The sequence below is a fragment of the Acinonyx jubatus genome, chromosome A3 (assembly GCF_027475565.1).
Source record: "Acinonyx jubatus isolate Ajub_Pintada_27869175 chromosome A3, VMU_Ajub_asm_v1.0, whole genome shotgun sequence".
NCBI classification, from domain to species: domain Eukaryota; kingdom Metazoa; phylum Chordata; class Mammalia; order Carnivora; family Felidae; genus Acinonyx; species Acinonyx jubatus.
This window is the reverse complement of record NC_069388.1, coordinates 27,805,778-27,948,145: the sequence shown is the minus strand read 5'-3', so window position 1 is coordinate 27,948,145 and position 142,368 is coordinate 27,805,778. Positions and strand designations below refer to the sequence as shown.

The 142,368-nt window shown below is 48.2% G+C and overlaps 3 protein-coding genes and 1 long non-coding RNA gene across 4 annotated transcripts; 3 read left to right on the top strand and 1 right to left on the bottom strand.

Moving 5' to 3' along the window:
• Positions 1-52,819: 52,819 nt before the first annotated feature.
• SIRPB2 (signal regulatory protein beta 2) lies at positions 52,820-65,153 on the top strand. Its single transcript, XM_015084174.3, has 5 exons — positions 52,820-53,057; positions 60,133-60,498; positions 61,718-62,059; positions 62,586-62,654; positions 63,923-65,153. Exons 1-5 carry the CDS (start codon positions 52,862-52,864, stop codon positions 64,051-64,053), a joined length of 1,104 nt encoding a protein of 367 aa, XP_014939660.3. The 5' UTR covers positions 52,820-52,861; the 3' UTR covers positions 64,054-65,153.
• Positions 65,154-70,641: 5,488 nt separating this feature from the next.
• On the top strand, positions 70,642-93,300 carry NSFL1C (NSFL1 cofactor). Its single transcript, XM_027069741.2, has 9 exons — positions 70,642-70,802; positions 73,315-73,412; positions 79,464-79,538; positions 82,001-82,166; positions 82,788-82,880; positions 84,214-84,323; positions 85,159-85,296; positions 91,692-91,856; positions 92,888-93,300. The coding sequence occupies exons 1-9, from the start codon at positions 70,698-70,700 to the stop codon at positions 93,048-93,050; spliced, it is 1,113 nt and encodes a 370-aa protein (XP_026925542.1). The 5' UTR covers positions 70,642-70,697; the 3' UTR covers positions 93,051-93,300.
• An 11,379-nt stretch (positions 93,301-104,679) lies between these two features.
• LOC113602501 (uncharacterized) lies at positions 104,680-110,625 on the bottom strand. Its single transcript, XR_008289168.1, has 3 exons — positions 110,184-110,625; positions 106,465-106,559; positions 104,680-104,923 (listed from the first exon to the last, which is right to left on the bottom strand). It is a non-coding gene; the product is annotated as an uncharacterized LOC113602501 (long non-coding RNA).
• Positions 110,621-136,910, top strand: FKBP1A (FKBP prolyl isomerase 1A). Its single transcript, XM_027069742.2, has 5 exons — positions 110,621-110,787; positions 110,879-110,926; positions 130,414-130,526; positions 133,713-133,882; positions 135,783-136,910. Exons 1-4 carry the CDS (start codon positions 110,751-110,753, stop codon positions 133,839-133,841), a joined length of 327 nt encoding a protein of 108 aa, XP_026925543.1. The 5' UTR covers positions 110,621-110,750; the 3' UTR covers positions 133,842-133,882; positions 135,783-136,910.
• The last annotated feature ends 5,458 nt before the right edge of the window (positions 136,911-142,368 follow it).

Sequence of the window (142,368 nt, the reverse complement as noted above, 5' to 3'; positions counted from 1 at the left end):
TCTTTCCTCCCTCTCCCTTACCTCACTCCTCTCTCTCCCTTTCTTACCGTCCTTACCAGAGGATTATAACATTCAAAGAACTAACTTTTGGTTTTGTCAAGCATGTCTCTTTCATGCATGTCTCTTTCACGCTCATTTCCTGTTACATTAACTTCTACTCTTACATTTAGTATTTCCTTTCTCTCCCCTATTTATTGCATGCCTTTAAATTTTGTTTATGGTGTTTCTTATCATATGCAATGTTTATCCTTGTTACAGTCACCGTTATAAGCCTTTACAGTCGACTTTACAAATCTGAATCAGTTTTTTTTTTTTTAAGGATCTTATCTTAAATTCGTTCCCATCCCAAAGACATATTCTTTTTTTTTTTCTCCTAACAGTTTTATCAAGTTTTAGACATAAGAATTTAATCTGTTTGGAATTTATTTCTTGTTGTTCAATGAGAGTTATAAAAAGGTCATTTCCCCCAACACCACATGTTGCCTGGGTCACTCTCTTTTCTCACCAATCCCCAAATTCCCATGTATGTGTGGGTTTTCCAACCCATTACTCTTTTAGTCAACAGATTGACTTGTGTGCTCTGTGTATGTTACATTTTTTCCTCTTTTCCAATCGTTATTAATTCATTACTTGTTTCACTGCATTGACCAGGATTGCCAGTATAGAGTTGAACAGCGCAGTGAGAGTGGGTGCCCTGTTCGTCATTTACAAGGACACTTTTGTGAAGTTGCACATCACAGATGATATGCCGTTTTAGGATTTTGGTAGATACATATCAGGTTAAGAAAGCTCCTTTCTATTCGTAGCTGTCTAAACCTTATTAAATGAGAATGAGTAGTAGAACTCATCAATACCAAAAGTGAGAAAGACACAGTAAGGTGGCTTCTGCACACAGAAACAATGTGGCCTGAGGAAAGAGCATAAGCTATGTGATCAGAGAAAACGTACATTCCAGTTCTGGTTCTGCAAATTGTTAGTGTATTCCTTGCCTCTGCCAGCCTCCATCTCCTTGTTTAAAGAATGAACATTACCATACTTAATCATGGAGTTGCCAGAATTAAGATTATATGAAGCACAGCCAAAGCAATCTTGAAAAAGAAAACAAAGCAGGAGGCATCACAATCCCAGACTTCAAGCTACACTACAAAGCTGTAATCATCAAGACAGTATGATACTGGCACAAGAACAGACACTCAGATCAATGGAACAGAATAGAGAACCCAGAAATGGACCCACAAACATATGGGCAACTAATCTTTGGCAAAGCAGGAAAGAATATCCAATGGAATAAAGACAGTCTCTTCAGCAAGTGGTGCTGGGAAAACTGGACAGCGACATGCAGAAGAATGAACTTGGACCACTTTCTTACACCATACACAAAAATAAACTCAAAATGGATGAAAGACCTCAATGTAAGACAGGAAGCCATCAAAATCCTCGAGGAGAAAGCAGGCAAAAACCTCTCAGATCTTGGCCGCAGCGGCTTCTTACTCAACACATCTCCGGAGGCAAGGGAAACAAAAGCAAAAATGAAACTATTGGGACCTCATCAAGACAAAAGGTTTCTGTACAACAAAGGAAACAATCGGGAAAACTAAAAGGCAACCGACAGAATGACAGAAGGTATTTGCAAATGACGTATCAGATAAAGGGTTAGTATCCAAAATCTACAAAGAACTTATCAAACTCAACACCCAAAAAACAAATAATCCAGTGAAGAAATGGCCAAAAGACATGAACAGACACTTCTCCAGAGAAGACATCCAGATGGCCAACCGACACATGAAAAAACGTTCCACATCACCCATCATCAGGGAAGTACAAATCAAAACCACAATGAGATACCACCTGACACCTGTCAGAATGGCTAACATTAACAACGCAGGCAACAACAGATGTTGGCGAGGATGCAGAAAAAGAGGATCTCTTTTGCATTGTTGGCGGGAATGCAAGCTGGTGCAGCCACTCTGGAAAACAGTATGGAGGTTCCTCAAAAAAACTAAACAGAACTACCCTACAACTCAGCAATTGCACTACTAGGCATTTATCCAAGGGATACAGGTGTGCTGTTTCGAAGGGGCACATGCACCCCCATGTTTATAGCAGCACTATCGACAATAGCCAAAGTATGGAAAGAGCCCAAATGTCCATCGATGGATGAATGGATAAAGAAGATGTGGTGTGTGTATATATATATATATATATATATATATATATATATATATATATATACAATGGATTATTACTCGGCAGCCAAAAAGAGTGAAATCTTGCCATTTGCAATGACGTGGACGGAACTGGAGGGTATTATGCTAAGTGAAATGAGTCGGTCAGAGAAAGACAATAACCATATGACTTCACTCATATGAGGACTTTAAGACACAAATCAGATGAACATAAGGGAAGGGAAACAAAAATAATATAAAAACAGTGAGAGGTACAAAACAGAAGAGACTCATAAATATGGAGAACAAACAGAGGGTTGCTGGAGGGGTTGTGGGAGGGGGGGATGGGCTAAATGGGTAAGGGGCATTAAGGAATCTACTGAAATCATTGCTTCACTATATACTAACTAATTTGGATGCAAATTTTAAAAAATAAAAAATAAAGTTAAAAAAAAAAGATTATATGAAGCACATACAATACTGCCCAGCTTAGCAACATTAACTGTATATTATTCTTCCTTCTTGTAGCCCCGCCCTCTCTGCCTGTGGTAATAGGTCCCTTGGAAAGGGCCCGAATGGGGCGACCTGTGAATTACAGCTGTATGTCCTATGGCGGCTTTCCCAAAAACATCACCCTGAAGCGGTTCAGAAATGGGAAGGAAATTTCATCCCTCCAGACACACGTCGTCCAGATGAGGGACAGCAATTCCTACAAAATCGCCAGTACCACTGAGGGAGCCCTGACTCTACAGGACTTCCACTCTTATGTCAGCTGTGATGGGAATCACCTAAGCTTACATATGCTCTTCAGGGGAATGCCGATTTGTCTAAGACTATACTAGGTAGGTGACACCACGTGGGGCCAGGCTGTGACCTAGCTTCGGAAAACAGTTCTCCCCAAATTTACTCTGGTGAATAAGTCTAAATAATGATAGCACCTACCACGTGCAAGGAATTGTCACCTGCTAAGTAGGTGCTAAGTAAACAGCCACTGAGTAATAAGCAAGGTGAATCTGACTGTTTCACGGGGTCTGAGCCTTTGTCCTATGCTATTTCAGTTCCACCCAACATGACTATTTTTGAACAGCCCATCTCAAAAAACAAGGTAAATGTCACCTGCAAGGCAAAGAAGTTCTATCCCCATGGCATACAGCTGACCTGGCTGAAGAATGGACATGTCTCCCAGACAGATAAGACCTTGACCCCTACCATGAGCAGAGATGGACTATACGCTGTGCACAGCTCGATCCTGGTGAACAGAACTAACCAAGGGGCTATGCTCACCTGCCGGGCAGAACAAGATGGGCGGCAGGAGGCCACTGCAAAAATGACATTTTGGGTTTCTGTTTATCTGGGTAAGTCTGAGAAGTAGCCAATGGCAAGACCTCCATGACTTACTGAAGGAGGCACCATCATCTTTCCTTCAAAATTTCTTTTCAAAACCATGAGATTTTAAGTTGTAAAAATAAAGCCTGCTCCTTCCCTCACTCCATCTCTCCCATACACACATCCGAACAATCCAGATGTATATAAATATACAGATCAGAAGCTAAATATCTATTAGAAGTCAAGTACCTGCAATCCAACGCCCCAGAGAGAGCTCCTATTTAAGATGTGCTGGGCATCCTTTTAGGTCTCATGCATCCACAAAGTGTGTTTCAGGACGTAGGTGATGGGAGGACTAGGTAATGTCTGAGATCCCTAAGCTAGGGAAGTCTGTGTTCCCTTGAATGACCTCTTCGTTCTCCCAAGAATGGCTTCTTGCCAGGGGGCCTTTTAGTATTTCCTCAGATCCTGTTGAGCCCAAGTCCCATGCTGAGCAGGGGAGCCTTGAAAATCTTCCAACAGAAACGTGTCTATATTCCGTTTACTACCCGTGTAGGCAAACATTCCTGTGCCTGTGTCGTTATTCTCCTAGTCCCCCTCTGGATGTCTGGAGGTCCTGTCCTTTCTTGCCCTAAAGAGGCAGCAATGATCAGCATAGTGTTTCACATACATGATTTGGACTCTTCACTGCTTTGTGACCCTGCAAAGTTTCCTAAAATTTCTGAGCCTGAGTTTTCTCACCAACCTGCAGATAATAATACCCAAGTCCTAGGACTATGCTGAGGAGTAAACAAGGCAGTGCAAGATGACTGAATGACTAAGGCTGCCTGCCCCTCCTTTTTTCTCGCCCACCAGTGGGAGATGTGTGTGTATTTGCCCGGGTTGCTGCCTCAGGTTTGTATCTGTGCCAGGCAGAGCACAGGACAGAACAAACAGTTGTCACCAATGATGGGAAAGTGAAGACACTGGAATATGGACTCCCATGCCCTCCGAGGGTGGGGCCCACCCTTCCTTTTGTGGCCCTCCACCTGTGCCGCAAGGTGCTGCTGGTAATGGAGGTCTCAACCCTCCATTCTGCAGGAAGCAGAGGGCCAGATTGTAAGTGGAGACGAGGCTCAGGGAGGTAAGACAAGGTCGTGGCCACAGCCTGACCCAGGTGCACGCTAAGGTCAGGAGTCGTCAGTCCAAGAGCCCTGAGGTCACAAGAGGCCGAAGTGCATCTGGAGATAAGAGGGACACACAACTCTCACCTCCCCAGGGATTCCCTGGAACCCTCTTAGAATCTCCATCTCAGGTGTGATAATGGGGGAAATGGGGCCGGATCCAGGGCTTGCGAAAGATGCCTGAGGAATGGTTCGGGGGACTAGGACCCAGAGAGGGGGCAGTGTCTGACCTCACAGGGCTGAACATCGACTCCCTCTACACCTCCCAAGGTGGAGCAAACGCTGGCACAAGTAGATAAGCAGACACTTGCACTGACTGAACAGACACATGGACGTGCGTCCACAGCCACTCCCTTTCCAGCACTGCGGGAACTTCAGTCTCTGTTGCCCCTTCCCTCCTGAGGAACTTGGACTGAGAGGCGCCTTTGAGGTCTGAAGGGCTCCACATGCCCCCGCTCACTGGACACTTGCCCCCCACATGCCTGTCCACACCAGAGCCCCCAGGGAGTTCTCTGGACAAAACCTGGGGTGGCTGTACGAGAGGTCTTGGCGGGGGTCGGGGGGGGGTCATCACACCTCCCTAGGGAGGGAGAACGAAGGGTCCTGAGTCCCATTCTCATGTCTAAATTCTCCTGAGCCTTGCCCATTTCCCACTCAGCCCCAGCCCCAACTTCTCCAGCTCAGGGGGGTGGTTTTGAATCTGTATAAAGGGAAGACACAATTTATAGCATGCTGCATGCTTCTCAACCCTGCTTTTTTAAAGTACAAATGCTCTAGCATGCTATATTAGTTTTCCGTTGCTGCATAAAAAAAAAAAATTACTTTAGGGGCACCGGGGTGGTTCAGTCGGTTAAGCATCTGACTTCCGCTCAGGTCATGATCTCGCAGTTCGTGAGTTCCAGCCCCGCGTGGGGCTCTGTGCTGACAGCTCGGAGCCTGGAGCCTCCTTCGGATTCTGTGTCTCCCTCTCTCTCTGCCCCTCCCCCACTCGTGCTCTGTCTCTTTCTCTCCCAAAAATAAATAAACATTTAAAAAAAATTTTTTTTCATTACTTTAAGCCCAGTGGCTTAACACAACAAACATTTTCTCACGGCTTATCTCACAAACATTTCTCACAGCCTGGGTCCTCTGGCTCAGGTGAAGTTAGGGTGTCAGCCCCAGCAACTGTCAACTCAAGGCTTGACTGGGGGGAGGGGGGTCTGCTTTCAAGTTCACTTCCCGTTGACAAGACTCAGATGCTTGCTGGCCACTGACTGAAGACACTGACTGAAGACTGATCCATTACCTCATGGATTTCTCCATGGAGCAGCTTACAACATGACAGCTGATCTTCCTTAGGGTAGCCAGAGAGAGAAGATGCACAAGACAGGAGTCACAGAATGTTCGAGACCTAATTTTAGAAGTGACATCCCATCACTTTTGCTGTATTCTATTCATTTAAATTTTCTTTTAAGTTTATTTTACTTTGAGAGAGAGAGAGAGAGCACACAAGCAGGGAAGGAGCAGGGAGAGAGAGAGAGAGAGAGAGAGAGAGAGAGAGAGAGAGAGAGAGAATCCCAAGCAGGCTCCGTGCTGTCAGCATAGAGCCCAACTGAGGGCTCGATCTCATGAACCATGAGATCATAACCCTGAGCCGAGATCAAGAGTCAGACCCTTAACCAACTAAGCCACCCACGTGTCCCTGTATTTTATTCATCTAGATCTGAGTCGCTAGGTGCAGCCTGCTCTCAAGGCAGACTGCACATGGATGTGAGTTCCAGGAAGCAGGGATCACTGGGAGATCTTACAGACTGTCCACCACATATGTCAAAAATCTTAGAATGACCCTTGACCTTCTTCTTTTTTTTTTTTAATGAAATTTACTGTCAAATTGGTTTCCGTACAATACCCAGTGCTCATCCCAACAGGTGCCCTCCTCAATGCCCATCACCCACTTTCCCCTTCCCTCCACCCCCCATCAACCCTCAGTCTGTTCTCAGTATTTAAGAGTCTCTTACGGTTTGCCTCCTTCCCTCTCTGTAACTTTTTTTTTCTTTTTGTTCTTTTTGTTCCCCCTTCCCCTCCCCCCTGGTTTTCTGTTGAGTTTCTCAGAATCCACATAAGAGTGAAAACATATGGTATCTGTCTTTCTCTGCCTGACTTATTTCACTTAGCCTCATACCCTCCAGTTCCATCCACGTTGCTGCAAGCGGCCAGATTTCATTCTTTCTCATGGCCAAGTAGTATTCCATTGTATATAGAAACCGCCTCTTTTTTTTTTTTTTCAAGGTTTACCTATTTTTTTGGGGACAGAGAGAGACAGAGCATGAACGGGGAAGGGGCAGAGAGAGAGGGAGACACAGAATCGGAAACAGGCTCCAGGCTCTGAGCCATCAGCCCAGAGCCCAACGCGGGGCTCGAACTCACGGACCGCGAGATCGTGACCTGGCTGAAGTCGGACGCTTAACCGACTGCGCCACCCAGGCGCCCCGAAACCGCCTCTTCTTTACCCATTCGTCAGTTGGTGGACATTGAGGCTCTTTCCATAATTTGATCCTTGATCTTCTTTTCCCTCAGACCTCATGTCCAAGTCATACTCCACATCTTATTGTCTCTGTGTTCAAAAAAGACCCAGAATCCCTCACTTCCCACCACCTTCAAGGTACCACCTTGGTCCAAGTTGGTGTCAGCACTCACCTGAATTATTGCTATAGTCCCTCAATTCTGGTGTCCCTGCTCCCACCTATGCACACCTCAGCCTCCTCCCCTCAGGGCAGCAGGGGAGCCCATCACACTTCAAACACAGCAGCGCCCACCCATCTCACGGGAAAGCCGAGGGGAATCCATGATGGCCTACCAGGCGAGCTGCCCCACCCATCTCCTGTCACTTTCCCACTTACATACTCGGCTTTGACCACCGTGGACCCTTGACCTTCACAGTCCTCCCCAGGGTTGTGTGAGCAAATCATAGCAGAACACTTTCCTAACCTGGGCAAAGACACAGACATCAAAATCCAGGAAGCACAGAGGACCCCCATTAGATTCAACAAAAACCGACCATCAGCAAGGCCTATCATAGTCAAATTCACAAAATACTCAGGCAAGGAGAGAATCATGAAAGCAGCGAGGGAAAGAAAAGTCCTTAACCTACAAGGGAAAGTAGATCAGGTTTATAGCAGACCTATCCACAGAAACTTGGCAGGCCAGAAAGGGGTGGCAGGATATAATCAATGTGCTGAATCAGGAAAAAGTGTAGCCAAGAATTCTTTATTCAGCAAGGCTGTCATTCAAAATGGAAGGAGAGATTAAAAGTTTCCCAGACAAACAAAAATTAAAGGAGTTGATGACCACTAAACCAGCCCTGCAAGAAATTTTAAGGAGAACTCTCTACGCGAAGCTTAAAAAAAAAAAAAAAATCAAAAGCAACAAAGACTAGAAAGGCCCAGAGAACACCATCGGAGACTCCCAACTCTATAGGCAACATAATGGCAATAAATTCATATCTTTCAGTACTCACTCTAAACGTCAATGGACTAAATGCTCCAATCAAAAGACACAGGGTAGGGGTGCCTGGGTGGCTCAGTCGGTTAAGCGTCCGACTTCGGCTCAGGTCATGATCTCGCAGTCCGTGAGCTCGAGCCCTGCATGGGGCTCTGTGCTGACAGCTCAGAGCCTGGAGCCTGTTTCAGATTTTGTGCCTCTCTCTTTCTCTCTCCTCCTCCGCTCATGCTCTGTCTCTCTCCTCTCAAAAAATAAATAAATGTCAAAAGACATAGGGTAACAGATTTGGTAAGAAAACAAGATCCATCTATACGCTGTTTACAAGAAAAACATTTTAGACCTAAAGACACCTTCAGATTCAAAATAAGGGGATGGGGAACCATCTATCATGCTAATGGTCGCCAAAAGAAAGCCATAGTAGCCATACTTATTTCAGAAGATAATCTAGATTTTAAAATAAAGACTGTAACAAGTGATGTAGAAGGGCATTATATCATAATTAAGGGGTCTACCCACCAAGAAGATCTAACAACTGAAAACATTTATGCTCCAAACGTAGAGTGCCCAAATATATAAATCAACTAATCACAAACATAAAGAAACTCATTGATAAAAATACCGTAATAGTAGGGGACTTCAACACCCCACTTACAGCAATGGATAGATCAGCTAAACAGAAAATCAACAAGGAAACAATGGCTTTGAATGACACACTGGACCAGATGGACTTAACAGATATATTCAAAACATTTCATCCTAACGCAGCGGAATACACATTCTTCTCCAGTGCACATTGAACATTCTCCAGAATAGATCACATGCTGGGACACAAATCAGCCCTCAACAAGTATAAAAAGATCGAAATCATACCATGCATATCTTCAGACCACAACGCTATGAAACTTGAAATCAACCACAAGAAAAATTTGGAAAGATAACAAATACTTGGAGACTAAGACCATCATACTAAAGAATGAATGGGCTAACCAAGAAGTTAAAGAGGAAATTAAAAAGTACACGGAAGCCAACGAAAATGATAACACCACAGCCCCAAACCTCTGGGAGGCAGCAAAGACGACCATAAGAGGAAAGTATATAGCAAGCCAGGCCTTCCTAAAGAAGGAAGAAAGGTCTCAGATACATAACCTAACCTTACACCTTAAAGAGCTGGAAAAAGAATAGCAAATAAAACCCAAAAACAGCAGGCAGCAGGTAATAATAAAGATGAGAACAGAAATCAATGCTATTGAGACAAAAACAAAAACAAAACAAACAAACGAACAAAAAACAGTAAAACAGATCAATGAAACCAGAAGCTGGTTCTTTGAAAGAATTAACAAAATTGATAAACCACTAGCCAGTTTGATCAAAAAGAAAAAGGAAAGGACCCCAGTAAATAAAATCAAGAATGAAAGAGGAGAGACCACAACCGACACAGCAGAAATAAAAACAATAATAAGAGAATATTATGAGCAACTATATGCCAATAAAATGGGCAATCTGGAAGAAATGGACAAATTCCTAGAAACATATATGCTACCAAAACTGAAACAGGAAGAAATAGAAAATTTGAACAGACCCATAACCAGTAAAGAAACTGAATTAGTAGTCAAAAATCTCCCAAAAAACAAGAGTCCAGGACCTAGTGGTTTTCCAGGGATATTCTACCAAACATTTAAAGAAGAGTTAACACCTATTCCTTTGAAGCTATTCCAAAAAGTAGAAATGGAAGGAAAACTTCCAAACTCATTCTGTGAAGCCAGGATTACCTTGATTCCAAAACCAGACAAAGACCCCACTAAAAAGGAGAACTAGAGACCAACTTTGCCGATGAACATGCATGCAAAAATCCTCAACAAGATACTAGCCAATGGGATCCAACAATACATTAAAAGAATTATTCACCACGACCAAGTGGGATTTATACCTGGGATGCAGGGCTGGTTCAGTATCTGCAAAACAATTGATATGATACATCATCAATAAAAGAAAGGACAAGAACCACATGATCCTCTCAACAGATGCAGAGAAAGCATTTGACAAAATACAGCATCCTTTCTTGATAAATGCCCTCAATGAAATAGGGATAGAAGGATCGTACCTCGAGATCATAAAAGCCATATATGAAAGACCCACCACTAATACCATCCTCAATGGGGAAAAACTGAGAGCTTTCCCTCCGAGGTCAGGAACACGACAGGGATGTCCACTCTCGCCACCGTTATTCAACGTAGTATTGGAAGCTTTAGTCTCAGCAATCAGACAACACAAAGGAATAAAAGGCATCTGGGGTGCCTGGGTGGCTCAGTCAGTTGAGCGTCCAGCTTCAGCTCAGGTCATGATCTTGCCGTCTGTGAGTTCGAGCCCCGCGTCGGGCTCAGAGCCTGGAGCCTGCTTCTGATTCTGTGTCTCCCTCGCTCTCTGCCCCTCCCCCACTCATGCTCTGTCTCTGTCTCAGAAATAAATAAACATTAAAAAAAATTTTTTTTAAGGCATCCAAATTGGCCAGGAGGAAGTCAAACTTTCACTCCTCGCAGATGACATGATGGTCTATATGGAAAACCCAAAAGATTCCACCAAAAACTGCTAGAACTGACCCATGAATTCAGCAAAGACATAGGATACAAAATCAATGCACAGAAATCAGTTGCATTCCTATACACCAACAATGAAGCAACAGAAAGAGAAACCAAGGAATTGATCCCATTTATAATTGCACCAAAACCCATAAAATACCTAGAAATAAATCTCACCAAAGAGGTGAAAAATCTACACGCTGAAAACTATAGAAAGCTTATGAAAGAAATTGAAGAAGACACAAAAAAAAAAAAAAAACGGAAAAAGATTCCATGCTCCTGGAAAAGAAGAACAAATATTGTTAAAATGTTAATACTACCCAAAGCAATCTACATATCTGATACAATCCTTATCAAAATAACACCAGCATCCTTCACAGAGCTAGAACAATCCTAAAATTGGGATGGAACCAGGAAAGACCCCGAATAGCCAAAGCAATGTTGAAAAAGAAAACCAAAGCTGGAGGCATCACAATCCTGGACTTCAAAATGATGATTACAAAGCTGTAATCATCAAGACAGTATGGTACTGGCACAAAAACAGAAACTCAGACCAAAGGAACAGAATAGAAAACCCAGAAATAGACCCACGAATGTATGGCCAACTAATCTTTGACAAAGCAGGAAAGAATATCCAATGGAACAAAGACAGTCTCTTCAGCAAATGGTGCTGGGAAAACTGGACAGCGACATGCAGAAGAATGAACTTGAACCACTTTCTTATACCATACACAAAAATAAACTCAAAAATGGATGAAAGACCTAAACATAAGACAGGAAGCCATCAAAATCCTAGAGGAGAAAGCGGGCAAAAACCTCTTTGACCTTGGCCTCAGCAACTTCTTACTCAACATGTCTCCAGAGGCAAGGGAAACAAAAGCAAAAATGAACCATGGGACCTCATCAAAATAAAAAGCTTCTGCACAGCGAAGGAAGCAATCAGCAAAACTAAAAGGCAACTGACAGAATGGAAGAAGAACATATCAGATAAAGGGTTAGTATCCAAAATCTATAAAGAACTTATCAAACTCAACACCCAAAAACAAATAATCCAATGAAGAAATGGCCAAAAGACATGAATAGACACTTCTCCAAAGAAGACATCCAGATGGCCAACCGACACATGAAAAAATGTTCCACATCACCCATCATCAGGGAAATACAAATCAAAACCACAATGAGATACCACCTGACACCTGTCAGAATGGCTAACATTAACAACGCAGGCAACAACAGATGTTGGTGAGGATGCAGAGAAAGAGGATCTCTTTTGCACTGCTGGTGGGAATACAAACTGGTGCAGCCACTCTGGAAAACAGTATGGAGGTTCCTCAAAAAACTAAAAATAGAACGACCCTACGACCCAGCAATTGCACTACTAGGCATTTATCCACGGGATACAGTTGTGCTGTTTCGAAGGGACACATACACCCCCATGTTTATAGCATCCACATAGCCAAAGTATGGAAAGAGCCCAAATGTCCATCGATGGATGAATGGAAAAAGAAGATGTGGTATATCTATACAATGGAGTATTACTCAGCAATCAAAAAGAGTGAAATCTTGCCATTTGCAATGACGTGGATGGAACTGGAGGGTATTATGCTAAGTGAAATGAGCCAGTCAAAGAAAGACAAATATCATACGGCTTCACTCATATGAGGAGTTTAAGACACAAATCAGATGAACATAAGGGAAGGGAAACAAAAATAATATAAAAACAGGGAGGGGGACAAAACAGAAGAGACTCTTAAATATGGAGAACAAACAGGGTTACTGGAGGGGTTGTGGGAGGGGGGATGGGCTAAATGGGTAAGGGGCACTAAGGAAACTACTCCTAAAATCATTGTTGCACCATATGCTAAATAACTTAGATGGAAATTAAAAAATAGATTTTTAAAAAAGAACTTTGGTTACTTTTTTCAATGTAAAACAGTTGGAAATTAAAAACTTTTCTCTACAAGCCACTTGTTTCTCACATTCAAAAGCCTTAGCTCTATAGTCTATTGCCTTGGCTTTGAGTTTAAAGGACCCATCCAGGGGCGCCTGGGTGGCTCAGTCCGTTAAGCATCCGACATCGGCTCAGGTCATGATCTCGCGGTTTGTGGGTTCGAGCCCCGTGTCGGACTCTGTGCTGACAGCTCGGAGCCTGGAGCCTGCTTTGGATTCTGTGTCTCTCCATCTCTCGGCCCCTCCCCTGCTCATGCTCTGTGTGTCTCTGTCTCTCAATAATAAATAAACGTTAAAAAAAAAGTTTAAAAATAAAAATAAACAAATAAAAGACCCATCCAGGAATTCAACCACCTCTCTGTTCTCACCTGTGTCACCCTCACCCTTAGTAATGGTGCCTGAATCTCATGGTCTAATCCTAGTACGAGTTTGGGGGAATGGTCTGTATACATGTTGCATGAAAATGTTTGGTGGGGGTATTCCATGATAATATCCCCAAAACTTATTCTACCCCGTAGGCATGAGGATTATCCCCTTTCCTTTCTGCAATACCTACCAGTGCTCAGGTAGAGAGCTTGGAGCCGGGCAGCAACATAGAGACCCAAGACGTCTGCCTTTTTATTCCCTGATAACATCCACCCAGGGGAGCTTCCACTACCAAGAGGAGAGCCCAGCCCTGACCAAGTGGGGTCAAGAATGAGGCAGCTGGAACGCCACCACTGTGGTTTACTTAATGAGTGTCAGGCTCCAAGGGATTCCAAGGATGGAGGAGCCCACGAAGGAACAAAGGGACGAGAAGGCGGCTGTGAGACGCCACGGAAGGTGGGGGGGTCCTACAGGTCTACTGCTTCCGGGTCTACGGCGGCTGACACGTGGGGTCACTGCGCACACATTTACCATGAATCTACTAGCCGTTCCCTCCTGAGTTTAAAAACATCTGTTGAATATTTGCAGTGGAAGACAGAGCAGACCCCAACCCCTGTTCTCACTGAGGCATATGCTCTAGTGGGCGAGACAGTTAAAATCAATACATGATGACAAACCCTGATAGGTACTTCAGGGTGCTCTAGGTTTATCAGTAACGAGAAGAAGGGGGGGGGGGCATCCCCAGTACATGGAAGAGAAGTAGGGCACCTGAGTCATGGTGAAAGGCCAACACGGTTGAGCCCACACAGGAGTGAAGGGGTAGAAGGTGAGGCCAGCAAAGCAGTTAGATCGGTCAGGCACGGTCTCCTTTTACCATAAGAGCCCTGAGCAGCCATTTAATGAGAATGACACGAGCAGATGCCTTGCTTAAAAAGTAGCACCCTGGCTTCGGTGTGAGGAGAAGACCACGGCACAACGGAAATAAAGGGGGCGGGGGGAGGCAAAATGACAGGCTAGCCAAGCAGAGGTGAGAGTGAAGAGACAGGCACAGGAGGATTTAAGATGTATTTAGATGAAAGGATGTGGGGGTTGGGGGGAGAGGTTGAAAGCAGTTGTCAGAAATAACACCAAGGTCTCCACTAGACTAACTGGCTCACTGGGGACATCAGACACTGAAAGGGGGACACAGGTGGAGAGCCTGATGGGGAGGTGGCGATGAGAACGGTTTACAGGTGCTAAGCGGTACGATCCAGGCACGTAGGTGACTTGGCCATGGTCCTACAGGGACCACGTGGGCCCAGGATTCCAACCGAAGTCCTTTTGCGCCCTAAGCCTATCTCCTCAGGCCGCATTCAATGGTCCCTGCCAGCAAGGATCACCAAGTAAAGGAGGTGGACACTAATGATTGGAGATGGAGAACAAGGTGGCCAGGGGTCGCGTTGGAGTCACAACTGCTGTGTAACAAACCACCCCCAAAACTTAGGGGCAGTATATAACCACTTCATTATGATTAGTGACATTGTGGGTCAGAAATTCAGACGGGGCACAAGAATGGCTTTGTCTCCTCTGTACGACGTCTGGGGCCTCAGCTAGGAGCACTCAGCTAGGGATGACAACAGGCAGGGTCTGGAGTCATTCAGAAGCTTCTTCGTTTACATGTTTAATGACTGACGCTGGCTACTGGCTGGATCCTCAGCTGGGCTTTCAGCTGGAACCCCTACACACGTCCCTACTGTGTGACCTCTGTGTTGTGCTAGTTTGGGTTTCCTCATAGTCCAGCGGCAAGATTCCAAACAGGGACATGCCAAGAGAGCACGGTAGAAGCACAGGGAAGTTTTACGGTCTAGCCTGGGAAGTTACCTCACGTGACCTGTATCATCATCACAAGCCTGCCCAGATTCAGGGGGAGGGATATTTACCCACTTCTCAATGGAAGGCGAGTCAAAGAGCAGGAGGAAGGGGATGTTGCTACAGTCAGCTCTGGGAAATACAACCTGTCACCGTTGAAAAGAGGAAGTGGGTTAGAATAATGGATGCTAAAGGGAACACTCTGGCCAATGCCTTGTCAAGGTTCTCACAGTCAAGCTCTCCCAGGGGGAAAAAGAAACCAAACAGCTAGAAGAATAATAGCATCTCAAGGGAAGAGAAAACTCATCCTGTGACAGAGCCATCTAATCCCATCTCTGACTTCCTCTTTCGTTCTGCTATTTCATATCACCAACATGCAGTCAGCTGCTGGGATGGAGGCAAGGGTCGGGAAGAGTGGGGAAACTGAGTCACAGAAGGCAATGTCTGGAGTGGGGGGCCGTGGATGTGAGGAGCTCACGCCTTCTTGGGCTCTGGACACAATCTAGTGTGCTGGCCGTTGCTGCTCAAGAGAAAAGTATTTTCAATGCCGGGGTTCCTCCTGCTCATGCGCTCGCTCTGCCCAGAACTGGCCCCAGACCCGGGCAGACAGAAGACGCACCCCTCTTCTTCCTGGGTGTGGGGCGTGTTGCTGTTCCTGCAGGATGAACCTGCTGAAGTCCCTTCTCCACCCTCTAGAACAGAAGCCATCCTCCCCTCCAAAGACCTAACTCCTTGTCCACCCAAAGCCACTCCCCCTGCAAGAGTACTCTCAGGGGCGCCCATCAGACGTGGCACATTTTTACCACTGACCCCTCCGGAGTGGGCCCCAAGCCCTGGAGGCCCCATTCCCAGAACCCTGCCTCCTGGTCAGCTGGGCAGTTCATCTGAGCCCGGTTTGTTAGGACGTTCTTGAAGACTCTGGTAGACTGTGTGCCTGGGGCTGCCGGACAAGGAAGAGCCGGCAGGGCCTCTGACATGGAGCGAGGCAGCCAAGGGGCACAGCCTCGGCACTAAGGGAGCCTGCTGTAACTCTCCAAGCGTCTTGGGAGCCTTATAGCAGTAATTTCTTTTTTTTTTTTTTTAATTTTTTTTTAATGTTTTACTTATTTTTGACAGAGAGAGAGAGACAGAGCATGAGCGGGGGAGGGTCAGAGAGAGAGGGAGACACAGAATCCGAAGCAGGCTCCAGGCTCTGAGCCATCAGCACAGAGCCCGACAAGGGGCTCGAACTCACAGACCGCGAGATCATGACCTGAGCCGAAGTCGGACGCTCGACTGACTGAGGCACCCAGGTGCCCCTATAGCAGTAATTTCTTAGCTGAGTCTGATTCCTATTTCACAATCCAGAAGCAGAAATGGTCAAAATCCCACAGCTCGTTCCACCCATCACGGTCATTTCCTCTTATGTGAGGGAGTCCAGGCTTCCCCTCCCACTGCAGAGCAGAGTCCCAGGGGCCTCTCCAGGACGACCCTCAGACAGACCAGCCTCCGGGCCACCACCATGCCTGCACCTGCCTCCCCACCCCGCCTGCTGCTGCCTCTGCTGCTGGGCCTCACGGGTGAGGGCCATCCTCGGGGGCCACCATGCAGGGATGCTCACCTGATCCCCCACTGGCAGGGGGGCAGATGGACCTCTGTTCCAGACCTTCTTTCTTCACCGACTCTTCCTCCTTAAGACATTTCTCTAAATGTTTTCTTTTACAGGCAGGATCTCCCAAACATACCGTACTCCCCCCCCTCCTCCCCCGCCCAGAATGCTCATTACTTGGAGGGGCACTTTCCTCTCCCACGGAGGTCCAGGCAGGATTTACCCCACATGACATTTCTCAATGACCGGGGTTCCCACCCCTCCTCCCTTCCCACACTCTTGTCACACTGTGAAGGTTCCATGACCCCCTGCGGCTTGACCTGCAGGACCTGGTGCCACTCTGAGGGAGGAGTTGACAGTGCAGCATCTGACTCCTGCTGAAAACCCTAGAACCCGGGACTCAGGGCTGCCCTAATTAAGATGGGAATGATGACAGATGGATCGATCAATCACAAGGACTCCACATGCCATGCAGAACTGTTAGAAAACTGGTAAATGGTACTTTGTAGACTACGAAGTCTCCCAAAATCTCAGCATCCTAAAATAAAATATATACGCATATGTATTTAATATGTGTAACGGTCAATCTCACGATCCTGGGATCATGACCTGAGCCAAAATCAAGAGTTGAGGCTCAGCTGACTGAATCCCCTGAAGTTATATTCTCGATGTGGGAGTTAATCCTGCCTGCCCACTCCCTTCTCCCCAGAGCTGACCCCCACACTCAGCAGACAGGCAAAGCACCCCTTCTCCTCCTGGTGGGTTGAGAGCTCAGTCAGAAGGCCGTTCAGCGAAGTGGTTAAAAGCGCAGGTTGTTTGGGTTTTTTTTAATAATTCTTTTTTTTTTTTTAATGTTTATTTTTGAGAGAGAGAGAGAGACAGAGACAGAGCACAAGTGGAGGAGGGGCAGGGAGAGAGGGACACACAGAAATCCGAAGCAGGCTCCAGGCTCTGAGCCCGATGCGGGGCTCGAACCCACGAACCGTGAGATCATGACCTGAGCCGAAGTCGGACGCTTCACCGACTGAGCCACCCAGGCGCCCCAAAGCACAGATAGTTTTTGAAACCGGCCTGCCAGGGTTCAAATCCAAGTTCGTCACTTATACCCTGTTTGACCTGGGACAAGTTATGATCTTCCCCGTGCCTCCACTGTCTTGTCTGGAAACAGGGACGAACAATGCTGCCATTCTCCCAGGATAGTGGTGGGAGTTCCAGGAGCTAGTTAACGTACTTACGTGCTTAGAATGATGCCTGGCATGCAGAAGGGTCTACGGAAACTCACTGTCGAATCCTTCCAGGGTTTAGTGAATGCACGTAGGAGCATGTAAAAACGGTTCTGCTGATTCTGGCCATTACAGCACTCACTCCGAGTCCTTGACAACCCATGTCTTCATTTAAAAATCACCGCACTGGGGCGCCTGGGTGGCTCAGTCGGTGAAGCGTCCGACTTCGGCTCAGGTCATGATCTCGCGGTCCGTGAGTTCGAGCCCCGTGTCGGGCTCTGTGCTGACGGCTCGGAGCCTGGAGCCCGTTTCAGATTCTGTGTCTCCCTCTCTCTCTGCCCCTCCCCTGTTCATGCTCTGTCTCTCTCTGTCTCAAAAATAAATAAACGTTAAAAAAAATAAATTAAATAAATAAATAAATAAATAAATAAATATCACTGCACTAATAGGGAAAGGGATGATCCCTCCTGCTTGACAGAGAGGAAACTGAAACCAGAGAGAGGGACCTCCCCCAAGCGACAAGCTTGTCTGGTGCTGTTGTCAGGCCTTGAACCCACATCAGCCTGATTCCAGGTCCACAGACTCTGGGCCGTCCAGACAACAGTCCTGAGTGTTCTTCAAAGTCTCCAGTTCTAGTCCCACAACAAAGCTACAAGACAAGTCCCCGGGGCCGGGCAGGGGACCTGGAACTGCCGTGTTGTCCCCCCAGGTGTGTCAGATGAGACGGAACTGCAGGTGACCCAGCCCGAGAAGTCGGTGTCTGCGGCGGCCGGAGAGGCGGCCACTCTTCACTGCACCGTGACCTCGCTGATCCCCACTGGGAAGGTCGAGTGGTTCAGGGGGACAGGGCCAGGCCGGGAGTCAATCTTCAGTTTTAGAGGGGGAGACCCCGACTCCCCCCGAAGTAACAAATGTTTCAGACGCCACAAGGAGAAACAACCTGGACTTTTCCATCCACATCAGTAACATCGCCCCAGCAGAGGCCGGTACCTACTACTGTGTGAAGTTCCAGAAAGGGACCCCTGATGTGGAGTTAAAATCCGGGCCAGGCACCAGGGTGTTTGTGCATGGTAAGTCCAGATCCCTGAAAACCCAGCCCGTTGTTCTAAGACAAATCACAAGCTCCCGGCTCTTAGCCCAAGGCTCCCCCTTTGTTAGGCCTGTGTCAAGGCAGAGTTGAATACCTAGGGCAAATTGAATACTTAGGGTATCTTCTACCAAACGAGTGATAGGGACTGGATTTACTTGCCCACGAGAAATCTGGGCAAACTATAGGAAACAATGGTTGGCAAGACACTGGACATGAGGGGTGCCTGCGTGGCTCAGTCGGTTAAGCATCTGACTCTTGATTTCAGCTCAGGTCATGATCTCACAGTTCATGAGATCGAGCCCCAGGTTGGGCTCTGCACTGACAGGGTGGAGCCTGCTTGGATTCTCTCTCTCCCCCGCTTTTTGCCCTTCCCCCGCTTTTTCTCTCTCTCTTTCTCAAAATAAATAAATAAACTTTAAAAAAAAAAAAAAAAAAACATTGGACATCAGGCAACAACAGACAATGATCCCTGAGAGATGAGAAACAAACGTGAAACCCAAGGTTGCCTCCAGCTTACTCTCTGAGAATGCTTCCATGCCACCATTCAGTAAGAGAGAACTCAGATGGGTATTGGCAGTCTCCCCAAGTTAACAGAAGGAGCTAGAAGTCCAAGGAGGGCAAAATGGCTGGAGTTTTCAGAGTAGAGCACCAAAGATGAGAAAGCTACACAGAGAGAGAACTCCAAAGATCTTGAGTATCTGGCTGTGTACTGAAGAGAATGTTCATGAGAACACAGACGTACATGAGTTCATGTGCATGGCCTCAAGGGGAGATATCCCTGGAGCTCACACAAGGCCAAGAATGGTGCCTGTTCCCACCAACCTGAGTGAAAAACCCTGTAATTCATGGGGCATCTAGTAGAGTATGCAGAAAGGGTCTGCCTCAGTAAGAGGTTAAAAAAAAAAAAAATAGCCCTAAACCAAATGACACTGTGATCCTGTAAACTTAAATACAACAGTTTAAATACAACACATGAAAACCTCAAACCATTTCCAGGTAATTTAGCCATGTCTCCAGACAAGTTCAAACATATGTATAGGATTACAAAATATCTAACACCAAACAAAGTAAAATTCACACCACACTAAATTTGTGGGATGAAGCTAAAACCATACTTAGGGGGCAATTTATAGCACTAAAAATGCCTACATTAGGACAGAAGAAAAGTTTCAGTTCAGAACCTTAAAAGTTGCAATAAAAAGTTACCAAGCTGACAGATGGTCACTACGGCTATCGTGGTAATAAATACAAAATAAAATACAGAATTGTGGGATCACTATGTTGTACACCTGAAACTAAAACAACATTGTATGTCAACTATACTTCAATAAAAATTTTGAGCAAGAAGGAAAGAAGCAGGAAAATATATTAATAAGGTGAATCAATCATTTGAGACCTAACCTGAAAAGACAGAGACAGGATTAGTACGCAAGGACATTACAGTTAGTATAACCATGCCCTGTGTGGTCAAATAGAGGAAAGACTGAATATGTGAAGTAGAGGCATGGAAAATATTTTCAAAGATCCATATTGCACTTTTAGAGATGAAAACTGCAATGCCTAGGGTGAAAAATACACACTGGATGGGATTAATGGCAGATAAAAAAGTTAATGAACTGAAAAAAATTAATGAACTTAAAATACGGCAACAGAAACCATTCAAAATTATACACAAAAAGGTCAAAGAGTGAAAAAAGATAAACAGAGCATCGGTCGGCTGTGCAAAACCGCCAGGTGGCCTAATAAATATGTATTACGGAATCTGAAGAAAGAAAGAGACAGAAAGAGCATTTGAAGAAATAATGGGTCCATTTTTTTCTAGGTATGATGAAAAATATGGGCTCATGGATCCAAAAAGCTCAGTGAACTCCAAGCACAAGAAACATGAAGAAAACGACACCGAAATGCATCATATTCAAATTGCATAAAATCAGTAATAAAGACAAGATCTTAAAAGCAACCAGAGGAAAAAGGAAATATTGATACAAAAGATCAAAGATAAATTTGACAGAGTTCTCACTGAAAAACGATATAAGCCAGAAGATAATGAAGAAATATCTTTAAAGCATTTCTAAATGAGATAATACAACAACCCTAATTGTTTATGCACCAATAATAGTCTCAAATTTCAACACTCCTCTTCGAATAATTGCAAAATAAGTAGGCAGAAAATCAAGAAGTATGTAGAAGACTTGAACAGCATTATAAAACAATTTGAGCGGACAGTTATAGAACACTCTACCCCAAAACAGCAGAAAACACATTCTTTTCAAGTACAAAGGGAACACTTAGCAAGATGCACCATATCCTGGGCCGTAAATTATCTCAGGAAACTTAAAATGAGCCAAGTCATGCAAGATGTGTTCTCACTGGAATTATATTGATAATAAACAAAATGATCTCTGGAAAGTCCCCAGACATTTGGAAACAAAATGACACACTTCTGAATAATGTGCTATCAAAGAAGAAATAAATGGAAAATGAGAGAGCATTCTAAACCGAACGAACATGAAAGTACAACATACCAAGTTTGTGGGATGAAGCTAAAACCGTACTCAGGGGGCAATTTATAGCACTAAAATGCCTACATTAGGACAGAAGAAAAGTTTCAAGTCGGCAACCTTAAAAATTAGAACAAGAACAATGAGTGAAGCCCAAAGTAACCAGAAGAGAGGAAATAATGAAAAAGAAAGCAGAAATCTGAAATAGAAAATGGAAAACTGAGAGAAGAATCAATAAAATCAAAAGCTGGTTCTTTGAAAAAAAAATCAGTAATATTTATAAACTCCTAGCCACGTAGCCAATCAAGAAAAATGAGAGGATACACAAATTAGGAAGGGAATGGTGAGGTCAGACCGTCAATGAAGGGCATGTCATTAAGCCCACCACCACTGTGGGCAAATGGAGCTTAATCAAATGGGAAGCTATGAGAAACGATACAGAACATAATTCTCAGATGTAGGCCGTCACCAGTGTGCAACCCCTGGTGACTGATGGCATGACGGAGCTAGACAGCAATAATCTACGGTTGTTAAAGACATTGGGCTAAAGGCTGGTGGAGAATTCATAACGGATCACCCTGACAACACCGAATCCCACTAGTCAACCTGAACACCATAAACAGAGAGACAGCCAGATAGTCCATGGCTCCTAATGAAATGCATTAAGGAAGTTGTCACCACCTATGAAGTATTCTTGCCAAAGTGATGAACCTGGTTCTAATCAACTAGATCCTTTAGCTACAACTACAGGCGATACAGGGGAGAGAGGATCATGTCAAATGATACCACAGGAATATAAGACAGAATGTGGAAAATTCTGCAGGTTTTTTTCTGCAGACTTGGTCTTTTTCAACAAATAAATGTGAAGAAAAACAAAAAGAAAAGGAGATGTATGGACACCTGAGTGGCTCATCTAGTTGACTGTCCGATCTCATGGTCATGAGACCAAGCCCTGCCTTGGGCTCTGCACTGGCAGCTCATGTTCCCCCTCTCTTTCTCTCTCTCTCTCTCTCAGAACTCTCTCAGAGTAAAAAATAAGCATTTTTAAAAAAGAAAAAAGGGGCATAGCAAGGGGTTCCTGGCTGGCTCAGTCAGTAGAGCATGTGAACTCTTGATCTCGAGGTCGTGAGTTCAAGCTCCTCGTTGGGCATGGAGCCTGCTAAAGAAAAAGAAATAGAAAAAGAAAAGAGAAGACATCGCAACAAAACATAAATCCAGATCTTGGTTGCATCCCGAGTCAAACAAGCCAGTTATAAAATGGTATTTGTCAGGGGCGCCTGGGTGGCACAGTCGGTTAAGCGTCCGACTTCAGCCAGGTCACGATCTCGCGCTCCATGAGTTCGAGCCCCGCGTCGGGCTCTGGGCTGATGGCTCAGAGCCTGGAGCCTGTTTCCGATTCTGTGTCTCCCTCTCTCTCTGCCCCTCCCCCGTTCATGCTCTGTCTCTCTCTGTCCCAAAAATAAATAAACGTTGAAAAAAAAAATTTTAAATGGTATTTGTCAGACAAGCAGAAAATTTGAACGCTGACAAGTATTAGATAATACAATGGAATTATTAAATTGTAAGTACAATAATGGGATTTTTATTATGTTTAAAAACAAATTCTTAAGTCTTAGGTATACCTGCTGAGGTAGTTGTGAATGAAATGGTAGAGTGTCTAGTATTTTCTTTAAAATAATGCAGTGGATGGTACAAATATAGGTAAAACATTTGTTGATCATTGTTAAAGTCCCGTGATGAGTAATTTCTATTTTTTTTTAATGTTTTTTTTTTTTTACATTAGAGGGAGAGTGCACACGTGTGCGCAAGCAGGGGAGGGGCAGAGAGAGAGGGAGACAGAGGATCCCAAGAAGGCTCCGGACTGTCAGCGCAGAGCCCAATGCGGTCCTCAAACTCACGAACCGTGAGATCGTGACCTGAGCCCAAACCAAGAGTTGGGCGCTTCACTGACTGAGCCACACAGGTGCCCCACAAAGGGCTTTTTTTTTTAACCCAAACGCATAAACTCCCTGAAAAGTCTTTGTCCACTCCCAGGTGTTCATGTACCCTAAACTGAAGTTCACTCCAGTACTTAGCAGCGTCAGACTTACTGGGAGGAGTTATACTTATCTGGCAGAGACTTTAGGGATGAATTTGTCACAGGTTCATAAAAATTATGCAAATGAAAAGGACGAGACGATTAGGGGTGCCTGGCTGGCTCAGTGGGAAGAGGTGTGACTCTTGGTCTCTGGGTCATGAGTTTGAGCCCCACGTTGGGTACAGAGATTACTTAAATAAACAAAAACTTTATGGGGCGCCTGGGTGGCTCAGTCAGTTAAGCGTCCGACTTTGGCTCAGGTAGTGATCTCACGGTTTGTGGGTTTGAGCCCCACGTCGGGCTCTGTGCTGACAGTTCAGAGCCTGGAGCCTGTTTCAGATTCTGTGTCTCCCTCTCTCTCTGCCCCTCCCCTGCTCACACTCTGTCTCTCTCTCTCTCAGAAGTAAACATTAAAAAAAAAAATTTTTTTTTTAATAAAAAATAAATAAATAAAAACTTTAAAGAAGAGAGATTAAAAGTCCTGGGGAAACAAAAAGCTATACAAGAAAGAAAAGGTAATCATGATATATATTAAATGGCCCTGTTGTGAACAATGCTCCTTTGGTCATAGAAATATAAAGGCTGATACTGGTAAATGATTTTAATGTGTCTATGACAGGAGGACATAAGGAAAGGAAGTGTGAATGGCAGGTAGAGGGAGATGTAAGAGAGCTAAACCATTATCTTCCATAGTAGAAGGTCTATCCATAATATATAAAACTGAAAAACAGAGAAATAATTGTATAAACATGTTATTTAGAAACACAGAAATGTCCAAAGGATCAACCGAAATAGTTAAAAGTGGTTGGTCTGTAATTTTTTTCCAGGAGAGGAAGCAAGGGATGTGTTTTATTTCGTTTTTTTGTAATTTATTTATTTTTTAATTTACATCCAGGTTAGTTAGCATATAGTGCCACAGGGATCTCAGGAGCAGATTCCTTAATGCCCCCTACCCATTCAGCCCACCCCCTGTCCCACAACCCCCCAGTAACCCTCTGTTTGTTCTCATATTGAAGAGTCTCTTATGTTTCGTCCCCCTCCCTGTTTTTATATGATTTTTGCTTCCCTTCCCTTGTGTTCATCTGTTCTGTGTCTTAAAGTCCTCATACGAGTGATGTCATAGGATATTCATCTTCCTCTAATTTCGCTTCGCATTAATACCCTCCAGTTCCGTCCACCTCATTGCAAATGGCAAGATTCCATTCTTTTTGATTGCCGAGTAATCCTCTATTGTATAGATATACCACATCTTCTTTATCCATTCATCCATCGATGGACGTTTGGGCTCTTTCCATCCTTTGGCTATTGTCGATAGTGCTGCTATAAACATAGGGGTGCATGTGCCCCTTCGAAACAGCACACCTGCATGCAAGGGATGTGTTTTTAATTATTTACCTGATATGACTTTTTAAAACAATGTACTTTGGGAAGGAGGGGAGATAGGGCGGAGGATGGGGAATGACAAGTTCTGATCACCATGGTCTGGTGTCCGAGCGCAGACTGGAGGGTGGAGAAGCAGTCAGCAAGGCCAGTTGGCAAGCTGCCATGTTAAGACGTGTCACAATAAAACTTACGCAGAAGAGAAAACTGGAGAGGAGAGATGGGGGGTAAGACTAGCTGGGTGAACCTTAAGCAGGGGTGTCACACCAGAGAATAACTTGCCATCTTCGTTTCTCCTCTTCTCTCTCAACTTTGCCTTGCTCAAAGTGAAGCCCTCTCTTCCGGAGATTTCTGGCCCCTCCAGCAGGGTCGGCCCGGGCCAGAGAGTGAATCTCACCTGCACATCAACTGGCTTCTTTCCCAAAAATATACATGTGAAATGGTTTCAAGATGGCGTGGAGCTTCGGGCCCTGGAGACCCTCATCTTCCTGCCTGAAGATGCTTCGTCCTGCACCCTTGTCAGCGCTGCCCTGGTGACCCTTGACTTATCCTCGCTCCACTCCCAGATCACCTGCCAAGTGGCTCACAGTACACTGTGGAGCCCCCTCAGAAGGCACGTGAACATCTCCAAATTCCTCCGAGGTAAGGGCCCCGCCCACCCACCCAAATGGCCAACCGCGGGTGACTATGTCATGTTCCCTGTCTGGACTACTCCACCTGCAGCTTCTTGGGTATTCTTCACCAAACCCCTCATGAGACGGGTACAAGGTTCCCTATCTTATACGACCATTCTCCCTACGTGACGCCATTGTCAGGTCCTTCTCTTTCAGAGCTCCCTCTGCCCTCTTGTGTTCGGGAGGAAGAGGTTCATTCGTTCCATTCAACGAGTGTTTACCGAACACCTGCTACGTGGTAGCGTTATTCTAGGTGCCGGGGATCCCACGGTAAGCAGAACAGGCCTCGTTCTGCTTCACCAAGCTCACAATGCCATAGGCCCCATCAACGAGACGCAAGACCTTTACAGTTTTAACTTGTAACGTGTGCTGCGGGGGGAAAGAAGTTAAGTGTTAACACAGACGAAAACAGGAGAAGTCTGCTTTACTCGGGAAGTGTCTTTTTGGCGAAGCGATGTTTCAGCCGTGGCATGAAAGACGAAAGGGGAGGGGGGTCAGCCAAGCAAAAGGCGGAGCGTTTTCCAGGCAGAAGAAACAGGTGTGCCAAGGCCCCGCGACGGGGGTGGGGAGCGAGACACGGTGAACAGCAGAGAAGAGGCCCATGTGGCCGGGGCTTAGTGAAGAGAAGGGTGCGGGGGAGAAAGAAGAGGCGGGAGAGGGCAAGCAGAGACCAGGCCACACAGGGCTTCGAGCCACAGCAAGGAAGTTTCTCCCTCTTGCCTTGCTAACCACCAACCATCGCTTTGCTGCCAGTCGCTACTTTTGAAACCTGCTTCTTAAACCCACCCTAGTCGGAAAATAAAAAAATAAATAAATAAACAAACAAACAAACAAACCCACCCTAGTCGGGGGAAGGGACAGTGCGGACAAGGCCACACCACTCTTGCTCCGACTTCATAAAAACAAAGCTATTACCGAGGGTTGAATCAGACTTTGCAGAAATACGGAAGGAGGGGTGAAGGAAATCATCACCCTCGCTGCTCCGAAGGTCACGGCCTGGCCTTCACAAGGGCATCCCCGGGGCGTCTGCGCTCTCTTTCAGCCACCCCCCTCCAGTGACCTCAGAGGGCAGAGTCCCACTCACCTCCTGCAGCTGAGCACATCCCTCCCAGGGCTCCAGAGCCCCAGCCCTCCTCCGTATGCTCCAGCCAAAGGGAAGCAAAGAGAAAACCCACTAACGGCATCACAATCTCCTCGGCAAACCGCCTCCATTGGAGGCAATTTGTGGCACCAATGTAGAGTCTAGCTCCTTGTTTCTGAAATGCCTCCCTCCCTAAATAGTATCTGCCTTTGCTTAGCTAAGAGATACCACCAGAGGGTTCAAGCCTGGAAATAGAATTCCAGCCTCCACCTAGAGCATCCCAAAGAAGCTATGTGTCCCTGCTTCACGCAGATGAGGAAATCAAGGCCCAGGGAAGTAAAATGACTTGTCCAAGGTCACGTGGCTCTTAAGTTCACGAGCTGGGATGTGAACCCAGTAATACACCTCTCTGGATGCCCATGTCAGACCTCCGTCCTGTGAGAGTCCCCGCGCAGAGATGCCAGAGCGAGGCAGTGTCCCCCTTCCCCAAGGAAGGTGCTTTGGTCACGGTCATCTGAGAGATGGCATCGTGCTGCTCTCTGTAGTTTCTCCAGACCCCTGGCTCCTTCTCCTTCCCCATATCAATAAAGAGACACTCCATCAACCCAGTCGTCCAAGCCAGGGAACTGTTCTACCCAACCCCTCACCAAGTTCTACCAAATTAACTTCCCACATCTCTCTGACCCCATCCATTTCTTTCTGCTGCCACTGCCCATGTTCATCCCCAAGTTCAAGGCAACATCATCTCTTTTTTTTTTTAATATATATATACTTCTTTAACGTTTATTCATTTTTTGAGAGACAGAGACAGAGAGTGAGCAGGGCAGGGGCAGAGAGAGAGGGAGACACAGAATCTGAAGCAGGCTCCAGGCTCTGAGCTGTCAGCACAGAGCCCGATGCGGGGCTTGAACCCACGGACCGTGAGATCATGACCTGAGCTGAAGTCGGACGCTCAACCCACTGAGCCACCCAGGCGCCTCGCAACATCATCTCTTACCTGGACACCCAGCCTCTTCTCTCATACTCACCATCACCCTTGACAGCCCATCCCCTCCAACCCCAGCAGCCAAGGACATTTTATAAAGGAAGCCAGATCTTCTCCGTCCTTTGCTTAAAGCCCTTGGTGGCTCACCACTGCTCTCGCAAAAGTAAAATAAAATCCTTATCAGGATGTTCAACAGCAGTCTTCAAAACATTTTTGAGAAAATTGTGAAGGACTATGTAGTTCATCATATATATTTTTTTAAGCTTACTTATCTATTTTGAGAGAGAGAGAGTGTGCGAGCAAGTGGGGAAAGGACAGAGAGAGAGACAGGGAGAGAAAGAGAGAATCCTTCGCAGGCTCCGCACCAGTAACACAGAGTCCAATGTGGGGCTCGAACTCACAAACCGTGAGAGCATGACCTAAGCGGAAACCAAGAGTCGGACATGTAACTGACTGAGCCACCCAGGCACCCACATCACACGTTTTAAAGTTAATATCTCCAATTGTTCATCACAGACTTAAATGGTCGCACAGAACAGAACCCCTAGATATTACAAGTGTTTCGTCTCTCGGGGGCAGGCGGGGGGAGGGGGGGCCTGGCTGGCTCGGTCGGTTAAGCATCCGTCTTCAGCACAGGTCACGATCCTGTGGTTGGTGAGTTCAAGTCCCACGTCAGGCTCCCCACTGTCGGGGCTTGGGGTTCTCTCTCTCTCTGCCTCTCCCTCTGCCCCTCCCCTACTCGCCCACACGCTCTCATGCTCGCCTTCTCTGTCTCTCTTTCTCCCTAAATAAATAAATAAACTTTTTTTTAAAAAGTAGGCTCCCCTTCTGGCAGGGAGTGGCGAGGTTCTAGAAGGCATCTGGGGACTTGCTATGGCCATTTTTGGAAAACGCAATCCGCCACACGTGGTTTAACGCCTATCCGCCCTTCACATTTCTGCTCAAAGGTCACTTCTTCCACAAACTCTTGCCTAACCTGCCCCACCTCCGGACCAGGTCAGGTGCCCCCGTGTAGGCTCTCAGAACCCTCCGAGGGTCACGTGACTGCTTTTTCTTCCCTGTCCCCCCTCCCCGCAACCAGAGCAGGAGCTCTGTGAGGCAGGGACTATGTCTGTCTTGCTCAAGGCTGTATCCCAAGAGCCAAGGGCAGTGCCTGGAAGGATAGCGATGCTCCTTGAACCTCTTTTGCGTGAAGATAGGAAGGAATGAAGGAAGGGCTATTGTCTCAGTTACACCCACAGTGACCGTGTCAGCGCACCGTGTCCCAAGCCTCCAGCTGGCTAGCCTCACCTGCCACGGGCAAAGGTTTTACCCTGGAGTCGTACAAATCACCTGGCTGGAGACGAACAGATTATGACAACCTCTTCAGAGGGTGCTGCCGCCTTGGGCACGAAACAGCAGGAAGTCCTGCTCTCACCACACAGCTGGTGCCTGACCACACACACAGTCCACCAGATCTTCCTGTGATTTAGTGATTTATCGTCCCTCATTCCAACCCACCCTCTCAAAAGCTGTTCAGGCTCAACAATTACGGAGGGCCTACTAGGGACCGTGTTTGGGAGTTCTCATCTGACACAGAAACGTTCTAAGGTACACGTTATAAGCCCCATTTTAAAGATCAGGAAACTGAGGCTCAGAGAGGCGAGGCGATTCCCTCAACCCAAGGTACAGGCTTGCTCCCGGAGTCTGGGGTGAGGCTGAGCCTGTCCGGGGGTTGAGCGGCGGGAGCAGGAAGCCTGGTTCATCCTGGTATCTTTCCGTCACCAGATGCCAGAACATTCAGCTCCCTCTTCGGAACCCTCATCCTGCTTGGCTGGAAGTTGTTTCCCCTGACTATACTTTGCATCTTCTGTGTCCTCAAGAGGAGATTCCCTTCCAAGTTAAGAGGGAACCTCAGACAGAGAAATGGCTTCCAGGGGGCGGGAAGATTCCAGGGCAACAGGGGGCACTGAGAGCAGAAGCCACGCGGCACTCCTGCTGCACATCTAGCTTGAAGGCATGTTGAATCCAGACCGTCCCTAAGAGTCACACCCCAGTCCCGTCAACCGTCCCCTCTGCCCCTCCCAGCTCCAGTCTAAAGATGCACAAAGATGCAGGCTCCCCCGGTCCGGGCAGGGGGAACACTTAAGGAGGGAGAGTTAGTCTGGAGACAACACTCTCAAGGTGGTCTCCAAGGCGAAGTCTGAGAACAAGGGCTTTGCCCCAGCTCCCCGCTTCCTCGGCAGGTCACGGGCACCACAAGGCCCTCCTCAGTGACGTAGGATCCTCGGTGCCCTCCTGTTTTATTTAGGAATGCTGACCCAGGAGAGGCACTTGCCATGACGTCTGCAGCCACTGCCAAAGCTTCTCCTGCCTCAGCAGCCTTCTGAGACCTGTCCGGTGCTGGCTGTCCCTCCCTGTCTCCTACAGTTCCCGGTGGAGGTGAGAGCCTGGACCGGGAAAGTCAGTAGTGAGGGGTAGACTCTCACATCCAATGAAGGAAAGAAGCTTCTCTGGAAATTCTTGGCATGAAGTTCATGGCCCTGAGCAAGAAACCCAGCAGAGGCAAAACAAGCTCCTACCCAGGGAGAAACACATTACCTGCAGTTCGGAAGGCCCCTCCCTGACTCCTCCAGGAAAGCCCATTGCGGGCACCCAAGCTGCCATGAAACCTTTACAGCTCCATCATTAAAACGGTATTTCTTATAAAGTTTATTTATTTTGAGAGAGAGAGAGTGCATGCACGAGCGGGGGAAGGGCGGAGAGAGAAGGAGGGAGAGAATCCCCAGCAGGCTCTGAGCTGTCAGCACAGAGCCCAGCACGGGACTCGATCCCATGAATCGTGAGCTGAAATCAAGCGTTGGAAGCTTCATGGGACGCCTGGGTGGCTCAGTCAGTTAAGCCTCTGACTCCGGCCCAGGTCATGCTCTGGCAGTCCATGAGTTCGAGCCCTGCATCGGGCTCCGTGCTGACAGCTAAGAGCCTGGAGCCTGCTTCGGATTCTGTGTCTCCCTCTCTCTCTGCCCCTCCCCCACTCACACGCTATCTCTGTCTCTCAAAAACAAACATGAAAAAAAAAAACAGTTGGAAGCTTAACCGACTGAGTCACCCAGGTGCCCCATCATCATTAAAATAGTATTAAAGGAAACATTTACGGCCAATACACTTATGAAGAGATGTCCAATCTCATTAGTGATCGGGAAAGGCCAAAGCAAAACCACACCGAGATGCCATTTTTCCCTATTCAAATAGAAAAAGTAAAGAAGCAACTGGGTCTTTCCCATGTTGCTGATGGGTATGTAAATCAGCAGAGCTACTTTGGAAAACAGCTTGAAAAATTTGAACTTGAACATTCACATACCCCATAACCTGCCATTTACATCCTTGAGTTATACATACCCAAAGAAACCCTTGCACATGTGCTCCAGGAGATATATTCAAATACATACGGGGTAGCCCAGTTTAAAATTAGAAAAACCTGAGGGACGCCTGGGTGGCTCAGTTAGGCATCCAACTTCGGCTCAGGTCATGATCTCACAGCTCGTGAGTTCGAGCCCCGTGTCGGGCTCTGTGCCGACAGCTCTGAGCCTGAAGCCTGCTTCGGATTCTGTGTCTCCCCCTCTCTCTGCCCCTCCTCTGCTTGCGTTCTGTCTCCCTCTGTCTCTCAAAAATGAATAAGAGTTAAAAAAAAATTTTTTTAATTAGAAAAACCTAAGAACAATCCAAATGCACATCTACAGAATGATGAGCAAGTAATTTAGTACAATCCCAGAATGGAATATTATACAGCAATAAAAGTGAATGAACTACAACTACACATAATAAATAGATAAATTTTAGCAAAAAAAAAAAAAAAGAGAGAGAGAAGTAAGCCCCAAAAGATTTCATACAGCATGACATTATTTTTAAAAGCTAAAAACAGCTACCAAATGTTTTTTAGGGAAACATATAAATATGATAAGCATGTGTCTTTTCAAAAAAGAACAATGAGCTCAAGATTTTAAATAGTCACATGGAACTAGAGGGTATTATGCTAAGCGCAATAAGTCAGGCAGAGAAAGACAAACATATAATTTCACTCCAATGTGGAATTTGAGAAACACAACAGATGAACATGGGGGAAGGGAAGGAAAATTAAGATAAAAACAGAGAGGGGCGCCTGGGTGGCTCAGTCGGTTGAGCATCCGACTTCAGCTCAGGTCATGATCTCGCAGTTTGTGAGTTCGAGCCCCACGTCGGGCTCTGTGCTGACAGCTCAGAGCGTGAAGCCTGCTTCGGACTCTGTGTTTCCTTCTCTTCTGCCCCTCCCCCACTTGTGCTCTGTCTCTCTCTATCAAAAAGAAATAAAATATTTTCAAAAATTAAAAAAAAAAAAACAGAGAGGGAGGCAAATCCTAAGACTCTTAAATACAGAGAACAAACTGAGGGTAGCTGGAGGGGAGGTGGGTGGAGGGAGGGGCTGAATGGGTGATGGGCCAATAAAGAGGGCACTTTGGGGGAATGAGCACTGGGTGTCATCTGTAAGACATGAATCACTGGGTTCTACTCCTGAAGCCAAGACTATACTGTATGTTAACTAACCTGAATTTAAATTAAAAAAAACAAACAAACAAAGTTGGGAGAAGGCCAGCTCTCAGACAAAGGATGGTGGTGGATCCTATGATTCATAAGCTTACTAGAATCTTTTTAGCACTCATGGCTAGGGTTTATTTACAACCTTACATTACTACTCTGGTGTCATGTAATATTTTAACCTATGTCAAAACAAAAGTCCTTGAGAACATGGATCATAATTTCTACCCCTCTATATGTAGCCTGTGCCTTATATACAGCGTCCTAGCTCAGGGGCACAATGACAAAAAAAATAAAATAAAATAAAATAAAATAAAATAAAATAAAATAAAATAAAATAAAATAAAATAAAAATAAGGGACTTGTTTTGGTCTGAGTGTAGCCTGAAATTCTGCAGTTATTGTCACTTAAACAAGAATTTGCTCTTGAATTAGAAAGAACAGGAAAGTCCTATTTAAAGGAGTCATTTTTACTGTGGATAATGTGACTGGTATAATTTGCGATGTTCATGGAATTTTAAAATAAAGATCTTTCCCCTAAATTTCTCAGCAAAACAAAACAAAACTAAAAAAAGATTTTAAATAGTAGTCGCCTAGAATGGGGGAGGGGAAAAGGATGAGAAAGGTGGGTACATAGAGGTAGATGGAAGTTAATATCAGGAATCTAGCTTCCATGCTGGATGTTGGCTTCATGAATAGTCATATCATCATAAACAAAAAATAGAAGTAATAACAATATAAGGTTGATAAATAAATATTTAAATGCATAGGTACATAGATGGGCTGATTATTGGAAGGAAAGGAGGGAGGGAGAGAAGATGGATAGGTGGATGGATGGATGGATGGATGGATGGACGGACAGACGGACGGATGGATGGATGGATGGACAGACGGATAGACAGACGGATGGGTGGATGGATGGATGGATGGATGGATGGACGGACAGACAGACGGACGGATGGATGGACAGATGGATGGACAGACGGATGGGTGGATGGATGGATGGATGGATGGATGGACAGACGGATGGATGGATGGACAGAGGGACAGATGGATGGATGGATGGATGGATGGATGGATGGATGGACGGACAGATGGATGGATGGATGGATGGATGGATGGGTAGGTAAATAGATTAATAAAAGAGGGTCATGCATGAATCAGTGAGGGAGTCGTAAAGCAAAAATTATGACAGGTGCCCTTCTACACACTTCCTTAAGATTCAAAAGAAAAAAACAGAAGAACAATGCCTAAAGAGCCCCCAAGCTCCCTTCCTGTTACGACATTTACAAGTCCACATTAGGAAGAAAGCACAGCTAATGGGTGTCACCATGGGTCTAGCACTTCACATGCAGTATATTATTTCATCCTCATACCAATCGCACAAGGTAGACACCATTCTCCATTTTACAAGTGAGGAACCTGAAGGAAGCCACTCAGTGTTACTCAGGTAACAAGTGGTGGAACCAAAACCCCTGGATTCAGACACAGCTCTGCTCAGTGCTTTCTAGGGAGCCACACCGCCTACTGTCTATGGACAGATGGGGAGACCTTGACTCACCCTCATTTTATTGCTTCCCAATCTCTCAGGCCTGCTGTTCTATGTTAAAGCCCACCCCATGTCCTCAATGGGAGCAGAAGGGGAGAACACATGCACTTTTCCAGCCCTGGAGTAGATCTAGGGTCAGTAGATCGATCCAGCCATCCATCCATCCATCTTCTCTCCCTCCCTCCTTTCCTTCCAATAATCAGCCCACCTGTGTACCTGAGCCCCAAAATGGCCCTGGTGAAGATCTGGGGGAGGTAGGGTAGGCCAAGTTCTGGAGAAGGGCTCTCTGTAGGACAAATATGCCCAGGGGAAACGGGTATCCTACAGTGAGTTTGTTCAACTGTGGCCTTGAACCTTTGTAGTCACAGGGACGGAGGGCTGAGCTCAACCCCCATTACCCCTCAGGCATGAATCTGCTCTTCAACATTTTCTCCTGACAGTAGAGCGGCTTCCGCTTCGGCTTCCCCATCCCCAGCCTCCGATGCTGGGAGCCTTGGGATGTGCTGGCCTTTCTCCCTCATCTCCCCCTTCAGAAATGGGGCCAGGACAAGGATGAGGCCAGCAAAGGGCCTAGGGAACAAAATTTAGGGAGACACTTTCTCTGAGTTGAGCGAGGACAGCAGAGACTTGCCACCTCGTATTTTGTGTCCTAGACGCCACAGGTGTCCAAGTGTCACGACTTCTGCTCCCTCCCATTCGTCTTCCTGGTTGCTCAGACCCTGATCGGCATGTACCTCGATCACGCCAATTGCCTCCTCACGACCCTCACTCTGGAGTCGCCAATCCATACGCTACACAGACGTGACAGTGGCCTTTTTTAAACATTTGCTCAAGAATTTTAGGCATCAACTATACTTCAATTAAAAAATACACATTAAAAAAAAACTTTAGGTAGTTCCTCACTCCCTAAGTCATACCTCAAGAAGGCGACAGTGATTATCCCAGGTGTCCCGTATCTTGACACCAGAGGGAAAATGAAGCAGTCAGAAGAGTCCTAACTTGGACCTGAAGGTTCCTCATCCCTTCAGGAGACAGCTCACGTCCTGAGCAAGCCCATAGCTTCCACCCAAATAATTGCTCATGGCGAAGAAGGTAAGGTCTTCATTTATTCCACAAATATTACCGAGTTTGTACTATGTAACAGGCACTGTTTAGACACAGAGGAAACACTGGTGACGTTGGTAGGAATGGTCCCTTTTCTTGTGGGGTTTACCGTCTGATGAAGACAGATACTAAAGAAAGGAGGGAAGATAGCAGGGAGGGAGGGGGAGGATAGGAAGAAAAGAAAGAAGAATGTGATATGTGTTCTGGAGAAAATAAAGAGCACACAAGATGTGCACAAGGTACTTCCGATGGCAATGACAGAGAGCTCCACAGGAATCAGGAATTACGTGGCAGCTATCTAGAAAGGATAGCAGAGAAAGCCTTTCTGAAAAGGGAATATTTGAGCTGATATCTGAAAGTTGCAAGAGCCTGGGGAGATACACTCCTGTTACAGGAACCCACTGTGTCAAGACCTAAGGTATGAAGGAGTTTGGAACCTTCAAGGAAGAGGAAGGGGGTGCCGTAGGGCTGGAACTAGAGAGTAGTGGGACAGAGAACAATGCTGATGAAATGGGCAGGAGACAATCACACAGGGCTCTTGGCCATGGTGGGGAGTTTGGATTTCACTCAAAGAAGAATGGAAAGACATTAGAGAGCTTTAATACACAGAGCAAATGACAAGATCAGATACACATTTTGAAGAAATCACCATGACTCCTGCCTGGGGGGGGGGGGGGGGGTAAGTAGAGTAAAGCCGGTAGCCAGAAAATTCAGATGTGAGGTTACTGCAGCAAACCAGGGGCAGCGAGGATGGCTGGAGCTATGGCGGTGCCAGCGGAGATGAAGAGAATGTGACTAATGTGAGGGGTCCTTAAAGATAGAAATGATGGGACACGTTTGAAGACTGAATGTGGAATGTGATGGAAGGGAAGTCATTGGTGATGGCTTCCTGGCAAGACTGAGCAACGGATGAGATGGGGGAGACAGGTAGACTAGGCTTGGTGGTGAGAATTAAGGGTTGAGCTTTGAACATGTTCAATGTAACATATATTCATCATCCTTGTGCCGATGTTGAATAGGCAGATGAACATATGCGTCTGGAGTTCAGGGTCAGAGCTGGAGAGAAATTTTTAAAGTCATCGGGTCTGTAAAACTGGTTGCTAGGACAGCTTTTCCTTTTCCATCTTTCTTGCCTCCCAGAAGCCCTAGGATGCAATGCAGACTCCAGGCTCTGGTACGAAAGGGGTACTTCTGGAGGCATGGATTGGAAAGGGAAGCGGGACAGAATGTTTCCATTGATCATGATGGCACGATTGTACATATTTTTTTCTTTTGCATTTTCATGTGATCTCTACAGGGGCTAAGAATGTCTCCCTCTCCCCGGCCACCCTGTGCTATACCGGTATCTCTCATTGTCTTACTGGACACAGGGGCAAAGGATTGCAAAGAGAGTGACATATAAGAAAAATATTCACAAGTGGGCAGTGAAACCCCTGAGAGGCACTGTTACTTTCGCATCCTGGTCAAGCTGAGCTGAAAAGGCTCTTGATATGCCTAGTCCGACCCTTCTTCTCCAACCCCTGTTGACAAATAGGGAAGCTGTGTCTTGGGGACATTAGCTGACGTGACTAACCTAACGCAACCAAACTTTGATGCAATTCTCAAGCTACCATTCCAAGTGTGCAAAAAGTACCACATCTTTGAACTTTTCCATGATTTACCATAATTTCTATTTTAAGTTTCCAGGGACTTAACCGTGACATTCAGGTTTTCCTCAGTCAACTCAGGGCTCTCCCAATCTCTCCATCTCCAGTAGTGTCTAAGTTGACTCTGTGACATCAGTCTACATAAGCAACTGCTGACATGTCCAAAACCCCATGCTGCCTTTGACTACAGATCCCCACAAGTGGCCCTAGAATTAACTTCTTCCTGATCTCGGGGCTTCCCTACACCCCCTCGCTTTCAGCTCTGTGCACACTGGAAAATCTGGCTACTCTGGAACCCCAGGAAGCTCTGCAGGGTGGTCGCGGGTCCTCTCCACCCAGGCAGAGCACACACCCAGTTCCGTTCTATTGCCAGGCCAGACTGGGGGCAGGAACGCCACAAGTCATGTCACCAAGAAGGAAGACGTGAGTCCTGACTCTCAATCCCTCCAAATTGGACCCGAGGTTTGCAAAGAGGAACAAGTTGCAGGACCCTTCTTGTAGGGAAACAGGCTCAAGAATTCTTTATACTTACATAAATGGTTTAAAAAGCTTAGGGTGGAAAGCTGCCACCACAGGGAGAAAGATATTATAAGCCAGAAATTATAACGGGATCACGAGTAACTTGTTGTATCACCTGCAGGAAACTACTTTCCATCTGGCACCAATATACTCTCGTGCTCTGATCACAACTTCAAACACCAGTTGACCCCCAGACCCTTTGCTTCTTACACACCCAAGTTAATGATTACTATCTGATTGTTTTCTTCGAGTTTACCACCTGTGTAAGATCTTGAGCGCTCAATAAATACAGAGAGGAAGCCCCTGTTCAGGGCTCTTGTCTCCTCCCAGACATTAGCCTCTCTCGTAATCAATTCTGCATCTGCTCTCTTGCTGGACAAGCGAGAACTCCAGACTTACAGTCCGCAACACCTTCTCGGGGACCCCCAGCGTCGGTTCCTTCCAGTTTCCCTCCTCTCTGCCCCAGATGGGGCAATGCTGCTTAGTTTCAGAGGTGTGCGGAAGGGGATGGAAGGGGATGGGAGGGGATGGGAGGGGATAGGTCTCCACAGGAGACTCTTTTTCCACTTTTGCATCTTTCATCTGGATCTCAGCTTTTGAAACTCGAAGGTGCATTTATACTCTATTTCTGCAATGACAATCTCTCTTGAGACAGATGTGTTACATTTATCTGCTGCCTAACTTGGCCACAAAAAAGCCCCCAGAAAAACTGGACTGCAGAGCTCTGCAGTGACACCAACAGCCATGTTTTATAACTACATGTCAAAAGTCTACACTTTGTAAAATTCAATGCATCTCAACTCTGAGTATACTCAAAACCATTGAGTTTTACACTTTAAATGGGTGAATTTTATGCTAGGTGAGTTATATCTCAATAAATCTATTTTAAAAAGGTGAAAAGGTTACAACAATGTGGGGATACTGTACAAAGTTACTCTTTCCTTTTCCTTTTTCAACATCAATTTTACTTTGAGGGAAAAACATCTAATGCATCCGACCACATGAAACACCAATTCTCTCAGCCCCACAAGCACCAACTCTCTATGTGCCTTATGCCTACAAGTTTCCAACACTTCCTCCAAATGTGGGAAGAGAGAAAATAATGAGTTTCATAAAAACGATTTGGAAACCTCATTTTTTTTCCCCAGATTCCCGGGTGGAATTGATTTCCAGACTTGGCAGAAAGAAGCAAAAAAGTCATGTAGAGGGCAAATTCCAGCAGGGGGATATATTAACTGGTTCTCAGAACCTAAAACTCTGAATCTCCTGCTGACAGTCCCTACGATGCTTAAATAATAATTAGTATTAGACTTGTCCGTGTAGGTTTCTTACTAAACCTGCTGTGCACAGAGGCAGCTAGCGAATGCCGCTCCCCCTCCTGGCCCCCCCAGAAGCCTCCCACGTATTTCCCTTCACATCCGATCGGTCAAAATCTTGATGTCTGTCCCAGCTTCGACCAATTACTCAACCAATCACTAGCCAGGAGGTGGAGCTCCATAACTGATGCGGCCCAATGAAGATCCAGATCCTGAGGCTGGGGCAGGGCCTAGCTAGGTACCGCGAAACCCAATGCTGGACAGACTGGGTTCTCTTAGCGAGGCAGAAGGGGGATGTGGCTGTGGAGAGTCCCAAACAAGGGGCTCTTCCAATGAGTAGGTGGTGAATCCAGTGAGCTGTGGAAAAATGCACCCCGCTAGGAGACAACGCCCTGGAGGTGTCCAGACCTGGGGGCAGGGAACCAGGTGCGCACCAGGTACGATCTGGTTCCAAGAACCAAAGCCTTTATGCAGGAAAATAGCTACTGTTAACTCTCTCCACCCTTGCTGGGGGCAAGGACTTAGACTGGCTTACAACATACTTACTAATGACGGGAGTGTGGGGGAGGGGGGGCGCTTTACGGTAAAAATGCATGGCCAACATCATCTAAACGAAAGACTCAAAGCACACATCACCAGCAATGAGACAAATTGAAAGAATGTGCTTCCTGATTGGATGCAAGGAGAACTCAGCATCGCTTTTGGATATTTCCGCCAAAGATGCAAAACCTGACTCTAATAATGGAAAGTATCAGAAACATCCGAAATGAGGGGCATTTTACTTTCTATGCCTTTCAAAAGTACCAGGGTCATACAGGAGAGCGGAATTGTTCTATATTAAAGGAAACTAGAGAGGCATGGCAAGTGACTGAAACTGGATCTTTTTTCTATAAAAGACAAATTTTCTTGGGCAATTGGCAAAACTTGTTGGGGGCCTGAAGATAATAGGAATGTGTCAGTGTGAACTTCCTGATTCGAATGGTATTGTGGCCATGCAGAAGCATGTCCTTATTTGTAGGAAATACAAATATTTGGGTGTGATAAAGCAACATGTCAGCAATTTATTCACAGAGGTTTCGGAAAAAAAAATTTCTTTGCCCTACATTTGCAGCTTTTCTTTAAAATTAAAATCATTTTCAGAGTTTAAAAAAAAACTGGTGACACTCTGGCGTCAGGAAGAAATTCATATCTGTTGCAAAAAGATGGGGCGCCTGGCTGGCTCAGTCAGTTAAGCATCCAACTTCGGCTCAGGTTATGATCTCGCGGTTTGTGGGTTCCAGCCCCGTGTCCAGCTCTGTGCTGACAATTCAGAGCCTGGAGCCTGCTTCGGATTCTGTGTTTCCCTCTCTCTCTCTGCCCCTCTCCCGCTTGCTCTCTCTCTCAAAAATAAATAAAAGCATTAAAAATTAGAAAAGAAAAAAAGAATAACCAGTAACACATACTGAGAGTTTACTATGTGCCAGACTCTGTTCTGAGCACTTTACATGTATGAACTCACAACAACCATGTGAGATATAGGTTGCAATTATTCTCTTTCACAAATGAGGAAATCTGGGCACCGAAAGGTTAGGTAACTTGCCCAAGGTCACACAGCTGGTAAGCGGCTGGCTGAGATTTGAACCCAGTCATTCTGGTTCAAGCTCCCTTGCTTTTAACCACCATAGTCTCCTCGATGGTCTTTTTCAGTCCAGTAACCTTAAATAACACTGTTAGCCCAACAACTCTAACTATTTTTCTCCAACTGGGAACTCTCCCTTAGATATTGTATCTAACTGCTTACTCAGTAGCTCCACTTGGGCGCACACACAATAATATCTCAAACTCAGCATTTCAAAAACTTACCTACTCGCCCCCCACCCCCACCCCAAACCTGCTCCAGCCACAGCCTTCCCCATTTCAGTTCATGGCAACTTCATTCCTCCAGGGGTTTGAGCCAAAAATCCGGGAGGCATCCCTGACTCCTCTCTTCGCTCATCTCACAACCTTTCTATCAGGAAACTGTGTTAACGCTACCTTAAAATGTATCCAGAAACCGACCCTGTCTCTCCGTCTCTACTACCTGAGTTCACCCACCATCCTCTTTCCTGAATGGCTGCAATTAGCTCCTCACTGGCCTCCCTGCTTCTGCCCTTGCCTCGCTCATCCATGCTCGATACGGTCAGCAGCGGAACCTTTCTTTTTTATCTTATTTATTTTGAGAGAGAGAGGCTCCGGAGGTCAGGCTGCAAGTTCTTACAAAGATCCCACTGTGTCCTCATGGGAGCCCCTTCCCGTCTGTCTCACTTTCCCGCGTGTAAACCCGAAATGCTGCTTACCTCGCCGCCACCGGGTGCTGCGTTTGGTCCCTGCGGTTGGTCCCTGCGTTTGGTAGGAGGACTGTCGCAGGGCGCACTCAGGAAAAGTGCCCCAGGGTCACGTGTTCTCAACCGAAGGGCTGGAAGGGGTCTTTACAGGTGTAGGAATAAGGGGGCGGGAACTAGGATGGGGGCGGGAACTAGGGTCGGGGGCGGGGATAATCCTGGCAAAAATCTCCAAATGCCCCTCTGTTTAGGGGTGTGGCTTTCTTAGCGTCCTTTTCTTCTGCGAACGTTTCCTCCCACGTCCTCCTTGTTGCAGTAGCGGTTTCATGACCAGTTTGTGGAACAAATCGTTGAGTACATTCGCACGCATGTACCACGGTGCTCTGAGGATAAAGTTCGAATTTATGGAAAAAGGGTTAAACATTTCTGGTTTCTGACAAGGAAAAAAAAATATATTTTGAGAGAGAGAGAGAGCAGTGGGCTTGAACCCATGAACCGTGAAATCACGACCGGAGGGGAAATCAAGAGTCAGCAGCTTAACCAACCGAGCCCCCCAGGCACCCAGCAGAAGATCCTTTTATTTTATTTTTTTAACATGAAATTTATTGTCAAAGTGGTTTCCATACAACAACCAGTGCTCATCGCAACAGGGCCCTCCTCAGTGCCCATCACCCACCCTCCCTTCCCTCCCACCCCCCATCAACCCTCAGTTTATTCTCAGTTTTTAAGAGTCTCTTATGCTTTGGCTCTCTCCCTCTCTTTTTTTTCCTTCCCCTCCTCCATGGTCTTCTGTTAAGTTTCTCAGGATCCACATAAGAGTGAAAACATATGGTATCTGGTTTTCTCTGTATGACTTATTCCATTTAGCATAACACTCTCCAGTTCCATCCACGTTGCTACAAAAGGCCATATTTCATTCTTTCTCATTGCCAAGTAGTATTCCATTGTGTATATGAACCACAATTTCTTTATCCATTCATCAGTTGATGGACATTTAGGCTCTTTCCATAATTTGGCTATTGTTGAAAGTGCTGCTATACACATTGGGGTACAAGTACCAAAAAATTAAAAATAGATCTTCCCTATGACCCAGCAATAGCACTGCTAGGAATTTACCCAAGGGATACAGGAGTGCTGATGCATAGGGGCAGAGGATCCTTTTAAAACAATAGTTAGATCTTGTCCTTCCTCTGCCCAAAACCTTGCAATAGCTGTTCTTGTCACTGAGAATCAACACCAAGGTCCTTCCCTTGGTCCCTGTGGCTTCTCACCATCCACTCACCTCATCTCCCTTTTGTCATTCCATATTTTTTCCCCTAAGACTGATCACTTTCTGACATACTGCACAATTTATTGCATATTGCCTGTCTCCCCACACGCATACCCTTGAACTATATGCCGTCTACAAGAGCCTCATTTGAATTCTAAGGACATATGTAGATTAAAAGTGAAAGGGTGGAGGGTTGTCTGGGTGGCTCAGTAGGTTTAAGCCTCCAACTCTTGGTTTCTGATCAGGTCATGATCTCATGGTTCATGGGATTCTCTCTTCCTCTCTCTGTACCTCCCCTGCTCACTTGCTCGCTCTCAAAATACATAAACATTAAAAAATAATAAAAATAAGTATAAAATAAAAGAGTGGAAAAAGTTATTCCATGCAAATGGGAACCTAAAGAGAGTAGGGTAGCCATACTTATATCAGATAAAATAGACTTTCAGAAAAAAAAAAAGTTACAAGACACAAAGAAAGTCATTATACGATGAGAAAAGAACCAATCCATCAGGAAGATATGACAATTAAAAATACACATGCACCTAACATTTGAGGTCTTAAATATATGACACATTGAGGAACCTCACTATCCCACTTTCATTTATGGATAGAACACCAAGACAGAATATCAGAGGACTTGAACAACACTATAGACCAAATGGACCTTACAGACGTACACAGAACACCGTACCCAATGACAACAGAACACACAATCTTCTCAAGCACGTGTGGAACATTCTCCAGGTTAGCCCACATACTAAGCCACAAACTCAGTCTTAACAAACTTATGATTAAATCATGCAAAGTATCTTTGCTGACCACAACAAAATGAAATTAGAAATCGACAGCAGAGAGAAAACAGGAAAATCCACCAATCTGCAGAAATTAAACACCTCATCCTTAAATAACCAATGAATCAAAGAAGAAATCACAAAGGATGTGAAAATGTCTGGAGACAAATGAAAACAAAACCACAACATACCAAAATTCATGGGATACAGTGAAAACAGTACTAAAAATTAAGTTTATAGTGGTAGATGTACTTACACTAGCAAAGAAGAAAGATCTCAAATCAACCACCTAACTTTATATCTCACGGAATTAGAAGAGAACAAAATCAATCCAAAATTAATGAAAGGAAGAAAATAATAAAGTGTGCAGCAGAGATAAATGCAATAGAAAAAGAAAAAAAAAAACAACAGGAAAAGAAATCAATGAGACCAAGAATTAATTTTTTGAAAAGATCAACAAAATCAACATACCTTTCGATGGACAAAGAAAGATAAAAGTCTCAACTAAAATTAGAAAATAAAGAGAGGGGGCGCCTGGGTGGCGCAGTCGGTTAAGCGTCCGACTTCAGCCAGGTCACGATCTCGCGGTCCGTGAGTTCGAGCCCCGCGTCAGGCTCTGGGCTGATGGCTCGGAGCCTGGAGCCTGTTTCCGATTCTGTGTCTCCCTCTCTCTCTGCCCCTCCCCCGTTCATGCTCTGTCTCTCTCTGTCCCAAAAATAAATAAAAACGTTGAAAAAAAAAAAAGATTGTTTAAAAAAAAAAAGAAAAGAAAGAGAGGACGTTACAACTGATGTCACTGAATCAAAAAGATTATAAGAGACTACTATGAACAATTATATGCCAACAAATTGGATAAACTGGAAGTAATGGGTAAGTTTTTTACAAACATAAAACCTACCAATCCTGAATTACACTGAACTAAAAATCTGAACAGAGTACAACTCTGTAAAAAGAATGAAACAATGAGAACGAAGCAATAATCAAAAACCTCCCAACAAAGAAAAAGCCCAGAACCAGATGGCATCACTGGAGAATCCTTTCAAACATTTAAACAACATGAATCCTTCTCAAACTCTTTAAAGAAAAAATTGAAGAGGAAAGGACACTTCCAAATTCGTGATATGAGGTCAGCATTACTGATACCAAAACCAGATGAAGATAACAACAAAAAACTACAAAGCAATATCTCTGATGAATATTGGTACAAAAATCCTCAACAAAATACTAGCAAAGCAAACCGAACAGTATATTGAAAGCATTATACACTATGACCAACTGAGATTTGTACCTGGAATACAAAGATGGTTCAACATATGAAATGTTATAAATGTTACATTAACAAAATGAAGGACAAATACCACATGATCTTCTCCATCAAGGCAGAAAGAACACTTAACAAAATCAACACCCTTTCATGATAAAAACACTCAACAAACTAAGAACAGAAGGAAACCCTCAACATAATAAAAGCCTAACATCACATTCAATGGTAAAAGAGTGAAAGATTTTCCCCTAAGGTCAAGAACAAGGATGCCCTTCTAACTGGAAGATCAATTGGATAAGAAAAAGAAATAATAAAACGCATCTAAATTGGAAAAAAAAAAGAAAGGAAAATTATTTCTATTCTCAAATAACATGATTTTACTTACAAAAAGCCATAAAGATTACACACACACACACACACACACACACACACACACCCCCCTTACTTACAACTAAGAAATGAGTTCATTCAACAAAGTTACAAGGTACAAAATCAACATACAGTAACCAGCTGCATTTCTATAAACTAATAGTGACCAATCAAAAATTAAAAAAGGAATTTTAGAAAACAATTACTTGTACTATTGCATCAAAAAAGATAAAATACTTATGAATAAGCTTAACCAAGGAGGTGAAAGAAAGTCCAATACAGTGAAAACTTCAAAATGTGCTAAAAGAAATTAAAGATACAATTAAATGGAAAGACATTCCATGCTCCTGGATTAAAAGACTTAATATTGTTAAAATGGCCATACTGACCAAAGCACTTTACAGATTCAGTGAAATTCCTATTAAAATCCCGATGGCATTTTTTTTCAGAAATAGAAAAAAACTTTTTTTTTAATTTTTTTAACGTTTTTTTTTAATTTATTTATTTTTGAGACAGGGAGAGACAGAGCATGAACAGGGGAGGGTCAGAGAGAGGGAGACACAGAATCCAAAACAGGCTCCAGGCTCTGAGCTGTCAGCACAGAGCCCGACGTGGGGCTCGAACTCACGGACCGCGAGATCATGGCCTGAGCCGAAGTTGGCTGCTCAACCGACTGAGCCACCCAGACGCCCAGAAAAAAACATTTTAAACATTCATATGGAATCTCGAGGGACCCTGAATAACGAAAACTATGTTGAAAATGAAGGACAAAGGTGATGACCTCACACTTCCTGATTCCGAAACATACCACAAAGCAACAGTATTCACAACAGTGTGGTAGTGGTGTAAAGACAGATATATTGACCAAGCACAATAGAATAGAGACCCCAGAAATAAACCCTCCCATATACAGCCAAGTGATTTTTGACAAGGTTGCCAAGACCACTCAACGGGGGAAGGATAGGTTCTTCAACAAATGATGGTGGGGAAAGTGGATTCCCACATGCAAAAGAATGAACCTGGATGCTTACACTGTGAACAAAAATTAACCAAAAAAAAAAAAAAGAGATTTAAGACCTAACTATAGGACCTAAATCTATAAACTTCTAGAGAAAAACATGGGGGAAAGCTTCATGAGGTTTGACAATGATCTTTTGGGTGACACCAAAGCCGAGACAACAGAAGCAAAACTGGCCAACGGAACTACATCAAACCTGGAAACTTCTGTGCATCAGGGTGCCTGACTGACTCAGTCAGTGGAGCATGCAACTCTTGATCTCAGGTCGTGAGTTCAAGCCCCATGTTGGGTAGAGAGATTACGTTAAAAAAAATTTTTTTATGACATAGGTGGTGTTTTAATGATTCCAAGAAACCTGTTTGTAATGTAAGAGCCTGTATTATCAGCTTTGAGCTTTTTCTGGAAGGTAGAGCACTGAGGAATGTAGTGTGTGGTGACGAGTAGCATGTACTCAATAAATGTGTGTTGGAAAAGTAATTGAAATCATGGGAGATCCAGTCAATCCTGGTCCCAGTCCTAACTCTTCCACCAGCTGTGTGAGCACAGGCAGGTCACTGAACCTCTCAACCCTGCTTTTAAAAATGAGGGTAACCGGGGCGCCTGGGTGGCGCAGCCGGTTAAGCGTCTGACTTCAGCCAGATCACGATCTCGCGGTCCGTGAGTTCGAGCCCCGTGTTAGGCTCTGGGCTGATGGCTCAAAGCCTGGAACCTGTTTCCGATTCTGTGTCTCCCTCTCTCTCTCTGCCCCTCCCCTGTTCATGCTCTGTCTCTCTCTGTCCCAAAAATAAATAAACGTTGAAAAAAAAAATTTTTTTAAATGAGGGTAACCACTTGAGGACTTGTTGTGTGGATTCAATGTTATTGCGTTTACACACTTAGCTCTGTGTAGAGCATGCACCAGAGACTCAATCACAGGCCCTTGTCTGGGTTCAAAGGAGCCTGGGTGGGTGGGTCTGCTGCTGTCAGTCTCTGTGCTACGAGGGGGCTCAGATGCTGGGCAGTCAGAAGGAATGTCAACCCTCCACTCCGTCATCTGATGCTTCCATCAACCCTGCAGGCAGGACGTGTTTTCCCATCTCACAGATGAAGCATCAAGGGCATTCAGGACTTTGAGTGTCCCCCAGGCAGGAGATGACAGAATTTGATGTGAATCAGGCTTGACTCTAGAGCCACCAAAACTTGCCCTCTGCCTGTGTGGCATAGAGAACACTCATCACCATGGCTTTGGAAATCAGACCTCAGGTCCTCAGGCAGCCCCTGTCCACGTGTGTGAATCCTGGCGTCTGGTCAGATGGGTTAAATGATAGCAGGGTCTGGTCTCTTATACCTGAGCTTATCTACACTTCCTGATTGATAGTCATTTCACAAAATCATGGCCGCTCTCACTCGTGCATGGGCCATGAATATGATATCCCAAATAAAGCTTCAAGTTGTAGAAGGAAAAATATACTCCCTTGGCTTACAGAGTATTTATTGCTTTTTGTGAGCAGGACCTTGACCTACATCTGTTATATTCTATATCCCCTAAGAGCCACTCTATGGATTTGAGGTGTTGGAAGAGGTCATCAAAAAGACGTGACCACTGGCTGACCCACGAGCTGGACCCAGGCAATTGGAGGCTCCTCACTCCCTCCCCAGTCATGGAAATGTGTGTTCCACCTGCCTTCTCCACTCCCAGAAGCTGTCCCAGGGGTACAGCCTTGAGACAGAAATATGCCTAATATTTGGGACCTTTGCAGAGAGCTGTTACTGATTTCTAATTCAGTCTCTTGTGGTCAAAAGACAGATTCTGTAATTTCTCTCCTGTTCAATTAATTCATCTTGTTGTATGGACCAAACATGGTCTATCTCCATGAATGGTCCATATGGACTTGAACAAAACATGGATTTGCTGGCGTGGGGTGAAGTGCTGTAGAAATGACACTTTGGTCAAGTTGGGCGGTGATGTTCAAATCTTTCCATTCCTGCTTTTTTTTTCTCTGTTCCCTTGATTAGTGATGGACGAGTACTGAAATCTCAAATGTAAATTGTCAATTTTTGTATTTCTCTCTTTGGTTCTATCAATTTTCACGTTATCCATGTCGAACATATTGATTAGGTGAAAACAGAGTTAGGATTATGATGTCCTCTTGACGAATTGGCCCTTTATTTGTGTATGAAACATTCCTTATCCTGAAGTCTAATTTCATGAAAATATGGACATTGCTTTTTTTTATGCTAAGTGTTGCATGGTCTATTTTAGTCCAATTATTTCTTTGTAACTTACTTGTGTCCGTTTTTTTTTAACTTTTTTTTAAATTTTATTTTTTATTTTTTAAAATTTACATCCAAAGTAGTCAGCATAGAGTGCCACAGTGATTTCAGGAGTAGATTCCCCGGTGCCCCTTACCCATTTAGCCCATCCCCCTCCTCCCACAACCCCTCCCCTAACCCTCAGTTTGTTCTCCAGATTTATGAGTCTCTTCTGTTTTGTCCCCCTCCCGGTTTTTATCATATTTTTGTTTCCCTCTCTTACCCTAACAAAGAAAAAAGAAGACATCTACACACACTAAGCTTTGAGAGGAGTCAAAGCAGCCAGACATCGCCAGGCACTGAATGATTATATATACAGAATTCAAGAACCAGCAAAACCAATCTACGGCCATAGAAATCAGATTGTTGGTTGCCTATGAGGCCACAGTGCTGTGTGCCCGTCCCGGCCTATTAATAACCAAATGTTGTGGTAGGACTCACCCTTGTGGCTCTTCTTACGATTGCAAGATGCACTTTAGCGACAACCATCGGGACACTTTGAAAACATACAAAGGTTTATTACTAAGGACACCTGGGGCCACACAGCAAGGTCACAGGAAGAAAGCGAGTGCTGCGCAGGGGCCAGGAGTTCTGTTTTTCTTGGGGACGGCGGGGGGGGGGGGCGGCTAGGCTTGGAGGGCTCACTCTTTTTTGGTGAATTTAAAACAAGAATTTCAGGGCGCCTGGGTGGCTTGGTCGGTTAAGCATCTGACTTTGGCTCAGGTCATGATCTCACGGTCCGTGAGTTCGAGCCCCGGGTCGGGCTGTGTGCTGACAGCTCAGAGCCTGGAGCCTGTTTCAGATTCTGTGTCTCCCTCTCTCTCTGCCCCTCCCCTGTTCATGCTCTGTCTCTGTCTCAAAAACAAACATTAAAACAGGAATTTCAAGGGGGAAAGTGAATAGGCAAGAGGACCTGAGGGTCAGTTACGGAAATTGACCAAAGTCTCTAAAACAAAGGAGTCCGTGGGGGGAGGTGGCCTGGCTCTTTACCCAGCCCTGGGGCTGGCATTGTGTTTATTTGAGATGTGGATGCCTCTTGGAAACGGATGCCTTCGCAATCAAAGCCTAAGTCGGGCAGTTGCATTACAAAAGAGAAAAAAAAAGCAACAATTGTCAGTTCACAACCCTCTGGGGAATGCCCTGGGTGTAATCTGAAACTGGCCCCCAAATGCAGCGAGGGCTCAGAGAGGCTGAAGAGACTGGCAGGCCACCCCAGCCTGGCCGGTTTAATGAGCAAAAGGAACTTACATACCAGGCTTGTCTTGGGCAGCAGCAGGACAAAGAGATTCCCCGCATTCCACTGCCAACACTTAAAAGTTTCTATAGCGATCTTGGCTGCGTTAGACACAGGTGTCATACAGATGTTCTCAAACCACGTCACTAACTCGTCGCTTGGAGCAGCCTCTGGGAGCGGGGAAAGGCAAGTGGAACCCATATTCCAAGGACAGGAGGAGGTATGGAGTTTCCCAGTGCCCAGGTCCAGCTCAGGGGTCAATGGGTGGTCACATCCTTCCGATGACCTTCCCCGACTTCCTGAAAACACACACCTGCTGTCGGCTTGGGTGGCTCACACTCCCACTGCACTTGCCAGTTGCTGCGGACAGAATGTGTACCCCGCCCCCCAGATTCTTATGCTGAAGTCTACTCCCCAGTGTGATGGTGGTAGGAGGTGGGGTCCTTGGGGGGTGACTAGGTGCTGAGTGAGGGAGTCCTCAAGAATGGAATTAGTGCCACTGTGAGAAGAGACAGGAGACAGTTTGCTCCCCCTACAAAACTGTCAGGGCTTTACACAGAGATTGAATGCTAAGGATCAAGAAGGAACCTTGTATGTCTCATGGTGGTGACTACGCGGGTGCACATAGACATAAAGTCTAAAAATTCAGTGAGCCGCGCGTAATATTTGTGCAGTTGCATACAGCACAACATATGTCGTACGTCAATAAAACCTTCAAACAACACCAACAAGCATGTCATGGGATCTGACGTGAAACAGGAAAAGGAAACAAGAAAGGCAAACGACGCTGTAGAACAGGACAAGTTGCAAATAGCAGAAAGTCAGGTTCAGGGACCCCAGAGGCTTCCTTATATATTTTTTTTAACATTTTATTTATTTTTGAGACAGGGAGAGACAGAGCATGAACAGGGGAGGGTCAGAGAGAGGGAGACACAGAATCTGAAACAGGCTCCAGGCTCTGAGCTGTCAGCACAGAGCCCGACGCGGGGCTCGAACTCACGGACCGAGAGATCATGACCTGAGCCGAAGTCGACCGCTTAACCAACGGAGCCACCCAGGCACCCCGAGGCTTCATTATTAAGGAGACATCAAATCCTTCCTCCTAAATGAAGAGAATGGCAAAAATGATGCGAGGTGACTTCCAAGGTTAGGCCATAAAAAGCCATGCATCCCTGATGTCTTCCCCAGGTAATTGTGGGATTTGGTGCTTACTTAGAGAACACTGGAAATCCTCACTGCCTTAGCGTCCAAGTTCACTGCTAGCTCCTAGAGAATCAGGAATCTGCAAAACACACAGGAACTACCACCAGTGATGACAGCTGCTTGTGGATTACAGGTGGTTTATGGAGGAGAGTCTGAGGACCTCTGCAAACTTCACGTTCACATCTGCTCCTGCCCCTGCTCTGCCTTTCTCCATTTCTAGAGAAGGAAACCAGCCATGCCTCTCCTCTTCCACCTTCCAATTCTAATGCACGCACCTCTCCTCGGCAGAACCCAATCCAAAACAAGGAGTTCTAGAAAATGTGGTTCCCAGGCTTCCAGTCCTCTGATAAGGAGGAGAACAGAGAAAGGAATGGAGATGAAGACTGACTGCAAAAACACCAGTATTGCTGGGGTGCCTGGGTGGCCCAGTCGGTTGAGCATCCGACTTTGGCTCAGGTCATGACCTTGCAGTTGGCGAGTTGGACAGGACTAATATTATTGAAGCACTTGTTTGCGCATTTTTCTCTGTCCCTATAGTCTCATCCCTTCCAAGCAGCTCTGTCCCTTATCAAAACTGGCCCTTGAGACTTGTTGTCTCAGGGAAGGGGCGGGAGTGAATCCAGCTAGAACAAAGAAGATCACGAGTTCAGAAGAGGGCCGAAGTTAGGAAAGTCCCTACAGAAGAAAACAGGGGGACTGCCTCCCCTCATGACTTCAGTGGAGGGTGACAAGAGAAAGAGGGAAAAGGGCAGGAGTTGAGGTGCCAGGGGCCCGGCACCGCCAGTCCCTGGGGTCAGAACTCTGGGCGGGGGTGGGAAGGGAATATAGAAGCCTCAGGTATGTTTAGAGATTCCTAGAGCAGAAAGGACCATGGCCCGGCTCCCACGGTGTCCAGGAGGCCACAGGGGCCATGTCCAACCTGGCTTCCGAGAAGCAGATAGGCAACAGTGCCGGAATTGAATGTGTCCAAAAGTGGTGACTATGGTCAACCCTCAGGAAAGTGGTATCTGGGAGCCCTACAGAGGAGACTTTGAATCCTGTGAATTCCGCACCCTGTGGATGCCGTGGTCGATAAATTACCAGTAGGTCCACAATTCTTCACCCCCTCCCCACATCCACACCCTCAGCAATATAACTTTACAGCTCCTCCTATCAAGAGGTGGAGTCTATTTTCCATCCGTTGAATCTGGTCCGGTCTATGACTTGCTCCAGCCAAAAGCTGGACCATAGAAGCAACTTGCAACTCCTGCCGCCTCTCAACGCCACCCCTCTCGTGTGAACAAGCCAGACTAGCCTCCTGGAGAATGAGAGACCACATGGAGGAGAGCTGAGGTGGTCCAGGCGACAGTCAGCCAACGCCAGCAGAAAAGAGTTCCTAGCCAGCCTGCTGCTGACCTCAAATGCTGAGTCAAAATCAGCTGAGATGAGAAGAACCATGGAGCTGAGCCCAGATAAAATTGTCAACCCACAGAATCACAAGTCAAATAAATGGGTATTGTTTTAAGCCACTGCATTTTGGGGGGTGGTTTGTTATGCAGCAATAGCTAACTATTACAACACCTTACCTAGTCACACAAATAAAATGAATTCTAAGAAACCCTTGAGAAGAAAAGGAATAGCTGCAAAGGAGCCCAGGCAGATGAGCAGGTGATTTAGAAGCTCTGCTGGGAGGATGATATGGAGGCGCTGAGGGTCTGGTGGAATTTTCTAGGCCTGTGGTCAGTTCAAAGAGACTCCAATATATGGGTCTCCTCAACAGGAGAACAAGTAGAAGAAGCAATGGGATTGAGAAGACAGGACCAGCCACACCTCAGCAGACCTGGAGCAAAGTGCTCAGGGACTAGGCCAGACCAACCTCCCCATGGCAGATACCAGGCCCCGAGACAAGACTCAGACCCAAGGCCCGCCATCCTGCCCAGAAAGAAACTTCAGCCTCCTCTGCACCCAGGACCACCCAGGAGGGAGGGAAGGGTAGAAAGCTTGAGCTATTTTTTTTTTTCTAGAAAAAAAAAAAAAAAAACTGAGTTAACCTAAAAGAGTACGATGGCAATATGTACAATATTCACTTCACCTCATAGTTCTTTTTCAGTTCATTTATTTATTTTGAGACAAAGAGAGAGAGTGTGAGCAGGGGAGGGACAGAGCGGGGGAGGGGGGGAGAAGGAGAGTCCTAAGCAGGCCCCACACTTTCAGTGTGGAGCCCAATGCGGGGCTCGAACTCGCGAACGGCGAGACCATGACCTGAGCTGAAATCAAGAGTCAGACGCTCAACCAAGCGGGCCACCCAGGTGCCCCGCGACCCTATTCCTATTACTGTTTTACAGATCATATGATAGGGACTCCTGAAGAAGTTACAGAAAATTAAGATGCCACAAAAGCAAATTTTTATATGACCCAGGTGTGTTACCGTTGGACCCCAGGAAATGGAGGTTTCAAGAGTTGCCCCCAGTTATGCGTTTAGGAACGGGATCTGTGCCCTCCCCTCACTGCCAAAAGGAGGCCTCCACGGGGCTTGCTTTATAACAAATCCTTCTTCCTAAGCAAACGCCACCTCCTCTGTTTCCTGCGCATCGTGAACAATGATGGTTGGTACTTTCAGCATTTACATCGTGCTGAGCCTTCGCCCACGTATCTTGTAATCCCTGCAATACCTTTCTGAGGAGGGGACTGCTACCATCCCCATTTTGCAGATGAAGAAACAAAGGCTCCGAGGTGGCAGGTGTGCGTGAAAGGTCACGCAGCCAGGAAGAGACAGACCCAGGACTTGACCCCACGTCTGGCTGACTCGGGACACACTAGGCATGCTCATCTTCCTGCCAGGGTGCCCAGGACAGGGCCTGTGGCAAAAGGGGTCATGAAGGTTTTGACAGAGTGATTACAGGAACACTCGCTGCCCAGACACGGAACCCGGAAACCCCTCCAAACAGCTCCTTCCTCTTGCACCAGCAGCCTCGTCTTGCCATATGAAAACACTTCCCCAAGTAGCCTTGGCCCCAAGGAACGCCCCGTTTCAGGCTCAGACACCCACCGGATTGCAGAACGACAGCCAGTCTTGGGAGCCACAGGAGGCACATGCGCCCCTCGCGATGACCACCCCGACCCAGCCAGCCTACTCGCCTCCTTGCTCCTGGCTGCTGATGCTGTCCCTTGTCGTCTTGGGTGAGTGGGACCCCGGACATGATAGGACCCACCCCTGGCTGGTCCCAGAGAGGAGCCCCAGGTGCTCTGGCAGGCCCAGAGGGGCTCAAGCCCACCAAGAGGGAATGGGAGCAGGTAGCCGAGAACTTTCTTGATCCCAGTGTCCCAAGAAGCAGAACTTTTTCGGGAGGCAGCGCAGTGAAGTTAAGCCCCCAGGCTCTGGGATCTTGCAAGCTGGGCTCTGCTCAGATACCCGCATGCTCGTGTCACAGGCCACTTCATTCTCCTCTTCAGCGAACAGGGCTGCTAACGGGGTGCTGTGCGTATTAAATACAAAAATGGTGAGGCTCACAGCCCAGGATCAGGGGCATAATCTGTGGCGCCTATGTCATGCAAAACGTAAACGCGGTTTCAGAAAGTGATAAGAACTTTAAGACAGCAACAGCAGAGCATTATCGCAAGCACGGGGCCCTTCTAAGCACAGGGCCCTGTGTGACCATACAAATCAACCACCCACGAGCCAGCGCCGGCTCAGCCTGAGAAAACTGGGCTCAAACCTCACCACTGACTTCTCTCTGAGATTCCGTTTCCCCCTCGGTAAAATGGGGCTAATCGTGGGGACCCACCTCATGACTTTTGTTTGGAAGATTCGACAAGACAACACCTGTTGGTACCTGGAACGGTGTAAAGATTTACATAAAGATTTTCTTACCCATGTCTACTGTAAGTCAGGATCAGGCCGATTTAACTCCTGAGTCTTGGGGCTCCTGGGTCCAGCTTAGCCTCTGAGCCCAGAACCCTCTGACCCAGCAGGCAAGAGACTTGGCTTTCACCTCCTGTCCATCTGGACCCCTGCCCCAGCCCCTGCTAAGACCCAGCCCCTGCTTGGGTCCTCCAAGATGGTCACTCCTGGAGAGGCCCTGGTGGGAACCAGATCTGAGACCAGACTCAGCTGCTCCTTCGCTCCCCAGCTGTGATTTAGGGCACCACTTCCCTTCTCTGAGCTGGTTTCCCTGATCGTAAAAAGTGAACTGTAGCTCCTAGTTGCTCACTCCACAAATAATTCTGAGTGCCCACTACATGTTAGGCACTAGGCTAGGAGGTCATATGTCTAAACTACTCAGGATCAAATAGGTTTTGAAAAATGGGGGTTTTGTACCAGGCCTCCAAAGGAGAACCCACCATCAGGGATCGTGAAGGATAGGGCCTGCTGGTGGAAGACAGGCGGGAAGGGATCCCAGAGCTGTGGCCAAGGGGTGCCCAGCTCCGCGGACAAGGTACCCAGGACATTTTCCAGAGAGCGGGAAGGGGTGAGGGGCACAGGGCTTTCATTCATTGAGGTTTGATGGACGTACAACAAATTGTACATATCTAACATGTACACTTTGGTAAGTTTTGGGGGCATTGGATATGCTTCACTCTTGTGAATTCATCACCAAAATCAATATAATGAACATACCCAACACTTTGAAAAGTTTCCTTGTGATTCATCCTTTCCATTCCTCCTCCTCCCGTGGCAACCCCTTATCCGCTTTCCATTGCTATAGATTTGTTTGCATTTTCTGAAACTTTATACAAGATCATGCAGTAGGTACCCCCTTTTTTCCGGCTTCTTTTCCTCAACATAATTATTTTGAGCTTCATTCATGTGGTTGCACATATCAATAGCTCACATATGTCTTTTTATTTCTGTCCCCTGTGTGGATAAAGTACAGTTTGTTTCTCCATTCACTTGTTGGCAGACATTTTCTGCTTTGCAATTTGCAGCTGTCACAGATAGAGCATCTATAGACGTTCGTGTACTAGTCTTTGTGTGGACTTACGCTTTCATTGCTCTTGGGAAAATACTTGAGAACAATATGACCGTATCATATGATAGGTGTGTGTTTAACTTTTAAGACACTGCCATACTGTTTTCCAAGGAGGTTATACCATTTTGCATTTTCATCAGCAGTGTATGAAGATGACATTGTCCTCTACATCCTTGCCAACACGTGGTATGATCAACCTGTCTCATTTTAGTCATTCTCACAGGTACGTAGGAACATCTCATTGTGGTTTTAATGTTCACGTCCCTAATATGTAATGGTGCTAAACATTTTTCACGTGCATCCTGTATCCTGTTTGGTAAAGTGTCTGTTCAACTCCCATTTTTCGACTGGTTTTCTTATTATTGAGTTTTGAGAGCTCTTTATATATTCTGGTTACAAACTTTTTATCAGATAGATACTTCACAAAGATTTCCTCCTACTCTGTGGCTTTTTCATTCTTTCGCAAGTGCCTTTTGAACAGCAAGAGTTCTTAGTTTTCATAAAGTCTAATTTATTAATTTGTTCTCTTATGGATCATGATTTGGGTGTTGTATCTACATGTGTGGCACAATTCACTAACAAAACCATCTGGGCTTGGAGTTTTCTTTGTGGGAAAGTCTTTAATACAAACTAAACGTTTGCAATAGATAGTAGGGCTATTTAGGTAATTTATTTCTTCTTGAGGTAGTCTTGGTAGTTGGTGGTTTTCAAGGAATTTGTCCCTTTGTCAAATACATGCAGCCATGACCTTTCCATAGCATCCCCTTATTGTCCTTTAATATCTGTAAACTCTGTACTTCTGTCACCTCCCTAGTTTTTGATTTTAGTAATTTGAGTCTCTCTCTCTCTTTCTCTCTTACTCTTCAGTATGGCTACAGGTTTATCAATTATAATGATCTTCTCAAAGATTTCACTCATACTGATTTTTCTCTACTGTTTTTTGTTTTTTACTTTATTGATTTCACTCAGGTCTTTGTGGTTTCCTCTCTTCTACTTCCTTTGGGCTTAATTTGCTCTTTTTTTCCCTTGTTTCTTAAGGTAGAAACTAAGGTCATTCATTTAAGTCCTTCCTTCTTTCCTAATCTAGTCATCTAATTCAATAAATATTCCCCTCTGCTTTAGCAGAATCCTACAAATTCTAATATTGTGTTTTTATTTTCATTCAGATCAAATTGCTTTCTAATTTCCCTTCTGTTTGTCTTTAACTCGTGTGTTATCGGAAAGTGTGTTATTCGGCTTGTGAATATCTGGGAGTTTCCTAGGCCTCTGTCTGTTATTGATTCTAATTTAATTCCATTGTGTCAAAGAAGATGCTTGAATTCTTTTAAACTTGTTGAGACTATTTTATGACTCAGAATATGCTCTCTCTTGGTAACAGTTGTCCGTGCACTGGAAAAGAACTATATATCCTCCTATTTGGGGGGCAGAGTGTTCTATAAATATCAGTTAGGCTGTTAGTTGTTAGTGCTGTATTCTTTTTGATTTTCTGCCTACGTGTTCTATTAATCATGAAAAGGAGGATATTGAAATCTCAGAGCATAACTGTGGATTTGTCTGTTTCTCCTTGCCATTCTATTGGGTTTTGCTTCATACACTTTTAAGTTCTGTTATCTGGTGCACATAATATTTGGGATTTGTATGTCTTCTTGATTTTTTTGAAGCTTATTCATTTTGAGAGAGAGAGCGAGCGAGCACACACGAGCAGGGGAGGGACAGAGAGAGAGGGAGACAGAGGACCCCAAGCAGGCAGCCCCCCTCACCCCTATTGTCAGTGCAGAGCCCAGTCCAGGGCCCAATCCCATGAATCAAACTGAACCATGACTTGAGCCGAGATTGGATGCTTAACCGACTGATCCACCTAAGTGCCCCTATCTTCTTGATTAATTTGCTCCTTTACCATTATGAAGTGGCATTCTTTATTCCTGGACATATTCTTTGCTCTGAAATCTACTTTATCTGATATTAACATAGCCACTCCAGCTTCCGTTTGATTAGTGTTATATGCTCTACCTTTTTCTATCATTTTCCTTTTAACATATGTGCAGCTTTAATATTTAAAGTGCATTTCTTGTAGGCAACAGATAGCCTACAAGATCTTACTTTTTATCCAAGCCGACAATCTCTAATTTTTACGTAGGGTATTTAGACCTTTTACCTTCAAGGTGACTTTTTATAGGATTAGGTGTAGGTCTTATCACCTTCCTATTTGTCCTGTTGGTTCTTTGTTCTCTTTTTTCTCTTTTTCTGTCTTGTTTCAGTTGTTGAATATTTTTATAACGCTATCTTATCTCCTTTATTGGCTTATTAGCTATTACTCTTTATTTTGTCACTTAGTGGTTGCTTTAAGGTTTAGAAGTTTCAAATTTTCCAAGATGAAAAAAAGGGGGGCCATGGGCTCTCCCACCCCAATACTTTCTCTCTTCTATTTGATCCTAATTGGTTCATAAGAATAATAGAATTTCCCTGTGTTCCTAGGATCCCACTGGGAGTATATTTTTATTTTGAGAAAGAAATGGGCATCAGTTTACAAGTTCTATAGTTTCCTGTGAATACTGAAGAGTCCACTGGACTTTCCCCCTTAAGTGTGCAATTCACACCATCTACCTTTCAGTGACAGCATACCATTTCCCATACCGTATAAGAGACTTACAAAGTATACTAGGGTTTCCCTCCTCCCAGCCTTTGTTATGTTGCTCTCAGAACTTCACTCAGACATGTGTTACTTGTTTGTTACTTGTTTTTATCATTTCCGGGCCTGGCTTTTCGGAATCGCTAGGTGGGACCACAACACTTCTCTCTGAGTACCGTCCTCTCTTCTGTCTTGTTCTACCCATTGCTCTGTCAAACATGAGGTTTTCCGGTTTGGCGGGTGGGGAAAGGCAATATTTCAGCCCTGTGCTGAGCGGATGGGCACCGTTCAGTGCCTGCGCGCGAGGAAACCACCTGAGACGCCAGGGAACAAACCACCAGAAAGGATTAGAGAGAACAGATCTGACTGCCTCCCCTCATGGTGTTTGAAGGTGGGTGTTGCTCAACATTTTGGAGCTAAGGACACCGAGGGCAAAAGCAATCCCTAGGATTGAACATGAGGTATCCCTTGGTCACAACTGTGAGGGAGTTCTTATAGAGGCTATTTTTTTTTAATTTTTTTTTAATGTTTATTTTTATTTCTGAGACAGAGAGAGACAGATTGTGAACGGGGGAGGGTCAGAGAGAGAGGGAGACACAGAATCCAAAACAGGCTCCAGGCTCCGAGCTGTCAGCACAGAGCCCGACGCGGGGCTCGAACTCATGGACCGCGAGATCGTGACCTGAGCCGAAGTTGGATGCTTAACCGACTGAGCCACCCAGGCGCCCCTAGAGGCTATTATTAGCACATGCCTAGCTGAAGACACACAGGAAAGGAATTTAGAATTCCACAACCCCTCCCCAGATCCTCTTAGAAGGAAACATCTGCCTCACCTCCCTACTCCCTCGCCTCACTGACAACTGAGAAACACCATGCTATCCTGCAAACTTACATCTTGGAGCAAGACTGAGTCATTCACCAGGACTGACGGTCACACACACCCAGGGAAATTTGGGACACAAAACTGATGACCCGTGTGGAGCAGAACCTTAAGTCACCTGATCTGAGTCCAAATCCTGGCCATGACACTGTTTCTTCCCCTCTCTGACCATCAGATTTCTCAAAAATGGAGATGATAATAACACCTACCTCAGGGAGTTCTTGAGGGGAGCACCTGTTCATAACCTAGGTGCAAAAGAACTTGCATGGGAGGTCTTGACCCCCTCTCTCCGTGCCCACTCCAAGGCCAAACTCAGCAGCTAGAGCCCCGAAATAGATCCACTTCCCAAAGCACCAACAAGCATTGCAGCCTGGTAAAGAATTCACAAGAGACACCTGAAACTAATATAATATCATATATCAACTCCACTTGAAGTTTAAAAATGTTTTCAAAGCGATAGAACTGCATATAGGACATAAAATTTCTGGTATTTATTGTGTGTAAATAATATCTCAATAAAGTAGTTTTTTAAAAAAAGAATTCGCAGGGGGGCACCTGGCTGGCTCAGTCCGTAAAGCATGTGACTCTTGATCTCAGGGTTGTAAGTTTGAGCCCCACATTGAGTATAGAGATTACTTTAAAAAATAACTAAAAGTCAAAAAGAATTCAGGGGGTGCCTGGGTGGCTCAGTCCGTTAAGCGTCTGACTTCAGCTCATGTCATGATGTCACTGCTCATGAGTTTGAGGCCCACATCGGGCTCTGTGCTGACAGCTGGGAACCTGGAGCCTGCTTCAGATTCTGTCTCCATTTCTCTGCCCTTCCCCTGCTCTCTCCCCCCACCTCTCTCTCTCTCTAAAATATAAGACATTAAAAAAAAAAAAAAGAATTCACAGGATGCCAGATGATGTTTACTTTGTGCGATACATTTGAGGGCTGAGAGCGGGGGCTCCAGAAACAGGTTGTCACATTCGTATTGGATGACATATTAGTTTCGGGGGCCATGACAAAGTGCCACAGACTGGTAGTTTAAACAACAGAAATGCATTATCTCACACCTCTGGAGGCTAGAAGCCTAGGCGAAGGTGTCAGCAAGGTTGATGACGTCTCCTGAGACCTTTCTCCTTGGCTGTCTTCTCTCTGTGCCTTTAATTTCTTCTTCTAAGGATGCCAGTCATATTGAATTAGGGTCCACCCTCATGACGGCATGTTAACTTTGTAAAAAATTAAAAAAAATTTTTTTTAATATTTATTTATTTTTGAAAGAGAGAGAGAGTGGGAGAGGGGTAGTGAGAGAAGGAGACACAGAATCTGAAGCAGGCTCCAGGCTCTGAGCTGTCAGCACAGAGCCCAACGTGGGCCTCGAACTCACAAGCTGCGAGGTCATGACCTGAGCCGAAGTCCGAAGCTCAACCGACTGAGCCTGGGCCACCCAGGCGCCCCTCATGTTAACTTAATTGCCTCTTTAGAGACCTTGTCTCCGGATGCAGCCACATTCAGAGGTACTGGGGGTTACCTCTGATCATCTGGGCTCTCAGCACTTCTGTGAAGACGGGAAGAATGCTGTCACCTATTATTTGCAAGTTCTCCATTATTTGTAAGTTCTGCTCTGCCTCTCCAGACAACCGCCTCATCTCTCACGCTTCCCTCCCCAACAACATCCGTCCAGCGTCCTGAGCAATTGTTGCTGGCCAGCTAATGACTAGGTTGTGGTAAGCTCATCTCTGAGGGCTCCAGGTCCTTCCGGCTCAGCACAAAGCCAGTCTTCTCTGTTGCAGGAGCCTCTGGGCAGAGCGATGGGAGTGAGCGGCAGGTGTTGCAGCCCGAGGGCCCCCTGCTGGTGGCGGAAGGAAACACGCTGCTGCTGCGGTGTACCGTGGAAGGTTCCTGCACTGACGACAGGATTAAATGGGTCAAGGTGAGCGATCGGGACCAGCAGGAGATTTATAACTTCAAACACGGCTTCTTCCCGGGGGTGACGCCGGTGACCCAGCGGACCCTGGAGCCCCTTCATTGTGACTTTTCCATCTATATCCACAATGTCACCAGCAAGCATGCTGGAATCTACCACTGTGTGGGGCTTGATGACTTGAGTGAGAACCCAGAAAAGAAGCTGCAGGAGGGCACCTCAGTGTTTGTGAAGGGTGAGTATCAGGCTCGGTGGGTCTTAGGCGCTCAGCTCGGACCGGTCTCCCTGCGTCAGCTGCCTTCATCCATCCACACCTATACCGTCGACACAAAATCCCAGTTGGCGCACAACGCGAGGGTGTCTCACCCACACGTGCACAGGCATCTGGCGTGGTTCTGCTCCACGTGTCTTGTTCCAGGGCCGCGTCTTCTTGCAGCTGCGAAGAGTACACCTGGGTCGTGGAGATGGCAGAAGCAAAGAGGACAAGCCCCAGTGCCCCCAAGCGCGTTTCAAGTTTCTAATCACGTACCATCTGCTAACAGCCCATTGGCTAAAGCAAGTCATGCGGCTCCACGCAAAGTCAAGAGACCAGGATGCGTACCCACCCACCACGAGGCAAGAGTAGGGATGCACCACCCTAGGGGAGTCCAGAACTAGGGCTGATAATTTAATCTACCACGCTCCCCACGTAATCAGTCATGCTATCTGTAAGCCCAGCAGTGGTGACCTGGGCACTCACATCCTGGGTCTGTCATTCAATAGGAGCGTGTTCTTTTTTTTTTTAATGTCTTATTTATTTTCGAGAGAGAGAAAGAGAAAACGAGCAGGGATGGGGCAGAGAGAGAGAGAGAGAGAGAGAGAGAGAGAGAGACAGAATCCTAAGCAGGCTCCAGGCTCTGAGCTGTCAGCGCAGCCCCCGACGTGGGGCTTGAACTCACAAACCGCGGGACCATGACCTGGGCTGAAGTCCGACGCTTAACCTACTGAGCCACCCAGACGCCCCACCCTGCAAACTGTTAACAGACAGAATATCTGTGTGTGGCAGTTGGAGGTGGGGGGAAGGGTTCATTTTAACTTGATGCAAGCATTTCGGGAAGGTTTCTCCGATTCCTCCCACCCCGTGACAGGTGCCCTTTTGGCCCTACAGTCCTCTGGCTTTCCAACCTCAAGGGGATTTTCTGCACCATCTCCACCACCAGACTGAAAACTTCTTCCCAGCCGGACATTTGTATGTCTTGCTGAGCTCCATTTCCCCCAGTTGTAACCTCAGCACATAGCAGGTCCTGAGAACTTTTTTACTGAGTGAACCGACTTGAGCGTAACGTGGGGATCCAGAGGGAGTAGCTGAGTAGGGAAATCAGGGCAGCGGGGAGGGAGGGAAGATATGAGGGAGGAAATGAGTGGACAATGGAGGAAGACACAAAATGCAACAAGGACCCCCTCTTTGGCTTCAGGAGCCGGAGCCCCAGAGCCAAACCTCTGGATCCTGCAGCCCCAGGAGGTGGTGTTGGCAACCACCGGAGACACTGTGTTCCTGAACTGCACAGTGCTTGGACATGGTCCCCCGGGACCCATCAGGTGGTTTCGGGGGGCTGGTCTGAGCCGTGAGGCCATTTACAACTTTGAAGGCCTCTCCCACCCCAACGTGACAGCCGTCCGGGCCTCCAACAGCGATTTCAGCATCCTCCTGCAAGGCGTGTCCCCTGAGTACACAGGCACCTACTACTGTGTAAAGTTTTACAGGAAACCCAACAGACAATACCTGTCCGGACAGGGCACCAGGCTGCGAGTAAAAGGTGAGACAGTTGGTCTAGAAGGCACGGGGGAGAGGGGCAGGGGGTCCACAAGGAAATTCCCAAATAGGCCAGCTCTTCTCAGCCTCCAGCTGTTACATAAGCCGTTCCCTCTGCCTGGAATGCTTTCTCCTTCTCTCTGGCGAACTCCTACTCATCCTTCAAGGCCCAGCACAAATAGCCCCTCCTCTGTGAAACCTTCTGCTTCTCCCGGGCAGAGTTCATTTCTCCCCATTCTGGGCTCCTCAAAACTTTGGATAGACCATTAATGGTTTAACAGTATCTGTTGAGTGCCTGTTTACTGCTCTGCACTCTACTGGGTGCTGTAGATACTGCAGTGAATCAGACATTGTCCCCACCCCAGGGATGTTCAGACAGGTCTAACTAGTCCCTCATAGTCACAGGGTTTGACTTCTAGCCCCCATTCCAGGCACACTCCTCTCGATGACCCTAAGTCCTAGCACAGGGGCTCAGGAAGGGGCAAGACAGAAAGAAAAGGGGAATGTGAGACTGTCTCTCTTTCTTACAGCAAAGCCCATCACCTCTCCCCAAGAGAAAGAACTCACCAATGAACATATAGGCAGGACATATCCCTCAGGTGAGTGTACCTAGTCTTGGGAAGGTAACCAGTCCCCACAGGCAAGGCTTGGCCATGGGAAGGGACCAGTCCTTGCCTTCTAGGGCTATGCGCCACCCAGAAAGTCCCCAGGACTTCATCTCAACATCAGAACCAGGAACTCAGAGAACCATGTTAAAGCTCAACCAAAGAGGGGCGCCTGGGTTGGCTCAATCGGTTGAGCGTCTGACTTCGGCTCAGGTCATGATCTCACGGTTTGTGAGTTCGAGCCCCCCGTCGGGCGCTGTGCTGACAGCTCAGGGCCCAGAGCCTGCTTCGGATTCGGTGTCTCCTCCTCTCTCTGCCCCTCCCCTGCTCGTGCTTTGTCTCTCAATGATAAATAAACGTTAAAAAAAATTAAAAAAAAAAAAAAAAGAAAAGCTCGACCAAAGAAAGAACAGCTGACTGTTCAGTGGGCAGCCTTGCTTGGCAGGTAGTGAGCTCCCCATGATTCAGTGCAAGGAGACACTGTGAAACTGTACATAACAGTGCTGAAGATCATGGCTTTGTAGCCTCCTGGGTTGAGTCCCTTTCTACCTGTGTGACTGCAGGAAGCTTGCCTCACTCCCCGAATTTCTGTTATCCTCCCCTGGGGACTAGGGGCAGAGAGGGGATAAGAGTCGGAGAGCGTACCCCATGAGGCTGGTGCGTAGACCCCATGAGATCACACGTGCCAAGCGCCCAGAACTGTGCATATCATATCACCTGTTAACACTCAGGGGCACTTGGCAACAGGGTGGGGTTGAGGGTGAGACTTGGGGTAGTGGCACCAGATGCTCCCTGTCACTGAGCCCTGTTCCTGCCATTCGCGGGAGCCAGACCACCTGGTCCCGTCACTTCTCTAACATATGTGCCCCTGAGCAAATCATTTCCCGACTCCAGCTCTGCCTTTTCATCGGTACCAATGGCATTATTATCCTGCCTTGCGTCATACGTTTAAGGATTAAATTAGGCAGTTAGGAAGTGCTTAGCCCAAGGTCTGGGGCAGAGGAGCTGAGCAGCCAGTAAATGAACAGTTTTCTATTATGATCGGAGGTCAGGGATGCTGTGAGGATGACTAAACACATGGGTAGGATATTGGGCAAAGCCTCTTTGGGCCCCGGACAGAGGGAGGGGAGGTCTTCGTGTAGAAAGAATGTGGCCCCAGAGGTTTACAGCAGCTGGGCCAGGCCTCCCCGTGGGGACACTGAGGTCTGGACTGTTGGGGGATCGCCCAGGGTCCTTCCTGAGCTCTCCTCTGTGTCCTCCAGGCCTCCTGTCTGTGCTCACACTTGTGGTCCTGGGGCTGAAGGCCATGACCTTGGCTGCACTCCTGCTGGCCTGGGCTGCTTGCCGGAGAAGGCAAGAAGACACCAAGACCCCAGACTCAGCAGAACTGTAATCTGTACGGGGCATGCAGCACGGGGCGTGGGGCGTGGGTGGGGGGGTCGACCTCATAGTAGGTCCTCTGAGTCGAAGAGAGGTCAAAGCTCCCCAACCACTTCACCGCCTCCAACCCCAGCCTCCAGATGCTCCCCAGGCTTCGTGCCGAACTCCAGGATCCCTACACCTGGCTTCCATTCACCTGGCGAAGTACCCCACTTGGCACTGACTGGGCTCCCTTCTGATGTGCTGTCCTCTCTCCTGACAGCCAGCTCAAGCCCTCCTTGTCCTTCAAGGCTTTGCCGGGCTCTCTTCTCAAGGCCCTTGTTCCTGCGGTAGTGCCCGCCCCCTTCCACCCCCTCTCCTCGTTTTCTCATCCTTCAAGATCCAACTCAGAGTCCTTTCCGGAAGATTTTCCTAAGCATCTCTAAGCTCACAGAGCCAGACTGCTCAGGCCTCTCCATTTACACCCTTCTCTCCTCATTTCCTAACTTTTTTCCCTTCCTTCCTTCCTTCCTTCCTTCCTTCCTTCCTTCCTTCCCTTCCCTTCCCTTCCCTTCCCTTCCTTTCCCTTCCCTTCCTTCCTTCCCTTCTTTTCTTTTCTTTTCTTTTCTTTTCTTTTCTTTTCTTTTCTTTTCTTTTCTTTTCTTTTCCTTTCTTTCCTTGCCTTCTTTCCTTCCCTACTATGGCTGCTTGGGTGGCTGCAATAGTTAAATGCAGGCTCAGAAACTGTAACAAAACTCTTAAATAACAGTGGCTTAAGCCAGAAGAGAATCGGTTTCACTAGTAATAACTGAGCACAAGCAGGCCAGGCAATAGGGGGACTCCCTTGTAGTGAGACCCGGGATTCCTGGATCTCTTTGCTACCAGGTCCATATCTCAGGCAGCAAGACTAGGGAAGAAGGCAGCAAAGGGGCGTATAACCCTCCCCTTCAAAGGCACAGCTAGAAATTTGCCCACATCACCTCCAATTGGCTGGAATGTGGTCACATGGTCACACCTAGCCACAAGGAAGGCTGGGAAATGTAGTCTTCATTCTGGCAGCAAGGTGCCCAGCAGCAATTTCTCACTAAAGGAACCAGAGGCTAAATGTCAATAGATAACCAGGGGCATAGAGGCAGCCTCTTCCTTGCTCTGCGTGACATGTGAGTTCAACTCCCAGCTGAAACAACACCCTTCTGTAACACCCCCTCCACTAGGATAGTATAATGGAGGGCAGTGGTCCTCAAGAAGAGGAGGGTTCCCCCCACACACCAGGGTACATTTGGCAATGTGTAGAGACACTTTTGGTCGTCACAACTCGGGGGTTGTCACAACTTGAGGGGTGTCACAACTGGCTATCACCCTCTAGTGAGTAGAGGTCAGGAATGCTGCTGAAGGCCCACAGCATCCCCCACAACATAGAGTTGTGTGGCCCAAAACATCGGGAGTGCTGGGGCTGAGAAGCCCGATGTGGGGGAAAGTGCGACACGCCTGACTTCCCAGCCCGAACCTCCACTCCCTCCCTGTGTGCCCTTAGTGACTAATCAATCAGTCGCTTCACCCCTTGGACCCTCGTGGATAAGAACGTGGACAAGGATGGCAACGTGGACTTCTCTGCATTGTACGAAACTAATTCGGTTCATTTACTAAGGGCTTCACATGTGCTGTGTGCACTGTGTGCGTTCAGTATCTGTGAACCCCATTTTTGCTTTCCACGCAAATATCTACTAACATCTACTCTGTGGGGCGGTGGATTCATCTGGCCATTTTTCATTATAACCACAGAAAAAGAGCTTGAAAAACCTAAGCCAAAGGGGACATTAGTTTAGTCTGAGGACGGAATAAATCACTGAATCACCAGTCATCAGAATAATAACCCCCTACCAAAAGATAACCACGTCCTAATCTCTGGAACCCGGAACCTAATCTCTGGACCTCACATGGCAAAAAAGGACTTTGCCTCTGGAGTTAAAGATCTTGAGGTGGGGGTTTATTCTGGATTATCCAGGGGGGGCTCTAAAGGCAATCACAAGTGCCCTGATGAGGGAGAGACGGGGAGATTTGACACAGAGAAGGAGACAGCAACGTGACCACAGAGGCAGAGATGGGAGTGGTGTGGCCACAAGAAGGCCAGCAGCCACCAGAAGCTGGAAGAAGCCAGAATCATTTCTCCCCAGAGTCTCCAGAGGGAGCGGGCCCACGGACACCTTGATTCCTGCCCCATGTTACTGATTTCAGACTTCTGGCCTCCAGAACGACGAGAGGGTAAATTTCCATTATTGTAAAACCCCAGGTTTGTGGGACACCTGGGTGACTCCGTCTGTTAAGCGTCCGTCTAACTCTTGGTTTCGGCTCAGGTTGTGATCTCACAGTTTGGGGGATCGATGGTGCTGACAGCACAGAGCCTGCTTGGGATTCTCTGTCTCTGTCTCTGTCTCTGTCTCTCTCTCTCTGTCTCTGCCTCTTCCCCCACTTGCACACACTCTCTCTCTCAAAATAAATAAATATTTAAAAATCTAATATAAATAAATTAACAAGTAGATAAATAAAGCACCAGGTTTGTGGTCATTTGTGGTCTGCAGGCACAGAGCATCTGAAAGAACCACTCGGCCTCCCAAACCTCCTCGCCTCCCGGGGCCCTGCGGGATCTGGTCCCTGCAAACCATCCCCCTCCCCAATCATCTCCCACCACCACCCCTTAAACTGACTCCGCCCTGGCACCCACCCGGGCCTTGGCCACACATTCCCTAACTCATCCAAGGCTCCCCTTCGCAAGGGCTCCCGGACTGCTCCGTCCACCGCGATGTCTCCATCCCTCTGGTGGCCCTCACGCCCCTCCATGTTCTTTGCAGCGCTACCGTGGCCTGAAATAAACGCGTGTGCGTTTCCTTCATGACCGCCAGTTGTCTCCTCTGGAATTCGAGCGTACCGAGGACAGGAACCTAACTTTTCACCCTATGTCGCCCCTTCCATCCAGTCATAAAAAGCGGGTGAAGGCCAAGAATAAGCCAGGCACTAATCAGTGTGCCGAGGATTAAAGAGTAAAGTCTGCTCTCTCAGGGCGCACCTGCTACTGGGGGAAGACAGACAACGAGCAAGTAAATGTAATAAGTAACGTGTCACATGGTGGTGAGTGCTAAAGGAATAAGAAGGCAGGTGGGTGGGGGGAGGTGCCAGAGCGAGGGAGAGGAGATGTATTTTATTTAGGGTGGTCAGAAGAGTCCTCACAAAGTGACATTTGAGCAGAGACCTGAAAGGAGTGAGTACAGAGACTCGTAGATGTCTGAGGAGAGGAGCAAGTGCAAAGGCCCTGAGGCAGCAGTGTGCTTGACACGGCACCAGAAGCATAAGCACCAAGCAGATTCTTGGCACGTGTTAGACCCCTGCAATCCCCCCATCTGACGGGGGAATAGAGGGTAGAGGTAAAGTTCACAGCCTTGGGAAGCTGCTCAGATTCAAATTCCAGTTCTCCTACTCATCTCTTGGGTAAGTTGGTTTCTCTTAGAGTGTCCCGGCTTCCTTATCCATCTGCCGGTAATGACATTACCGTCTCCCTTCATAGGCGGTTTTGAGAATAAAACGCATGGGTGCATGTTGGGCATTAACTGTGCCAGGCCCAGCGGATGTGGGGAAGGGGGGAAACAGTCCCCAAAAGAAGTGCCGGGGGTGCTGGCAGGTGAAACAAATCATGGATAAAAGCGAAGAAGGGGTGACACCTGGGTTCGAGGACTTGTCCACCAGCCAAAGAACCGCAGCTTGGGGAGCTGGTCACCCACAGATCTCTCATGCCGGCAGCCGAGTGCAAGCATGACGCCCGCGAGTCTCCAGGCCCCTGGGCTTCCTGGGAAATTGCAGGGCATTTCAGGTGGACACAACAATGGAAGGGGAGGGTCCACGACCAGGGCTGGTGCCTGGTGTCCCTGCAGCAGAAAGGGGAGTCTGCGCCACAAGGAAAGGTCCCTCTTCCCACATGTCCTTCCGGGACCTTGAGCAGCTGAAAAGCTGTGCTTTTTTTTTTTTAAATTATTATTACTAATGTTTTTATTTATTTATTTATTTTGAGAGAGAGAGAAGGCACACATGCGTGCATACATGGGGGGAAGGGCAGAGAGAGGGAGAGAAAATTCCAAGCAGGCTCATCGATCCTCTGCACCATGAGATCATGACCTGAGCTGAAATCAAGAGTCGGACGCCCAACCAACTGAGCCACCCAGGCGCCCCTGAAAACCTGCTTTTAATAACCTGAACTTGGGGCACCTGGGTGGCTCCGTCGGTTAAGCGTCCAACTTCGGCTCAGGTCATGATTTTTCGGTCTGTGAGTTCGAGCCCCGCGTCGGGCTCTGTGCCGACAGTATGCACCCTGCTTGGGATTCTCTCTCTCTCTCTCTCTCTCTCTCTCTCTCTCTCTCTCTCTCTCTCCCTCTGCCCTTCCCCTGCTCAGGCTCGGTCTCTCTCAAAATAAATAAATAAACATTTTTCAAAAATAACTTTATTTTCACCCACTTACTTTGTAAGCAACACACTTACAATATTTTAATTACACATAAAACAGCCCTGTACGTGGAGTCAAGCACCTGATTCATTTATACCTGAGAATTGAAATACAGATCATTTTATTCCAAATTACTTCCTCTTTATCTCACCAGTTAGGGCATGATGTTGATTTTTTCAATATGTATAGGTCAGTTTTATGATCTATGAATTCCACTGAAGGTATAAAGGGGCAATAGGAAATATTTTTTATGAAAAAGGGGTAGGGCGCCTGGGTGGCTCGGTCAGTTGAGCATCCGGCTTCAGCTCAGGTCACGATTTCATGGTCCATGAGTTCGAGCCCCACAGTGGGCTCTGTGCTGACAGCGCAGAGCCTGGAGCCTGCTTCGGATTCTGTATCTCTCTCTCTCTCTGGCCCTCCCCCACTTATGCTCTGTCTGTCTCTCTCTCCCTCTCTCAAAATAAATAAATAAATAAAATTTTTAAAAGGGGGCGAGGTGGGTCTGAGAAGGCTTTGAATGCCAGGCCGGCCCAGCTCCCATACCCCCTCTTTAAAAGTAGGCCCTGAAGCCCAGAGAGGGCAGAGGCCTGGCCTGGCCACCCGGCTTGTCTGGGAGAGCCTAGTCGCAACCATGATGAATACTGAGGACAATGTCTTTGCAGCCGCTACACTTGGGGAAGGCACGTTTATGGGTCCGAGGGCTCAGGCCGTTTCTCCCCACCGTGAAAGCATCTGTTTTATGGAAAAGTTTTATTTACTGGAATTGGATCACATACCACAGTCAGCTCAACACTCATCAGGGGTTTGCCTCCTTGACCCTGAATTTCATTCATGCACTCCTTCATTAATTCAGCAAAGGATTATTAACTGGCTATTTAGTGCCAGCAACTGCAGATCACAGGAGATAAAATGACAGCTAAGCAGAGGGCTTAGAAAGTGTCAAGCATTACTCTGAGCAGTGCACCCTGGATCCTCACACATCCCTCTGAAGGACTGTAAGGAGCTTCACTTACTGCAAGGAGCTGCATTTATCAAGAAACGGAAGCTTGGAAACGTAATATACCCAAGATCATGCAAGCAGTAATATCTGGGCTTCAACCCCAGGCTCAGTCCAGAGTGCATGCTCATAAGCCATATCATGCTGGAGACAGCCAGAGCCTCTGCTGTCCCAGGGATGGTGGCCTTTGAGGAAGGCTGGCACTTGACATGGCCTCACAGGGCATGCACAAGGATGTCTGATGGAGCCCAAGGCTGTAGAAAGGCCTCCTTGAAGAGAGAATATCTAAACTAAGAGGAGGGGGTGTGCAGAGGCTGACAAAGGGAAGGAAAAGAGAAGAGAATCCCAGGCCCGGGGCCAAAAGGCAAGAGGGCAAAGGAGCTGCGGGCCCAAAACACGAGATTGTGTCTCAGAAGGTGCCCTTGGCCCAGAAGCCTGAAGAAAGTGGGAGAGCACCTTGCACACCAGCAAAGGAAAAGCGTTCCAGGAAAAGGGAGTCGCGGATGGCAAGGCTCTGGTGAAAATGCACGCCTGGCACACCGAGAAAGCAGCAAGAAGGGAGGGAGTGTGCCTGAAACAGAAGAATTTAGTGGAAAGCCTGGGCGATGAGACGGAGAGGCTGGCACGTTTCACATGGGTCTTGCAGGCCATGAGATTGTGTCTGGTAGGCGGATGAGATGGGGTGGCAGGAAGCGTTGGGAGCAGAGAACAACCTGTTGCTCCAGATCTATTTCCCTAGAATGTGGACCAGAGGGCAGGGACTTTATTTTGCTCCTGCCTATCCCCAACCCTGGAAGAGCACCAGGGTACTCGGTAAATACGGCAACAAGTAAGTGAATGAACGAATCCATAAGTGAATAAAATGAAGGGATGAGCCAATGAATAATTGTGAATCGGACTCCTTGGGAGATCTCTTATTCCACGAAGGCATGGAGATCCGCCCCGCCGCCGCTCATCCTCCGCCGGGCTTCCAACCCCGTCCTTAGGCTGCAAGTCCGCGCCGCGGCCGCCAGAGGGCGCGGAGCCGGGGGAGTTTCCTGCACGGAGGACTTTGCGTGAGGCACCGCATGGGGCGGGGCCTGCGGGCGGGCGCCGCTCGGCTGGGCCGGGTCGACCGGTGGGCGGAACGCGGCTGCGGGACTGAGGCTGTGCGGCGGCGGGCGGAGCGCTTCGGGCGGCGCACAGAGCGAAGATGGCGGCGGAGCGGCAGGACGCGCTGAGGGAGTTCGTGGCGGTGACTGGGGCCGAGGAGGACCGGGCCCGCTTCTTCCTCGAATCGGCCGGCTGGGACCTGCAGGTAGCGGCGCGGGGCCGGGTGCGTTGGGCCGGCCGGGGGGCTGCGGGACGCGGGCGTCTGGCGCACCAAGCCGGCGGTGGCCGAAGCGCACAGTCATCCCGCCGGGCTGCGGCCCGACCCAGGCCTCGGGGTCCGGGGGCCGCTTGCCACGCGTCGCCGGCTCGGCCTGGGCGTGGGAAAAGGCGGGCCAGCCCCGGCCCTGCTCTGCGGGCCCTGGCACCCCCCCTCTGCCTCGCCCGCTGGCGGGGTCAGCGAGACTTCGGGCGCTGCCGCGACCCGCGTGGAGAAGGGAGCTGGGGGCGTGGCGGCCGCGCCGAGGCTCGACTGAGGGCCTGGCGGGTGGGAAAGACCGGGTCCTGGGGGGAGCTGCGGTGAGGCCGAGGGGGTCGTTCATTTCCATTTCCGCCGCCCCGGCAGCCGGTGGAGGGAGAAGCCCAGCCCCGCAGTTGGCCCACGCCCCCTCCTACCTAATTGCTGGGAGAAACTGCCTTCGAGGTGGTGGCGCCAGCTTGGGGCCTGTGTCAATGTCTGTCTTAGCTCATCTGTACAATGGGAGTCTCGAGGAGTTTATCGTCTAGTTCGCTGGCACGTATTAAGTATTCATTAAATGTTTGTTAGCTAAGTCATGAAGATGAGCTACACGAGGGAGGGATTTTTGTAAACTGTTGAATCCCCAGTGCCGAGCACAGGTCCTGGCTCATCGTAGACGCTCGGGCAATTAATTATAGAAAGAATGGCGTAAATGGCATTGGCCAGCCTGTGTCTTAGGCAGGTGATGATGATTAGTGATTTCTTGAATCCTTATCGTGGAGCCAGGTGCTGTTCTAACTGCTTTCCGTGCCGGAAGTTATTTAATCTTTACATTTTGCAGCTGAGGATTAGGGAGGTTAAGTGACTTGCGTGAGGCCTCGCTAGTTACCAAGTGGGAACAATAGCATTAGAACTCAGTTCAGTCCGATTCCAGAGCCCACGCTCTGAACCACCAAGGGCCAGGCACTTTACACGTGATGATGTGTTTAATCCTAGCAACATTGAGGTAAAGAAGACTAACCAGCTCCGTTGTATAGATGAGGAATGGGAGGCTCAGAGGGCAAGTGACATGCCCGAGGTCCACAGCCAGTAAGTAGTGAGGTTGGGATCTGAATTGGGTCTGACTTCACCCATTTAAATTGCTTCCCCAAAGTAAAAGAGTTAGGTACAGCATCGCGCCTTGTATGCGCGCATGTGGACGTGCACGCGCGCGCGCACACACACACACACACACAGTGTGAAGTTCCTGTGCAAGGCAGCCCGGAAAGCCTAGACTAATGTCACACACTTGTCGGGTCATTCAGTGCGTCTCCTCACACTACAGGTAGGGAATATGAGACTCCCACGTGCGACATGACTTGCCTGGCAGGGCCAGGACTTGAATGTAGGCCCCCCTTCCCCCACCCCCATACCAGTTCAGTGCGTGTCCTATGACAGCATACTGCCTCCTATAAGGCTGGTGATCTTGAGGACAGGAACCACGCCTCTTTCATCTGCATAGACCTAGGTGCTCGTATCTTTGTACAGAGTGATTAAATAGTTCACCATTGAGTCAGCGAGAGAAACACTCGCAAATGGCCAAAAGACTCCCGTAGACCTTCTGTATGTATAGAGCTAAGACGTGCCTGTGCATAAATGCTAATGGGTCCTCTCATTCATCATGCAGGGTTGGTGGGCCAGGTGTCCCTGTGGATAGATGAGGAAACTGGGCCTCAGTGGGAAAGCAACAGTAGCCATCTGGACTGACCTCACCGTTCCTGACTCCTGGTCGTCCCGTAAAAGCTGAGAGTAGGGGCCTGAGCAGACTGCCTGGCTTGGAACCTGGCTCCACTCCTTATGCACTGTTTAACTTTGGGCAATATTTTTCTCAGTGTCTCCGTATCCACTATAAAATGAGACAATGATAATAATTATATAGAGTTCTTTGAGAATTAAATAAGTTAACACATGTAGAGTTAATGCTCAGAACGATGTGGCACATAAATAAATGCTCAATAAATGTACGCTGCTTTCACTGGACCACCTTTCCTGGTAATGTGAGAATGAGGAGTGTCTCCATCCCGGCCTTCCTTCTTGCCTTCTATTCCCCTTAGGGTATGGAATTCGTTTCAGGTGATAGGAGGAGAAATAGTTGGGCTGCTACTTTTTTTTTTTTTTTAATGTTCATTTATTTTTGAGAGGGCACAAGCTGGGGAGGGGCAGAGAGGGAGAGGGGAGAGAGGATCTGAAGCTGGCTCTGCACTGACAGCAGTGAGCCCTGTGTGGAGTTTGAATTCACGACAGCGAGATCACGACCTGAGCTGAAGTGAGCCGCCCAGGTGCCCCGGGCTGCTACCTTTTGATCTCATTTTCCATGGTCCCCAGATACAGACCATCTTGTAAGTGTGGGCCATACCTTCGTGACTTTGCTTTTTTGCACTCAAAGGAAATATGTCAGACGAAGGCCTGTTTAAGAACCCAGGTTACTGCCTCTCTGTTTCAGATCGCCCTAGCAAGCTTTTATGAGGATGGAGGGGACGAAGACATTGTGACCATTTCGCAGGCAACCCCCAGTTCAGTGTCCAGAGGCACAGCCCCCAGGTAAGGGCCAACTTCAATTACTGCTACACGGGTGTGCTTCCAACAGTGAGGAGCAATTTCCTGACTTGATGGAGGGTTCAGGCCTGGAGATATGAGCCAATAGGTTGCAGTGAGAAAGTTAGACTAACTGGTGGGAATTAGTACCTCATAAGATTTGCTCCTTTCCTGTAGAGAGGTGGACGACACACTCAGGTGGAGTGTGGTTTATGGTCCAGGCCTGGGGGAATCCATGGAACCTACTCTGAGGATGTTTGAGAGTCTTGTATTTATCAATGTGAGGAGTGACTCTCCATCTCTGGAAGTTTTTTTAAATGCTTATTTCTTTTTGAGAGAGCGAGGGAGAGAGAGTGGGGGAGGGGACAGAAAGAGAGGAAGACACACAATCTAAGGCAGGCTGCCTGAGCTGTCAGCACAGAGCCCAACATGAGGCTCGAACCCATGAGTGGTGAGATCGTGACCTGAGCTGAAGTCAGACACTTAACTGACTGAGCCACCCAGGCACCCCCTCTGGAAGTTTTTAAGTAGAAAGCAAAGGACTTCCTCTCTGGGGTGCTGTAGATGGAAAAGATTAGATAACTTTAGAAGGGCTCTTTTGATATTTTTGATAGGTAATTTTCATTACCCTATTAAGAAGTCTTAGAGAAAATAAACCTGTGTTGCCCACTCTTCCCCAGATTGATGAGGGAGACCTTATTAGGTGAACCAGAGTTGACCTTCATGATCCCGTTTGCATCCCCTATCCCAGACACCTGGCTGCAGGGTTCCCATGGCGGACCACTGCTATGATCTGCAGAGTAAGACGGTGCTGATGGTCCAGGAGACAGGCAGGGCCTCTTACTACAAAGGTGTCTGAACCACAGCTCCCCTCTCTGCTCCAGCCTGATTTGTCTCTACTCTCTGGTATATGTTTTCACCGGGAAAATTTGTGTGTTTTTTTTAAATCAGCCCCAGAATACAGATGGAGTGTTTCTTTGACAGTGAAATGGTAAATTTTGTTTCTCTCTAAAGGCATCCAAGCTTTAAACTACATTTCTTCCCTCTGAAGAAGGAACTCTAATCCCAGACCAGATTTTGTTGCTTCCTTATCTCGTTTCCCTCTCTCCCACGTCCAGAGAAAAGAGGTAGTAGTAGGCAGTTGATCTTTTAATTATTCACAGGGGCTGACCTGTAAGGTGTGGGTGATGGCTCATCTGGACGTTACTGCCTGGAACGTGGTTGTTAGGAAGATGGCTGATTTCCTGGGTATGAGTCCTTTACAGGCCCCCCAGGTTACTGGTGGGGCATCAGCATGTCAGACACACAGAGGGGGGCCTCTGGTGAGATGTTCACATCTCTCTCCTCTAGTAGCCCCAAAGTCCTGTCAAGACCGTGGTTCATCAGAGCATAGGCCTGTGAGCCTGACTGCCTGCATTCCAGTCCCAGCTTTGCTACCTGGGAGCTTTGAGACCTTGAACGGTTTACTGAGCATCTCAGTCCCTCGCTTTTCCTCACCTATCAAATGGGAACAATAGCAGCGTCTACCATGGGGAGATTAAATGAATTCATAACTTACGAAGCACTTCGAACATAATACATATTTGCTGCTGCTGTTGTCATGTTTTTATTATCAGCATCCATTTTTGCCTTCCTCATTCTTTTTTATGTGTTCCCTGGCTCTTTCCACAACAAATTCGTAGATTGAAAAGTAGACCTACTAGTAAAACAATCGAGGAAATAGAGTTTAATGTTAAGACCGAGGCACGTGCAGGCCTGGATGCCTTGCTTTGTTGCTTCGGGGAAGCCGAGAAAAAGAGAGAGGAAGGGCATGGTTTGATGTCATTGTCCTTGTCTGGAAGGAAAGCAGTGAGTGCACTCTCGGGAGAAGCCATGCTTTACAATAGTGCCTCAGAGGAGTTCTGTGTGGACCTGCCTCCGCCCCCACCCCAACTGACCTGTTGCAGGACACTTAGCCTGCCCCCGGCTCGCCCCACCCCACCCCCCACCGTCCTCCTCAAGTACTCTTTCGTGTCCTCACCATTCCTTGGAGCCGCACTCAATTAGCGAGGTCCTGCTCTGATTCTAGAAGGGGGTTCTTAATGTGGAGGCCCTGAACCCCCAGGATAAGTCTGCAACGGATGTGAGAAGGTTTATAAATTACCTGAAACCACCGGCCAGATTGTGTGTGTGTCTTTTCTGGCAAGGATATCCATAGCTTTTAACAGATTCTCCAAGGTCCATGGGACATAAGAGGTTAACACTGCTACAAGATAGTCTAAACTCCTCGATAGTAACAGCTGTCATTTATTGAGCACTTGCCAGGTGCCGTGCACTGGGTTGAGCCTTTACATGTACATCTCTTTAGTCCTCACTACAACCCTGTGTGTGGGTATTGTCCCTGTAGCCATTTTACAGATGAAAATACTAAAGCTGGGCATCTTCCCAAGATGCACAGTGAGTAAAACAAGGATTTAAATGCAGGTCTGTTTCTGTTTCCAGCGTTCCCTTCGTGGACAGGCAGCGTCCTCCCGAGTGAGCCCTGAGCCTACCTTCCTAGTCTTACCCTCGTTTCTCACACCCTTATTCCAACCAAACCAATCTCTTTGGTGTCTTAATTTGACCTCCTTTTTGGTTCTCCTGCTTCTGTTTGAGCCTTTCACCTGACTGGATGTGCCTGCTGTCTTGCATTCTACCTGTCCAAACCCCGTGGGTCCTTCTAGGCTTAGCTCTGTGCCCGCCTTCTCTGTCGAGAGCATCATCCCCAGCCCGTGGGCAACGTGCCATAGTCCCGTCCCGTTCCTCAGGAATCCAGGCCACCTATGATTTGTTCACTTTGACCCGTATCCACATATTACTCGGTGACATCACTCGTGGGCTGTCTTGAACTCTTCTCCTGATATTTAACTTTTTGTCCCTCAGTAAATTATAGGAGAACTGGGATTTCAGGAGCACCCACCATCCGTCTGGCTCTGCCAGATACTCTTACCTACATTGTCATGCCTCAACAACTTTAGAAGTAGGTAGGGTGCTTGTCAGTTCACAGGTCGGGGTGCTGGGTCTTACAAAGATTGAGTAACTCCCAGCTGCTGGTATGGCAGATCCAAGGCCAAGTCTGTGTAAATCCGGAGCTGCTTCTGCCACACGCTACTCCCTGTCCAGCTCCTCCCACCCCTGTACCTAGCGCAGCAAGAGGTAGCGGTGAGTTTCTTCCTTTTCTTCTTCTTCTCCCAACTAAACTGTGCTTTCTGAGGATGTCTGGGGCTGCCATTTTCTGATTCTCTAAAACTGTACCATCCAGTGTGGGAGCCAATAGCCTCATGTGGCTGTTTAGATTATTTAACATTAAATAAAACGAACATTCAGTTATTTATGCTAATCACATTTCAAATATTCCATAGGTCACATGTGACTGTGACTTCCGTACTAGACAGCACAGGTACAGCATTTCCATCACTGTGGAAAACGGATCTGACAAAGGACTTTTGTGGCACTTCAGGGTGCCAGGGTACCTGGGAGATAGAGTCTGGGTGCTGAAGTTTCTGAGACATTTTGCCACTTTGTGGAGGACACAGGACAAAGTGTTCTAAAATTGGTGGTGTCCTCTTGACGTCCATGCTATAAGGCAACTCTTCGAGCGCTACTCCAGAGCGGCTCTCAGATCTAAGCGTGTGCGGCAGAATTGGAGAGCGCTTCCGACGCAGGGTGCCAGGCACTCTTCCCCGAGTTTCTGACTCAGGAGCTCTAAGGCAGGCCTGGGGATTGGCATTTCTAACAGTCTCTCCAGTAATGCTCATGCGCTCGGTCTAAGGACCGGTACTGGGAGAACCACGAACCACTGCTCGAGCACAGCACTTGAAATGTGCTGCACCGTGGGATCGGTGCTGTGATTGTCCCCATTTTCACTTGGGAATGGGAAAACTTAGAGCGCTTCGCTAGCATGCCCAGGATCCCAGGGTGGGATGCTCAGTTGGGATCAGAACCGGGTATGTGGACACCAGAGTCTGTGTCAGAGTCCGGATGTAAGAACTTTTGGAGAAAAACCTGTAGGCAGAGCAAGTGGTTTGCTCAAGCACGTGTACATGTGTGTATTTGAAGGTGTTAACAATGGGGCGGGGGTGGGGGGGGGGCTTTTTTCCCACGGATGCTAGGCCTAGCATCTGTGGAAAACTCCCCCTGGGAAGATTAATGAGTGGAATTAGCCTTTGGGGCACTGGTGCACATCTGTCACTTGGATCCTTTTGAACCATGTCGTAGAGAGCATCCAGGAATGCCCAGGAGATTGCCTCAGCTAACTCAAGCAGGGAGTGTATTTGCTACATTAATTGGTCTATGTTCTCTCATTTCTAGTCGATGCAACTTCAAAGCCTTGTTCTGTCCTCTGATTATCTCTTTGGTATAAATCTTCAAGGCGGATCTGCAGCTTTTCTCTAGAAAATAACTCCTCGAGGCTTCTTGGTCTAGCCTCACTAGACCTGTATTCCCCTTCTTCTTATAGAGACATTACCTTCTTACTCTAAGAAATACCAAAAGTGTTTTTATCAGATGCCTCCTCCTTGAAAAACTAAGTTCCTTGAGGACAGTCTAAGCTAGGAAAAAAGTGGCAGTGTAAAACAATGTCAGAAGAGGAAGGTGACCCTTCTCACGCCCGTTTTTAGTGTACCCTCTCCAACCCCACACACAGCCCTGCTTTTTTCCTAAACACCAAGAAAGACTCTTTCTTGACTAGCCTACAGCAGAAGCAGAGGCCTCCACCCACATAATCATTTCCTTTTCACTTGTTGACAGCTCACCCTTCCTCGAATGTGTTACTCTGCGTGTGTGCGTATACCTCTTTCTTGCAGTGCGCTGCTGCACCCCTTCTCCCACCAGCCCCTGCCCTTTATCCACCTGACAGTCCTCATTCTTCAGCACTCAGTCCAAATGTCCATTTTGCTGGGAAACTTGTCTTGATGTTCCCCCATCCCCACCCCATGAGGGATAGGACATTCTGTACCCACACATCCCATGTGCCCCAGCCCCCATTTAGCAGAGGGTTTCCTGGCCCGGGGGCCACAATGAGCCTATAAGCAACTCAAGAATAAGAACTTTTGGGGCGCCTGGATGGCTCAGTGGTTGAGCGTTTGACTGTTCATTTCGGCTCAGGTCATGACCTCATAGTTCAGGAGTTTGAGACCCGCATCAGGCTGTGCACTGACAGCACAGAGCCCGCTTGGGATTCTCCCTCCCCCTCTCTGTCCCTCCCCGGGGTATATATACACTCTCTCTCAAAATAAAGAAATAAAGTTAAAAAAAAAAAAAAAAGAACTAGGTCTGATCATCTTTATAGACCTAGTATCCAGTTGAGTGCCTAACACATAAGCATCTCTCAGTATTTAAAAATTAAATGATGAGGGCTGCCTGGCTGGCTCAGTTGGTGGAGCCTGTGACTCCTGATCTCAGGATTGTTAGGTTCAAGACCCTCATTGGGTATGAGATTACTTTTAAAAAAATAAAAATCTGGGGCGCCTGGGTGGCTTGGTCGGTTAAGCGTCCGACTTCGGCTCAGGTCATGATCTCACGCTCCATGGGTTCAAGCCCCGCAACGGGCTCTGTGCTGACAGCTCAGAGCCTGGAGCCTGTTTCAGATTCTGTGTCTCCCTCTCTCTCTGCCCCTCCCTTGTTCATGCTCTGTCTTTCTGTCTCAAAAATAAATAAACGTTTAAAAAAAAATTGAAAAAAATAAAATAAAAATCTGTAAAATAAATAAATAAAAATTAAATGATGAAAATAGTAAGTTTTTAAATTAGTACACACCCCAAACTGTTGCCCTCTCCTCCCCCTAGGAGAGCTTAAACTGGGACTCCATTTTATTTCATGATAGCCCTTTCTAATTTATTAGTAGTCCTGTGGACTTTGAAGAAGTAAATGCCACGTTATTTTGCATTTAGACTTAGAAAGGCTAACCCTCTTTCACATAGATCCTCTTCTGCCCCACCAAAAATATCTAATCCCTATGTTTTCAACTCCTTAGCAGCTGATAACGGGAGTTACTTTTAGTTCTCCCTGAGGTCATTTTGCTCCTTTCTGTGTCTCCAGCGATAATAGGGTGACATCCTTCAGAGACCTCATTCATGACCAAGACGAAGAAGAGGAGGAAGAGGAGGGCCAGAGGTGAGTCTTTGTTAGGGGGCACAGTCCACAGGAAAGTTCATGATAATGTGTAAATCATCTAGAAGGACTCAAAAGGATAATGTGCTCAGTTCTCATTAGCCATTACTACTGTGGGCTAGTCTAGGTGGGTTATATCCTAGAAACAGTCTCCCACTCCCTGTAGCTTAGAAGTGATCCCTTTCCCCTGTTACTATTTTTTTTTCTTTTGGGGTGTTTTGGGTTTGTTTTTCTATTTTTAACTATTAATACATATTTGTTGAGGAGTATTAAGGGAAACAAACTGATAAAAAGGAAAAAAGTTGTTCTTTATACTGCAACCTAGTGCTAACCAGGTATCAGCATTTTAGGTGTATATTTTTCTAGCTTTTTCTTAATTAAAAAGGCAGTATATCGCATAATGAACAGAGTAAAAGCTTATCAATGTGTTTTTTCTCCAACACACACACACACACACACACACACAAATACCGTCTGTCTGTTTTTAACCATTATGAATGTTATAATAAAAATAGTGCCCATTGTAGAAGAAACAGAATAGTGTACTGAAAAAAATATGACACTCATCCACCTTTTGGTAACTGGAGTTAACATTTTGGCATAGGTCCGTTCAGTGTTCTATATATAACTGTGCTTTGTTTTGTATTGTATTTTACATGGTGTTGGTCAGGAAATTTTGTGTCTTGGTTTTATTGGATTAAGGCTATATATTCAGTACTTCTCCGTGCCATTAAGATTCTTCGTTAGTGTTTTCAACAACTATAATAACTCATCAAATGGGTTGTCCAACGTTTAAGTTGTTTACAGTTTTTTTACCACTAAGTATCAGTGCTTTGAACATCTCTGTGTATTAATCTTTGACTGCATTTCAGATTATTTTTCTTAGTGGAGTTTCTAGACATGAAAGGGACAAGGGAGTGAATATTTTTAAGCACTTGATTACACGCTCTCAGTTCACAAGCGAAGGCTTTGAGATTCTATGATAAAGACCACCGAGCAGAACTTCCATCTGCAGCCTCATTTCACGGGTTTTAGTTCCCCATGGGCCCTGCCTCGGTCTGTCAGACATTCCTAAGGAACATTACAGTAACCATTATAGAAATGTAATTATCTCATCATGGTCACTCTTTGGGAAGTGGGCTGAGAAATTACATGTGTTCTATTCTCTGTTTCATCCATATAGTGACCTTTACACTGCCTCACAGCCTTCTTTTTAGATACATTCAAGGTTCAGAGTTTTACACTCCTTGAGTGAAAGGCAATGCCATCAAGTATGTGAATGCCCAACTCCTAAATGGCCGCTGCCTCCTTTTCCTGTCCTGTCACATCCTCCAGGTGATGACCTTCCTTTATTTCACATCCTGATTACCTCCTCGGCCCCTCAGCATTTCAGACCTGATGACATTGGTGCTGTCATCCTTGTCAAGGCCTGTGGCTTGCCTTGCATTCAGTGGGGAATGTCAGGAAATAGAAGGCTGAGACTAATTTTGTAGGTTCTCAATGTCCCCACTTAGCGACATGCTGTTGACCTGGCAGTGAATAGGAGTGATGAGCCAGGCTACGTGAGTACTGGTTTTCAGAACCGGCGTAAAAACTGCTAACTCCATCTCAAGCTGTGCTTGGCCCATTGCAGAGCCTGGTGTGGGTATCTTGGGGCTGGCATTTAGCTTTCCCTGACCTTCTTCAGTGCCCTCTTCTCATTGCCCCCGGTGTACGTCACAAGAATAGTGAGGTGAGGCGAGGCTCGGGTGAGCTCTCGGTGCTGTATCACACCACCTTACATGTGTGCATTACTCTGCTTATTCTTTTGCATACATCCGCTGATTTGAACCTCATGGCCCTGACTTAAGGAGCAGGTAGGTAGGGCATGTGGTCCTTCCCTCCTATTTCAAAGATACGGAAAATGACATGCAGGGCAATGCACTGGCTTGCCCTGGGTCACTCAGCAGCAGGGCCGACACTGGAGCCTGGCTGCTTGTACTAACGACGCCACTGCCACTATTAACCCAGAGCTGTTAGTGGTAGCTGCTTCTGACTGTGACCACAGTTGCTATCTCCTAGAAAGGTGCCGGCCCCTGGATGAATAATTCCCAGCTGGGACTCTTTCTGGAGCTGGCATGCTGTCGTGCATGCCTGGAATGCCCTTCCCTGGTTTCTTCACCTGATAAACTTGTCCTCGTCCTCATCCTCAAGATTCAGCCCAGAAGACATTCTTCTAGGAAGCCTTGATTGTCCTCCATAGCTCAGTGCTCCAGAGCATCCCTTACTGACCTCCATTGCTGTTCACACTGCATTATGCCTGCCTGCCTGCTTACCTGTTTCCCCAACTAGACGGTAAATTCCTTGAAGATGAGCGTTGCACCCATTATTGCCTCAGTGTGCCTAGCACCCAGCCCGGAGCCTGGCATGTGCTCTCTTCATGTTTTCCAAGTGCGTTTAGTGTTAGACATGTATTTTCTGCACAGGTTTTATGCTGGGGGCTCAGAAAGAAGTGGACAGCAGATTGTTGGCCCTCCCAGGAAGAAAAGTCCCAACGAGCTGGTGGATGATCTCTTTAAAGGTGCCAAGGAGCATGGAGCTGTGGCTGTGGAACGAGTGACCAAGAGTCCTGGAGAAACCAGTAAACCGAGAGTGAGCACGGGGGATCATTGTCTGTGTCCACAGGACTCTGGTTCTGGAGACTGGGAGGAGCCCTTCCTCACCCCAGTAGTGACTGAATTTGTTTTTGTTTCGTCTTTTCTTTTATTGCTCACTTGCTCTTGTATCCAGAAGAGCGGTGCACTTTCTCTCACCTTGTAACATGAGATCAAGATTTGGGGCAACTTTCAAGCCTGTGGCCTGTGGGCTGGAACAGGTCCTGCAGACATGTTTTATTTGGCCTAAACCAACTTGACTTATTTAGTATTTTGCTTTATTTTGTTTTAATTGAATTGTAGTGAATTGAATTGATGTGTTACGTAAATTCTAGATTTCTGTCTTCTTTGGGAATGTCAGAAAGTCTTTGCTGTTATCTTGCACCCAGATTCCTACGTGGCCATGATTAAGTAGAGCTTAGTAGCAGCTGTTCCCTTTAGCCAAGCAGCCCCTCCCCCCCCCCTTCCAGTTCTCACCATTCCTGGCCACTTAATTCATCTACCATACTGCTTGGCCCTGTAGCTGTGAGTTCAGTACCAGAGAAGGTGCACCTAGTAGGTAAGATCATTGTATCTGAGGGCCCCACACCTCAAGTGTTTATCAACGTGTCTTTTACAGCCTTTTGCAGGGGGTGGCTATCGCCTTGGGGCAGCACCAGAGGAAGAGTCTGCCTATGTGGCGGGAGAAAGGAGACGGCATTCCGGCCAGGATGTGAGTGCGCATCTACCTTCCTTAGGGGAGCTCAAAGCGTGTTCTGCCAGTTTTCAGAAGGGATGGGTCACATGTTATGTGTGAACCAGCAGCCTCTGGAAAGGAAGAGGCAGTGCCATCACTGTGGGCCAGGAGTGGAGAGGCTCACTTGACAACAAAAGTCAGCTCTCATCTGGCTGGGCAGGGGCACTCGAGAGAAGGAGTGAGCAGAGGGGATGGGCAAACGAAGGAGTTTTCTGAGGATTCCATGAATGTTGGGCGGAGGGATCATGATTCTGAGGTTTTTTGGTGGTGCGGACATGGCTAAAGAACTTAGTCTTCAGGGGCGCCTGGGTGGCTCTGTTGGTTGAGCGTCTGACTTTGGCTCAGGTCATGATCTCGTGGTTTGTGAGTTCGAGCCCCGCGTCGGGCTCTGTGCTGACAGCTCGGAGCCTGGAGCCTGCTTCGGATTCTGTGTCTCCCTTTCTCTCTGCCTCTCCCCTGCTCATGCTCTGTCTCTCTCTCTCTTCCAAAAATAAATGAACATTAAAAAAAATTTTCTTAATAACAAAAAAAGAGCTTCAGTCCACCCAAAGCACAACTTTGAAAAAATTTACTATTGTCCAACCCTTTTTTTCCTGTGCATAGGGTCCCTCTCCAATCAGTGTCTCAGACTATATAGATAATTGTGAGGTTTTTAAATTTAATATTATGCCATAAACAGATGTTTGGCCTTGGGACCATTAGTTTTTATAATATATTTGTTTTTAATCATTTTGGGTTTATTCCAAAATGAAGTCAAGAAGAAAATTAAAATTGTATCCACCTGAGGCAGCTGCTAATATGTTGGTTTGTAACCTGGACCGTTTTCTGTGAAAATGTCTAGGGAGTTAACACAAATTGTAGATAATTGTTTTTAATGACTGCAAAGTAATCCCATGAGTAAATTTGCCATGGCAGTTTAGTTGAGCACCAGCTACATGCCAGGCACACTGGCAACCCTACAGATAAGCCACAGATTTGATTTAGTCACTTACTCAGAGCCACTTAGGTAGTGAGTGCAAAATCAAGATACACACCCAGGTCTGCTTAAATCAAAACCCATGCTCTTAACCTGTTGCCATATCACCTTCTTATTTTAATACTTGGTTGTTGATTGATTTCCTTGTGCATGTGCACACGTGTGTGTGTGTGTATGTGCGTGAGTGTGTGTGATGTTGTCTTTCTGTGTTTGGATAATGACACAGTAAAATGGTAAAAACCTGCTAATGCAGATCGGTGTTACTACTGCACACGTTGATGTGCTTGCCAGCTTCCTGATAATGTATGGACTGCTTACCTCCTATTGTCACAGGTTCACGTAGTGTTGAAGCTCTGGAAGAGTGGGTTCAGCCTGGACAATGGTGAACTCAGAAGCTACCAAGACCCGTCCAATGCCCAGTTTCTGGAGTCTATCCGCAGAGGGTGAGCAGAAGAACCCTCCTCTGGGTTCCATGTTAGTGAGTAGAATGGCAGATAAGAATGAAGAGGCTGATTTAAGAAGTAAATTTGGGGGACACCTGGGTGGTTCAGTTGGTTGGGCGTCTGACTTCGGTTCAGGTCATGATATCACGGTTCGTGAGTTCGAGCCCTGCGTCCGGCTCTGCGTTGACGGCTCAGAGCCTGGAGCCTGCTTTGGATTCTGCATCTCCCCCTCTCTCCGCCCCTCTGCCACTTGTGCTCTGTCTCTATCAAAAATAAAAACCTAAAAAATTTTTTTTATAAAGAAGTAAATTTGGGAGTGACTGGTTGGATCAGTCAGTTAAGCATCCATCTTTGGCTCAGGTCATGATCTTATGGTTCGTAAGTTCGAGCCCCACATCAGGCTCACTTCTGTCAGCGCAGAGCCTACTTTGGATCCTCTTTCCTCCTCTCTCTCTGCCCCTCCTCTGCTCATGCGCTCGCTCACTCGCTCTGTCTCTCAAAAATACACAGACATTTAGGAAATTTAAAAAATGTTTTAAAAGTAAAAAATTGTAAGTGAATTTAACAGATTCACAGATCTAAAACCTTGTGTGTCTGTTATTCCCTTTTGGGCCTGGGGCAGAACCAAGTGACCAGATAAGATAGAGGTCTCAGCCATGACTTTGAGCAGGTGAGAAGCCAGCAGGAGGCAGACCATCGCCACTAAAGTAGCCGCGCCCTGGAGAGACCCAGTGATTTTCACATTTGGAACTACAACGTTTCTCCTCCCCTCGCACCCATCACTGCTGTTCCCGTGCTGCTCCGTGTGGACCCAGCATTGCCTTTTCTCTTGCAGGGAGGTGCCAGCAGAGCTGCGGAGGTTAGCTCATGGCGGGCAGGTGAATTTGGACATGGAGGACCATCGGGATGAGGACTTTGTGAAGCCCAAGGGAGCCTTCAAAGCCTTCACTGGCGAGGGTCAGAAACTGGGCAGGTAAGAGCAGCACAGGTGGAAGTGGGACGTGCCGGTCGCTGCGCCAGGCCCCCCAGACCCTGGGTACCATCACCGTGCACGTAGCTCTTTGCCGTTTCCGAGCACTGTGGATTTTATCTGTAGGGGCGGAAAAGTGTGGAGAACGTGGATTTTGGCGTTAAACGACCTGAGTTTAAAATCTCTTCATTTTCTAGCCATATGACCTTGGACTACATAGCTTCAGTTTGCTCAAGCGTAAAATGGAACTGAGGGTCCTTACTCCTTAATCATTGTGAGGAGCGCAGAGCACTGCCCCACAGTGCACAGTCAGTGTGAGCACAAAGGGTAACACGTTGCTGTTTTGACTCCGTAATCTAGCACGTTCGTGGCAGCAGTGGTCTCCTTCATAGCTTAAGGCCAGGACAGACACACGTGTTCTCAGGAGTCACCTGAAATGTGGATGCGGAGGGATAAGAAATCTGAGTCTTCTGCCCAGCCAGTCTTACAGCCTTGCGGCAGCATTGTTCAGGATCCAGGGAAGCTCGGGGACATCGTTGCCCTGTGCCGGCTGCTCTCCACCATTACTGCAGCTCTTGTCTCTACTACTTTGGCCCTGCATGACACTCACTGTCACCTCCTGTGCCTTTTTCTGCCCTGTGTCCTCTGCCACTGTCTCCATCTTCCATTTAGACTCCTGGTGGGATCTGATCGGTTGAAGTCACTGTTACCTCTAATAGGCAGAGTTCTCCCACCAGACCTCGGCCCACCCAGAAGCAGGCTTCCTTCTCTCAGAAGCCCACTCGTCTCTGTGTGATGGGTCACTTGGTCAGTACTCTCCAGAGAGAACTGTGTGCAGAAGACACATGCAGGGAATAGTGACCCTCCCTGCAAGTACATTTGTTACTTTACAGAAGGAAAGCTGAGGTTCTTGGACCCTAAGGGTTATCCTTGGGTATATAGCTGGGATGTGGTGGAGCCAGGACTGGAACCGAGGCCTTATGATTGGCATTCCTTCCCACACCTGCACAAGCAAGCACCCTCTCTGAGCCCGATCTGGCAGCTCTTGAGCTAGGCACTGCCCGTCTCCCCTCATCCCTGTCGGCAGAGATCGGAGTGTGGTCTGCCAGTAGCTCTGCCCTTGAGCTTTGGGTGGGGACTCTAGGAGACTCCCGTCGGCCATTCGTGCCTTATCAAGAGCAAAGAGAATAGCTCAGGACGTTAGAGTGGTCTCTAGTAGACTGATTTACCGTAACCAGGAGAGTAAGTTCACCCTGTTCTCATTTCATCCCCCACATTGGGCCAATGGGTTAGTGCAGGACAGCTGTTCTCAGATTGGCCCTTTCTGGCTTCCCTGCCATCTGTGCTCAACTTTGTAGAGCAAGAGGTAATTTCTTTTTTCTTTTTTCTTTCTTTCTTTCTTTTTTTTTTTTGTTATTAAAACAAAATGTGTAGTGTTTTTTTTTAAAATAATAGAAAGTACAGATTAAGAAAAAACCTAAACCTAACACCCAGACATATGCGGTTAGTATCCTTCTAGTCTTATAAACATGCTGTTTTATCATTTGCTGTTTTGCCTAATGAAAGTAGCATGGCTGTCATTCTATGTCAGTAATTGTATTTCTGCAATATTATTTGTCATGCTCACGTGATTTTCTATCTTACGTATGTGCTATAGTTTGATTAGTCCCTGCTTTAACCATTTAGACAGCTGCCAGTTTCAAAAACAACATTGCAGTGACTGTCTCTAATTAAATCTTTGTATACCCCTTAATTTTGGGCTAGAAGTAATATTGCTGTCTTGAAAGGTCTTCATATTTTTAAGATGGTGTCAAATTGCTCTCCTGGCTCAGAACTCAGAATACCGTGTAGCTTGGGCTTGGTTGGTTTCTTGATACTAATGGGAAATGCTACTCCTGGGAAGTCTATAGGATTTGTGCAAGACTCCACATCTCAAAAAATTAAAATATATTTAAGGAGGTCTATTTTAGCAGGATGGGAAATAAATAACTTTATTAGTGTGGAGGATGCACCCAACAAGTTGAAACAGATCTTGATAATCAGGGTTGACACAGTTTGGTTTTGTCAGCTAAATAAATATTCTTTGCCAGTTCCATTTTCATTTTATTTCAGTGCTGGCTTTCTATGAAAAGTGAGCAAAAGACAAGTTTCATATAGCTAAGTGAGATGAGGTTTTAGCTTTTCAATCTAAACCAGATGGATAGCTTTTTTAGTTTTTCCCATAAATTTTGCAACGTTTTCCACTGTCATCTTGTCAACTAAAACTAGATCAAGAGCCAGAAGTTTAAGAAAATGTTCTCAGGTTTGCCTCAAGAATTAGTCAGTCCTGGGTTTTTTTCCTCCAATTAGCTGAATGTATAAATTGTTCTCAGTTCAAAAATTTGAGAAAATTCTTACAGTTGTATTAAACTTTGTTGTTTTAGGTTTTACAGTTGTTTGTCTGGATGGGACCTAATCTGAAGGCCCAGAAAGGCTGCATTTATTCAGTTTTGAGTAGCAGACGCCCAGAGTGCCCCGGGGGTGTGCGGTTGCTGCTACCCATGTTGAGTCTCGGCTACTCACCGTGCTTTCTGCAGTGGTCGTTTTTGTAAAGAGGTGACAAAGTGTCAGCACTTAATGGTGACAACAAAGTACCTTCGTGCCCAGTTAATTCCCAGCCACAAAGGAAATGAGCAGTCGGTGATCCAGGCTCTCCATCTGGGGGAGGCTGTTTCCCTGTGAGGTGTATGGTGTCTGCAGGGAGACAGTAAAGAAACTTCCTGTAGATGTCTGATCGGACCGTTCCGTCCCCGGGGGAGGTGCCTTCACTGCTGCCGATGGCGTGGCCGCCCCTGGAAAGGAGGGGTTCAAGTGTGAGCAGTGCTCAGGAAGCGCCAGACCCAGGGCTGAGCTCCTTTGGGCAACTGCATGTGGCTGTCCTACGTGACAAGAGCAATTTGGACCTACTACTGTCTGAGTGTGAGGGCCGTAGGATCCGGTGTTGCAGTTCCTCCTGCTCCAGTCCTTGAGGGCAACATAGGTTGGGAGTGGCCTGTAGGGGATTTCCAGTTACAGCCCTTGGACAGGCACTAGCATCGGGTCCAGAATTTAGACAAATAGAAGTAGGGCAGGACCTTGAAGAATGATAGGAAACAGTAGTTACAGAGTGTTTTTTCTGCTGTTAGCTAAGCACTGTAGTAAGCATTTCACATGTATTATCACCTTTAATCCTGTTTTCACCCCCAAATAAGGAGATGAAATAAGGACTCTGAGCCTTGAAGAGGTCAGATCACATCCAGGTCACACTACTGGTCAGTGCAGAGATGGTTCCCTCCAGTCTCTGCTCTTCCCTACCACGCTGCATTGCATCCTGGATGTTCTTACATAGCCACGTAGGCATTTGTGCTTCTAGTACCTGCTGGGTACGGTGCATTATTTTTCGCTGTTATCCCAACCAAGGGAAATTTCATTTAACTCCCTTTTTATTGACGTGCAAACTGTGTCTTGGGACAGTGTTCCTGAAATCCAGGTCTAGGTCTACCTGACTCCAAGGCCTGGAGGGAAAGTATGACAAGAGCCAGGCAGCTTGGATTGTATCCTGGCTTCGCGTCAAATCAACACCGGGATCTTGGGCACGTAGCTTAATTCCATTATGCCTCAGTTCCCTCATCTATAAAGCGGGGATGATGAATCCCTTCCTCACCCGCCGTTGTGAGAATTAAATGAACTACTACACGTGAAATACTCAGCACGGGGCCCAGCTCGGTGATGAGTGCATCATAAACATACAGCGTGTCCCCCACACTTCCCCAGCTCACCGGATTCACAGGGTGTGCAAGAGAAACAGAAGCAACACGGCCAAGTGTGCACATCAGGCTTTCCTTGACCCTCAGGTGATGAGCACCAGCTCCGTGCAAGAGGTTGTGCTGGGAAGAGAGCCAAAACCTCAGTTGCCTCCTTGTGTGGAGGACTTGCTGAGTGTCTGGTCTGTGTCCAGCCTGCACACGGTATGTCAGCTAACCCCCACGGCAGAACAGTTCCTTGTGTAGCACGTGCACACAGTGAAGCCCTGGGAAGTTGAGTAACTTGGCCACAGCCGCCTCTGTTGTTTAGTTCAGTGCTAGAGCTGGGACCTGATGGCTCCAGGAGCACAGTGACTCTCCTTAGTAGTACTGGCTGCCATTTAGTGGACTGCCTGCCCTAAAAGGTGCGGAGGTGTAGGGATAGTATTGCCCTGTTACAGAAAAGGAAATTGAGAAGCCCAGATGTTCACTAACTTGCTGAGCATCAGGCAGCTTGTAGGAGAGGGGGGGTATCAGACTCTCTGGGAGCCGGGGAGGAGTTTGAGAAGGCAGTTTTAATATATTAGTTCCCTAAAATAAACCCTAGAGTTTGACACTTGACAAAGTCCTGGCTGGAGGAACACACAGAACGTACAGGGAAAAAGCTCGTTCATTACATGAATTTTTAACAATTGAAAAATTGCTCTACAGCATGTGCTTCTGTTTTCCTGTCTGTAGGGTGGAAACAGCACCCATCTCAAAGGACAGTTGTGACGAGTCTGGGAGGCTGTGGACATCAATTCTCCCCCCCCCCCCCCCCGCCCCTAGACAGCACATGAGCAAAGTCAACGTCATTCCTGGTTCCCTCCCGCCCCCACCCTAGGTGAAACTGGTTCTCTGGGCCATCTCGCTTCTTTCTCATTGCAAGCCTGACTGAAGATGTGAGAGTTCCCTTTCTGGCAGGCAGTAGCTTCACGGAGTACCTGTCCTGTCCTTGGAATTGTTACTTGAACAGTTGAGAGACAGGCTGTCTATAGTCTAATTAGAGAGTTGACCTCATGCCCATAAAACTAATGAACAGAGTCAGTCTTAGGCAGTTACGGGTGTAATATCGAACCCTCCACTGTCTCTGAGCATCTCTTGAAGTCTGTGATGGTGTGATGTCTGCATGCGTTGGCCCACATTTGGGTCCCACCCGCTGAGAGGCTGATGCATAGAAAGGAGCAGCTCCTCTCATAGCTGGGTTCTCCCCTGAGCTCTGCTTTGTGATTCTCTGAGCCCTCATTTTTTAACAGTCACAGAAAACAGTTCACTTTTCCGTTCTTCTTTGCTAGTTATATGCTCTAGGGCAGTGTTTCACAAACTGAGTTCCAGGACATACTCTATATTGCAGGAGGTTTAACAAGTGTAGCTTGAAAAAAGGACAAGGTGGTCAAATAAGTTTGCCTTAACTGCACAGCCTCTCAAGACCTGTAATATGCAAGTGGCCTCTGGTGCTGCCGGTTTGATGTGTGGCATTTCCACAGCCTTCCTGGGGATCTCTCAGGGGATTAGGGTCTCAGGAAACACACTTGGGGAAAGCACTTTCCGATGGCTTTATTAGGAGTACCATTTTTAGCTTGTAAAGATCCAGGGGGGAGGGAGAGGTGTAGGAACTGATGTAATCCGAAGCTTGGGGGAAACAGGCAGGCTGCCACCTCCTGGCCTCTTCTCTGCAGGGGTCTGGGTGAGGGCGGCTACTCAGTGAAAGGCTAGGAGGGGGACACACAGGTGTTTACAGGAGAGGGGCGAAGCCTCCAGAAGTTGTCAAGAATCGGGAGTTCTGTGTACATTTTGTGTGTCAGCGCTGTGTGTATTTCTCTCCTTCATCCCTCACAAAAGCTGAGCAAGGCAGGTCAGGTAGCCTTAACCTTTGTTAAAGAGCTTCGTTACTACCCTTGTTGAAACTAAGGGAGCTCGAGTAACTTGCTCAGCGCCGCCCGACTAGTGGGAGCATTCAGACGCCGGTCCACTTGATCGAAGATCGGTAGCAGACGCCGTGTCCTGTTGATATTGTGCAAATAATCCCTGTGGTGCGGGGTGCTTGAGTTGACCTGTGGGAAATCTCTGTCCCCTTCTGGTAGTTGACACAGGAGGATGAATGTGCACACGAATAAGGCTACACTGGGGGGTACAGGCCTGACAATTCCATGACCGGGAAGGAGTCTGGACTGGTCCCTGCATCCCGGCAGTCACCTGCCCGGCTGTCAGGCCTGCCTCCGCTACGGACCTGGAGTACCCTTGGCCTCTCTCGTTGAGGCTAAAACCCATCCTGATCTGGTCCCGCCACAGGCTGTCATGCATACTGCTTTCCTCCCTTCGGGCCTTTGTCCGGGTGAGTGCACCGAAGCAGAAGGGGTGAGTCACTTGCCCCAGGTTACTCAGGAGTTTGGAAGCTAGCCGCAGCTTGGGGCCTGAGTGCCTTCTGCCAGGCCTGTAGGTTCCGCGAAGGCAGGGCTTGTCTGAGTCACTCCTTGTAGCCACAGCAGCGAGCAGAGTCCCGGACACAGCACGTGCTCAGGCTGACTCCAAGGCGGGATTGCCCTCCTGCAGGGGCCTTGTTGCTATGTGCGGCCTGACAGGCTTCTCTCTCCTCAGCACGGCCCCCCAGGTGCTGAATACCAGCTCTCCAGCCCAACAGGCAGAGAACGAAGCCAAAGCCAGCTCTTCCGTCTCAATCGACGAGTCCCAGCCCACCACAAACATCCAGATACGGCTCGCCGATGGCGGGAGGCTGGTGCAGAAGTTTAACCACAGCCACAGGTGCCTTGCGCCGTCTGGCCTCGCTTGCTTGGGGAGGGCTCCCTAAACACCAGCGGGCGCTCCATGCGGTCCCCGAAGGGGGCAGCAGGATGGGAAGGTCTGAAGCCTGTGGTTCTGGTCCCCACTCTTCTGTTAAGTGCGGCCAGCGACTGCTCACTTCGTGCCTATAAAGTTAGGGGACTGGACTTCTCAGGGTCTTTTTAGCCCCCACAGTGTGTGTTCACAGGAAATTTCATGGCAGAGCCCGAGTGCAGAACAATAAAATCTGATCTGCTGTGGTTAATGGAGAGGAGAAGGGGACACAGCACCAGCCTCCCTTCCAATTGGGTGTCCCTCCCCCCAGGGGATCTCTGAAAACCACTGGGCTGTGTAAGTCTCTTCTAGATCTGCCCTTCAAAAATTCTGGAATACCTGCTCTACTATTTCAGATCATCTGGGCTGGATCAAAGCAAACTGCCAACCCCATGTGAAAGATGGGGAAACTGAGGCATGGAGAGATTGCAGAGATTAGGGGAGGACTGTTAAACCAGTATTCTAGGTATTTGGTAAACGCCTTTTTCTAGGATAAGAGTATCCATATTTCATTAGGCATAGGCCAACTAAACCAGAAGCACGTGTGGGGCCCAGGGAACGGCTTGACAATCCTTGAGTGCTGACAGGGGGTCACATGTGGGCTAAGTCCTGAAAAGGTTTGATTAGGATTACAGGACAGGAATCAGGCAGAGGAGCCTCGAGGGACCCCAATGTTGGCAGGAAGCACAGCATGAGGAAAATCTAGAAGGCGGGACATAGCAAGGGGAAGGAGCATGGGGGTCAAATTAGGTAGGGCTTGGGATCACAGTAAGGAGGTGGTGTTTATCCCACGGAAACTGGGAGCAGTCGTGAAGGGTTTTAGGCAAGGGAGTGCCATGATCTGACATGCTTCCAAGTGAGTGTTTTGGCTGCCCTGTGGAGAAGGAAGGCCGGGGGCTATGGACGGCAGAGGCAGGCCCTGCTCACCCCCTTCCCCACTCACCCCCCCCCCCCACCAGGATCAGCGACATCCGACTCTTCATCGTGGATGCCCGACCGGCCATGGCTGCCACCAGCTTTGTCCTCATGACTACCTTCCCGAACAAAGAGCTGGCTGACGAGAGCCAGACCCTGAAGGAAGCCAACCTGCTCAACGCCGTCATCGTGCAGCGGTTAACATAACCGCCCGCTTGGCCGGCAGCCTCCTCTCCCTCCTGTGTCCCCCTTGGCCGGCCGCCCCACGGGGACCGCCCCTCCCGCCCCCTCCCGCACACCCAGCAGGCCAGTGCCACGTCTCCTCCGTAGCTCTGGGTTCTTAGATCTCGGTTGGACATTTGTTTTCTCCTTAGTTGCATTTCCTGGGTTTTTGTGACGATCAATGGACTTTAAAGAAAAAAATAAAAATGACCAAAAAAATGGAAGGATATCACCAGCACGTTGTACGGAACGTCTCCCACAGAAGCCGGCTTTCATTGCTTTAAAATCACACTACTCTCCAGGGCGTGTGGGGAGGAGCCTGCCTTCCACCGGCTCTGCTTAAACATTGCTTGTGGCACACGACACCCATCCGCTGGCATCCACCCGCCAGCCCCGAGAGGACTGGTGGGCTTCCCCCGTTACTGGGAAGGGGGTCGGGCGCTTGTAGAGAGAGGCTCTGCAGCCTCTTGCTCCCACAAGAACATGCCTCTTGCCCGGATACAACTGGGCAGCAGCAGGGGTGCCTGAGTGTGAGGTCAGGTCTGGATGCACAGAGCCCTTCAGGTGAAAATACTTCCCTGCACTCCTTTCACTCAGACGCTGGGAGATTCCAGCTCCCCGGGCCTTGGCCAGTTGAGATTCTAGCGATGCCTCTCTGTCCCAGCCCTTCTCCCTCGTCTGGACTGTCGCCCTGATGTTCTCGGCTGCGCTGCCGTTGCCTTGGTCGCTCCACGTGCAGAGATCTGTACCTGGGAGATCAGGTGTTCTCTCACTGGGAAACGGCTCACACCGGCCCACACGAGTGCAGGGTTAGGGCGCCTTGGCCCGGAAGAAGAACAGAATCAAAATGTCACCGAGCTATCTATCCACTAGTGGTGAAGGGGCAAATCAGATGGTGAAGAAAGGGGGAGTTGCCCGTGCTACAAGCCCCTTTTACGGTGTTAGCCTTTGTAGGAGGCTCCCGCTGAGTCCGTTTTGAGGGGGAGAGCAGTGTCCGTGGCCTTGGTGTGCAGGTCCCGTCCACAGTTCTCTGCCCTGCTGACTTCCGACAGGCAGCAACTCAGGGAGTAGTTCCCCCGTGAAGACCCCCTCCCGTAAGCGTGCTTCCTGTGCGAAGCTGGGAGAGGAGGTCGCCGGGGTCTTCAGATGGAAGTCCTTCCACCTCCCTATCAGAGGAACCACAGACAGGATCGCCACTGTCTCAAAGTCTCCCAGTCTTGAAACCTAATGTGCCTCAGCCCTCTTCCCAGGCGCTCATCACCACACACTTTTCTCTTCCCGCTTTACACCAGCGGCGAGCAAAGAACACGACACCCAGCCAGGGCTAGCGAAGGGCTTGGCGTTCCACCCCGTGCCCATCCCAGGAAAGGGACGTGGCTTGGTGTTCCCCATCCCACACTGGTGGAGGGGGGCCTGCCGGGACAGCAACATCCGTAGCGTGTCCGGCAGACAGAGGTGACCGTGGAAACAAAGTGCGGGTCTGGAAAAACTAAATTGTCGTCCCCCTGCCCGTTAAAGACCAGAATGAGGATAGTGGAGTTTGGTAGCTTCTAATGGGTTGCTCTGAAGAAGTGTAGTCCCAGTAGTGTAATAACTACTGCAAAATCTAAAGCCCAAGTCACATAGCTGGTAAGTGGTAAGGTGCTGTCTGCTTCTAAGGCTCGTGCTCCTAACCACCCTGCCCTCTACATACACTCCCTCCCCCAGTCCCCGGCCCTGCACACATACATTCTGCTTACGTTAATTCTGCTTGCATGAATGAGCACACACCCAAAGAGATCATCAAAACACCACTTAGAACCTGCATCATCTAGAAGAGTTTACAAAGGGCTCTTGGGATTCCCAACCAGCCCTGGGAAGTGGGTGAGGAAGCTGATGTAATTGTTGCAGCCACCCCAGTTCAGACAGACTGGGTGGCCCAAGATCAGAGGGACTATGGCCACCGAGCCAGGGATCACCCTGGTCCAGATCCAGGCAGGGCAAAGATGTTTTTAGCCCTAGTTTTCTGTTTTGGGTGGCTCAGGTGGAAAGGTCCAGTCACCCAAATAGGCTTTCATGGGTTTAAAAACAAATAACCACTGGTTCTGGGGGGTCTGAATGCAGGGCAGTCTTTCTCAACTAGACATTCCGTTCATCTATGGGAGTATTTTGAGTCCTTGCCAAAATTGGTTGGTTGGTAAGGGAACCTCCTGTCATTACACGGGCCAAGGACGTATCGCAAAGCATGGGACGTGTCCTGATGGAACGATGTTTAAAATTCAGCACCGAGTGATGGGGCACCTGGGTGGCTCATTCAGTTAAGCGTCTGACTTTGGTTTTGGCTCCAGTCGTGAGCTCACGGTTCGTGAGTTCAAGCCACATCGGGCTCCATGCTGACCATACGGAGCCTGATGAGGATTCTCTCTCTCCCTCTCTCTCTCTCTCTCTCTCTCTCTCTCTCTCTCTCTCTGCCCCTCCCCCCTCAAAAATAAATAAAACTTAAAAACTACCTAAAATAAATAAAATTCAACACCAAACGAAAAACATGAGTTAACTGGGCTGATGATGCCTCCTCACCGAGTTCAGCTTAAAAGCGAGCACGTGGGCCAGAGGCCGGGCGCAGCTCTACGCCTTTGGGTGGCATTGACAAAGTGCCCTCCAGGGACTCCTTAAGGTTGACCTGGAGCTCACGGAGGGAAGCAGCTGGTGCAGAAAGGTGGGTTCGCTGCTCCCCGCCCTCTGCCCTAGCCAGCAGCATGTTCAGAGGGGACTGTTCCAGGACTGCCTCCCAGGGCCAAAGACAAGGTCTTCCTTCTTTAAATGGGTTCTGCTCCTGTTCACGGGTGGTAGCTGTGCCCCGCCCCCCCTTTCCGGGTCCAGTCTTCTCAGGCCAGGACAGGGAAGCAGAGCAGAAACCTTAACGCTGTGGACTTCGAGTGTCCCACCCGGTCACCGGCTGAGCAGCTCATGCGTCTGTGACTTCTCTCTCCGTGGCCCCGAGCCTCACCCCACGTCCCGTTCATCAGCAAGTCCTCTGGGCTCAGCTGTACACGCGTCTCAGATCAGGCTGCTTGTCCTCCCCTTGCAGTGCCCCAGCCCAGGCGCTGTCATCTCTGCCGGTGACAACTGCCCTTACCCCACTGATGCCCTGCTGCTGCCGTTGCCCGGCAGTCTGCTCACATACAGGCGCCACACCTGTCACTTCTTTCCTTTAAAGCTCTCAGGTGCTCTCCCCCCCCCCCCCCCCCCCGCCGCCCCAATCTCTGGAAACTGCTCATTGAGGCCTGAAGAGTTCTGCAGGGCTGGCCCCTCGCGATCCCCTTGTCCTGCCTTATTTTCCTTCTTATCCTGCCTCTGGTGCATTGTATGTTCTATGTGTCTGTTCACTCTTGTCCCCTGAGCACCTGCCATGGTGCCTGATGCATAGCAGGTCCCCCACAAATAACTGGTTGGATGAACCTGCGAAGCAAAGATAAGACCTCCCGGTCTAAAGGATGACAGGATGACTACCAACAGTGCTGCTCGGCAAGGCCCCATGGGGGAGGTGCTCCAGTAACTGCAGTCCCTCCCTTCCCCCCAAAGCAGGTGCTCGTTCAGCCACAGGGGGGCATCGTTGCAAAGGGCACCTGTTGCTTCCAGCAAAGCCACTTAAAAAGGTGGAGCTGAAGACAGCCGCGTTTGTAGGTGGGGGGTGGGGGCAGTGGCAGGGTGTGAAGGGAATGCCCTCTAGCACTTTCTCTGCCCTGCCTGAGCTGGACTAGGGAGTTTAGCAAGGGCCAGTTACCCTCTATATTGAGCACCTCAGGCCTTCAATGTCAAGACCAGGTCTTTAGTTACGACTGATGATAATAGCCGCATCCATCATTTGAGCAATATCTTTGTGCCAGGCCCTGTATGTACCTTACCTCATGTAGTCTGACAGCGACCCAAAGGTACTATGGTTAGCTCATTTTATGAGAGTCTCAGCATGGTAAAGGAACTAACCTCAAGTCCCACCGCCCACACTGATGAAAAGGCAGAACCAAGATTTGAATCCCCAACTGTCTGACCACCAAACTACTGTGGAGAAGGCAGGCCCAAGGACAGAGGCAGGGGGGAATGACTAGGGCAGAGGGGAAATCAGGGAGGGCTTCTTAGAAGAGGGCACCCTTGGGGCGCCTGGGTGGCTCAGTCGGTTAAGCGGCCGACTTCGGCTCAGGTCGCGATCTCACGGTCCGTGGGTTCGAGCCCCGCGTCGGGCTCTGTGCTGACAGCTTAGAGCCTGGAGCCTGTTTCAGATTCTGTGTCTCCCTCTCCCTGACCCTCCCCCGTCATGCTTTGTCTCTCTCTGTCTCAAAAATAAATAAACGTTAACAAAAAAAAAAAAGAATTAAAAAAAAAAAAAAAGAAGAGGGCACCCTTGAGCTGGGTTGTGAAAGGTGATCAAGGGTTGGTTCTTTGACAAAGAAGAATGAAGGCTTTCCTTCCTTAAGAGACAACCCTGGAGGATGTGTGGTGTTGGGCAGGCAGATGGGGCTGACTCTGAGAGGGAGCCAGTACCAGGGACAGCATCTGGTCCCCTACTGAGGAGTGAGAGCAAGTCCCACCCCCCCCCACCCCCCACCCCCGCCCCCGTCAGACTTGTGAGATGGGAACAAACTGATGAAACCAAGAACGGACCACAGCGGCGAGGGTCCAAGCCCTTCCTCCTCGACTGGCCTCTCTCTCTGCTCCACGGTTTTCTCATTTGTAAAGTGTGTTCTCCGCAGAGTTCAAGGAATCAACATACCTAATGCTCTCAGGCCAGTGACCTGAATTGTCAGGACCAGTCTCCCTAACCTCTGAGTTCCTGTGTCCCCAGATCAGCCAGTACCATTGGTTTTGACCAACATGCTTGCACCTCCAGGGCAGATGGGGACATCCAAACTCCCCACCAGTGATAGGGTTTGTCAGATTTCAGACTGACAAGGTGGTGGGTCAGCTCCGGTGACCCTTGTACCCTCTCTCTCTGGGCCCAGGGTATGTCCTTTTCAGCCAAGAACCTGAAAGTCGAGGTCCCAATCGGCTGAGCCCCAGAAGGCTCTTACCAGGTGAGCTATCACTGATCCCTCGATCCCAAGATGAGACAGCTTTCCCTCCAGACAGGCCAGACAGGTCCCCAAATCCCAAGTGGTGGCCAGAATTCGAGAGAGACTTTGAAGTCTGAGCACTCTCAGCTCACCAGCCAGATGACAAGAGATCTGAAGTGGAGGGGGGAGGGGGGAGCCCCTGGGGACAAGAGTTATCACAAAGGCCCAACAATTATCTAAACCAAGTTCTTGAAGCCCCAAGGGCTCAGGTAGAAGTAAGCAAGAGACAGTTTTCCCACGGCCCTGAGCTAGACCTGATTTGAATTTCACCCCACCCTTTCCTGGCTGTGTGTCCTTGGACCAGCTTCTCCCCTCTCTGACCCTTAATGCCCTCATTTCTTTTTTTTTAATGTTTATTTATTTTTGAGAGAGAGACAGAGTGCGAGCAGGGGAGGAACAGAGAGAGAGGGAGACACAGAATCTGAAACAGGCTCCAGGCTCCAAGCCGTCAGCACAGAGCCCGACGCGAGGCTCGAACTCAAGAACCGTGAGTTCATGACCTGAGCTGAAGTCGGCCGCTTAACCCACTGAGCCACCCAGGCACCCTTAATGCCCTCGTTTCTAAAGGAAGAGAGTCATTATAACTTCTTCAGATGGTTAGTGTGAGAATTAAGTGAAACAGTCCATAGAGGCTCACACTTGAGCACCCAGTGTTACTTGGTCAGGGGCAGGAAGTAGAGACTATGAACTGAGACCAGTGAGCTTGCTAACAGCCCTCTGTTTTCACTAGGGGCAGCTGGGATCTTGAGCACAAGAAAATGCGTTTTCTAAAATCCAGATCTCTTGAAGATTTAAAACATTAAAACAAGTGAGAGATGTGTAGACCACGGTATCCATTGGCCAGCAAGGGTTGGTAAGCACCTGCTTGGTGCCGGGGCCAAGGGTTCACGGTCGGCCACCAGGTTCCTCCAGGGTCCCATCCCATGTACAGTCTGCAGAGAAGGACAGCAAGGATGGTGGGGGGTGGGGGGGGGGCGGGGGAGAGACCCAGAGAGCCTTCTCCAAGGAGGAGACTTTGGGGCTGAGAACTGGTTGTTGCACAGGAAATCAACCAGGTGGTCAGAGAGTAGGTGAAGAACGTTCTAGGAGGAGGAACAGAAGACACAAAGGCCAGTTAGCTCAAGAGAGCGTGGTGCACACGTGAATGAGTGAACGGCCTTGAATCGGTCTTTGTAAGACCTTTCCAAATGAATTTAAATGCCCAGCAACCCGGATGGTTACGTCAATTATGGATACATTCACACAGCGGACACAGTACAGCCATTTGTAACCACTGAGTTCTCCGGACATGGAAAAGGATGTTCTCTAAGGTACCTGGTAAGTCATTTCGAGGAATAGCGTTTACCACGGGGCAGACACTGTTCTCAGCATTTGATGGGTATTAACTTGTGATCCTTACACCAACCCCATTCGAGAAAAGGAAAAGAGAAACATGCAACATAGGTTACTTGTGCAAAGTCACTCAGCCAGCAGGTGGAGGAAGCAGGATTTGAACTTGGGACTGGATCCAATGTCTGTGCTGGACCATTTCCCCTCCCTCCCTCGGAATGTGCAGTTTGCTTCTGTAGCGGAGGCAAAACTTTACCTCTACCCATCTTAGTTTTCAGCCGGGACTTGAACAAAACTTAGACTAACAAGAGAAAAAACTTTTATTAAGTCATGCAGCACACATTACACGGGGAAACCTAATGAAAAGTAACCCAAAATGGCAGCTTAGAATTCCAGCTTAGATAGCATCTTCAACAAGGAACAATAAATTTGCCAAGAAATGACAAGGCAAAGGGAAATGGCTTAAGGCTTCTGAGGTCAGAAGGCTGTGGAAAGGTAAATATATGAGAGGGAATGGAGGAAGGTTTGCAAATTCCTCTGGTGTCATCTCTAGATTTATGTCTGTCTCCAATAAAAGAAGAATTTATACCCTGCCTTTAGGCAGAAAAGAGGGAGCTTTTTTTCCTGGGCTTGCTGCTTCTTAACTGCCTTCAGCTCAAAATACTTTTTAAGTCAAAGAGGCATATTTTGGGCTGACATATTCTGGTTTCCTTCACTTCCACCCATGTAAAATAAAATGGTTAGAAATATGTATTTGATTATATCTACATAGACACCCCCCCCCCCAATTCTGGAAAAACACACCAGACAGCAATTGTGGGTATGGGGAGATAGGACACCTGGGTGGCTGAGGGATGGCGTGGGAGGGGGACTTATCTATATTGCCTTTTCTTTGCTTTTTGCTTTAGAATTTTGTACCGTGCACTTTTTTGGGGGTCGGGGGGCAAGTGACAAGGGGCGAGGAGATTGAGAGAGAGAAGCAGGGCTCACCCAGAGTGTTTTACCCGAAGCGCAGGGCTTGTGTGACTCGAAATCACAAACTGTGGGGGCGCCCGGCTGGCTCTGTCAGTTAAGCAGCCGACTTTGGCTCAGGTCATGATCTCACGGTCCGTGAGTTTGAGCCCCGCGTCGGGCTCTGGGCTGACAGCTCAGAGCCTGGAGCCTGTTTCAGATTCTGTGTCTCCCTCTTTCACTCTCCTCCCCCGCTCATGCTCTGTCTCTCTCCTCTCAAAAATAAATAAACGTTAAAAAAAATTTAAAAAGGAAAGATATTAACAGTAATTTTTCCTGATTATCCCCGATCATCTGAAACATCTGAACCCACAAAACTTACTGTCCTCCATGATCCACCGTCACGGCCCAAGATAATGACGTCATTTAATGCGGATCCTTCCTGACTTCTTCACCGTGATGACAGTTGAGAGCCATCAGTGAGCGCTTACTTCCTGCCAAACAATTCCAAGCCCTTCAGACGAAAACTTTCCACAACGGAATTATAACTGTGGTGCTCAAAACAGCCTTGTGAAGTGTGTACCATTTGTTCTCCGTTTTACAGGTGAAGAAACTGAGGCACAGAGGGTAAGATGAGTTGTCCTGCCCCCTTATCCCCCCCCCGCCCTCCCCACACTGGGCTCCTTGCTGTTCCTCAGGCATCGCTGGCATGCTCCCACCTCCCAGCTTTTGCACATGCTTTTCCCTCTGCCTGGAACACGCTTCCAGATCTTTACACAGCCCACCCCACCGCCACGCGCACGCACACACACATGCACACTGTATGTAGGTCTCTGATCAAATGCCACCTCCTGGAAGGCCTCCCCTGACCCCCACCCCCTTCAACCAGCTTTGTTTTGCTTCATAACCATGTTTACCACCGGCCATGGTCATTCATCCCTTCACTTACGTAGCAAGGCCCTCCAGTGCGCCAGGTACTGTTCTGAGTACTGGGGCTCCAGTGAGGAAAAGACAGACGCAGGTTCCACCCTCACGGAACTGAAGCCCTCGGGGAAACAGACATTATTCCACTGACTCCTAACAGCAGGCCTGTATCCCGGCTCCATTTATGAGCCGTGTGGCTTAGTCCTTAACTTTTCTGAGCCTCCGATCTCCCGTCTGTAAAACTGCGCTAATCACAGAGCCCCCACCACGAGGGCTGTTGCAAAAACAAAATGAGGCAGTGGTGCCTGGCTGGCCCAGTGGGTAGCACGTCCGACTCCTCATCCCAGTGTCGTGAGTTTGAGCCCCATGTTGGGTGTAGAGATTAAATTTTTTTTTTATTTACTTATTTTTTTCAACATTTATTTATTTTGGGGACAGAGAGAGACAGAGCATGAACGGGGGAGGGGCAGAGAGAGAGGGAGACACAGAATCGGAAACAGGCTCCAGGCTCTGAGCCATCAGCCCAGAGCCCGACGCGGGGCTCGAACACACGGACCGCGAGATCGTGACCTGGCTGAAGTCGGACGCTTAACCGACTGCGCCACCCAGGCACCCCTAGAGATTAAATTTTTAAAAATGAAATCTGAGGGGCACTTGCGTGGCTCAGTCAGTTAAGTGACCGACTCTTGGAGTTCAGTACAGGTCATGATTTCACGGTTTGTGAGTTCAAGCCCTGCATCGGGCTCCACACCGACAGTGCGGAGCCTGCTTAGGATTCTCTCTCCCTCTCTCTGCACCTCCCCAGGGCATGTGTGCGCGAGTGCTCTCTCTCAAAATAAATAGACTTTTTAATATAATTCTTTTAATGTTTGTTTATTTTTGAGAGAGAGAGACAGACAGACTGCGAGCAGGGGAGGGGCAGAGAGAGAGGGAGACACAGAATCCGAAGCAGGCTCCAGGCTCCGAGCCGTCAGCACAGAGCACGATGCAGGGCTCGAACTCACGAACCGCGAGATCATCACCTGAGCCGAAGTCGGAGGCTCAACCGACTGAGCCACCCAGGCGCCCCTCAAAATAAATAGACTTTTTGAAAAAAGTTTTAAAAAATGCCATGAGCTAATAAAAAAGCAACTGTTCAGTAATTATTAACAGTTGTCATTAGGGTTGCGATTGTCATCCTTAGGCGCCACAGGGAGATAGAAGTAGTCATTATTTCCGCCCTCAAGGCGGTGGTAGATGGGTCAGGAAGACACATATGGATGACAGCAAGACACCAACGTTTCCCAGAGCAGGCAGAGAGATCAACGGGGGCAGAGAACGCATGAAAGAGAAAGTGTGTGTTGAGCCAGGGCTCAAGGGGGGTGGGATTTGGAGAGATGGGGGCTGGGGAGGGAAGGGTCTCCACACAGGCCTCTCTGCACAGAGGTACGGAGGCGGGACGGAGCACACGGGCCTAAGTGTGCTTCTCCCTTCTTGTTCCCCCTCGGAGAGAGTGCATGCGATGGCTGGGCACCTTCAGCTGCCTCTCCTGCCTGGTGCTGGTTCTGGGACTGAAGGAACAGCCCCATAAGGGAGCTGGTATGGCAGCTAATAGGTTTAAGAGGGTGGGAGTGGCCTCATGCCCCGGGGGACTGTAGGAGACTGTGGGGACACCCAGACAAAGAAGAGATGCACCAGAACTCTCAAGTGAGGCTCAGTCCTACCCTGAACTTGGCCGAACCCTAGAAGGGTGGCAGAGCAGAGGCCAGCCTGGCCAAAGTCACTTTGCCCTGGTGTGGATGGAGCAGCCCAGGTGTGACAATTGTTTTTCTCTCCTGCCTGTCTGCTCTGTCAAGGTCACCAACACCTCCCCACCGCCAACGTCCACTGGCCACTGCTTTGGCCCCTTGTCCTCCCTGCAGCCTCCATATAGCCTCCACCTCAGGGCTTCCAGAGGCCCTGCTCTCACCCACCTACCTTTCCCAGCCTCCTTTGTGGGATCGTCGGTCGATTGGTTGGTTGGTTGGTTGGTTGGTTTTGAGCACTTTCTTACTTCCTATCACTACAAGATGCTCCAGGCTCATGTGGTATATTTCCTACCCCAGTCCTAGAATCGGGTATTTCTTCAAGGAGCCCAGGTTCCTTTCACTGGACTATGGTATTAGAAACCAAGGTCTGGGTGCTAAGTGTGTTCTTGCTCTTTGCGTGTCTTTCTTTTAGGCCCTGGCAGCCAACAGAGCAAAGAAATATATGTGTGTATACTAATCTGTAATATACACATAGCCATAAATATTTCTGCACGTAACCATCTGTATCTATATTAAATTTAACATAGTTCTTACTAACAGCTCTTTTTACTGCTTTTCTATAATGTCTATTTCATTGCTGAGATTATCTATTTTTTCCCTTCATTTCAAGGCAATTTCTAATTGATTGTTGAAGCATTTTTAGGATGGCTGCTTTCAGGAGCTCCTGGGTGGCTTAGGTGGTTGAATGTCCAACTTCAGCTCAGGTCACGATCTCAGGGCTACGAGTTGGAGCCCCGCGTCGGGCTCTACGCTAACAGCTCAGAGCCTGGAGCCTGCTTTGAAGTCTGTGTCTCCCTCTCTTTCTGCCCCTCCCCTGCTTGTGCTCTGTCTCTCTCTCTCTTTCTCAAAAGTAAATAAACATTAAAAATATTGTTTTAAATGATGGCTGCTTTCAGACCTCGGATAATTCCAACATCGGATTCAAATCAGTACTAGAGTCAATCGATTTGTTTTTCTCACTCAATTTGCGGTTTTCTGGGTTCTTATTAGGGTGGGTGATTTTAGGCATATCCTTGTCATCTTGTCTATTATGTTTGGGAACCCCAGGTCCTATTCAAACCCTTTATTTTAGCAGGCAGGCACCCTGTTCAGGTTTACCGTGCAGGTCCTGGACTATTTTGGTGAGCTGTGGTTCCAACGACAGCTTAGTGTTCAGAGCCTTCGCTGTATTATTTTGCTCATTGTGGTTTATCTGGTATCACTGGGTCTTTGGGGGCTAGAAGGGGTTTCCCCAGGCCTCGCTGCCCCGTGTCTCGTGGTAGGGAGGGAAGTGTCAGCCCTGCTGTGGTTGCTTATTCTGCCAAGGCCCTTCCTGGCTGTTCTACCTGCTCACCCCCATGTCTCCCTGGGGGGAAGGGGGGTGCTTCTCCTGAGTGCTTACTGTAAGCAGTGCTGGGCTCACCTGACATTGGCAGGGAGGCTCCCTCCAATCCCGGGCTGCCTACCTGAGCCAGACAGACAGGGGCACGTGGCTGGTTCTACATGGTAGACTGGTCTCCTAAAGCTCTTGTGGCAAATTACCACAGACTTGGTGGCTTAAAACAAACAGAAATTTATTCTCTCAGTTCTGGGGGCCCGGAGTCCAAAATCAGTATCACTGGGGCAAAGTAAGGTGTTGACAGGGCTGTACTCCTTCTGGGGGCTCCAGGGGAGACACTGTTCCCTGACTCTTCCAGCTTCTGGTGTCGGCTGTTTCTCCTTGGTTTGTGGCTGCATCGCTCTGGTTTTTAATGCCAGCATCTTGAAATGTGTCAGCTCTGTGGTCACATCACCTTCTTTTCTGTGGGGGGTGGGGATGGGAAAGGGAGGGAGGGAGGGAGAGAGAGAGAGAGAGATCTCCCTCTGCTTCCCTCTCCTATACATGTAATTGCATTTAGGGCCACCCTGATAATCCAGGATAATCTACCCATCTCAAGATCCTAACTTAATATATCTGTAAAGGCCTTGTATCCATGTAAGGTAGATTTACAGGTCCCAGGGATCTGGCTTCTTTGGGACACCATTTTTTAGGTTACCACCCACAACTGGAGGCAACTTACCCCAAAACTACACCTCAGTTTTCTCTTCTGTAAAAGGGGGTTAATAACAGTGATGTTGAGATGAAGGTTATATAAACCAGTGTATACGGAACAGCTATCACTGCATTTCTTATACTCAGGCCCGCTATCTATTGCCTTGCTAGATGGGAAAAAAGATTCCACCATGGGAGAAGGATAGGGTCACAAAGGATGGGAGGCAGGTGGGTAGAAGGCTTCCCACTGAGGGCACAAATCCCACAAAAGGCAGAGTTAGCTAGAATTAAGGGGAAAGCCGAGAGCCCCGGAGAAGGTCACATCACGAGGTAAAGACCCACATCTTAGGTGAGGCGTACAAGGTTTGCTGATGCTCCCCATACATCTAGATCAGACTGGGTTCGAGCCCCGCATGAGGCTCTGTGCTGACAGCGCAGAGCCTGGAGCCTGCTTCGGATTCTGTGTCTCCCTCCCTCTCTCTCCCTCTCTCTCTCTCTCTCTCTGCCCCTCCCCCACTGGCACTCACTCACTCTTTCTCTCTCAAAAATAAATAAACATTAAAAAAGAAAAAAAATCCTGGACAAAACACACAGAGTAGCTATTTAAGAACTCTGAAAACTTAGTAGCAGATAGGTGGAGGAACAAAACCAGCATCGGACGTACAGCCACGCTAGCAATGAGTTGACCATCCCCCCCCCCCCCCCCCCCCCAGTATTTCCCAGCCTGGACTCCATGCACCTGTCAGCCTGGAAGTGCACACCAGGGCAGACAGAGAAAGCTCTAGGGCCCCCCTCATTCTGATTAAATTAGGAAAACGTCTCCTAATACTCAGAGTAGGGGAACAATAAACTTCTGCACCCATCCCCCTGTTTCGTGTACGTGAATTAAACACGAAACAGTTCGCGCAGACTTTGAGAATTTACTATCAGATGGCCTGGGAAAGGCTCTGAAAATACAAATGACCTTGAAGTCATAAGCCACGGGAGGCTGGTTGGAACTCACAGCCTGAGCCCAGTCTGGTCCACGGCCTCCTAGAACAATATGGCGATAGTCTCCGCAGGATTTTTAGAAAAGTCTAATGATACCCGGAATGTCCAGGTATATTCCAGAGCGACTTGACATATGAGGAAACACGAAAATCCCAACTCGCATGGGAGAAGACGGCCAACAGCTGCCAGTGCTGAAATGACATGGCCGTGGGGATTATCTGACAGTCATTAAAGCAGATATTATAAAAACCCTCCAGCAAATAAGGGCAAACCACCTAGAAACAAATGGATAGAGGGACATTTTAAGCAAACAGGGCTACCTGGGTTAAACATCTGACTCTTGACCTCAGCTCAGGTCTTGATCTCAGGGTCATGAGTTCAAGCCTTGCATTGGGCTCCATGTTGGATGTGGAGCCTACAAAGAAGGAAGGAAGGAAGGAAGGAAGGAAGGGAGGGAGGGAGGGAGGGAGGGAGGAGGGGAGGGAGGGAGGGGGGGAGGGAGGAATTTTAAGCCAATAAAAAGAACATAAAAAGGACAAAATGAAAATCTTATAACTGAAAAATAAAATAAGCAAAAATTTAAAAACCCTTTGTATGGGTGCCTAGCAGAAGGGAGATGGCAGAGAAACAAGTCAGTGATCTTGAAGGCAGAAAGTATCCAATCTGACAACAGAGAGAAAGACGGGGAAGAAATGAACAGAACTCCAGGAATGGTGGTACAATTCCAGAAGAGTGAATGTCTGGGTCATCAGAATCTGGGAAGAACAGGAGAAACAGTGGTGCAGGAAAAATATTTGAAAAAACAATGGCTGAAAACCTCCCATGTGGGTGAAAGATATAAACATACATGTTCGGGAAGCTGAATGAAACAGAAACAGGATAAACCCAAATAAACCCCCATTTTTCAGATTTTGGAGCTGCAAGGAAGGAATCACTTTCCCCATCACCCGGGATGCTTATAACTTGAGACTCAAATGACATCCTGTGTCCTTTAGAAACCATGAAAATAATACACAGAGAGAGTAAAAATAAATTCCATCAGTTCAGAATGATATTAAATGAAAAGTCTAATCTGTCTTTCTCCCAGTCCCACCTCTTAGGGTCATTCCCTATTTCTGTTTTAAGTTCTGCTGGTTGCTAAAGTTTGATTTAAAAAGATTTGAACGCTTATCATTTTTATTAATGAATAACCAGGCTTAAGCTAACCAATTAAGTCTTATAAGAAAACAAATCATGGGGTGCCTGGGTTCGCACAGTCGATTGAACATCCGACTTCAGCTCAGGTCACGATCTCACGGTTTGTGGGTTCAAGCCCCGCATCAGGCTCTGTGTTGACAGCTCGCAGCTCAGAGCCAGACCCTGCCTCATATTCTGTTTCTGCCTCTCTGCTCCTACCCCGCTCATGCTCTCTCTCTCTCTCTCTCTCTCTCTCAAATATAAACACTTTTTTAAAAGGTGAAAAAATAATAAATCATAATTTTGTAAAAAAAAATCAGTAATTGGCTATGTACGAACATAGAATCAAAACCAACTTGGAACTCAACACCAAAAAAAAAAAAAACTCCAATTAAAAATGGGCAGAGGACATGAATACACATTTTTTCAAGGAAGACATATAGATGGCCAAATGACACATGAAAAGGTGCTCAACATCACTCATCATAGAAATGCAAGTCAAAACCACAATGAGATGATCACCTCACACCTGTCAGAATGACTAGAGTGAAAGAGACAAGAAATAACAAGTATTGACGAAAACGTGGAGAAAAAGGAACCCTTGTGCACTTTTGGTAGGAGCACGCTGGTACAGCTTCTGTGGGAAACCGTATGGATGTTCCTCCAAAAATTAAAAACAGAAGTACCATACCATCCCCTAATTCCACTACTGGGCATTTTTTACCCAAAGAAATAGATATAGACATATTTGCAGTGGAATATTACTCAGCCATAAAAAAGGGTGAGATCTTGCCATTTGTGACAACATGGATGGGGCTGATGTATCACACTGAGTGAAGGAAGTCACTGGGAAAGACAAAAGGTCTTTTACGGGCTCATCATCATGCCAGCAGCAGTGACATATTTAAAATTAGCCGCCGAGGGGCGCCTCGGCGGCTCAGTCGGTCGAGCGTCCGACTTCGGCTCGGGTCATGATCTCACCCTCCGTGAGGTCGAGCCCCGCCTCGGGCTCTGTGCTGACGGCTCAGAGCCTGGAGCCTGCTTCGGGTTCTCTGTCTCCCTCGCTCTCTGCCCCTCCCCCGCCTGCTCGCGCACGCGGTCTCTCTCTCAAAAATAAATAAACATTAAAAAAAAAAGTCTTACAAATGTCTAATAAGCGTCCCTCGTGTTACATAGCACGTATCAGTCTCGGGTTCATCTCAGGTCTGTATCACATGCCCCCACTGATAGCCGAAATGGCAGTCACGGGTTTCTGTTCCCCAAAGCGGTGAAGAAGAGGGCGTGCAAACCTGAGGCTCTTGGAGAATCCCCCCTAGGAAAAGGTGACGTCTTCTATCTGTGGATTGACACAGATTGATAGGATGTGCACTGTCTCAAAGACAGATCTCTGTTTTGAACTGAGGCCCCGTCCAGAACCATGAGAGAACCACCAGATCACAGAGTGAAAGTGAGGGAAGCCGCAGGCTGGGGGCTTCCAGGAAGGCTGGACCAGGAACCCTGCAGTCTGACTTCCTCTAGGTGGTGGGAGAGGTGTCGGGGTGGGTTGGGAGGCAGTCCTGGCCCCTCTTGAGCTCTCCCTTTTTAGTTTTATTTCTCAATATGCATCCTTCCCTTCTTCTATAGGCACAGAACCCCTACTTTTACTTGGGCACAGGGACACCCAGAATGAAGACTGTATTTCCCAGCTTCCCGTGCGGCTCAACTCAGCCGCACAGCTAGGTAGCAGCCAATGAGGTGTGAGGGGAAGAGATACCTGCGACTTTTAGGTCACGCACTTAAAGGGAGGGGGACATGCCCTCACGTTCCACCTTCCCCCCTTTCCACTGGTTGGGATGCAAACCCGCTCGGTGGAGCATAACAGGAGGAGCATAGGGATGGAGAGGCACAAGCAGAAGGATCACGGGTCCCTGATCAGCCTGGGAAGCTGAGCCACCCTACATGCCTCTGCACTGTGATGAGAGAGAGACGGCCACTTTTGTCTCATTTCAGCCACTGTTAATTTGGTTTCTGTTAGAGCCCGCACCCTAAATAACACAAAAATTGCCAAAGCAGTCACGAGCTCCCTGAGATTCTAGGGAAGGGGACACAGACGACAGGAAGAGTGTCAAAGGACTTTGACATTTAAAGAATCTCGGGGGTGGGGCACTGGGGTGGCTCAGTCAGTTAAGCATCTGACTCTTGATTTCGGCTCAGGTCATGATCTCACGGTTTGGGGGTTCAAGCCCCGCACTGGGCTCCGTGCTTAGAGCATGGAACCTGCTTGGGATTCTCTCTCTCTCTCTCTCTCTCTCTCTCTCTCTCCCTCTCTCTACCGCTCCTGTGCTCTCTTTCTCTCTCAAAAATAAATAAAATAAATTTACAAAATTAAAAAAAAAAAAATCTCAGGAGCACCCGCCGAAAACCTAAAGGATTATCCACATCTGCCTCCCTCAGGTCCTGTCACAATGTTCCCTGGGGCCACAGTGCCTCTGCCTATTTCTTCTACCCCAACACACACCCAGCTGGCCAACTCCTTCAGACCTTGGCTAAACCTGGCAATCTCAGGGAAGCATTCCACACACCCCAGACTGAGTAAGGCATCTCTGTTATACATGCCTCAGAGCATAAGCCATGTATCACTCTACTGACATGTGATACATAAGCCATGTATCACAGTACTGACAGCTTTGAAACTTTGTATTTATCTCAGTGGTAATTTGATGGTCTCGCCTTCACCAGACTGTAAGCTCGGCGACGTCAGGGACTGAATCTATCTCCTTCACTGTTGTTTCCCTAGCACCTAGCACAGTGATGGGCATATAGTAGACGCTCAATTAGAACATAAGTAGATAAGGCATGAATGAACGAATGGACGGATCCCGACCTGACAGGACAGGCTTCATGCAGGGCGGTGTGAATACCGACTCCTCTTCCAACGAAGAAAAGCAGAGCTCAGAATCCTGAATCGTTTGTTGACCGCTAACGTGAACACACACATGCGCTGACCTCCCACAACCATCGTTTTTCACGCAAGTGTGCACTTCGAAGTGTGAACCTGCCCAAAGTCACCCAGCCGGGAACGGGCCGACCCCCCGGCCATTACCCCCATTTCCCAGACGCGGAAACTTGGGGAAAGAGGAGTCCGCCGGCCGGGAGCACGAGAAAGGAAGGGCGGGGGCAGCAGGACGGCGCTCCAGACGGCTGCATCCGGAGGCCGCGGGGCGGCCGGGCTTCCGGTCCCCCAGCCCCGCGGCCCGGGCTTCGGGGACGTGCGCGCCGTGTGGGGCGCGCACGCAGGGCGGGGCGTGCGGGGGCGCGCGCGTGCGCAGGCCAGGCGCCCAGGGCCAAGGCAGAGCCGGGGAGCTGCCGCCAGGTCCGCTGTGGGTCCACGCCGCCCGCCGCGCCGCCCGCCAGCCCAGCGTCCCCAGCCGCCGCCGCCGTCGCCGCCGCTATGGGAGTGCAGGTGGAGACCATCTCCCCCGGAGACGGTGAGTAGGCGCGCTCGGCGTTCCCAGAGTGCCCCCTCCGCCGCGCGCATCCGCTCACCGCTCCCGTCTGTCTGTCTGTCTGTCTCCTTAGGGCGCACCTTCCCGAAGCGCGGCCAGACCTGCGTGGTGCACTACACGGGTGAGTCGGCGGGTCCGCGGGGTGGGGGGCCCGGCCCCGAGTGGCCTGTAGCCGCCGCCTGGGGGCAGAGGCCCGGGGCGTGGCGGCGGCGGCGGCGGCGGCGGCGGCGGGGCCCGCGTGGCCCGAGGCGGAGGCCTGGGCGGTGGCAGCGCCCCCGAGGGGGCGGCCTCGCGCCTGCCGAACCCGGGACGGTGTGAGCCGGCGGTTTCGCGCTTCCCGAACAGCCCTGTGCCCACTGCACAGATGGGGAAACTGAGGTTTGGGGAGGCGAAGTCGCCGGCGCAAGGTCACATGCTCCGGAACGGGCAGAGCCCTGGCCCGGGACCATCAAAGGATTTGTACCATTTCTGTGTCCCGGGTGACACCCAGCCTCCCCTTCCGGCCCTCCCTTGGATGGAGATAAGAAGGGCGAGGTAATTTCCAGTCTGCGGAGGGGCCTCTTCCAAAGTCGGGATTCATCCTGGTTCCCAAGGCACGGCTTTGACTTCAGCCTGGCCTTGGATGAGCTAGATCCGCTCATCTTACTTTTGAGCCACTTTGAAATCCAAGCCTTGGTAGCCACGACGGCCTGGGCTGCCTGAACGTGTAATTTCGCCCCTCAGCCCCTGCCCCCCAACCCGTCTAGGAGTAGAGGTTTTCTCATCCCCATTTGAAAGTTGAGGAAACTGAGGCCCAGTTAGGGTAACGAACAGCAATGAAAACCAAAGGAGATTGTAGACCTTCAGCCAGAATTCAGACTTCAGAGTCTGGTGCCTTGAGACCATCTTTTAACTCCATGCCCTTACAAGGTCCTCCTGGGTTGTATTGGGGAGGGGGGTGGAGGCTAAGCAGGCGGAGACTCTGTGGCTGTGGGCTGGAGGGGGCGTGGTGATTGGTGTAGCTGCACTGTAGACACGAATAACCTTCCCTCCCCGTCCTTCTTCCCCTTTCTCCTCCTTCCCACCCTTTCCTCTGTTCCTCCTCCCCCTTCCTCTGTTTCATCTCCTTCCCTCCCTTCTCTTTTTTCTCCTCCTCCTCCTGGGTAGTAGGCTGTAGGCAGTTGTGACCAAGCTGCTCAGGCATAAGCTTTACCCTTCCCTCCCAGATTATGGGGGGAGCCCTCTGTTAAGGGAAATGATTTTCACTGGGAAGGAGAAGGAGGCACCCAACATCCTCTTTCCCAGGCGTTTTGACTTATTTGGCTGTTTTGTGTCTCTGGCCCTTCTCCGTGGGCAGAAATGGGGGCAGGGGTGGAGGGAGTCAAGAACTAGAACCTTTTAAGAGGCTCCCAAAGGAAGAGGTATTGCAACCCATCTTCATAGGGAACTTTCTCGTGCCTGTGAAACGAAGCTGGAAAGTGGTTCTGACGTTTTTAAATGGCCGTTTTTGTAGGCCATGGTCAGCACCCGAGCCTGGGAGGTCTAATGGAGGAAAGCTTGTCAGTTTGGTTGCTTGTGATCGGTGGGATGAGAAGAGTGAGCGTTGCCTTTTGCAGTGCTGGGGTGAGTGGGCAGTTAATGCGGTTCCCACCGCCAACTTGGTGCGGACCCTGGGACTCGGAGAGGTAATGAGGTGACTGTCCCACCCCCATTTTGTAAGTTAGCCATACTAGGATAACTGGCTCTATCTGTCTCACTCCTGAGTCTGTGCCCCTCAGCCTTGGCTTACCCGTCTTTTAGTGCTCGTGGCGGGACTGGATCCACAGCATGTCGACAGAACCATGCCTCACTGTGCCTTTTGGTGAAATGTCCCCACACAGCACGTCTGGAGCCTTTCCTAAGAGAACAGATGGTCGTGGGACCCAGAACACCATCAGGGCTCCCAGTGCCTCTTCTCCAAGGCTGTGTTTTCCTTGAGGGTGGCACCCACCCACACATTCCCCGAACAGCCGCAGGACCCTGGCATGCATCAGGACAAAAGCTTTCTTTTTTATGTCATTTTTGATAAGCTCTACAAAGACGCCTCAGTGAGGAGCCAGCTCTGCCCCTTGCTCACAGAGTAGGCTGTTCTTGGGCAGGCGGCTTTGTTCCTGTGGGTCTTTGCCACCAGCCTCCCAGGAAGAACCTGTTTGAGGCCCGTGGGGGCGTGAGAGGAATGGGTAGGCGCTTTGAGATTTCATCTGTAGCAGTGAAGGCTTTCAAGCCAGTGGGAGCAGAATTCATCTTGATGGAACATAATGGGGGTGGGGAGAGTTACCATAAGGACCTGAGGGTCTTCCCAGGCAGGGAGCCCACTGGGGCTCAAGAAGGGAGAAGAAATTCTCATAGTACTCCTAGTTTTTCTCCCTGTTTTTCTCTACCTGGTTGCCCCAGTATTCCCTTGTCGGATTCGTTTGTCTTTGCTTCTCCCAAGTGGAGATGTTGGATGTTGGGAGGCCCCTGTGTGCCCCGCCCCTCCCACCCCATGCCCACTGTCTCCGTCTCCTTTTGAATATCCAGCTTACATTGTTTGGCTGTGGGACTCCAATGATGATAGTTCCTAGGAGGGAAAAATCTAACTGGCCCAGGTTCAGGTCAGGCGAACACTCTTGATTGAGCCTGCTCTGGCCTGGTGTCCCCTGCTGCTGACTGGGGGCAGGTCCAAAGAAAGAGCAGTGGAAGTAAGGTCTCAGCCAGCAGAGACATGCATAGCCCAGGCTGACTTTGGCCACATGGACATTTTAAGTGCCGCTGGTGGCTGCCAGTCGTAGCCCTGACGCCACTCTCAAGGCTCCCTCTGGTGCCTTCTGTGGCCTCTAGCAGAGGACGGCCTGCACGCGGCTTCAAAGAAAGGCCTGCGTCCCCTCTTTGTGGCGCCAGAAGGGAAGACGAAAACTTTGCTGCCACCAGCCCAGCGCCTCCCAGTAGCATGGCAGGCACTGAGGTGGGAGGAAGGAGGTGGAAGGGTAACTTGCCAAGTATGTGCCTTGAGGACCAAGTGGCTTCTCACAGCTCCCTCCTTGCCTCCAGTAGCTTCGTCATCTGTATTGTTGAGCCTGTCCTGACACATAGCCAGGCTTGTGTCCCTTTTACTCATGTCAGCAGGCCACATGCCTGCCTTTGTCAGAGCAACCTTAGGTGGATTGAAGGAATTCTGGTTTTATCCTCTTGAAAAGTAACTGACATCATGTCCTTGGGGTTGGGTTTAAGCTGTCAGCAGCCTGGCTTCTAAACGAGGAGGACCAAGGGTCCTTCAGCCCTGTCTCCTCAGAAGGTCCACTTAGAGGGCAGCTGAGGTGACCACTGTCCTGCAGCCCCCTCCCCAGCCCCTTGCTTTTCTTTAACCTCTGTCTCCCCTCCCCTCTCCTCTCTACTTTATTCCGTCCACCCCGCCCCCGCCAAGATCTCGGCTGATCGGATGTCTGGAGGAAGGCTCACCCCCAGCAGAGGCTCCTCTGACGGGCCCCCACTCGGTGCTGACTTCACTCAGAGAGGCTGTGACCGTTCGGGCAGGGCTGGAACAGGACCCTGTTTCCTTCCTACGGCAGGTGTTCACTGAGCAGCAGTGACAAGCCAGGCACTAGGGACGTGGCCAGTGGACTACATAGGCAGAGACCTGATGTGGTGGGGCTTCCTTGCGTGGCAAGGCCCAGGCAGGTGCGAAGGTCAGGTGGTGAGAAGCACTGTGGAGAGGTGAAAGCAGAGTGCAGGCGTGGGCAGGGGGTCGCTGCTTTTGGCGAGAGTGGTTGCCAAAGGCCTCTGACAAAATGACACGCTAATATTTACCCACGGGAAGTTGAGGCGTGAGCGGTGTGGGTGTTGGGGCAAGAGTCTTGCGGGCAGAGAGCCCGAGGCTGGGCGTGCTTGCTGTGGTGGGAGAACGGCAGGGAGACCCGTGTGGCTGTGCCGGAGGGCATGAGGGGAAAGCGGTGGGAGGAGGGGGTGATGGGGGGGCCTTGCAGGTTGGTGACTCTCTCTCTGAGTGAGGTGGCAGCCCTAAGAGGGCTGTGAGCTGACCTGGATTCTAACAGGCCCGCTCCCTTCTGGCCCCTGTGTGGACGTTGAACTTTTTGAGGGCAGGGACAGAAACAGGGTTCCGGTTGTATCCTGGGTGTGTGGCGTGCCAGCCTGGGCTGGTGGGGAGAGGTGGTGCCAGGTGGACAATGATCCCCCAAGAGGAAGTGGGCCCTTGGCTAGGTTTCGGCTCTTGCCCCTGCCGGATAACACGTGATGAGAGCTCAGCCGAATTGTCCCACTTTTCTCAGCCTCCGTGGCCATCCGTAAAATGGGAGTAAGAACACCTGCCGGGAGCAGTGACAGTGCTGCTGCTATTATACGCACTGTATGAAGGCTGCTCGTGTCCCAGGCACTGGGTGATGCGTTCCCCGCCCTCCCCCCCCCCCCCCCCCGGCCCTTCCTCCCACCAGCACTGCCCGTGATGTCTCGAGTGGGAGAAAGGCAGAGCCCCGGTGTCAGCCCTCAGTTGCTGGAGTGGCCCAAACTCCCACGCAGGGCGGGGTTGGCCCTGAGACCTCAGCCTCTGTTCCTCTACAGATGGGGAAATGGGCACTTATAAGAGAGATGGGTCTGAGTGAGGATTCAGGTTAAAAAAGGCTAACCTCGGGGCCCCTGGGTGGCGTAGTCGGTTAAGCGTCCGACTCTTGATCTCGGCTCAGGTCATGGTCTCATGGTTCCTGAGTTCAAGCCCCGCATCAGGCTCTGCAGTGACATTGCAGAGCCTGCTTGGGATTGTGTCTGTACTTCTCTCTGACCCTCCTTCACTTGTGCTCAGTCGTGCGCGCGCGCGCGCTCTCTCTCTCTCTCTCTCTCTCTCTCTCTCTCAGTCTCAAAGTAAATAAACTTATAAAAAAAATTTTTTTTTTAGATAAAATAGGTCTAACCTTGCCTACAGAATAGAATAAATTGGCTAAGAAAGTTGTAGCTGAGTTGCTAAATGTGGGTACCGAGGGGGCTTGTTGGTGTTTGTTTTCCTTTCCTTGTGTCTTGAGGGGCACGAGCCGAGCAGAGTTGGGCCGTGGCAGCTTGGCTGCGTAAGCCGAGGTGTTGGTCCTTTTTTTTCCACGGAAGCATAGCTGACACACGACGCGTCGTTGGTTTCAGGTGTACGACACGGGGATGCGACAAGTCCGTGCGTATCCGGGGGTGTCCGTTCCTCTTCTCCTCGAGCTTCCTTAACATAATGGGGTTTTAACATTTTGGAAATAGACCTTGCTACGGAAGCATCATTTTCTTTCCTCTGGGATTGTGGTTACTAGAGTACAGAATCCTGCAGGTGCTGTTTTCTCCTTCCACCGGTAAGAGTAGGAGGCTCACCGGGCTTAAGTGAACCGAAGGCCCCATAGCATGCCTGTGTATGTGTATGTGTGACTCTTACTTGCGAAGTTTTCACACATAGAGAAAAATCTAAACAGCCACGTGCCCACCACCGAGATTCTGTGATGGTTGACATTTTGTCGAGTTTGCCATTTCTGTCTCCTTACAGAATATGCGTGCGTGCGTGTGTGTGTGTGTGTGTGTGTGTGTGTGTGTGTGTGTGATCTGTGGGTTTTTCACGGAGTCATTTCAGCCGCAGACATCATGACACTTTAAATACTCGAGCATGCTGTAAGAATACGGATATTCTCCTTATTCTCCTACTGGTCACACCTAAGAAAATTTGAAATGACTTAAGTGACCTAAAACCAGATGCATATTGTAAACCCCCCCCCCCCCGTGGTCCTGAAAGTGTTTTTTCTTTTTTTAAACCAGAATTCTTTCAAGTTTTACTCATTTCAGTTGGATGTTGTGTCTACTGCCAATCTAAGAGAGGCCTCGTGCTGGTTTTTTCCCAATGGCCCTGGTTTTTCAAAGAGAGCCGTCTTGTGATCTTACTGAAAGAATGCCCTGCGTCCGTCTGCTCATTTTCTCCCGGTGTCATCTGGCCGCTTCCTCCTCGTGTCGTCTGCCGTCCCGTCATACCTGGTGCTGTGTGCTCGATACTCAGCACACCGTGGGGAACAGCATTATTGGTGGTGCCGAATTTGATCTTTTCTGTAAGGGTACATTTCCCCCTTCGCAGTTAGCAGCCGTTAGTGGGGCCCTGGGCATCCTGCCCGTGCCTGGTCTCCTCCACCTTCCCCCTCTGGTATGGACATCATTGCTGATTCTTGCCAGAAGTCTCCATTTCGTTGGCATTTGCAAAGAGGCGGTTTTAAAAATTCCTTCATACCTTCCACATTTATCAGCTGCCATTCCATAAGATAGGGTAGAGCTTAATTCTTTCCCTTTAATTTAAATCTTCATTTTAAAGAATTTGTTTTGTCATCTTTCCCAGGGGTGGCAAGAGACTTTTCCCCCCTTTATCCACTTACTTGTATTTTTGTTTGTTTGTTTGTTTTTAGCATATGGACTCATAATAAATTTTCCTGAGGGTTTAAAATCATTGATACTCATTATCCTTCTTGATACTCAGGTTGTCCCAGATTTGGCCAGCAGGAGCCCCTTTGGGCTGGCTCTGGTACCTTTTTGATATGCTCGCCTTACTCCCTAGTCACCTCCTTGGTTTCCCTGCTCTGGTCCTGGCATCAGTTGTTCTCTCCAGAGAGCTCTGGTTCCTTTCAGTAGGTCTCATGGGCTTTTTTTTTTTTTTTTTTTTCATTAACAGCTTTATTGGATATAATTTATGTACTATAAAAATTTAACATAGGCTTTTTAACTTGAATGTTTTTGGTGGTTAGAAACCGATTTTATGGGGCACCTGGCAGTAGAGCACGTGACTCTCAATCTCAGGGTCATAAGTTCAAGCCTCATCTTGGGCGTGGAGCCTACCTAAAAACAGATTTGGGGGGCCCCTGGGTGACTCAGTCGGTTAAGCGTCTGACTCTGGCTTTTTTGGCTCAGGTCGTGATCTCACGGTCTGTGAGTTTGATCCCCACGTCAGGCTCCGAGCTGACGGTGTGGAGCCTGCTTGGCATTTTCTCTCTCTCTCTCTCTCTCTCTCTCTCTCTCTCTCTCTCTGCCCCTCCCCAACTCTCAAAATAAATAAAACATTTTTAAATAACTGATTTTATGAGGTGCTAATGGGTTCATTGTATCTGTAAACTAGGAATTGCTTGTCTGCTTTGGGATTTTCTCTAAAAATAGTATTGTCACCTTTTATTTCTGCTGGAAAAGGCTGGGGTACTTTGGATAACTTAGGCATGTACTATTCAGTTCTCCCTTTTGGTGCTTGTGATGCTGTTTATTTTCATTATTTTTTTTATTTCTTTATGCCGTTTATTAATTTTTTAGAGAGAGAGAGAAAGAGAGAACACAAGCAGGGGAGAGACGGAGAGAGAGGGAGTCATAGAATCTGAAGCAGGCTCCAGGCTCTGAGCTGTCAGCACCGAGCCTGACTTGGGGCTCAAACCCATGGACTGCGAGATCATGACCTGACTCTCGCATGACTGCGAGATCACTGACTGAGCCGTGCAGGTGCCCTTGTTTATTTTTATTTCTATTTTTCCTCTCCTGTTCTTGTACCTACTTGAAGAACTCAACCGAGTCCTTGTGTGCCTTCCCCTAGCTCACTTTAACTTCGGCCAGATGAATACTAGCAGTGGAAAGAGGAGGAGGAGGAGGAAAGGGAGTGGGGAGAAACAGCCCTCTCCTGGGTGCTGTCTTCTGTTCTCAGTGCCTTTACTCTCCCCTCCCAGGAGCTCAGACCACCCTGGCCCACCTCCAGTTCCTGGCACACACCAAGGCCCCCCGCCCAGGGAACTCTCTGGCCCTGTGCTTAGGTGTCACCGCTCCCCACCTCAGGCAGACTCCTATCTATCACACTTACATGGCACCCCCTCGGTGGGTCTTCCCCGATTGACCCTTGGCTAAAGTGGTTCTTCACAAATGCATCACACACGTACCTTGGATTCTCAGGCAAGGCATCTGTCCATTTCCTTCATGGCCTTCCTCACGGTCAGGTTGTATACAGTTACACCCACCCTTTCCCCAGTAGACTGCAGGCTTCAGGAGGCCAGAGGCCTAGTGGTGGTGTTCTCCAGGGCCTCTCCCCATCAGTGCCTGGCATGGAGTCTCTCAGGGACAGTTTGAATAGTGGTCACTTCGGACTCTAGCTGGAGTGGAGAAAGGCCACATTCCTGTTACATTTGGTATAATGTTTCTGTTTCTTTAAGCTAGAATAAGAGCAAGAATCTACCTTCTGCACTTTGCCCAATCCCCGTGGATTAATAAAATTGTAACTGTTTTCTCTCACGCCTACTACACACAGGGCAGCACACCAAGCCCTTCCCTCAGTCATTCAGCAAACATGTTAGGAGCTGGGGAAAGCTTCAGCCTTGCCCTTGAGGTGCTTACCTTGAGGGAGTGCCTTCCCCTGCACCTACCTTTTCGAGAGAAGGGCCTTGAGCAGCCCCCACCTGGAGTGGAAGGGCCACGTGGTCTTGGATGTGTATGGCTTGGGCCGGCAGGAGGGGAGAGCTTGCCAAGTGTGTGCAATGGCCTGGAGGGGGAAAGGGTGCCTTTGGTTTCTCCACAAGCACTTACTGACGATCGATTATGTGCAAGGCACTGTTCCGAGCACCAAGAACATAGGACTGAAGAAGACACAGTGCCCGTCCTCATAGATCTTACACTGTAGTGGAAAAGTGATTAATAAGCGAAGATATGTTGTATGTTAAGCAGTAAGTGCGAAGGAAGGGACAGGAGAAGGTTTAGTTTTAGACAGACCAGGGAAGACTTTAATGAGAGAGTAACATGTGAACCAAGACCTGAAGGGTGTGAGGGAGTAATCCATGTGACCATCTGGTAAGAGCATTTTAGGCAGAGGGAACAACAGGCACAAAGGCCCTGGGGTGGGCGTATCCCTGGTGTGTCTACAGAACAGAAGGAAACAATGTTCTTGCAGTGGAGAAGTATGAGAGTCACCAGGGATGAAGTCAGAGGGATGGCAGTGTGGGGTGGCAGCTCTTACAGGGCCTCCTAGGCCATTTTCAGGACTTGAGATTCTGTTCTGAATAAGATGGGGGGGCCGTGGGAGGGTCTTGAGCAGAGGAGTAGTAGGGTCTGACTTGTATTTTAAGAGAATGTCCCTCTAGCTGCCGTGTCAAGTTTAAACTGTAGGAGAGAAAGGGCAGACCCAGGGATACCAGGGAGGGGATTATTATAGTCATCTGGGCCCAGGCCCCAGAACTCACGCCATTATACCCTACAGCCTCCCGCCTCCGTGTTTTCTGGAAAAGAAGAAAAGCTAAAGATCATGCATATTTCTACCATTACCAAACAGCCACTGTTAAGTATTGTTTTCCCTCTGTGTGCTCTCCCCCACCCCGCCCCATGAGATACAATGTGGCGGTATTTTTACTCATATTATGATAAAGTGGAAGATGGAGAGGCATGCCCACAAGGATTTTATTCCGGTTTGTGTACTTCCCATCATGGGATCTCCTTTGAAAATACACTTTTGGTCATAGAATCTAAAGAGATTTAGCAAAAGTTTAGGAGCATTTCCAGATAACAGAGGGGATGTGTTCTTGTGCTCAGTTTGTGCAATGGTGGGGAAGAAGCCAGCTCTCTCTTTGGGTAGGCAATTGGCCTTCGATCTTACCACGTTCATGGGGCTGTCAGAGCTCCCAGTTCAGGAAGGTTGCCCTGGGAGTGCAAACCCAGAGGCCTGGAAATGGACATGAGACATAAACTTTGAATTCATATGTCTTAGCTACCTCAGGTGTAGAGTCTCTTTTCATTCATCATGATGGGGACAAGTGGGTAGTTGATCGTAAAAATGACATGACTTCTATAACATTTTATTTCAAATCCAAACATAAATCGTTTACTCAAGGCCCATGTCTTTCTGTTAGGATGGCTCTTCTGGTAGAGTTTCCCGTCAAGGTTCTTGTAAAAACTAATTTGGATTCTTTTAAAGCCAAAACAGCAAGGACTGTTGGGAGGTCATCTCAACGCCCAACCTTTCTATATTCTTAAGATTTCTTTCTTCAGACATACATCCGTCTCATCCACACAGTTACTCATGAGCAGTATTTTTCAGTGACTTGCCTTTATTGAGTCTTTCCAAACAGCTAGGACCACTCTTTTTCTGTTGTTCACACTCCTGTTTCATTTTTTTTGCATACTGTTTGATTATGTTTTCTCTACTCGGTAAGTATAACTGACATAAGTGAGTCTGGGAGTCAGCATAGCTGACCAGCCCTTGGTTAAGCATAAAGCTCACATGGGAAAAAAGAAATGAGCATCACTAGAGACTAGGAGATACAGGCTCTTTCTCCGCTCTGGGGCTGTGCGTGCTGCGGTTTGTAGGCGTCTTTGGTGGGGCAGTTAAATTAAAGGCTGTTGAGGAAACTTCTGTACATAAGGAGGAGAAGGAAACAGCTAAGCCTGGGTCGGTACATCCATTTGTATCTAGGTCAGTACAGCCATTTGAGAATGTTCCAGGTGGCTTTGAATGCACGTCTGCAGAAAAATTGGTGACTTTCAGTTCAGTTTCCCCACCTCCATTCAACCATTGTACTTTTGTACTTAAGGAAACACGTGTTGGGGCGCCTGGGTGGCGCAGTCGGTTAAGCGTCCGACTTCAGCCAGGTCACGATCTCGCGGTCCGTGAGTTCGAGCCCCACGTCAGGCTCTGGGCTGATGGCTCAGAGCCTGGAGCCTGTTTCCGATTCTGTGTCTCCCTCTCTCTCTGCCCCTCCCCCGTTCATGCTCTGTCTCTCTCTGTCCCAAAAATAAATAAACGTTGAAAAAAAAAATTAAAAAAAAAAAAAAAAGAAAACACGTGTTGAGGGGCGCCTGGGTGGCTCAGTTGGTTAAAGCCTCCCACTTCGGCTCAGGCCATGATCTTGCGGTTTGTAAGTTCCAGCCCCACGTCGGGCTCTGTGCTAACAGCTCAGAGCCTGGAGCCTGCTTCGGATTCTGTGTCTCCCTCTCTCTCTGCCCCTCCCATGCTCATGCTCTCTATCTCTCAATAATAAGTAGACGTTAAGGAAAAAAATTAAGAAAATACGTGTTGAGGGGCACCTGGGTGGCTCAGTTAAGCGGCCGATGTCAGCTCAGGTCATGATCTCCTGGTTCGTGGGTTCGAGCCCCGCAGCAGGCTCTGTGCTGACAGCTTGGAGCTTGGAGCCCAGAGCCTGCTTTGGATTCTGTGTCTCCCTCTCTCTCTGCCCCTCCCCAGCTCGTGCTCTGTCTCTCAAAAATAAACATTTAAAAAAATTAATAAAAGAAAATATGTGTCGAATTGAACATAGAAGTCCTTTCTCCCTCTTCCAACTGTAAATGGCAAGAGCTTTGTTTTGTTTGGAGGTTGGGATGTTCTTTGTTGTTGTCATCGTGTGATTTAGCTTTGGGTTTTTTGTTTTTAATTTAAAAACTTTCTAAATTCTGCACCCTGCAAAATGCTTATGAAAACCACCTGCAAAGATTCCACCCGCAGCCGAAAACCACACTGTGAGTCACAAGCTTGAGCTGCAGCAGGTGCCGGAGCCCTCGCTACCCGTGCCTCATGCAGCCACTTCCCTTACCCTGTAGGGGGACATGGGGGTGCTGCCCCCCTGAAGCCCTGGAGGTAGCTCCATTTCTGTCGGATTATTAGTGAAATAATAACCCAGCGGTCCTCTCGAGTCTCCACGTCCTGGCCTTGGGTCTTAATCACTGCTTCTTGGGCAGTGACTCGGGCCAAGTACCAGGAGCAGAGTCCGAGGGCACGTGCTCCTCAGCAGCCGCTGGCCAGGTCTGCCTTCGCTGGTTCCTTCTGAGCGAGCACACCCTGAAACAGAAGAGCAGCAGGAAGGAGCAGGCTGCTGTGGGGGAGGTGAACTTGAGCTTGTTCCCCACATTTCTTTTTTTTTTTAAGCCCTCCCGCTCCCTCCCCAGGGATTGGAGTCTGGTTCTTCCCCAAAGGAACAGCTAAATCGTTCGGGAGGAAACTCAGACAAAGGTGACATAAACGGTCTTGCAGCCAGAGGCTGCTTTAACACTCCCTCCTGCAACCCTTTCACACAGGCTTGTGCTTTTAACTGGAGACCCCCAGATTTTCACATTTTTTCTCACTGATTAGTAATTCAGAGGTGCTGGAAGTAAAAGCTGCCGTTCTGGGATTACCCCTCAGATCCTTCCTACCGTACAGGGAAGAGGTCTAAATATGGAAGCCTCTTGCTTGTCCTGCTGATTCTTAAAAATCGTGCAGGCAGAGCCAATCTTAAAGTAGTCGCGAGTGCCGCCAGCACTGCGGGTGCCAGGGGTGGAGCTGAGTACACAGCACGTACAGGGACATAGCACTTTGCGTCCAGGTCTGCGACCTTAAGCTGCGTTCAGTCAGGAGACACAAAAATTCATTCTCGAGAGGGAGAATATGGAGCCATCCCAGGCGGTCTGTGGACCATGAGGCACAGGTTTGTGTGTAGTCAGAAGGGACGTCAGTCGGTTCCACAAATGGAGGGCCATGCCGTTGCTGGTTTCTGCTGGGAGTGCCCTTTGGAGCTCAGAGTGTCAGCTGTCAGGTCTGAACTGTAACCTCAGTTGCCTTCTCTCATCAGAGCGTGCTTTCTCTAGGAAATTACGGCACTGGCTTGGCAGGTGGTTTCACCGTTCAAGGGCTCCCGGTCCTGGCACACAGATGTCCAGAGTTAAAGTGGGAGCGACTGCTGAGACTTGACGGGCCGCCTGCTTTCCTTGCCCCCTCCCTAAACAGAGAAAGTCCCTCGCCATCCGCCGCCAGCTTGGGTGTAGGAGGTAAACACACGTAGGATTTCAGTGAAGCACACTTTTTTCACTTTTTTTTCCTTTCGGAAAAACCCCCCAGTTTTGTAGAGGCCTCATTGACGTTCGATAAACTGCAATTAATGTGTACAATTTCCTAAGTTTTGGTATGTCCCTTCGTCATCCTCTGAAACCTCCTCTTTCCATCCCCAACAACCACTGGTACGCTTTTCTGTCAGCAGAGTTTGTATTTTCTAAAGTTTTGTATATACGGAATTGCACAGTGTATACGCCCTTGTTGCTCAGCATAATTATTTTGAGATACGCTGTTCCATGTATCAGTAGCTCATTCTTCTTTATTGCTGAATAGTTTCCTACTGTGTGGATGTGGTCTGTTCATTCACCAGTTGGCAGATGTTTGGGTTGTTCCGGTTTTTGGCTATTCAAGGGAGGCTGCTGTGCATATATGTATATGTCTTTTTGTGTGAACACAGGCTGATATTTATCCAGGATGAACGGAATGGCTGGGTCGTATGGGAGGTGTATGTTTCACTTAAACGGCCGGCCTGTTGTCCAGAGTGGTCGGTCCACTTGATATTCCCATCAGCAGCAGCGGGTGGGAATTCCAGTTCCTCCACATCCTCACCAGTGCGTGATTATGATCAGTCTTTTTAGTTGTGCTCTTTCTAATTCAGTAGTCGTCATATCTCCTGGTGGTTTTAATTTGCCTTTTTTCAGGGAAGTATCTGTTCCAATCTTTTGTCCCTTTTTAATTCAGCTCTTTCTTTTCCTATTGTGGAGTTTTAAGAGCTCTTTATATATTCTGGACACAAGTTCTTTATGAGATACATGCTTTCCAAAGGTTTTCTCCCAGTCTGTGGCTTGACTTTTCATTCTCTTAAAAGTACGTTTTAAAGTGCAGAAGTTCTTAGTTTTGATGACGTTCAGTTTATCCTTTTATGGATGGTGCTTTCTGGCCTCATGTCTAAGAAATCTCTGCCTAACCCACAGTCACAAAGATTATTTCCCTGTGTTTTCTTCTAGAAGTTTTATAGGTTTCGTGTTTACAGTTTTTGGGTTGATACTTGATGTGAAGTATAGGTCCATGTTTTTACTTCTTTGCCTGTGGGTGTCCAGTTGTTCCGTCCCAGTGTCATTGTCAGCTTTGGACCTTTGGTTTGAATCTTACTGCCCTTCTCTACTGATTCTAACAACTCTGTCCGCTCTGGGTGAGTTTCAGTTGATTGGTTAGTCTCTTTCATTGTGGGTCGTGTCGTCCCGCTTCTTTGCTTGTGTGCTAATCTGGATGCTAGACATTGTGAATTTTACCTTTTGAGGTGCTGGCTGTTTTTGTGCCTATAAATCTTCTTGAGCTTTGTACTGAGAAGCACTTAAGTTACTTGGAAACAGTTTGATCCTTTTGGATCTTGTTTTTATGATTTGTTAGGTGGGTCTGGAGCAGTGCTCAGTTTGGGGCTGATTATCCCCCACTCCTGAGATGAGATCTTCTGGATATCCTCCTACTCAGTGCCTCACAAACCATGATTTTCTTCAGTCTGGCTAGCGGAACAGTCACTGATCCCAGCTCTGTGTAAGCACTGGGCACTGTTCCTTCTAATCCATCCTTTAGATGGTTCTTTCTTTTCCTGGCCTTAAGTAGTTTCCTTAAACATGTGTGCTGATTAGTATTCTGCTGAATACTCAAGAGGGACCCTCTGTAAATCTCCGGGGATTTCACTCTGCACTTGTCTCCTTCCTGGTTTGTGTCCTTTGGACTCCCAGCTGCTTTGAGCTCCATCCAGGTCCCTCTCCCCGGAAATGCCCAAGGCTGTAAGCTGGGCAGTCGTAGGGCTCGGCTCGCCTTGCTAGTTTCCCATCTCTCAGGAATCATTGTCCTTTGTTGCAGTGTCCAGAGTCTTGTCTTAAAAACCATGTTTAGCTGTTATCTGGGTTATTTCTCTGTCTCTTGCTCTCTTTTCTTTTCTTTTTTTTTTAATTTTATTTTTTATTTTTTTTAATTTACATCCAAATTAGCATATAGTGCAACAATGATTTCAGGAATAGATTCCTTAGTGCCCCTTACCCATTTAGCCCATCCCCCCTCCCACAACCCCTCTAGTAACCCTCCATATTTATGAGTCTCTTCTGTTTTGTCCCCCTCCCGGTTTTTATATTCTTTTTGTTTCCCTTCCCTTATGTTCATCTGTTTTGTCTCTTAAAGTCCTCATATGAGTGAAGTCATGATTTTTGTCTTTCTCTGACTCATTTTACTTAGCATAATATCCTCCAGTTCCATCCACATAGTTGCAAATGGCAAGATTTCATTCTTTTTGATTGCCAAGTAATACTCCATTGTAGATATATACCATATCTTCTTTATTCATTCATCCATCGATGGACATTTGGGCTCTTTCCATACTTTGGCTATTGTGGATAGTGCTGCTATAAATGTGGGGGTGCATGTGTCCCTTCGAAACAGCACACCTGTATCCTATGGATAAATGCCTAGCAGTGCAATTGCTGGGTCATAGGGTAGTTCTATTTTTAGCTTTTTGAGGAACCTCCATACTGTGTTCCAGAGCGGCTGCACCAGCTTGCATTCCCATCTCTCTCTCTTTTCATGACGGAGGTTTTGTTTTGTGTTTTATTTCATGTGTTTATTTCATGCATTTCATTTTGTTTTTGTTTCTGTGTGGGTTTTGTTTGTTTGTTTGTTTGTTTGTTTCGTGGGAGGGTAAATCTGATCCCTAATACTCCACCTTTGCCAAAGCTATTTTGATGTAACAGCTTCTGTCATATTCTGCATTCGGCACTGACCAACTTAATTTCCGCTCCAGAAAACACTGTACACATATCCATTTCTCCTTCTTAATGGACACGGCTTCCTCTCCTACATCACCTCCTCACCTGGCCTGACAACTTACAGGCATATATAAGGTGGTCTTTTCCTCCCCATTGGGGAAGCCCTCCTTCTAGCCCCTCCTTGCCCGTATAACCTATGCCAGTTGTGTGACATCTTGCTCAGCTCTAGAGGTGATGTTTACCCTTCAGACTTAGATTATAAGATAATCCCTCCTCGGGCGTAAGGCACCCCACCATTACCAACACCACCACCCACCCTTCCTCAAGAAGATTTCTCCTCCAAGGAAGTGGGAGTAGGTGAGATTGACAGGTGGGAACAGTAGTCTGAAGTTCTGGAGCAAGGCTCATGTCCTTGTCCCAGGAGAAACAGCTCATCTGAAATAGGGGAGGAGAATAAGGATCCTCAGCAAAGCTCCTGCTTACAGCCCCTTTACTTAGAAATCCTTCTTGGTTTTTCTGGTTTCTTAAAAGAGTAGGGAAAGGCTTTGTCCTTCAGTGTCCCAGAAAACCTGAAGAGATCTGGGGCTAGACAGACATGCTCCCAGACCCACAGTCTCTGCACTGAAGAGCATCCATTTCTCCAGGTTGGCTCAACAGCAGGTAGCACCTTGTGTGTTTGGCCTGGAACTGGTCAGACAGTAAGCATCTGGAGATAGCTTGGCAATGCATTTGATCAGGTATGAAAGGGAAGTGTAGGGAGTCTGTCCCCATACCCTGTGGTTTCTCATTGCAGTCAGAACATGATCTTGCCCTGGTTGGGGTCATGTTCATATTTGGCTGAAAGAGGCTGATTCTTTTGTAGATACACTGTATTTTAAAAAAATTTTTTAAATGTTTATTTATTTATTTAGAGAGCACAAGCAAGGGAGAGGGAGAGAGGGATATAATCCCAAGCAGGCTCCGTACTGCCAGCATAGATCCCCATGTGGTGCTTGATCCACGAACCACAAGGTCATGACCTGAGCCAAGATCAAGAGTCAGACGCTCAACAGACTGAGCCACCCAGGCACCCAGGTATACGATATCTTTTGAACTGTGAGTTGCAAGCCAGTAGTGTATTATGACATAAATTTAGGGGGTCACAATCAGCTTTCTTTTTAAAAATGAGAAGTGCATCCCATGTCGTAACTATTACGTGTAAGTCTTGTTTTGTTGATAAACATTTATGTGTCCTGGGTCCTGGCAGGGCACGCTGGTCTGCTGTCAGAACGGTGACGGCTCTTTGTGGTGTGAGTTGTTGAGCTCCAGTTTTACCCCCTCATGGCAGCACTGCAGTGGTGTGTGTGTTGTGTACATATCCAGTAAAGGGTCACCTCATACCTGTTAGGTTATTTTCAGTAATATTTCAGCTGACTTAAGGCAAAGCAGATTTTTAACCACCTCAGAACCTAAAGCTTGAGGGAGGCGGTGTGGGTCTGGTTCATAACAATGGGACAAACTACTCTGTGGTACTCCTGACCTTCTCATGGTTACAAAGTGGCTGCCAAGGCTCCAGACATCACATCCTCACATGATGGTGTTCAACAGGAAGGGAGGGCAGGAGCTTTCTTCCTGAATGGGTTTCTTTTTTTTACCCGTGAGGCAGGTCTTTCCAGTAGGGCTCCAGTAGACTTCACAGTTGATCCTAGTGCCCAAACTGGCCCATGTGCCCACTCCACACCAACCCTGGTGAAAGGCTTAGATTGATTCCAGTTCATCTCCTGGGCCATGCTGTTGCTGCTCCTGGAAAGTTGTTCAGTTGGAAAGAGGGATGGGAGTACTTGGTCTGGATTTTCCAAGGGTGTGGAATGTGCAACAGCCTGGGTTCCAGATGGCCCGCTAAGGTTTTTCTGTGTGTGTGTGTGTGTGTGTGTGTGTGTGTGTGTGTGTGTGTGTGTGTGGTGTTGTTTGTTTTAATTTTTCTTTTTAATGTTTATTTATTTTTGAGAGAGACAGAGACAGAATGTGAGTGGGTTGGGACAGAGAGAGGCAGACACAGAATCCGAAGCAGGCTCCAGGCTCTGAGCTGTCAGCACAGAGCCCGACACGGGCTCAAACTCATGAACTGCGAGATCATGACCTGAGACGAAGTTGGACGTTCAACCTACGGAGCCACCCAGGCGCCCCTTTCTCTGTGTGTTTTGTCCAGCCAGCCTTCACAGGCAGGGCTCAGAGGTCAGGGACCACCCTGTCTTCTAGGCTCTTTCCCAGGGGGCTTCCTCACCTAGTGATTTACATATCAAGGCTGCTTAGGAAGCCCTGGGGCTCTATTCAAGGTCTCCTTAAAAGAACACAGACCAGGAAGAGGCTGTTTCTGGTCTTTGGTCTCCTTCATAGCTCTCAGTCCCCATTGGGCTAAATGAAAGCCTTTTGCTGGAGCCAGGCCCCACTACCCACTGACTCTGACCTTGGGTGAGTTAACTAAGCCTTGGAGTTGATTTCCTTATTTTTGTTGCAAGCCGTCTCGGTGGGTGCATGGAAAGGCTCTCTGGCTGGTCAAAGAGCGGATTCTGAGAATCCAGCTCCTTGTCTGCTCTCACCCTTGATGCGGGGTTCAGTTAGGCTGGGTTCCGTGTATGCAGTAGAGCCCACAGGGGATTGTCTACAGTGAAGGTGGACGCCCATTCTCCCAGCTACTCATTTATAGGAAACTGTTCAAGTCTTGTCATTTGTCACTTCTTTCATCTGGTGGTAGTTGTGTTCTGGTGGAGAGATGAGCTCCGTGTACGCCCCAGCTTGCTGGTCGTGGGGCCTCAGTTGCTGGCTGTGCACTGACCTGGCAGGGGTGGGGCCCCGTCCTCCCGTCTGCCTCATGGTCCTCAGCTCCCAGCTCTAGGCTCCCGGTGGGGTCAGCACCCGCTCTGCTTGGGACATCTGTCTGCCTTCCTGCTCCGTGAGGACAGCAGTTCCCATCACTGCCCATTTCCTATTTGTCAAAGTACAGCTAGTCTGGTGGCTCTGATAAAGCTCTCAACTGCTCTCTGCTTCCCCGTCCCGCTTACAAGTCTTGACATTGTTTTTAAGTTGGGATTTTGTTAGGGTTTCCCTCCTCCTCTAGAGGTGGCCAAACTCAACGGAATTCTGTGTTTCACGGGGTCGCCTGAACGATGCTTAGAACCGTGGAGCACCCCCCCCCCCCGCGGCCCCCAGTGAAACCTGCTCTGTTAGCTGTATGTCAACAACTGGCTTGCCCTTCCAGTCTGGGATGGACGGCTGTCCCGTCGGTCCCTCTGGCTTCCCAAGAACCCACCGCAGACGGTCGTCTTTGAAGGAGGGGCTGCAGGTGTATGTCCCTCTTGTGGCATTCACCCTCTGGCGTCTCCACCTCTGCAAGTCCCCCTTTGAATAGTGGCTGCCATTGTGGCTTGTCCGGCTCCCGGGACACGGGGGTAGTCCAATGAACGTGGCGTTTGGACTGCTAGTCTAGCTTGGGCAGGCGCCTTCCCTTCCCCCTGCCTCAGTTCCTTCCTCTGTGAAATGGGGACAGCACTGGTGGAGGATTGAGTGCGTGCAACGTCGCTGACTCCGGGTGGAAGCCCTGCCCGCAGTTCAGCTGGAGCTGCCTGGGGGCCACCGGGAGAGGTTTGCGGTGGCTCTTGCACGGCCGCCTCTCCCGCCGTCCGACGCCCACTGGTGTCCTCCAGTTCGGTTCGGTTGTGCCGCCGCCCGCCATCAAGGAAGGCCTGTTGGCTCCTGGGCTGTGTGTGACTTTTAGCTGTCGCATGTGCCTCCGGGGCCCACGGCGACTCTTAGTCCAGGGGCAGGGGTGCCGGGAAGCCCCGTCAGGAGCGCGCAGTTCCCCATTCTCACGCCAGGTAGACAGCCGCCTGCCTCTGGGGCCCGGCCCGCTGCTCGGAGGCGGGAAGAACATGCGCAGACCCGGGTGGAGGGCCCGTCCCAGCTGCGGAGGCCCCCGGAGGACGCGGGACGCCCTGCCGGGCCCGTCAGTGCTGGCGTCTGGGACGGCCACTCTGCCGCCGGCGTCTGACCGGTCGCGCCGTCACTCCTTGTCGCTCATGTTACAACTGCCCTTTTTCACAGGGATGCTTGAAGATGGAAAGAAATTTGATTCCTCCCGGGACAGAAACAAGCCCTTTAAGTTTATGCTAGGCAAGCAGGAGGTGATCCGAGGCTGGGAAGAAGGGGTTGCCCAGGTATGCTCTCGTTTGTTTTGTTTTGTTTCCTAGTGTTTACCTTTTAAATGATGCTTGTGGCGAGGACATTCACATGGTTCAGAAACCAATGAAGGTGTAAGTGGAAAATTTCACTTTCCGTCCCACCCTGTCTTGCCAGTCCCCTCACCCCCAGCAAGTCATGTTACTAACGTTTTCTGTAGAGTTTCTTCAAGCACGTACTTTTTTTTCCCCCCTGTGGACCCACACAGTGTTCTGCACTTTGCTTTTTCGCTGAATCTCTCTTTCACGCTTTATATATCTGCACATAAAGAGGGGAGGAGGCTCTCTTACCACATTCCCTTAGGTGGGTGGACAGTAATTGACTTGATCGGTACCCTATTGATGGTCATCTCCAGTGCTTTGCTGTCATAAACAGTGCCGCGGTGACCAGTCTTGTGCGGACTTAATTTTACATTTGTATGAGCGTTGCCGTAGGCAGACTCTCAGAAGTCGGGGTGAGGGCTTCACTGGCTGTGCACGCTGTATTTTGACACTTTGCCAAGTTGCCGTCCGTAGGGATTATACCGAGCTGCCACCAGCAGGCTGTGAGGGGGCCTGTCTCCTCCCAGCCCCTCCAGCACAGTGTGTCGTTAAACTTTTGGATTCAGGACAATACAGCGAGTGAAAAAAAATGTGGTCTTGGTGTGGTTTTAATTTGCATTTGTCTTATTATTGGCCCTGTTGTGTCAGACCGCTTCCGAGAGGTCATACTCCTGGAGAGAGTCATTTTGTTTGTCTTGAGTCCGTTTCCTCAGCCCTTCCTCCCCGTTAGTGTAAACAGCTTTTGTTCTGCCAACATGACAGAATTCCCAGTGGACAACAGGGGACCCAGGGTTGCCAGATTTCAGTTGGGCTCTAGCCTTCCATCGAGCCCAGCAGGTTTTTTCTCGGCGCTGACCAGGTTCCAGCGTCCTGAGACTCGGGGCTTTATGTCAGCCCTGTGTCATAAGTAATTAGTCTCTTTCCTTCCACCAAAGAGAACTGAAATGTAACCAAAGTGGAGAGAAAGATTTCTGTCTTTCTCTTTTCCAGAATACACACTGATTTATCTCCAGATGAACTGTTTAACCTGCAGAAACTTTAAGCCACCCCACCCCCCAAGCGTCTAGATTTCTGTTCCTGCAGGGCAGAGGGTTGGCAGTGCGAGAAGGAGAGAGGATCTTCATGGTTTACTTCCCTTTGGAGATCTCTGTCCCCACTGCCCTCGTCTGGCTGGCTCTTGGTCTGTAGCCCATCCCCCAGCGACCATGCCACCCATTGTCCACACCACAGCCATCTTCTGTGGCTGTTCCGGCACTGGAACAGTAACTGCGTTGTGTTCCAAGAGCCATAGCTGCCCCCGAGATAATGTTATCAGCCTATTTTACATCCCAGGCTTGGTGAGGCCTAGCGGGCGTTGGGGAGATGCCCAGCCTCCCCCTGGACCCACAGCTCTGTCACTTGTGAGAAGTCTGAGTGGTCTGAGACCTGCATAGAGCATCTTTGAAACTCCACAGGGTATTTGTTTGAGTGAGTTAAAAGCACAGGAAGAAGGGGGCTTATCTTGTGCCCCTTTTCCCTTTCTTCTGAGATCGTTGTTTTGCTTTTACATGTTTACAGGTACTGCTTTGGCAGCTTGCTTTTTTTCCTCTAGCTGTGTCTGGGCCATCTTTCCGTGTTAGTGCATTTAAGGCCACTGTGTTCTTTCTGGTGGCTGACCCATGTTGCAGATGTGCCAATGGAACCACTCCCCTTATAATGAGCATTTCGGGTTGTTAGAAGATTCTGGAAGTAGAATTGCTGAGTAAAAGGACATGATCTTTTTTAAATTTTTTTATTTTATTTTAGAGAAAGAGCGTGAGCTGGGGAGAGGGGCAGAGGAAGAGAGAGAGAATCTCAAGCAGGCTCCATGCTCAGGGCAGTCTGAGGCAGGGCTCGATCCCACAGCGCTGGGATCATGACCTGAGCTGAAATCAGAAGTCAGATGCTCAACTGACTGAGCCACCCAGGCGCCCCAGGACACGAACGTTTTGAAGTTCATTAGATTAAGCCATAATGCTTTTAACTACTCTTATCACCGTAGTTCAGCCTGTCCTGGTTTGCCAAAGGAGACGGGAACACGGTTTCTGAGTTGTGTCAGAGGAGCGCAGCCTGCAGCTCTGTCCTTAGTTGCTGTCTCCTGGGCTGGGTCAGGGAGCCAGGAGTGCACAACGGAGGGCTTAGCGGAGAGTGCTGGAAAGGTGGGCAGAGCGGAGAGCCTGCTCACCGTTCAGAAAATATATATTGAAACTCACTTAATGTAAGTTTTGATTTGGAAATGAAAAAGGACAAATGTTTTTTTTTTTTTTAATGTTTATTTATTTTTGAGAAAGACAGAGCAAGAGTAGGGGAGGGGCAGAGAGAGAGGGAGACACAGAATCCGAAGCAGGTTCCAGGCTCTGAGCCATCAACACAGAGCCCGATGCGGGGCTTGAACTCACAGACTGTGAGATCATGACCTGAGCCGAAGTCAGACGCTCAACCGACTGAGCCACCCAGGTGCCCCCAAATGTATTTTTTAAAGTGAAAATTTTCCCTCCACCCTGGCCACTGTACTCTCTCCTCCCCATGAAAAACCTGGTATTATTTGTGTCCTTCCAAAGGTGTTTTCTGTTTATCTAGGCAAGATACAAGTATATAAATATTTCCCTCTTTTTACACTATTGGTAACGTGCCATACATGCTTCTTTGTAAAATCATGTTTTTTAAAAAGTTTTCTATATGTCTGACTAGAAGTATCAATAAAGTACAGAAAAAGTAGACTACCCCATATATTACCTTCTGTGTGTATGTGTTTTCTTTTAAAGAGGAGTTTTGATCAGAATACTTTTTTAAGAGTGTAGGTGCCACACACATATGCTTTGGGTGACAGGCCACCAAAGGACTGAGTGGTGACACTTCTGTGGCACTGGCTGCCCAGAGCCGGGTCAGTAAGCCCTGGGCAGAAAGGTGGTTTTTATCTGCCATTGGGCCCCTGAGAGCCAGATGCAGAGATCGCGCAGCCTGACTGTCAGCCTCCACGTTCCGCACGGTTGCTGTCCTCGTCCCGCTATGCTGCACCAGCACACCCCGGTAAACGGCCCTGCTTCTTACAGGGACAGCTGGGGAGGGCGTCCAACTGAGTCTCTCTCTTTGTTCTTTTCACAGATGAGTGTGGGTCAGAGAGCCAAACTGACCATCTCCCCAGACTACGCCTACGGTGCCACCGGCCACCCAGGCATCATCCCACCGAATGCCACCCTTGTCTTTGACGTGGAGCTTCTGAAACTGGAATGACAGGGACAGCCCCCCTCGAGCCCCCTGCGCCCCGTTCTTGGGTGAGGAGCTGAGTGCCCAAGGGCCTCCTACCGCCTTGGCACCCCCCCGTTTACCAGCTGTTTGCTGGGTAGCAGAACCAAAAAGGCCATGGGTTTTCCCCCTACGTTCTTGCTCTATTGGGTAGTGTTTCGATTTTAGTTACTGGTATACACCTCAGATGCCACAGCTGGTCATCCTGGGGAAAGGAAAGGCACGTGCTGTCGAGCAGACTCACTGGGACGGGGCCGCTGATAGTAGCTGTTGAAATAAAGTATGTTTTTGTATATAATTTGCAAACTAAAACCGAGCTGGGAACCGGAAATACGGCCAAATTAATAACGCTAGCATTTTGGTTCTGTAGAAGTAAGACCGTTGAGGACTACACACCCCGCCCTAGTGTGTGCAGCCCCCTCGCCATGTCGAGTGTGGTCACTGCCTGTCAGGGGGTGTGAGAGAGGCACTGTCGCCCGAGCCAGCTGCCTCAGGGGCAAGTCCGGGACCCTGGAGTGCACAGGCCAGCTCATTTTCCGTGCATGGGAAGCTGAGGCCAGGGCGTGCTTTTGAAATGTAGAGGATACTCCCAGACACTCCTAGGAAAGGACCTTAGGGACCGATCAGCCTTCCTGCGTCACAGGTGAGGAAACCGAGGCCTGGAGAGAAAGACCTTACTTGAGGTCACTTCCAGACCGTGGCAGACTAGCACCAGAACCCCTTCCTGGGCTTGTTTTCCTTCCTTTACCCTCATTTCTAGGAAGCCAAACTCCATGTCGTAATGACTCATAACTTTTCATGTGGGTTTTAGGATCATAAAACACACAAATGGTGTCATCTTTCCAGCTGGCCCCAGACCTCTACTTTTGCCCCCTTCCTGGCCCTTGGAGCCAGAGGACCACAACTGGGGCCTGAGGGAGAATGCCTTTGTTCGAAAGTGGTCACAGGTGGCTGCCAGCCTGTCTGTTACGGTCTAACCTTGTCCTGCTGTGGACTCCGTTAAGCACAAGGGCTTTTGAAATTCTTAGCTCTTTTCCTCTCCCTGTGCTTTGAGCCCTACATACCTGGGTCATACAGACCTGGGCCAGTTTGCTGACCTTGGCTTCTGTACTTGTCATTCTTACTAGGAGGGAACTCCTTACAGAGCCTCTGTCTGCCCAAAGGTCTGTACCTAATCTAAACCCTCTTTCCTGTTCTCTGAGAGTTAAGCCCTTTGGATGTAAAAGTATTTGAGGAGAGCCTTGGGATTATCTTGATTTGGGTACCAGCGTTCTATAAATCTGGTCGGATGGAGGGAGGGGAAGGAAGGGAGAGAGGGCTGTGAGTCACCCTGGCCTACACCTCCCCACACCCGGCCAAAGAACATCTCAGACCCTCTTGCAGAGCTCTTGATGGAAAGCCCAAGGGCAGATCTGGAAAGTTGTAGGTTGGAGTAGATGAATAAAGACTGCAGACATTGTTTAAATCCCTTCAACATGAAGGATATACCAACGTGGGGTTGTACACACGGAAGTCACCTGGGAAGCCTCCTGATGCCCAGGCCACACCTTCGGCCACTTAACCACAATTACTGGCAGTGGGATCCAAGCATTGCAGTTTTTTAAAGCCCCCCAGGTGATTCTTGTTTGCGTCCGGCTTGGAGACCCAGTGATCTTGGGGAACTGTACAGTCACTGCTCTCCTCAGCAGGTAAACATAGGCTTAGGCTAAAAACAAAACAAAACAAAAAAACTGCCAATTGAGGCAGGAAGGAGACTGCTCACCTGGGAATCCAGCCCAAGCCCGGCCAGAGCGGAAGTGGCTCGTTCAAAGGGAGACCTGGGAACTCTTGGGGGAAGGGACCTGCCATGGCAGACAGCCTCGAGTCCGCCCCCACCACGCACGCAGGGCACTGTGCTGCTGGAACTGACAGGTTTTCTGTCCCCAACAGATGTGCCGTGGAGGGATGTGGCGCCTCCAGATGCGCACACGCGAATCCGTATGGAGCTTCTCCTGATGTTCCACTACACTCTTTGTATAAACATCGACCCCGACTGAATGTGTTGTCACCCGGCTTCGCTCTTTCCCTTTCTCCTCGTATGTGTGTCGACCTAAACTATATGCCATAAACCTCAAGTTACTCATTTTATTTCGTTTTCGTTTTGGGGTGAAGGTTCAGTTTCAGTCTTTTGGATCTAGGTTTCCACTTAAGTATTAGTCAAGTATTAACAGCACAAGTAATGGGTTAATTTTAGAATAGGAATTGGTGGGGGTGGGGGGGGTTGCAAGAATCTTTATTTTATTTTATTTTTTTTTTTTTGGATGAAATTTTTATCTATTATATATTAAACATTCTTGCTGCTGCGCTGCAAAGCCATAGCAGATTTGAGGCGCTGTCGAGGGCCGAATTATCTCCAAGTTGAGAGATGTCCTTGGGTTGAATTAAAAGCCCTACCCAAAACTGAAATGGGGAGGGGGAGGAGAGCCTTTGCCTCCACTGCCCTGCCCCACCCTCCCCTTAAACCCTCTGCCTTTTGGAAGCAGATGGTTCTCACTGCGATGTTGGACACTACAGGTATCTGTCCCCAGGCCAGCAGGGACCTCTGAAGCCGCCTTCGTGGCCTGGCTTCCCCCCCGCCCCCCCTGCCCCTCCATCCTGTGGTTTTTCTAACGGATATTCAGGACTTTTGTAATCTCATAGCTATCCAAGCTCCACTTCCTAAATTTTAAGAAACTTTAATCGAAAGTTTAAATTGAAGGTGCTGTTTGTAGACACTTAACACCCGATGAAAGCCCAGCCATCATGACAAACCCTTGAGTGTTGTCTTGAGAAAAATGATGCTGGTCATCACAGCTTCAGCATCTCCTGGTTTTTGATGTGCAGCATTGATGTTCAGCTCCCCCTGCTGATCTCAGAGTTTCCTGCCTTTTCCTCCCCCCTCTCACCCCTTTGCTGTCCTGTGTAGTGATTTGGTGAGAGAAATTATTGCTGCCTATCCCCCACCCCCACCTCCCTGCACTATGTATAAGTTTCAAGTTTTATTATTGCAATAAAAGTGCTTTATGCTGGCTTTTCTCAGCGCTGTGTGATGGCGGTTACTTTCAGGTGCCTCCTCGGGCCGTTTGGTCCAGCGGGTGGGGTAGGGGCTGTGACAGCGGGGATGTCGTGTTGGAGGTTGTGTTTTGGCAGAAGGACTGCCGCAGGGATGTCCTTCCCTGTTGGCCCCTCTGGGGGTCGGGGGGCAGTGGTACGTTTGTAACTCCACTGGTGGAGAGAACTATCAGGGAGCGCCCTCCTCCCCCTGCTGCACACCCTCAAATGTCTTACCCAATATGTGTTCTGAGTAGAGCGCTCAGCCGGGTTCTCTGGAGTTACCAAGAAGTGGGAGGCGGCGACCAGCTGTCAGGAGATGAGCCACCACCCAGTTGAGGATGTGCTGCAGCAAAGTGATGGAGGGTGACGAAGGGAAGACCGGGGCTTTGAATTGGTGTTCCTTGGTGACATTGGGGTGGAGGTTCTTTGTCATGGTGGGAGGCTGGCTGCTAGCTTCCCCGGCCCCTACCCTGTGTGTATGAGCAATACCCCCCTCCTCCCTTGTGACGGAGACCATCGGTAATACTCCCACACCTTTATAAACACCTTCCGCAGGTGCCCTGGTTGAGAGATTTTTCTGGAGAGAGCTTGTTCAAGGAGTTGCCGGACGATTTTCCAAATCTGTCTCTTTGTTTGAAGTCACTGGAGCAATATTTTGGGGTCACAGCTCGTTTTTTCCAAAATTCCCTTATAAAAATCATCGAATGACAGTGAGAGATTTTTATGGTGAACCTTTGTATACCCCCCCCCGCCAAGATTCTACCATGAACACTTTACTATACCTACTCCTCACACATCCCCCCCGTCCCTCTCCCAGTCTATCCTTTCGTATCACCTTTCAGTATAAATGCCAGACATCACTACAGTTCCTCCTAAATACATATTAGAATTTAGCGTTTGTTTATACTTTTGTCCCTTGAAACACCATCAAGATGCAGAATAGGGCCGTCATCTCAGGAAATTCCTTTTTGCCCTTTCTCAGTCTCCACCCTACCTCAAGAGGCAACTGTCATTTTATTTTCCTATTACGGTAGTGCCCGTTGGGAATTCAGTTTAAATGAGATCCTGCACTGTGTGCTCTTGTACTCAGCACTCAGTGTGGTACGCTCACTTGGAAATGACAGGGAAGCCATCCCTTCTCCTGGAACTTAGTTAGGCGGGGCTTGTCACTAAGGTTACAAGCTGAAAGGGACTTTGCAGACGTGCTTATGCTCCGGACCCGAGGTGGGAAGTTATCATGGATTACGTAGGTGGGTCAATAGAATCACAGAGTCTTGAGGAGTCAGGGGAAAGACATCTGAAGATGCCTTGCCTGCTGGCTTTGAGGATGGAAGAAGGGACTAGAAGCCAAGGACTGTGGTGGTCTCTAGAAGCTGGAAAACACAAGGAGACCTTTCTCCCCTGGGGTCTCTGGAAGGAACCAGCCTGGCTAATAGCACATTGGTGTTAGCCCGATGAGACCCATTTGGGACTTATGACCTCCAGAACTATTAAGATGATAAATGTGTGTCGTATTTTCTTTTTTTTAACATTTATTCATCTTTGAGAGACAGAGAGAGACAGAGCATGAGCGGAGAAGGGGACAGAGAGAGGGAGACACAGAATCTGAAGCAGGCTCCAGGCTCTGAGCTGTCAGCACAGAGCCTGACGTAGGGCTTGAACCCATGAATGCAAGATCATGACCTGAGCTGAAGTCAAATGCTTAACCGACTGAGCCACCCAGGCACCCCCAAATGTGTGTCGTTTTAAGTCACCAACTTTGTGGTAATCTGTTACAGCAACAATACGAAATTCAAATGGGCCCTTCCTTTCTTAGTTTAATTTTATTTTTAACTTTTTTTTAAAGATTTTTAATTTAAAAAAATTTTTTAAATGTTTACTTATTTTTGAGAGAGAGACAGAGGGAGAGACAGAATGTGCATGGGGGAGGGGCAGAAAGAGAGGGAGACACAGAATCAAAGCAGGCTCCAGGCTCCAAGCTGTCAGCACAGAGCCCAATGCGGGGCTCCAACTCACAGACCACAAGATCATGACCTGAGCCGAAATTGGATGCTTAACCAACTGAGCCACCCAGGCACCCCTTAAAGATTTTTATTTTTAAGTAATCTTTACATCCATCATGGGACTTGAACTCACAGCCCCAAGGTCAAGAGTCACATGTGCTACCAACTGAGCCAGCCAGGTGCCCTTCTCTTAGTTTTAATGTATAACAGAACAGAATAATAAAAAGTCAGGATTCAAAGCACAAATCTCTAAGGTCCTACCACCCTAACAAATCACACTTTAGTTTTTTTCTCCTTCCCTTTTAGTATTTCCCTGGGCACTTAGAATTTTTAGTTCTAATCACAGCCTAGTACAAATTTTGCATTCTGGTTTTTTTTCCCTCCACGTACTGTTTTATTAAGAGGATTTGTCCATGTTGCCATACGGTCTTTATAACTATTTTGAAGAGGGCTGTAAGTAAGATCAAACGAATGTACTAAATTTAACTACCTTGCTAAAGGATATTTATTTTTTAGAAAGTCAAATCATGACTCAAGTACAAAACAAACATGTTAAAGATTTTATTTAACTTGTTCATTAGTGAGAGAACTAGTAAGATGTTTTAATTGGTTCAAAGGAGAATCCAAAGAGGAAATAAAAATATAATAAGCCCAGTAGGAATGCTGAAATGAATTTGCTTAGTAGACACAAAACTGGTAAAATCAGCCAATATCCACACAGTAATAATCGGTTACATTTAGGACTTTAGAGTGTACAATTTGTATCTGTGTGGACAAGAGTCATCTACATTATCTGTTTCCCTCAATTTACATCATTATAAAGTTGCTTAAAGAGTGTGTGGAGTACGTTGAACACCCCGTTAAGTGCAGACGGGTTAGGGGGGACCTGTTTCAAAGTCTCGCCACAGTGTTTCCTGACACCCTGTTCTTGGATACTTGGGGTAGTTCCAATTTTTTGCTGTTCTTAAAACAAAAAGCCAGTATGTCTTTGAACGTGTTCATTTTTTTTCTTTCCTAAATAACCTTGATTCTGTAGGATAACATACTAGAAGGGAGATCAGAGGGTCAAAAGAGATTTTGATTCCCAGTTCCCGTTGCCAAGTTGTATAAGCCTTTTTCCCACACATGGAAAACAAACCCCACCCGTGTCCCACAGCAGAAAATATCACTTCCATCAGCTCCTAAAAAAAACCTCAAACTTTCTTTTCCAGATGCCCTCCCAGCCACCCACTTTTCCCTCATGTTCACTGGTGAGAATGAAATCTGGAGAATTGGCTGATTTGGACCAGTTGAGGACTCTCATCCCTTTGCTGGGAAAGGGCTCAGTCCCCCCGTCCAAGCCCAGAGCCCCTGAGGTCAGGACTCTGTTAGTAAGGAAGCAGGGGGTATCCTTTGGGCCCAGCCAGAGCTTGTTTAGGCTGCTACTGGCCATATTCTCATTGTTTTCCTTGTTTTATTTTTGAGAAGCGTGGCGTTTCTATCCACGGTGCTAGGATTCAGGAAGACTTTCTAGTTCTGCTTCTGCCGATTGCTAAGGCTTAGACACCGGATCACCCTGTTTCTGAGGTTTTCCATTCACTGAATGCACTTGGGGTGAAGACCACGGGGTGATGGGTCAAAACGAGCAGATGCATTTTAAGATCACTTTCAACTCTACAATTTGTAATGATTTTAAATTTGCTGATCGTGTGAGGAACGTTCTGCAGGAAAGCAGCCACCCCCCACCCTCCCAATAACCATGATGACAGCTTGATTACAAAAAACCATTCTGTCGACCCCCACTTGTTCTAGGAAGTTGCTGGCCACAGAAAACCCTCCGCCCTTTCCTCTTTTGAAACGTCCCCCAACTGCTCGCGGGCCCGCCTTGCCGCCAACCGAGGATGGCCAAATGGACTGGAAGACCAGAGAGTGCCCCTTCACCCCACTAATCCTACCCTTGCAGATCAGTTTTCAAGGAGACAGTATTTCCTTCTTAGTAAAACGTACTCCCTGACACCGTTGAGCCCCCACCGAAACAAGGGTGGGGGCAGAAGGGTCCTCTCTTCAAGTTTATGTGTAAACCAGCTTTGTTAATACTGTCTTGGACCCAGATTTATCTTTGACACGTGTGGGATGTGTGTCTGTAAGAATAATTCCCTTACCGCGTGCCTACTCCCTGGATATATGTGGATTCACTTTGATTACGGTGTTGGACTACCGTGGCTTCTTAGGAATCACCAAGAGGCCATAGTTTCGGGGTTTTCACTCAACCCTCTAATTAAATTCGGTGACTTAGTGAGGGACAGCTGACACCAAAATGGATTAAAATAAAAATGCCAAGGGCAGCGCTCCCCTGGCTTCCGCCCAGAGTGTGTCTGATGAGTTCCATGCATGCATAGGGCAGACTGACGACGGACCCATCGGAGGCTGGGCTTGCAGCAGCTGTCCGGCAGGGCACACAGGGAAAAACAGCTGTCTGCTTTATTAGGAAGGTAGAAATGTTTGCCAGTGGGTTTGTGGAACGGGTACACTATTGGGTCTGTGTGATAATTACCACTGTAGTTTTGCCTATTCTAAAATTAATTCATCCATTTCTCAAGGCAGCACATGCCCAAGATTTAGGGAAATAAATTCAACTAACCACAGAATAGATTTATGGTATGCCAGCCCTGTGATTAATGTTTTTCTAGGTGCCCGGAGTAAACACAGGCTAGGACAGAGAAGGGCACTGCTGGCGAGGACCTTACATGCTAGTGGAGAGCCCAAAACGTGAATAAATAAATAATGTCAGATATCCAAAGTGTGAAGTAGCTCAGTGAGGCTTGGAGTGATGAGTTAGGGGTGCTGGGAAGGTAGGAAGGACCAGTAAGTGTAAGGGGCGGGGTTGGGCAGGAACCAGGTCAGGCAGGGCATTAAATGTGACAGGTATCATGAGTATGATGGGTGTCATTGGTGGATTTCAGCAGGGGAGTAATGCCTATTTGTTTTTAAAAGATGTCTCTGGAAAGTGGAAGAAAGACTGAAGGCTGTTGTCATGGTAGGTAGTCTCCAAAGCTGGCCCCCAGTGATTCCTCCATTCGCCTGGAGTCTGGGCTGGCCTCGTGGCTGCTTTGACCTATAGAAGACAGCACAAGAGATGTTCTGAGACTTCGAAGCCCAGGCGTTAAGAGAACTGCCAGCTTCCACTCCCTTCCTTTTGGAACACTAGCTCTTGGGCCCAGTCTACACAGAGAGGCCACATGGTAGAGAATTGAGGCCTACAGCCCAGAGTCCAGATGAGAACCCAGCCAGCCGCCAGCACCAACCGCCAGCCAGGCTGAGTGAGCCACTTGGACCTTCTGCCCACAGATGCCCATGGCCCCAGCAACATCACATGACTAGAAGAACCACCTCCCTCAGCTCAGGAAAACCTAAGAATTGCAAGATTTAATAAATTGCTCTTGAAGTAGCTTATTTCCTAG

Bases quoted from the DNA above. Each gene is read 5' to 3' on its own strand.
- SIRPB2 (XM_015084174.3), top strand. From the start codon at position 52,862: ATGAAAACACTTCCCCAAGTAGCCTTGGCCCCAAGGAACGCCCCGTTT. The intron at 60,499-61,717 runs GTGAGTATCAGG...CTTTGGCTTCAG, and splicing joins CACCTCAGTGTTTGTGAAGG to GAGCCGGAGCCCCAGAGCCA. The intron at 62,060-62,585 runs GTGAGACAGTTG...TCTTTCTTACAG, and splicing joins CACCAGGCTGCGAGTAAAAG to CAAAGCCCATCACCTCTCCC.
- NSFL1C (XM_027069741.2), top strand. From the start codon at position 70,698: ATGGCGGCGGAGCGGCAGGACGCGCTGAGGGAGTTCGTGGCGGTGACT. The intron at 73,413-79,463 runs GTAAGGGCCAAC...CTGTGTCTCCAG, and splicing joins TCCAGAGGCACAGCCCCCAG to CGATAATAGGGTGACATCCT. The intron at 79,539-82,000 runs GTGAGTCTTTGT...TTTTCTGCACAG, and splicing joins GAGGAAGAGGAGGGCCAGAG to GTTTTATGCTGGGGGCTCAG.
- FKBP1A (XM_027069742.2), top strand. From the start codon at position 110,751: ATGGGAGTGCAGGTGGAGACCATCTCCCCCGGAGACG. The intron at 110,788-110,878 runs GTGAGTAGGCGC...CTGTCTCCTTAG, and splicing joins GACCATCTCCCCCGGAGACG to GGCGCACCTTCCCGAAGCGC. The intron at 110,927-130,413 runs GTGAGTCGGCGG...CCTTTTTCACAG, and splicing joins CTGCGTGGTGCACTACACGG to GGATGCTTGAAGATGGAAAG.